The sequence below is a fragment of the Monodelphis domestica genome, chromosome 3, assembly GCF_027887165.1.
Source record: "Monodelphis domestica isolate mMonDom1 chromosome 3, mMonDom1.pri, whole genome shotgun sequence".
Lineage (NCBI taxonomy): Eukaryota > Metazoa > Chordata > Mammalia > Didelphimorphia > Didelphidae > Monodelphis > Monodelphis domestica.
Window position 1 is genome coordinate 93,670,726 of NC_077229.1, and position 144,179 is coordinate 93,814,904.

Genomic DNA, 144,179 nt, shown 5'->3' on the forward strand with positions numbered 1-144,179 from the left:
CTTTCACTGAGACTTGGATAGCAGGATCCAGCCCGTGAGGCTGTCTTGCCCGCCCTGAGGGTTGCTGTTGTTTTGACCAGCTCTCTGCAGCGGAGGCCCCAGGCAGTAACTTTCACCCGGACCGACCAGCTCTTTGCAGCGGAGGCCCCAGGCAGTAACTTTCACCCGGACTGGGACTTGGGTAGAAGACCCTGAGGGTTGTTGTTCCTCAGACCCTGCTCTCTGAGCCCGGCGCGGCTGCGGCTTCCGGGAGCCTTGGACTCTGCGCTCCTACCCCTGAGGTCCGAGGGATCTCGGGTTCTGGCTTTTAAGGGGAGCCGTACCTTTTGAACCGGGTCCAGGTCCAGGAGGAGGGTTCCCAGGGTCTGTGCTGTTGATCGTTTTGAATTTCGGCGCCTTAGGAGCTTATATTTTGAGATCGGTCGGGAAGGGTTTTCCGGAGATCTGAACTTCAGCTTTCTCTAAGCCGCCATCTTAACCGGAAGTCTCCTGTAGTAATTTTTAATCAAGTTGCTTTTTCTATTGTTTCTTCTTCATTTTTTTTGAAGCATTATATAGAAATGTTCATTTCTACAGATTTATTTTGTATCTGGTGAACTTACTGAAGTCATTAATTGTCTCAGCTTCTTTGTTGATTATTTGGGCTTTTCTAAATAAACTAGCAGGCCAACTATAAATAAGATAATTTAGTCTCACCCTAACTGATATTTATGACTTTAATGTCACTCTGTTATCTTTTTGCTTTACTGGCATTATGTCAAATAATAGTGGGGAGGAGTATATTTACTTTATCTTATATTCATTGTATTTTTCCATTGAAAGGATGATATGGGGGTATAGCTAGGTGGCTCAGTGGATTGAGAGTTGGACCTAGAGATGGATGGTCCTGGGTTCAAATTTGATCCCAGACACTTTCTAGGGGTGTGACCCTGGCAAGACAAGTCACTTCACCCCTATTGCCTAGCCATTTCCTCTCTTCTGCCATGGAACCAATACATAGTATTGATTCTAAGACAAAAGGCAAGGGTAAAAAAAGAAAGTGTGATATGTACATTAGGCAAGTAAAATATTTGTGGTGTGATATTCATTTGGAACATTGGCTTATATGTGCTGACTGTCACATGTGTCAAAAGTGAGCCAAGAAACTTGATTTGGCTCAAATGGAATTAATTCAGCTAACCAACAGGTGAGCTTTCAATCACTCATTGTACCATTTATTATTTAAAAAAATTTTTTTAAACCCTTACCTTCCATCTTAGAATCAATACTGGGTATTGGTTCCAAGGCAGAAGAGAGGTAAGGGCTAGCAGTAATGGGGGTCAAGTGACTTGCCCAGGGTCACACAGCTGGGAAGTGGCCAGATTGCACCATTTATTTTTTTAAAGAAGTACATAATGCTTTATTTATTCCCAAATAGCTCAGATCCCCAAGAACTGAACTCTATTCTTCTTCCCTCAGACCCTATATTTCTCTCCCTTCTCCTTCCTCTAACCACGGCCATCCAAATGGTAAGCCCACCTGCTACCTCTAATAGCGTTATGCTTAACAAATAGCACTGCCCACAATTCCATCCCATTGTTGAGGGATAAAGACGCCAGGGAACTTTTTCCTTTTTCCCTGCTGTTCCTTCAGCACCCAGTATTGGGTCACTTATTAAAAGGCTGCAGTATCCCATCAGGTCACTAGAGGGTGCTTTAGCCAGCCAATGTTTGGGCTACTCCCATGGTGTTGCTGCTCAGTACCCAACTAGAAGCAGCTTTTTAAAACCCTTGCCTTGGCTATCACTCAGTCCTAGAAGAAAACATATTTGGGAAACGCTAAAATGGGAAATTTTTGAAATATTTGCATTTTGGGCTCATTGCTTTTACCCCATGAGATATTTTACTCTTTGGGGTCTCTTCCCTGAGAAATGGCACTACAGTCTTGCCAGCCACCCAGGCTGGTGACTTCAGTTCTTTCCCAATTCATTTTTCTTACCCTTACATCCCACATAGCCACAAAGCTGTCAAAACATGTCACTTCTATTTGCAGAGCAGATATCACCTATGTCTCCTTTCTGCCACCACACAGCAGCGGCATCTTATTTAGACAATATGTTCTTATCATCTCTTACCAGTAACTGTCTCCTAATTGGCCTCCGTACCTCGAGTTGCCTTCTAATCCATTCTCTATAGAGTTGTTAGAGTGATTTTCTAAAATGCAGGTTGGAGAGAGTCCAGCAATGTGTCGTACACAGAATGGCAATGAAGGGTTGGAGCAGAGACTATTTATTATTCTTCAGCTGAAGTGAAGAGGGAAAAGGTGGCAGTCGAAGATCTCAGTCAAAGTAAAGGCAAAAATATTCCTAACTGAAGGAGAGGGAGCTACATTTTACTCCTCAGGGAAGCTACGTTTTATTAAAAAATGCCATAGACAATGAATGAAGTAATGTAACAAAGTTTACAGCAAGTTTCTCTGATAAAGGCTTCGTTTCTCAAAAATATAGAGAACTGAGACAAATTTGTAAAAATAAGGGCCATTTCCCAATTGATAAGGTGTTAAAGGATATGAACAGGTAGTTTTAAAAAATCAACGCTATCTATTGTCACCTGAAAAAATGCTCTGCATCACTATTGATTAGAGGAAAGGCAAATGAAAATAACTGAAGTATCACCTTATACCAGTCAGAAATGACAATTGCTGGAGGGGTTGAGGGAAAATAGGTACATTAAAGAATTGTTGGTGGGACAGTGAACAGTTCCAACCATTCTGGAGAACAATCTGGAACAATGCCCCAAAGCTATAAAACTGTGCATTTGATCTAGCAATACCACTACTAGATCTATATCCCAAAGAGATCAAAGGAAAAGGACCTATATATACACAAAAATATTTATAGTAGCTCTTTTAGTGGTGACAAAGAATTGGAAATACAGGGAATGCTCTTCAGTTGGGGAATGACTTGAATAAGTTGTGGCATATGATTATTGGAGCAATTTCAGAATAAAACCAAGGCAAGAATTATATGAAGTGATGCAAAGTGAAGTGAGAAGAACCAGGAAATCACCATGCATAGTAACATCAATTTTATAAAGATGATCACCTGTGAAAGATTTGGCTACTCTAATCCTTATAGTGATTGAAGTCAATTCCAGAGGATTCAGTATGAAAAAATACTATACATCTTCAGAGAAAGAACTGATGAATTCTGAGAGAAAATTGACATATAATTTTCTTTCTTTTTCTTTTCTTTTTTTGTTGCCATATGAATATGGAAATGTTTTTCATTATTTCACATGTATAATTGTTATTTTATTACCTATTTTCTCAGTGAGAATTTGGAAATCAAAATTTAAAAAGAAAAGAAGGTTAAAAATAAATAAATGAACAACTAAAAAAACAATAAAATGCATGTTGGATCAAGTCACTTCTCTACTGGTTAAATTCCAATGGTTTCTTATGACTTCTAGGAGCATTTACATATCTATCTATCTATCTATCTATCTATCTATCTATCTATCTATCTATCTATCTATCTGTTTAATATTTAAGGATCTTTATAATCTGGTTCAACCTACTTGCTTAGACTTATTACATATTGTTCCCTTTGGGGTTCTATAGTTCAGTAAATAATGGTCTTCTTACTATTGCTTAAATGGGATACTCCATTTTCTGACTTTTTAAATGACTGTCTCCCATGCCAGTGATACATTCCCTCTTCATTTCTGACTATCAGAATCCCATGTTTCCTTCAACACTCTGTTCAAGTGGGGCAGCTAGTGTGACAAGGAAATCACTTTAAAAGACTGATATATATTAATTTAAGGTCGCCAAGGAATTCAGCTATGTAATTCCTAAATGAAAACTCAAATCAGCAGTCAACCTTTTATGGAGTTTAATTACAAACAGGAGGAAGAAAGGTATGAGAGAGAGAGAGAGAGAGAGAGAGAGAGAGAGAGAGAGAGAGAGAGAGAGAGAGAGAGAGAGAGAGAAAGGGGAGAGAAGGGAATAGGGCTTAAATACCCCCTCTGTTTAGGCTGGGCCAAAAGGCCCAAGCCCTTAGATAGCTGAGGCAAAGAAAAGAGATCAGTCCCTATCACTCACGTGACCAAAATGGAGAAACCGTCTCAGCGGCCTCCACCTCCAGCCTCCTTCAGAGCAAGCCCTCCTCTCAGACCAACCTCCTCAGAGCAAAACCTCCTCCAACTCCCCCAGACCCTGCTATCTTTAAGGAAACCATCTAAGTTCCCTCCCCTCAGTTCTCACATCTACCAATCACTGTCCATGTCTTCCCTGTGCCAATGGTGGCTCTAGCTTAACCCAGGACCGCCCAGAGGTCTGTGGCTTTGCACATGTCTGTTGAAGGTCATATTCTCAAATAATTAAATCTTGATCCTTTGCTGCAGCCCTTCCTAAATCCTTTTACTCTGAGTAGGGTGGAGATTGTATTTTCCAAGACCTGGTTCTGTCATTCCAAGTATCTCTATTGTATTAATTCTAAAATGAATCATGACTCAAAGAACTTCTTGTTCTATGCTGAAGCATAGGTCAAAGCCCTTTCCATTGTTTAGCAAAAGGTTTCTGTCCTAAAGTAGTCTTAGGTAGGGAGGAGAAGGATCCTCCCATGCCAAGGGGGTTCACATTCCAATAGAGTTCTTACTATCAGTAGGAAATTTTTTCCAAGTATGAAATTTTCCAATGGTGAAATTTCCAACATTCATAAGTCTAAGAAATTTTAAGGTTTACACTAGGTAGCACAGTGGATAGAGTGCCAGACCTCAAGTGGAGAAGACTTGGGTTTAAATCTGGCCTTAGACACTTCCTAGTTATGTAACCTTGGGTGAGTCACTTAAGCCCAATTGCCTAGCCTTTGATACTTCAGATACTTGATGATTAAGACAGAAGTTAAGGTTATTTAAAAAAAAAGACTTAGTTCAAGTACCACCTCCAACGTGTAGTCTTTCTTGATGCTTCTAGTTGCTAGTTCCCACCTTCTATCTCCCTCCAAAACCTTGGTTTTTTTTTTAATAGGCAGCCAGGGTGGTACGGTGGATAGAGATCTGGGTCTATAGTCAAGAAGACCTGAGTTAAAATCTGACTTCAGACATTTACTAGTTGTGCACCTACCTCCCAGGTTGTAAATCAATAAAGATATTTGGAAAGTACTAGCACAATGCCCATTACACACAGTAGGAGCTTAATAAATCCTTCCTTCCTGCTGGGGGCCATGAGACCACAACACCTTGACAGAGTCACGCCTGATAGCTGGGGAGACCACAGAGTGGTCCGTGGCAAGATGTGACTTTCCACTCTATCCCCCTTGCATGACTTCTTTCATCAATGCCCCTTACCTATGAATTGACATGATTATTATTCCCCCTAGTCTCAAAAGAAATAATGCAAGAGCAAAACACATGTACCCTTATTCCCCAAAATATCATCAGAAGATCAGACCCTCAAACCCAATCCCAAAAGACTATCGTAGGTTAACTTTTACTTAGGTACACAATTCCCAGCAAAACTGCAGCTACAGGTCAAGCCCAAAACTTTCTCATGAAGCCAGCACACAAATAAATCATAGAGGCCCATACAATATGTACAAATACAGTACAGGCATACTAAGTTTCAATATGCCTCAGTGACTCAATTACACAAATCAGTAACTCAGGAACTCCCTAGTAAAGAACCCTGAGAAATGGCCAGTCTAAATTTGAATTATGTTCCCAGTACCCCTCAGCCTCAATGGTATGATTGTTGAATTGTCTTTTAAGAACTTCTGATTAATTAATCCATTTTATTAAAAGCAATAAGAATTTTCCTTGATTGTTTGTAAGCTCAGAACTTCTTACAGGGTAATGAGAAAATTAAGCCACCTGTGATGAAATCATTTATCTTGTGTGCAACCTTTATTCTGTCTTTAATCACAATACAAAAATATAGAATGTTAATCAAGTGATTTGTTAAAAGTTAGTGTATCACTTTTCCAATTATCTCTCTTTGAACATGTGTGTTGGGTAAAGTGACTTGCCCAAGATTACTATCAATTCCCTTTTCTCTTCACTTATGAGCCAGACCAAATTTTGCCTTGTGGGAAAATTTTTTGCACTTGTAGGAATTGGGACAAAACCTTATTCAATTGTTTGACTCTAGCCCGGAGTGGCTAGGAAACTAGATAACCTGTATCTGCTATTTAGAGACCCTCAACCAAGGACCTAGGTTATGTTGACTAGAAATGCAGACATATTCTGTGACTGATGTAAAGAGTTTTCTCATAATTGTACATCTCAAGCAATCCATACTGATTAGTCAGTTATTGTTTCCATGTTCCTTTGATTATTCACAGATACTTGGAGAGGAGTGGGATACCTCCTTTTTTGAATTCAGGGAATTGTACTTGTTCATTCTCGCCCTTCCAATTTAGAAAGTTCTTAATGTTTCATCCAATTAGAAACTCAATTACTTTTATGATTATTTTATTTTATTAGAAACTAAATTACTTTAAATGGCTTCCTTTTAATTAATTATTTGGCTTTATTCAAATAATTGTTTTTAATAAATAAAAGTCTGTCTCCTTCTGTATTCAGGGTCCAGTTCTAAACTGAGGAAGGGGCTTGGTCCCAGTTTGTTAGGCATTACTTAATAAATTGCTGTGCTCAGATAATTAAGCCTTTGCTTCCTTAGGCATTTCCTCTTTTGCTTGGTACACTAGCTAGTAGGGATGAAATTTGTCTTGAGGATGGAGGAGATATTCTGAGCATATATATATAAGTAGTAGCTGACAGGGAGAGATTGTAGATAAATGAGAATGGGGTTGATAGGGGGAGGCAATCTGTAATGGGCCCATTTGGGCATGTAGAGGAGTTTGTCTTGACCAGGAGACACCTTGATATGTGAGACAGGGGTGGAGGATAAGATAGTGGCAAAAGGCATCTGGATGAGGAGGAGGAGGAAGGGACAGTAAAGAACTCATAGTTAATGGCCTTAATTTTATCAGAAAATGTGAGTTAAAGTTCTCATTTGAAAGAATGGGGCAAAGGGAAACTGTGGGAGCAGCGTTTTGCTGACTCCTGAGAACTGATTCTATAGAAAACCTTTCCTGATCCCTATTGATGTTGGTGCTTTCTCTCTGCTATCCCCCACCTCCCCAACCTAATTTATATAGCTTGTTTGTTCATTCTTGTTTGCTTGCTGCTTCTCCCATCAGACTTTGAGCATCCTGAGACCAGGGACTTTCTAGCTTTTCTTTGTATTTCCAGCTCTTAGCATGAAGCTTGGCTGAATTGATAATTAATTTATGACATTACGAAATTATGAAATGGAGGCAAACACGCCCTGTTCTTTGGGTACTCGCCAGGAAAGACCATGGTTGGCAGCAGGAAACGGGGCAGCAATTACATTTTAATAACCACAAAGGATAGGAAGGTAAACAGCACAGAAAAAAACAGAGACAAGCAGTGAAAAGTGGGGAGGGATACAGAATCAGACAGCTCAGGCTTGGGGGATCCAGTGGTGGAGCTAGGCAGGCTTTGTGGGGAGAAGAGAGGCAGAGAGCATCATCCATATAGCCAAGGATTAGAGCTGAAAGTACTAAACAATGTGGACCCAGTGGGGATGGAAGAGGCTCCGATGGCAGGAGTTTGAGATCTCATTTTTATTGTTGGTTTTTTTTTGGGGGGGCACATTGAGGTTAGTTCATTACCATATCCAAATCATCTCAATTATTGGCAAAACTTCAAAGTTGTGATCTCAAAGTTATTAGCTCCTTTTTGATATTCTGTTGGTCTGGAGCCGTAGAGGCCTGGATTTTGTCTGGAGTTGACATATCATAAGAACACAACTTTGGCAAATGGTGCCATTTGGCTTTTGCTGATTTATCCTGTTATCAAGATGTGAATTTTGATTAATATATGATTTTTGTTGTTAGGTTGTTTTCAGTTGTGTCTGATTCTTTGTTACTTCATTTGGAGTTTTCTTGGCAAAGATACTATAGTGGTTTACCTCTCTCTCCAGTTCATTTGACAGATGAGGAAACTGAAGCAAATATGGTTAAGTCACTTGCCAAGGGTCACATAACTAGTAAAGGTTGAAGCCAGATTTGAACTTAGAAAGATGAGTCTGACTCCAGTCTGACTCCAGTACTCTATCTACCTACCTGCACCAAATATATGATATGATCCATGAATTATACTGCTTTGATCTTTGGGATATTTCATACATGACTTCCAGATTCCCCTTTGTAATCTCATTTCCTGTTATTTCTCCTCTTCTTCCTTCCTTCCTTCCTTCCTTCCTTCCTTCCTTCCTTCCTTCCTTCCTTCCTTCCTTCCTTCCTTCCTTCCTTCCTTCCTTCCTTCCTTCCTTCCTTCCTTCCTTCCTTCCTTCCTTCCTTCCTTCCTTCCTTCCTCCCTCCCTCCCTCCCTCCCTCCCTCCCTCCTCCCTTCCTTCCTTCCTTCCTTCCTTCCTTCCTTCCTTCCTTCCTTCCTTCCTTCCTTCCTTCCTTCCTTCCTTCCTTCCTTCCTTCCTTCCTTCCTCCCTTCCTTCCTCCCTCCCTCCCTCCCTCCCTCCCTTCCTTCCTTCCTTCCTTCCTTCCTTCCTTCCTTCCTTCCTTCCTTCCTTCCTTCCTTCCTTCCTTCCTTCCTTCCTTCCTTCCTTCCTTCCTTCCTTCCTTCCTTCCTTCCTTCCTTCCTTCCTTCCTCCCTCCCTCCCTTCCTTCCTCCCTTCCTTCCTCCCTCCCTCCTCCCTCCCTCCCTCCCTCCCTCCCTCCTTCCCTCCCTTCCTTCCTTCCTTCCTTCCTTCCTTCCTTCCTTCCTTCCTTCCTTCCTTCCTTCCTTCCTTCCTTCCTTCCTTCCTTCCTTCCTTCCTTCCTTCCTTCCTTCCTTCCTACATTTCCTCCCTTAACTAGTAGCTCTCTAAAAAATCCAGAACAATACCAATGACACTTTTTATATCTACTCTGCATTATTAACATTTTCTCCATCATATAAACCATCAGCAAAACAACAAATCAAGCCTTGCTTTGTAGTACTGGCTGACTTCCAACGTGTAAATGAACACACTGCAAATTTAACAATTACCTCTCAGAGAAACCATATGAAGTGCTCTGGGCACAGGGTATATCAGCACTGACAAAAATTTGGCCAATTTAGTGATACAATAGGCAAATTGAATGTATTAGAATTAGAGATCATTGAACCAAGGCTGGAAAGTGTAGTCTACATGTCTAGTTCAAGCCCCTATCTGAAATAAGACTCTCCCATGATTTTCTTTTAAAATTTTTACTGTAATTTATTTTCCCCCAATTACATGTAAAGATAATTTTTAGCATTTATTTTTGAGCCAAATTCTCTCCCTTTTAGTCATTTCCCCAACAATATCCTTGACCCCTAAATCTGCCTCCCTGCAATAGTGAGCCAAAATCTTTTTTTTCTTCTTTAAACCTCTCATCCTGGAATTGATTGGTTCCAAGGCAGAAGAGTGGGCTAGGCAATGGGGATTAAGTGACTTGCCCAGGGTCACACAGCTAGGAAGTGTCTGAGGCCAGATTGAAACCTAGATCCTCTCATCTCTAGCCTGACTCTCCAACCACTGAGCTACCTAGTTGTACCCCTTAACCTCCATTTAACTATTGTTTATCTGACATAGTTTTGTGTTCTCTCAACCATCTGGTGGTCATCATCTTCTGGACAAAGAGATGACTGGTACTGATATGAATTCATCCATTTAGTAAAAATAGTGAATCCATGATACTCGGAGAAAGATTATGGCTAAGTTACTCCATGATACACTGAACTGAGAGGTCATGAGGGAAAGGAGTGGGGAAGGGAAAGTGGGGAATGTATAGATTCCTTCACAGTGGAAAGAATGCTGGCTGTGGAGTCAGAGAATACCTCTGATGTTTATTCCTTGTGTGATCTTAACCCTCAGTTTCCTCATCTATAAAATGGTGGGGTAAAACTTGATGATCTTAGAAGTACCTGCCAATTTGAGATGTAGAAAAAAAATTGAAAGTGAGGAGGCAGCTGGGTTGCTCAATGGATAGAGATGGGTTCAAATCTGGTCTCAGGGACTTTCTGGCAGTATGACTCTGGGCAAGTCACTCAACCCTCATTGCCAAGCCCTTAGCACTCTTCTGCCTTAGAATCAATACTTAGTGTCAATTCTAAGATAGAAGGTAAGGGTTTAAAAAAAATTCAAATGTGAGATAGTGCCTGCCCTCAAAGAGCTTACATCAAATGGTGGAGACACCATATATTTAAAGAGTGGAATTCATGGAAAGCAGTTATGGTTTAGGAAGTCATAAAGATGTGAGTGGAGCAATAGAATAAGTTCAATGCCATACTCTTCCCACTGTGTTAAAGTGGTAGTGATTGGATCATAGATCTCAGAGAAAGAGGTGTAAAAGGGGCTAGGGCATATGGAACTCTGGGACATTATTAAAATGGCCCTAGAAAGAAGGTTAGATGAACAGACTATGGCAACCTGTGCTAATGAAGACAGGCAGAGTGGTAGAGTGGAAAGAGAGTTGGCTTTGGAGCTTGAGATACCCAAGTTCAAATCCTGCCTCTGATACACAACAGCTAGGTAACCCTGGGACAAGTTACTCATCCTCTCAGTAGTCTAGGAGACACCCGCTTGCATTGGTAGTTTCCTTACCAGAATCTAATTAAGTCAAGAAAGCCATGGGTCTGTTTCATATTTTTAATGAAGAGCAAACTAGTCAATGTATATTAAGAACTACACTCATCCTTCCCTCAATGTGTTGGGGAAAACCCCAGGGAAGGCCAGAGAAGACATGGTTCCTCTTGGTTATCAGTAAATGGCTATCTGGTGTTGTGGTGGAGAGTTGGGTGAAGTGATAAGTAGCTTATTCTCCTCTAAGAGAAAATAGACCACTTGTGATATAACATTTAGGGTGCTTATGTCTCCATGGGATTCCTGATAAGACAGCAAATTATACAACATAATAATGACTTGTGTATTTCTTTTGCTATAGTGTTTATGAAATATTTTCCATATTTGTACAAACAAATCCAATGGAGTTAGAAGAGAAACAGGTTAACTAGGGAAAAAAACCTTTGCAGGAAACTAATTTATTTTATTTGTTTATTTTAAGCCCTTATCTTCCATCTTAGAATCAATACTGTATATTGGTTCCAATGCAGAGGAGCAGTAAGGGCTAGGCAATTGGGGTTAAGTGACTTGTCCAGAGTCATACATCAGGAAGTGTCTGAAGCCAGATTTGAATCTGGAACTACTTGTCTCTGGGCTTGGATCTTGACCCACTGAGCCATTTAGCTGCCCTCATAAGGAGCTAATTTAATAAAAGTCATATCCAAGACAGACAAGGAATTGATTTACATTCATATCTGTTACAATTAAAATTATCTTATATTCTTTAAACTTTTTTTAATTTAAAAATATTTTTCCATGTTTACATATTTCATTTTCTTTCCCTTCCCTCTTCCCTCCCTGCTCCTGAATCAAATAAGGACTTCCACTGGGTTATACAAATGTTAACACTTATACCTATTTCCATATTATTATTTTTTTGCAATAGAGCAATTTAAAAAAACCAAAACCCCAAATAATATATCCATATAAATAAATGTCATTTGTTTTTCTTCTGTGTTTATACTCCCACAGTTCTTTCTCTCCATGTGGATAGTATTCTTTTTCCTAAGTCCCTTGGTATTGTCTTATATTAGAGAAGTCCATTTCATTGTATTGTTGCACAGTGTTTCACTTTCTGTGTACAATGTTCTCCTGGTTCTGCTCCTTTCACTCTGCATCAATTCCTGGAGGTTGTTCCAGTGTAATATTTAAAATAGTTGGAGACATAAACTGTAGTGAGTTAAAATAGTGGAAAATATAAATTATAGTAGATATAAGAGTGGGTGAGTAAATTGTGACCGCAGAAAATATGTTTCATTACAGTGTCTTGTTTTTAAATCAAATATAAGGTGGTCGCCAGGGAAATATTCCCAATTATGAATATACCCAAGTCAACTGGGTTTTATAGAGATTTTAATTAATAATACAATGAGGACTCAAAGAAAAGAGAGAAAGAGAGAAAAAGGAAATAAGTATGAAGGGCCTTAAGCCAACATGGCCAAGACCTGAGTCTTTAAGAGAGAGAGATCAGTCAGTCAGTCTTTTATCACTCACCACAAGGTCTGTCTAAGCAAGGATTCTAGTGACAGAGTCTCCTCAGAGAGAGTTCCAGCCAGAGTCCTCCTCAAAGAGCCTTCCAGCCAGAGACTATTTCAAAGGGCCTCTCTCAAGAGCCTCCAGAGGGACAGAGTCCCCTCAGAGGAGCTCCAGCGAGACCTCCTTAGAGATTGTCCTCCAAGAGCTTCCCTTTCCAGAGCCTCTCCTCAAGTGATCCTCCAAAAGGATTTTCTTCTCAAGCGATTCCCATAAGAGATTTCTGCTTTTTCTTATATAGGGGGTTTTCTCCTATGTCTCCTATGTATTTCTCCTATTTCTCACCTCCCTTAAGTCCTTACATCTACCAATCACAGTAGACATTTTCCAAAGGACAACCCATTCTAAAAACACTGCTGGGTCGACTAATCCCTTTAGTAAGTTTGTACCAGAAAAAACTTCTGAATAAGTTTTCACCTCTTTGCTCCTGGCAAGTTTACAAGTTGCCTGACTTTTAATAGGTACTTAGCACCCCATTGTATTAATTCTAAAAATAGGCATGGCTTAAAGAACTTTTTGCCTCTCTATAAGTATGGGCCCAAGTTCCCTCATTATTTAGCAAGGAGTTTTCTCCCCTACAGCAGTCTTAAGTATGGGTGGAGTAGAGGTCCTCCCATTTCTGATCCAAGTAGAGTTCTTACTGTCAAAATGGGGAATGTTCCCAGTAGGGAATTGTTCCAATGGAGAAATTCCCCAATGTGGAAATTTTAACATTCACAAGTCTGAGAAATTTCAAGATTCACACCAGTTCACATGGAATTCCTTCTGTTCATCATTCCTTACAGTACAATAATATTCCATCACCATCATATACCACAATTTGTTTAGTCATTCCCTGATTGAGGGATATCCTCTCACTTTCCATTTTTTTTTTGCCACCACAGAGAGCACGGCTTTGAATATTTTTGTACAAACATTTTTATTTATCTCTTTAGGGTACAAACTTAGTGGTGGTATTGCTGGATCAAAGGGTATGCATTCAAACTAAAATTATCTCAAGAGTAATTTTTGGGTAAGAATATAAGTTTATTGGCTATATCAGTTTTATTGGTTAGGCTAGCATCATAACAGATGAAGTGATATAAGTATCCATGACTCTCTCCACACCAGGGATGACCAAAGCTGGGTCAGGCAGCCTAATAAAGAGATTTTTTAAGCTTATTATTTAGCTCCTCCTTCGACCATTTCAAGACATCTTAAATTGGTGATAGTTAATTAAGAGGTAGTTCATTAAACTATCCATCCTTCCCCATTCCCACAGAAGGACAGGTCATGTGTGCTTGAAAAGGGTCCTTCTCCTTTTCATCTATTAACCAAATTCTCTTAAAAAGGAAGCTAGGTGGTTTAGTGGGTTGAGAATCAGGACCATAGATAGGTAGTCCTGGGTTAAATACTTCCTAACTTGGCAAGTCACTTAATCCCTATTGCCTAGTCCCTACCACTCTTCTGCCTTAGAACCAATACACAGTACTGCTTCTATGACAGAAGATAAAGGTTTTTTTTTTTAAAGGAAAACATTCCTTATGATTACCAAGGACAAAGAAAATTCAGAAAGCAGTAGACTAGATGGTATCTCTTATCCAGATTCCAGACAAAGGTAATTCTCCCTATTATATAGGAATTAATACTGTATGTGAAAAATAAATTCTCACACTGAGTCATTCCTTAATAGAGAAATGGTCAAAGGATATGAGCAAGCAGGTTGAAGGAAGAAATCCAGACTATCAGCAACCATATAAAAATGCTTGAAATAACAAACAATTAGAGAAATACAAATTAAAACAACTGAAGTTCTACTCCATACCCATTAGACTGGCTAAGATGACAAAAGAGGAAAATGATAAATGTTGGAGAGGCTACAGGAAAACAGGTATACTTGTACCCTGTTGGTAGAGCTATAAATTGGTGCTGACATTCTGGAAAGCAATTTGGAAACATGCCCCTAAAATCAATTAAACTTTGATTCAGCTCTACCATTAGTAGGATTATACACTAGAATAATCAAAGGAAGAGGATGGACCTATATATACAAGAGTATTTATAACAGTTCTTTTCATGGTGGCCCAAAATAGGAAACTAAGAATGTATCCTCCTTTTGGGGAATGGCTAAAAAGATTATGGAATATGAATGTAATGGAATATTATTGTGACACGGAAATGACAAAATGGATAGTTTCAATGAAACATGGAAGACCTCTATGAATTGATCAGAATGAAGTAAACAGAACTGAGAGAATAATGCACATAATCATAGCAGCATTATAGAGAAAAACATATTTGAAAAGCTTTAAAATTTTGACCAGTGCAAAGATAAACCATGAATCCTAAAGAATGAAGATGACACATACCATTCACCTTCCACCATTTTATTGGTGAGCTCCCAGAGGTTTTGTTATATTGTCTATTCTGATGATTAGCATAGCTGGGTGGCTCAGGGGAGAGAGTGTTGGCCTGGAATCAGGAATACTCATCATCTCGAGTTCAAATTTGGCCTCACATACTAGCTATGTGACCTTGAACAAGCCACTTAATACCATTTGCCTCAGTTTCCTCATCTGTCAAATGAGCTGGAGAAGGAAATGGCAAACCACTCCAGTATCTTCACCAAGAAAACCCAAGTGGAGTTGAATTGGACGCTACTGGACAACGACAATTCTGATGACTCTTAAATCTCCTTATCTAACCTTTCATCCAATGTCACTTCTCCAACTGCATATTGGAAATTTAAACTATATATTCCATAAACATTGAACTCAGAATGTTTGGAATGGAACTCATTAACTTTCCCCATTCCCTAACCCCCTATCACTGACAGTATCACCATTTTACTAGGCACTCAGGCTCAGAACCCAAGTCAAAATAACCTCATATCTAATTTGCCAAATTCTGATACTATTTTTTATATGCCCCCCCCTTTTTCCCTCTGATGCTGCCATCACCCTGGTGCAGACCCTCATCACCTCATACCCAAACTATTGTAACAATCAGCTTGTTGGCTTGCCTGCCTCAGATCTTGCCCCACTCCAATTCATTCTCCACTTAGCTATCAAATTGATCTTCCTAAAGTCCAGATCTGATCACATTCCCCATCCCTAACCCCTGTGTCCCATTTAATAAACTCCAGTGGCTCCCTATTACCTCTAGGAGCAATTAAAAAAATCTTTAACTTCCATCTTGAAATCAATACTAAGAATTGGTTCTAAGGCAGAAGAATGGTAAGGACTAGGCAACTGGGGCTAAGTGACTTTCCCAGTCAAACAGCTAGGAAGTATGTGAGGTTATAATTGAATCCAGGACCTCCCATCTCCAGGTCTGACTTTCTAACCACTGAGTCAACTTAGCTGCCCCATATTTTTTATTTATTTTTAAATTTTCTTAATGAGTGGTGAGGTTAGTAGTAATGCCTTACTAGTAAAATAAAGACCCTCCCCTTCTCTAAAGTAACCATATTTCATGTTTTCCTTCCTTCCTTCCTTCCTTCCTTCCTTCCTTCCTTCCTTCCTTCCTTCCTTCCTTCCTTCCTTCCTTCCTTCCTTCCTTCCTTCCTTCCTTCCTTCCTTCCTTCCTTCCTTCCTTCCTTCCTTCCTTTCTTTCTTTCTTTCTTTCTTTCTTTCTTTCTTTCTTTCTTTCTTTCTTTCTTTCTTTCTTTCTTTCTTTCTTTCTTTCTTTCTTTCTTTCTTTCTTTCTTTCTTTCTTTCTTTCTTTCTTCCTTCCTTCCTTCCTTCCTTCCTTCCTTCCTTCCTTCCTTCCTTCCTTCCTTCCTTCCTTCCTTCCTTCCTTCCTTCCTTCCTTCCTTCCTTCCTTCCTTCCTTCCTTCCTTCCTTCCTTCCTTCCTTCCTTCCTTCCTTTCTTCCTTCCTTCCTTTCTTCTTTTCTTTTTTCCTTTCTTTCTTCCTTTCTTTATTCCTTCCTCTTTTCTACCTTTCCTCTTCGTATTAATACAAAGTATCAGTTCCAAGGCAGAAGAGGGGTAAAGACTAGGCAATGAGAGTTAAATGACTTTCCCAGTGTCACACAACTAGGAAGTGCCTGAGGTCTCATTTGAACCCAGGACCTCTTGCTCCAGGTGTGGCTTTCAACCTACCTAGTTGCTTAGATGCCCCTTATTTCAATATAACTTATTTCAATGAAGTAGTATTACTCTGAAATATGATGAAAGTATAGTGCATCATCTTGCTACTAAAAAAAAGTATTTCCTTATAGTATTATTGAGACCAGTCAGTTATTGATATTCTTGTTATTGGGAATGAATAAGTAGTATTTATTTTAAATAGGATGTATTTTTAAATCATCACATTGCAAAGATACCTGCTGTGTAACAAAATAAAATAAAATTCAAAATAAGAAAACCTATGAACTAGGTTATCCAGGCTAGGTTTGGAGAAATGGATTGTCAAAGATTTGCTCCAATCACATCAGATGGGGTAGACAAGTAAGTTAATGAATAAAGGATTAACAAGGAAGCCATATTGTATATTAAAGGTTTTTTTTTAAATATAAAAAGTCTTTTCTCTACTCTTAGGTATGTAATGTTATTTAATCTTCCAGTTGTGTTTTACTATTCCTGACCCCATGAACCATATCTTCTGTGGGGTTTTCTTGGCAAAGATGCTGGAATGGCTTGCCATTTCATTCTCCAATGGATTAAGGAAAAAGAGAGAGAGAGAGAGAGAGAGAGAGAGAGAGAGAGAGAGAGAGAGAGAGAGAGAGAGAGAGAGAGAGAGAGAGAGAGGGGAGAGAGAGAGAGAGAGAGAGAGAGAGAGAGAGAGAGAGAGAGAGAGAGAGAGAGAGAGAGAGAGAGAGAGAGAGATTGAGTGATTTTTTCAAGGTCACATAGCCATTTGAGTATCTGAGATTAGAACTTCAGTCTTCCTAATTACAGGTCCAGCACTCTATCCATTAAGCCATCTAGCTACCCAAGTAATTTAGACATAGCTTTCATGACATTTCATGATATAACATTTTACAGAAGGGAAAACTGAGACACTGTCTTAGAGTAAATGTTTATGACAAAACAGACTATTAGAGGTCATCTAGCCTGATTCATCTCATTTTACCAAAGAGGAAGCTTAGGACCAGAAAGAGGAAGAAATTTGTTCAGAGTCATTCAGCTAGTTACTGCATAAGTGCCTGGATAGAGTATTGGAACTTATTTCATTTAACTGAAGCTCAGAGAGGAGGAAGGGATCTTTCCCAATACATCCCATTATTGGAAGGAATATTACCTTGGTTTCTTCCTGGTCTTCAGCATGGTCTCTCCTGGGGGTACCATGGCAACCATCAATACTGGAAAACTAAGGTGATGTATAAACTGTGTAGTAATGGGAAGACCAAGTTTGATTCCGGAAACACAGGAGTAACATCGGAAGAGAGAGAGGTTAGATACTGAGGAAGTTGAGCAGATTAGGACAGCAAGTGGTTAATTGTGGGAACTGAGTGAACCCTACTGGCTCCATATTGTGACTCAATTCTGGAGCTAGCTCATTTCCCTTTTACTATGGGCTTAGTTTAAATTCTGTCCTGTGAGGAAACTTTGTTCAAATTGGGAGAAATTGGGAAAAAGCCTTATTACACTGTTTAAACCTAGCCCTGAGTAACTGGGAACCTAGATCACTTCTCAACCAGTCTTGGAGACTTGCCCAGGGTCACACAGCTGGGAAGTGTCTGAGTCCAGATTTGAACCTAGGACCTCCCATCTCTAGGCCTGGCTCTCAATCCACTGAGCTACCCAGCTTCCCCCTGTTTAGAGACTCTTAACCAAGGATTTAGGTTATGTTGATCAAATATGCAGTCAGATCCTAAGAATGGTGCAAGGAATTTCCTTACAATTGAATCTCCATACTGATCAGTTACTGTTTCTATGTTCCTTTGATTGTTTACAAATACTTGGGGAGGAGTGGGGTATCTGTTTTTCTGATTTCAGGGAATTGTGCCTGTTCACTCTTCCCCTGGCAACTTGGAAAGTCATCATCTTTAATCCAATTAGAAATCATAATACCTAATTTTTTATTGTTTCCTTTTAAACATTTGATCTTATTCAGTTGTTTTTAAAGTCTGTCTCTCCCAGTATTCAGGGTCCAGCCCTGAGCTAAGGGAGGGACCTAATCTGGATCTGTTCCTCAACTGGTATGTATTACTTAATAAATTGATATACTTAGACCAGACCTTTGTTCCCTTGATCATTTCATTTCTTTCACCTGCCATTTTATTCCCCAGACACTTTACACTGGTCTTTTCTCTCCCTGTTTCTAATTCTGTCCTGTGGAGTCAATCAGGACAAACCTAATCCCTTAGTAACAGTTGGACAGTGCAGTGGTTAGAGCAATTGGACCAGAAGTCAGAAAAACCCAAGTTCCAATCCTCAGACATTTACTAGCTATATTGCTGGGTAGGTCATTTAACATTAGTCTTTTAGAACCAGAAGATACTTAGAAAACAGAATACAAACTATTAGAGCTTCGGGCATCTTAAAACAGAATGGCAGAGCAGGAAGAGATAAAATATAGATTATCAGAGTTGAGAGAGACTTTGATTCATTGAAGAGAGAATGTCAAAATTAGGAGAGATCTTAGCTCAGGGAATATAGAATGTTGTATGTAGGAGTGCTCTTAGAGCACCAAACACTGTATGTTTATCTATCTCTCTGTCTATCCATCCATCCATCCATCCATCCATCCATCCATCCATCCATCCGTCCGTCCATCCATCCATCCATCCATCTGTCCGTCCATCCATCCATCCATCCATCCATCCATCCATCCATCCATCCATCCATCCATCCATCTATCCATCCATCCATCCATCTATCTGTCTGTCTGTCTGCCTATCCATCCACCCATCCATCTATCCATCCATCCATCCATCCATCTATCCATCCATCCATCCATCCATCCATCCATCCATCCATCCATCCATCCATCCATCTATCCATCCATCCATCCATCCATCTATCCATCCATCCATCCATCCATCTATCTATCTATCTATCTATCTATCTATCTATCTATCTATCTATCTATCTCATCTATCTCATCTATCTGTCTATCTAGTTTTGAAGCACGGTTAGTCTGGAAGAGGGCAGACAGAAAGCAATGTTTTGACTCTGGTTCTTGGCTCTGATGAGGTGGCAGGAGCTTAAGACCTCTGAGTGGAGATATATGGACCAACTTGTGTCTTCATAGGATCTTTGAGCTCTCCAATCTTGGTTCTTCCCTCATTCCCCCCCTCCTGTTTTATAGATGAAGAAACAGACATACAGAGAGAACATGCCCAAGGTCACACATCCAGTAAGTCTCAGAGACAGGATTTGAAATCACATGCCCTGACTCCAGAGACATAATTCTTCACACCATGTGTGACATTGACTTGTACAGAATTTAGTCACTACCACCAAATTAATTCTGGTGAATTAGATTTCTCAACCCTCTTTTTTGGTTATATGTGTTAGCCTTCTTTTAAGAGGTTGCTGCAGTTCATACCAACCTAAGAGTAGGAAAAGCCAGCTATATATATGCTGTGTTCCCTTTTTTAGAAATTCCACGACTTACCAAGATTATAAACTTGTCTCTGAGAGAACACTAGCCCATACACTTTTGGAAATGAGTGTCTATCAGGATTGTCTTGTTTTCATTATGATAAAAGCAGAGTTGGGAAGATAAGGGAGAAACTTGTGAGATTCTTTCTGTCTGCTTCCACAACCCTGGCCAGGTTGGAGACTGCAAAACTAGACTGATAAAAAAGGAAGGACTTTTATTTTTCCTTTCTCTTTTTCTCCTGTTTTGTGGAAAGCAGTTGGAAATTTAGAAGAAATTAGAACTATTTAATTGGTTTGGTAAATTAGTAGACTTTAAGTTCACCAGAGGATTATAGAAAGAAAGTAAAAGTAAAAGTTTAAGCAAGTGGGGGAGACAAGGAAATAGAAAGTTAAAGAAAGTTGAAGTCAGTTTTGTAGGAACTGAGGGACTAGAGATTTGAAGGTAAAAGAGCTTGGAATTTGGAGAGAGGTTAGGGAAGGTTTTGATTCCATTGAGAAAAGAAGGAGTTAAGAAAACTTTTAAGGAAATGCCTATGAGCAATTTCATATAGACTGTACCCTAAGAAGTTATAGTGTTTACAAATGAAAGTTGTGAGCTAGAAAATTTGAGGTGCAGGCAACTTAATAGCCCTGGGAGGAGAAAAATTGAGGTTCTAAAAATTGTCATTTGAGATCATAAACCTAAATTTGATTTGATTGAAGTTTTTGTCCTGAAACTAAATTATGTGGTTTCATTTATAATGAGATGTGTTCTCCTACCAGGATAATTGTGATAAATTAGAACTTAATGCAAAATATATTTAATATTTGACAGTAAGGAAACATTTTCAGAAACTACATGGATCAGAAAATCTGAGTTTAAATCTAGTGTTAAAAATTTATTAGTTGTTCTTCAGCAAGTCACTTTATGTATTTGCCTCAGTTTTCTCATATGTATAAAATGATTTTTTATGTAAGATAATTACAAATGTATTTGACTGAACTGATGCCATATGAGTGATGCTTTGTTTCATTTTAAAAACACTGGTGTTATTTATGTTATTGTATTTCTAAAATTCTTACACTGTGAAATGCTGTTAGAAAAGTAACTTTTTTCTGGATGTCATTAGATTGTGAAATGAACTGTTAAAAAATATGGCCAAAAATGTTTGAAAACTGTTAAATAATTGGCTACATTTTGCTTTTAAAAATGAATAATACTGATAACTTACTATTAGGAGAAAAAGTAGCAAAAGACTCTGAAGTTAGCTTTTATCTCCGAGGTTCCTTGGGGCTTTCTGCTTGGTTGAGGTCAAAAGATCTTATCAACCCTACTGACCACAGCTTGCAAAATTCTCAAGTACAGAAGTGACCTCTTTGAGTCAATTTGTTTTTTCTTTTCTTTTTTTAACTCTTACCTTCTGTCTTAGTATCAGTTCTAAGACAAAAGAGTAGCAAGGGCTAGGCAATTAGGGTTAAGTAACTTGCTTCAGGGTCACACAGCTAGGAAGTGCCTGAGGACAAATTTGAACCCAGAACCTCTCAAGTCCATGTTGGACACTTTATCCTCTGTGCTACCTAGCTGTCCCTTTAGTTAATTTCTTAACAATAGACCTTAGATCCAAAGACTTTATTTGCCTCGGGGGTAATAGGCAGCACAAGAGTGAAGGCTTGCTCTCTAGAGAATATTTTTCTGAGATTTGGAGTCAACTACTGTGTATTCGCTTCAGAATGTAGTCATTCTAATATTATAAATGAAGGATAAATACACTGTCCTTATTAGTGTTCATTTTAACCTATTCTTGCAACCTGAGGGGTAGGGATAGATGGGTGGGAAACAATACTGATCCTTAGCTGTGCTTAGTGTTTGTCATTTGAAGGAAACTCTTATGAGATTGTAGTTTGACAGTGTTCTGAGCTTGATTTAAGATGTTTGAATTTCTCTTAAGCCAATAATCCACCATTCACAGGGAATGAATGCTCTTTGATGCTCAAAGAGAGTGCAGTCTGAGAGCTGCTATAGGTGAATGTCTGTCCCTTGGAAAGGTTGAGGGACATAGGCCCAGGCTAAGAACCCCTTGACTCAGTTTCCCATTGTGTTATTTCCTTTCTAAACAGGAAAATTTCCCACCTGATTCAGGCCAAGCCTGGCTGTGATACCCTGTGAATAATGTGGAATTTGACTTTATGACTGGCTGTTAAATATGACTTGTGCTTGGAATCAAACACAACTAAAAGAGTTTTCTCCCTGTTGGATTAGTCTTTGCCCTTAAAGGGACAATCTTGTTATAGTCCACCCACATTCCTTTCCCCCCCCCTTTTTTTATAGAGAAAATTTCTATTATTGGGACAAGAAAACAATGACAGTTTTGTTGTTGTAACACAAAATCAATTAATTAGGATATTAATACCAAAATATTTGAGTTACTATAATAGGATGCATGAATGAAAAATCTTACTGCTTTAATCTGAATTTGTGTGCAACTCCATATTCTGAGCAATTAAGTAAATGAATTCTTGGGTTTTCCATCCTCTTGCTCATATGTATTCATATGTCAGACTGAACCCTTAAAGTATCTCATTTCAGAATGATAGGAAGAGCACATATATGTATATGAGTATATATATTAACAAAAATGTATAGAATAAAGATGTTAAAGTGTTTCAAAAATTTACTGGAGTAATGACTTTGAGAAAGCAATAACATTAAATCATTAGAAATCTAAGGACTAGGATGTGTATAAATGAATAGCTTTCAAAATGTTTCAGGGGGCATCTAGGTGGCTCAGTGGATTGAGAGCCAGACTTAGATATGGGAAGCCCTAGATTCAAATCTGGCCTCAGACACTTCCTGACTGTGTGACTCTGGGCAAGTCACTTGACCCCCATCATCTAGCTCTTTCCACTCTTCTGCGTTGGAACCAATATATAGTATTGATTCTAAAACGGAAGGTAAGAGTTTTAAAAAATGTTTCAAAATGGGACATACTGGTTTTGAATATTTGGATTGTTTTAATATAAAATTAAATGAATAGTAATAAAAGAGCTACAAGATAAGTCAGGGCCACCAAATCAAGGATGGAAAGCTAATGCATCTATCAATCATGACTTGTCTGACAGGAGTGTCAACCCTCTAGAAGACTTTGTCCTCTTTGGTAAAGTGATCAGTGACTTTAGCTCAAAGTTTTGGATCAAGAATCATGTTCCTACCCTGTGAAAGTCTGCTGGTACAGCCAAAACATTGTGCCCTGGAAGAGATTGGCTTGAAATTTACTGAAGCCACCTCCAAATTTGATCTTGGTCACTTCCAGACTGTGGAGGAGAAGATAGCTTTCATGGGACCACTCCAAAAAGATCGTGTCCATAAAGAAGCTGCCTAATGTTTCTAGATTAACTTGGAGCTGGTAGATTTTTCAATAAATTGAATTCTTTTCCAAGCTAAAATATATATCATAACATATGATATATAATACGCACAATATACGATTTAGTAATATATTAATATAAATAAACAAAATATAAAAATTTAAAACATAAAATACAAAAGGCATAATACCAAGGTTTGACCCACCCTGTACTGTTGATTGCAACTAAGGACCACATTTTACTTCAAAAAAATGAACAACTCTCCAAGTATTTTGGGATAAACTTGAGCCTACATACCATTTATTAACCGCAACCATCAAGAGGAGCTGAATGGCTAAATTGAGAAGTTGAGATCCTCTTGGGGAAACTATACCAGGGAATACAGTTAAAATGGCCTCAGGTACTCCTCATGTTCTCACTTAGAAATCATAATAGAGAGAATTGCGGATTATCACCCTCTGAGGTTCTGTTTGGTAGGCCACCAACGACTCTTTGCAGGCTAGATCTTTGGAGCCAGAGCCTGGCCACAGAGGATGAATGCTTGATCTGATATGTGATTTCTCTGTCTAGTTCTCTTTTACAGATCTGGAAGGAGTCAACCTAGATCCCAATTCTGTTGTAGGAAGAGTGAGTGCATTCATTTAGGCCAGGGAATAATGGGTGGATCCATAAATTTAAGATAACATCTAGCTTCCAGTCCTTCTGGAATGGACTTTCCCAACCCTGCTGGACCACCTGCATCCATCATTCCCCTGCCATGATTAGCCTCAGGCTAGCAGACAAAACTACTCCCATTGACCTTTGGACCCAAGTAAGCTGAGAAAGGATCCTAACATCAGTTGGTGGTTTTTTGTTTTTGCTTTTGGTTTATCTGACCCTGATAATTAGGATAATCTCTCCTGTGCTTTCAATCATATACTTGCCATTTGCTCTTTACCACTGTTTTGAGAGGCTTTGGTGTTGGGGACAACATTTATATGTCTGATCCAACATGCCCTCTATGCCTTTAACTGGCCTGACTGCTGGATATGGGCATGTGCCCCTTTGTCTCTGCATAAAGGAATGTCCTTGGTGGGCATGGGGGCACACATTCAAGACACGATTATTCCTCTATAATCAATAAGATTAATTTAATTTTGGAGCCAAATTGTACTGTTATGGGATAGAAGACCCTCTCTCATTCATTTCCTTTTTTTAACCCTTACCTGCTGTTTTAGAATTGGGTTCCAAGTATGGGTTCCAAGGCAGAAGGGTGGCAAGGGTTAGGAAATTGGGATGAAGTGTTTGTTCTGGATCACACAACTAGGAAGTATTTAATGCCAGATTTGAATCCAAGACCTCTTATCTTCAGGCTTGGCTCTATCTACTTAGCCATCTAGCTGTCTACTCATTCATTCATTTTTAATTGGGAAAAGATCACTGACCACTCATACTTCTCACTTCTCTTAACTTAGTGACATAGTGTCAGGCCATTAGTTCTGTGCTATGAGCAAAATTGGACACAAGGTCAGTGGCTGATGAGCTGTCATTGATGGAATGTTATCATTTAGGAAGGAAAAAACCTGAGAATTGTGCTTAGCCCAAGGAACCAGGCACATACAAGAGGGTTTTTTTTTTAAGCTAGCCACATGGGTTTTATTTCTTGTGTTACAAAAAGGCTCCCCTCAATCAGGAAGTGGGTTAGGCCTGTTTTTTTTTATCCTCTGCTCCATATCTGCCATACCTATTAGCAAACACTTGAGAAGTAAGCATGCCGCTAGTCTAGTTTCTGCTTTACTTCCCGTTAGTGAATTATTGAATTTATTTTTTCTGTCATTTTTCCACATATGGGACAGGATGAAGTCAGGCACTCCTGAATAAAAGGAACAAAATTTTGCAAGTATTTGTTAATGAAATCATAGATGCAACGAATGTTCTAAATATAGTTATCCCTTCTACATCCTGACGTCCTCCATCATGGCTTTGAAATATTTGCAGGTTGGAAATTAACTGGGAATTTGGGGGGGATTTTTGTAGAAGCTGCAGATGATGCCCAAAGGCCAGCAGATGACACAGAAAAAGTTTAGAAACTCAGAAATGCCTACTTAATGCCAAATTTATAGTAAGGTACTGTAGATATCTCATAAAAGAAAAAGAAAAAGTTCAGACTTCTCTAGTATTAAGGGAAAGCCAAAAATTTTTCCTTGGGTTTTCCAGATCCAGGGAATGTCATGCTCCTAACCCCTGTGATATGGAAGGATTAACTGTCTGAGGTCCACTGTAACAATTAAAATAGTGGAAGCCATAAAAGGTGGCAGATAAAAGAGTGGTTGGCTTAAATTGTGACCGCAGAAAATATGGTTTCAAGACAGTGTCTTGTTTTAAATCAAATATAAAGTGGTTGCCAGGGAAAAATTCCCAAATATTAAATATATCCAAGTCAGCTGGGTTTTATAGAGATTTTAATTAATACAAATGAGGAATTAATGAAAGGGAGAGAGAGAGAAAAAGGAAATAATGAGAAAAAAGGGCTAGACCAGCCTAGGCCAGCATGAGCCAGCCTAGGCTGAAAACCCTAAGAGAGAGATCAGTCAGTCTTTTATCAACTCACCACAAGATTTGTCCAAGCAAGATTCTAGTGTTCAGAGAGACACTAGTTCAGCTTTGGCCAGCTCAATCTCCAGAGAGAGTTCTCTGAGAGAGAGTCCCGAGAGACCCTCTTGCTCTCAGCTTATCATCTCCTTTTAAAGAGAATTTTCTCCTATGTCACCTCCCCTAAGTTCTCACATCTACCAATCACCAGTAGATGTTTTTCAAAGGACAGACCATTCTTAGTTCACACCTGAGAAGACTAATCTTTTGAGTAATTCACACCTGAGTAGACTAAAATCTCTGAGTAAGTTCTCACCTCTTTGCCCCTTGTAAGTTTACAAGTTGCCTGACCTTTATAGGTACTTAGCACCCTTTTGTATTAGATCTAAAAATAGGCACAGCTTAAGAACTTTTGCCTTACTCTAAGTATGGGTTAAGTATTTTTCATTGTTCAGCAAGGAGTTTACAACTTTATCTTCCCCTAAAGTATGCTTAAGTAGAGGTGGAGTAGAGGTCTCACATTCCTGGTCAAGTACCTTCATTGTTTAAATGGGGAATGGTCTTAACCAAACCTTATGAAGTAGGGTCTGAGAATTTTTAAGATTCACACCACTCACTTGGAGTTGAAGCTTTACAAAATAGGTTAGTGCTAGACTTCCTCCTGGTAAACTTCCTCCTGCTAGAGAGGGGAGGAGTATATGCTCTTTAGGTCAAGAGAGCTATGCCTGGGCTCTTGACAACTTCAATGTCCATGCCCATATGGAATCAGTTTGGAAAGTCTAGAACAAGTTCAAGGACAGAAGAGGGAACCCTGTTCCCCAAGGGAATGGCTAACTTCTTGGCTCCCAAATCTTTCATGGCAAAAATGTCCATTTCTGAGATGTCATCATAAGGATTGCGTATAGTTTATATTTATAGTGCCTCCCTTGGTGCAAGGAACTGATTCTCAAGTCAATGGTCAAATTATACAGTAGAGATTAGGATGATGCAGTTGGGACTAGACCATCAATATAGTCCATTTGTGGTGCTGTGCCATAAATATGGACAGCATCAACTAGGGAGGGACGTTATTGTACATAATTTAGCACGACTGCCAAGTTCTTTTGAGTGAACCCAGTATTTCCCATCGCCCTTTTCTAGTGGTACATGTTCAGCCCTCATGTAAGGGATGGCTGCAGTATATGCCAATGTGAGTAAGAAGGGGCAGCTGTTTGTGCCTGGATTTCCTTTTAGAAACATGCATCTACCAAGATTGTAAACTCTTCTCTGAAAGGACGCTAATCCATCCTCCTCTGGAAATCCGTGCCTATCAAAGTGCTGCTCTTATTACTAAAAGTTGTCTGTAAAAGCAGTGGAAAGTTTGAAATCATTTCCTAGATGTATTCAAGTGCTTTTGCCTTGGATGCCACAATAAACTTCTTAAAATTTTTCTCTTCCTTGGTTTGCTTCACTATTGAAATCAAAGGCCAAACAAAGATATTCTTTTAATGGACCCCTGATTGTCCCTGCCCATTCTCCTTTGTGAGGGAGAGAGGCAATGTGGTATATGGCTAGAAGAGTAAACTTTGAGTCAAGAAGACTTAGATTCAAATCCTGCTTCAGACACTGCTTAGCTGTATGACTCTGGTAAATCACTTAAACTTTAGTTTCCTTTATGGTAAAATGAGGACTTTGCATTGACCTCAAAGGTTCTTTCGAGTTCTAAGTCTATAAGTCCATGAGATAAAACTGGAGAGGTAGCCTTGAAAGCTGGGCTCAGGAATTGCTCCATCTAAGAACTACAGAGGCCCTTGGATCTGGGAATGGCAGAATATGCAGAGGTAAAAGGCACTGGAGATAAAGCCTCTCTTTAATTTCTGGTGGCTGTAAAGTGGTGTCAGACTCTGGGAGGCCTCAGCTTTTTAAATTTTGCTAAACTAAACCTAGGCTACCTCTCTGATGGAAATAGGCAACAGGCAGTAACAGGAATAAGACCCTCAAACTCTGGGATCTTGTATTTCTCACTTTATAGCACTGGTTAAACATCAACTACAAAACCTGTCGTTTCATCATTAGTCAAGCATGAATAGTACCCATTCTGTGTCCAAGATCTGTAATAGTCTATTCTGGGCAGCACTTTGTGCCTAATCTGTTTTTATTAATGACTCATATTATTTTTAGTTATTTTAGTTCAGAACTGTAAAACATAATTACCTATAATGGTCCTCCAATGTACCACATCCCCCTTTCCCCATATTCTTATTCCAGAAGGGCAGCAAGACCTTTCCCACAATAACAAATGATGACAAGGTGGACAATGGGGGAACAAGAACTGTGTGCACCGGGGACTCTGGCATTCCCGAAGAATCCCTCCAAACGGTGCATGTTCCTTTATTCCCTATGACATACATGTCAATCCCTCAAACTCCACCTGAATTTGGCCATGCCCATTTTCCTGGGTTTTCAGGAGTGGTAAAGACTTCTCTGGAGTGGGAGGTAACAAGCTCCCAGACCTAGCAAATATGCAAACCCTGATACACTTAAAAAAAATCAATTCAACATTTATTAAGCAGCTACTACTACATATAATGCGAAATATGCTTTATTGTGGATACAAAAATACAAAATAACAACCTCTGTTCTCAGGGATATTATATTTGGGGTGGGGGGGAGCAGAAGGAAGATAGGAAGTTGCTACTACACAAATGGGGTTCCTACTCCACACCTGGAGCTGCTACTCCATTACCTAGTAGGCTATTCCATCATACTGAGAGCAGCTACTCCATCAGCCCAGGGTTATGGCGCTGCTACTCCACACCTGGAAAACTGCTAGTCTATCAGCTCTAGAGAGGTTTCTCTACCATCCACCCCCACCCCCTAATCCATCAGCCCTAGGGCTACCCGATTAGCCCCCAGACTATTCCACCAGCTATTATACCACCATAAACCTTTTCTTTTTCAAATAAAATTCTTTTCTTACTTCTGGAATGAGTGAAGTTTGAGTCTCTCCATTTTGGGGGTGAGACCCTGCTGCACACTTGGGTGTGTTTCTCCCACAACATCTCTAGCAGAGGAGGGTTTTTTGAGGAAGTGAGAGTTGTGGGAAGGAATGGACTCCTCCTTATGGAAGGAAGATGTTTCCTTTCCCCCTGCCAACCGAGTTCTTCCCTAAAGGGCCAGTGGTGCTCCCGAGGTCAAGAACAAGGAAATCTCCTCAAACTGGCTCTTTTAGACACTGGAATGCTGAATGTATGGGAATTCTCTCCTCTGCTCCTTCCTCTCAGAGGCTGCCCTGGAGGCCACAATAGTCAGAGCTGGAAAAGATGTAACATAGGTCAAGTCCAAGTTATACAGTGCAGGAGTTCTAGATAGCAATACCGCCCTACTGGGTAGCACATTCCCATTTGGATAGCCTCTTCCATTTTTGAAAGCAGTGCTCTTGTTCTGAGCTGGAATGGACCTTCTGTTGCTTACTTCTATTGGTCCCAGTTTTGTCTATCAGAACTAAGCAGATTCAAGCTTATCCACTACTTCATGACAACCCTTTAGATAAATTAAGACAGCAATCTTGTGCCCTTCTCCATCACGTCTTCTCTTTTCTAAGTTAAACATCCCCAATTTCTTCAACTGATTTTCATGACAGGCCCCAGTGCTCTCATCATCCTGGAGGGCCCTCATTTGGTTGTTCTCTAGCTTGCCAGAATCTCTACTGAAATAGGATTTACCCAAATGGAATATAATATCTCTGAAAAGAGAAGACATTCTCATTCTAGACATTGACCGTCTAGGAATTAATGTTTATGGGACTTAAACTAATTAACTCCTTGTTGTTCAGTCATATCCCACTCTTTGGGACCTCATTCAAGGTTTTCTTGGCAAAGACACTTGAGTCATTTGCCATCTCCTTCTCCAGCTCATTTTTACGGATGAAGAAACTGAGGTTAATGAGGTTAAATGATTTTCTCAGAGTCACACAGATAAGTGTCTGAGTCTTCCTGACTTCAGACTGACTAGCACTCCACTTACACAGCTTTTACTTGATTCTTTTCTCTTCCACCAATTATTCGAAATCATTGCCATATTATGAACAAATTTTTGCATTTTTAGTAATCCAATTCCATTGTTTAGAAAATTCCTGGCTCTAATAAGCGTTTTTTTTTTTTTTTTGCAGAGCTAGTGGTGGCTTACACAAACCAAAAGTTACCGATAAATAAAATGTGCAAAGTTTTGTTTTGTTTTGTTGTTGTTGCTTTGCTGATAAATGATTACCAATGTTTCTTTCCTATCATTTTCTAGTCTTTTCTGAGTTTCAATACTCACTGACAATGCTTAAACTATCTGGCAATTCTTCCCAATTCATACAGAAAAAGGGTTAATAATTTTGCTGGGAGTTGTCTCTACTAGCATTATCTTGATTAATGATGGCTTCAGACTTCCAGTTGTTTCTATACTGAGAGTAGAGGAAAATGCTTACTTGATTTCTCTTAGCTGCAAAATATTCATAACAAACTTTTCACTTTTGTCTGGTAAGACAGGAGCTGGGGGGTGGGTTGCTAGACTCTCTCCTTTAATTACTAATTTACTTTGTTTAGGAAATGGAAGTCAGAACTTTCATTCTTCTTAAAATCTGCAGTTTGTGCTGATCTCCCTTTGAGGATTTCTTACTGCCTTACAAGTTTGTAAAGAGGATATCTATTGGATAATTTCTACCTTACCACAAATCAATTTGCCTAGTCTCTAAGTGTCCACTCTAATAAGAATCATTTTTCTGCCTTTGTTAGTGATTCAGAAGAGAACCAACATTATAACACAATATCTTTGTACATTGTCAGACTTTCAGTTTACAGTTCAAATCATATATCATTGCAAATAAACATGATCAAATTCTAACAAGTTGCTTCTAAACATACTCTTATATTTAAACACAGAATGCAACTATTAAGAATATATCACATCCCTGCTAAGTTTCAGGAACAGAAGTCCATGGCTTCTGTTAAGGAGCTGACAGTCTTGATAAGACCAGTTGAAATGGTTCCACACAGTGTCCAACCAGATAACCAGACCAGCTATTCTAAGTGAAGGAATTCTAAGGTATCTGGAACATTTGGCAGTATCTGGTCCAGATATCCTGCCTCTGCTGATCATCCTGATAAGTGTGTTTGTAGGGAAGAATCCCAAGCTGACCCTGTAACTGACCACTATAAAAGAAAGTGCTTTTTAACCTAGAATCAGGCCTTGCTTCTTTAGTAGGGTCTCACCCATGCTGCTTATTTCCCCACTGGCTCCATATTAAATAATTGTTCAGATTGCTGTGATATTTTAGGCAAAGGCTCATGCCTTTAACAGTTCTTGTACTGTTTGTCCCCCATACCTAGCATGCATTCCTTCTTTATCTTTACTTCATAAAGTGTCCCTACTTTTTAAAGAAGATGTTAACATTTTCCTGATTCGCCTCACCTGCTAGTAGCCTCCTCCCCAAATTATCTTGTTTTTAGCTGCTTGTATTTATTTATTTTCTATTTATGCTGCATATGCCTTTCCACGTACTTGTTTCTCTTTCATTAAAATGTAAGTTCTTTGTCAGGAAGGATTGTTTCATTCCTTATAAGTTTATTCCCACTGCCTAGCACAATATTTAACAAATGCTTCTAGATTGATTAAATTGGCATTTTTACCCTAAGGTTTTTCTGTTGTTGGTGACCCTGGGCTTTCACCAAGCTAGAAAATCAGAGAGAGATGTGGCATTGTGTGTAGTGGTATCCAGAGGCCTGGTGCAAATCCTGGTGTGATATTTACTAATGGTGCAACTGTAGAGAAGTCTTTTAATCTCAGTCACAGTTTCTACATGTGTGAAGAACAGAAATAATAACAAAAAATGATAATACTATCTAATTTATAGAGTTAATGGTATGCCAATTAAATTATTGAAAATCTACTCTTTAAAACAGACAAAATAACAACAATATATATTAGGAAAAATAAAAAGGTTTGGAGTCTCCTTGGAAATAGAAAAAAATTCAAATGAAAGGATATATGCTTCAGGCTTTATTAACAGACTCCAACTATTTTATAAAACAAAAAACGATCAAAACTACTTGGTAGTGGTTTAAAAATTCCAGAAAAATAGATGGGGGCTTTCTTGTTAGAAAGGAAGAAATAAAGAGCAAATATAAAGAGTAATTAGTATTTGATAAACTCTAGATCATAAATTACTGAGGGAAGAATTCCATTTGACAAGGTCAGGGAAACTCAAATTAGGCCAATATCTTACACCATAAACACTGAAAATAATGAGTCCTGTGTAGCGATAAGATGCATTCAGATTTGGATTATTGAGAGTTATAATTATGTAAAATATGTTAATTGGTTCCAAAACAATGGAAATATGCAGTTAGAAAAATGTAACCACATCATGGGGTTCATTATTCTCACTAATTAGGACCTAGCTAAACTATAAGAAGCTCAAAATTGATATCCAAGATGTATATAAAAGGTCATGCCATAAAAAATGAGAAGAGAACTAGTCTGATACCTTTCACAATGGTGAAAGGAAAATATTTTTAATCAAATAGAGGATCAAAGAAAATACAAAAGACCAAAGTAATAAAAAGCTTTTATATAAATAAAATTGATGAAGACATAATTAGAAGTACAGTAGAGTGGGAGCAATGTTTGCATTAACAAAATATATGCATTGATAAAATTTTGATATCAAAAATATGTAGGGAATTGATGCAAAAAGATAACATCTAACAGATGTGTGGTCAATCAGTTTTCAAATGAAGACATGAAACTCAAAAGACCATGTTGAAGTCATGCTCCTCTAAATCACTAAAAGTAAAAAAAAAATCTGGACTAAAGTAAACCTGAGTTTTAATCTCATTTCATGATAATTGGCAAAAATATAAATAGTTAAAGCCTTGGGAAAATTGAAAAATGAAGGGCTATGAAAAGAAAAGTACATGGAGGCCATTTTGGAGGCCTTGTGAAATGGTTCAACTAATATGGATTTCTAGGAATAATTATTCAAGAATAGTGATTAAATGGTTCATACCCTTTGAGTAACCTTGATCCTGGGAACTTTTCTGCCTTGGAACCAATACACAATATTGATTCTAAGATAGAAGGTAAAGGTTTAAAAAAAAAGAAAGAAAAGAAACAGACTGATAAAATATTGAGGAGAGACACAGACTGATCTGAGAGCCTGCCTCTCAGATAAACATGTTGAGAGAACCTGTTTGAATACAGAGGACTGACTATTGTGAGATTTAAAATTAATATCAATAACTATGAGTATTATTTTTATAAAGTTTATTAATAATCACTTATAGAAGAAATAAAAAAAATAGAAGTACCAAGTCCAATATTCTAACTAAAGTATGACCACGTGTGTAAATTCTCCTCCTGGCTCTCAGCCAGCTTCACTAGCTGCACTCAGGGAAAGAGAGAGGGGTAGGGTCACACCAAAACTATATCCCCCTTGTGTTGCATGGGTAAGTGCAAATGAGATGCTGGGTAAATGGGTCCTGGGGAGTAAATTCTATTTACACAATCCCCCCTGTGATTCCACTGGGAAGTGAGTATGTTGAAATCTCCCAGATTTACATGCCTAATCTCCCCAATGAATCATTACACATAACCAGCTTATATCTCAAAAGATATCTTACTAAAAGTGCATACAATATTACCCTTTCTAAAAGGAAATTACAATAATTTGGGGGTAAGAGGGACATAAAAGAGAAAGAGAACAAAACCAACGATTGCTAGGCACATTGACATTATAAGAATGAGATTAGAAAATATGTATTTGATAAGATAAGCCTTATAGGTTGAGAACTTGGAATGTTGTCTCCAGGAATGCAGAGAGGCACTTGTAGGGAATTCTGTGAAAGGCTTAGAATGAAAGGAGAAAGGGGAGGTGTGAGTGTGGAGGAGTAGCAGTTAATCCCTAACTATTGTGGGGATTAGCCAGCCTTTTCCCTTTCTCTGACCATAGCCTTGGTTTTGAGAAGAAATGAAGAGAAGACTTGAACTATCTTGGTAGTTTTCCTTATGTCCATTTTGGGAAATGCTAGGAAGGAAACCAGTTTCTATCTGCTGTTGTGATAACTTTTTTTTTTTTTGAAGAATAACAGAAGAGCCTGCTTGCTTGACTTGGAGTCTCACCTCAGAGCCACACTCTGCTCAGTGAGCCTCTGCCATTTTGGCTCACTGTCTTTACTTACTTGGAGAAAATTTTAATATAGAGATACTTGAACTTATATATAAGGAGTTAATCAGTTTAGTCAGATAGTGTTTTTTGGGATTTTAATTATTGATAAGGAGATTTATAGAATAGCTTGAGTGAATTCCCAAGTCCAGAAGAATTTTGTTTTGCAACAAAAGAGGAATGGGTGGAAATCTAGTTCCCTTAGTTGTTAAGACATCCTTATTTTTATTAATCCTTATATTTAACCTTTATAATACAAATACATATTATATATACATATGTATATGTGTGTACACACACACACACACACACACACACACACACACACACACACACACACACACACATATATATATATATATATATATAATACTCTCCAAGACAGTTTGTGTGCTGAGCCCAGTGAAGTAAGGTTCACTTTTGGACTTTCCTTCAAGGAGGAGAACTGGGATACTTTGTAGACACAAGGCTAAGTACCTAGTCAGTCTCCATCCTAATACTACATTTTATAATCTTATTATTACAACATAAAGTCAATTAGGAGGCAATCCCTTTTGGCATAAGAGTTTACATTCAAAATGAATGTGTTCAACCTCCCTCAGTTCAATTCACTGCATCCCAAAGTTCATTCTGGATCTCTTGATACAGTGTGTAGTTTCTGGAGACATTTCCTGGTGCCTTCTCCAAAGAGTTTGCTTTCTCCATTTGAGGAGTTAGTGAGTTTATTTTCCTGAAATTTCTTTGAAAGATATTAAAACTTTCATTATAGGACAATAATACAATTCCCCCTGAGGAAGATGTTGACCAACACCTGGATCACCCTGGGATACATGGCTGAGTTATGAGGTAAATGAATCAATTTCCAAAAGAAAATCACTCCCCCCCCCAAAAAAAAACCCTCAAATGAAAGAGAAAAAATTAAATTCTAGATGAAAAATAAAATATCAAAATCTTATGCATATAAAATTTTAAGTAAGCAAGAATAAGCCTAACAGGTTCTTGAATCAGGGCCCAATAAAGTGATCTATGTCCCACAAGCTATAGGACAATAGCAGCAATTATGCACTTACCTTATCAGCAGCCAGGACTACAGAAAATTGCCATACTTTGAAAGAGAGAAAAGGGACTAAACTTTGAAGCAAAAGAGAAATTGTATTCCCTGGTCTGATTTTATCTTCACTCACAGATATAGGGGAGCCAAAATGTCAGCCAAACTGAGATACTTTGTCTGAATCTGGCATGGGGAAATCCTGTATCTGATGTCAAACAGCCACTTCCTTGAACCCCAAAATAGGTCCTCTGTCTTGGAGCAAATTCTCATCAATCCCACTGGGATTGGTTGGTCTCCTTGACCTTGTGCTTCTTGGCACTGTACAATGACTCTTTAGTGATTTCTTCTTCTGAAATCAGACAAAATTATTAGTCACAATCCTATACTATTTAACAATCAATGGCAGGTTTCTACAGTCTAAAGCTTTTGGGTATACATTGATATTAGGGCTAATGGATATTTAAACTTATTCTACTGCAAAATAAAAAAAAACATTAATATTGGTTACATATATAATACTTGAAGATACTAATTTTACTGTGGCAATGATGGCTACAAAACATTGTAGTCCATCAGTTCATTTGCTTGTTACTGTTTTCAGAGTGATAAAGGTTGTAACTGAGAAATCACAAATCAAGGAACTATTAAATAACTATGGGTACATAATATAAAGACTGCTGACAGAAAGATGGATCTTTGGAGTTTTTCATCCTGTTAGAAATAAGTCCCTGCTTCTGAGGAGGCCCTGAGTTGAGGCATTAGAAACAACTGGAAACTATAAGGAGAAGCTATAGAAAAGGAAGGATAGGAGCTGGCCAGCCAGGTAAAGATAGAGGTAGGAGAGCACAGATGACAGAAAATGGCAATCTGATAGGGGGTACTAAATGAACTGAGAAAGCTCACTGATGTCTGATAGGCTCATCAGCCTGTAAGGAAGCTCCTTAGAAGTGAGTCAAATCCTGCTTCTTGAGAACTGAGCTTCCTGATCTCCATTGCTACCTGTACCCAGAGAGAAGAGGTGATTATGTTGCTTTCTCCTGCCCACTCTGGTTTGAGTTGGAGAAACAGAGTTGGGGAAGATAAAGCTTTCCATCTGCTTTAATATGAAAAGAGGCTTGGCTTCACTGAGAATTGATCAGAGAAAATAGAATCCCCTGCTATGAAGAGCTGGTTGTGGAAAAAGCTACATGACTTTATTATTATCAATATCTTAGGAAAGAGAAATTCCTCAAAACCCCAGAACACATTTGAGGAGCTTGGCAGTACTCTGGTTTAAGGGAATTGAGACTGTAATATTTTCTTAGCATCTTGCAAAAGGATGGTTGTGTGCTAAAATAATTTAACATTGCTTCGGTGGTCCAAGAGTGGATGAGAAGCAGCTTTGCTCAGCAGTAAAGTCAGGAGCATTAAAAAAAAATGAATGGAGAGTAGAAAAGTGGTTTTGTCCAGAATGTACTATTTTGTGCACAGAATGTTTTTTAAAGAGACTGAGGCCATCAGCGTCTACATTCCAGAGTTGTGATACTCTGGGCACCTCAGTTTTGAGTAAATGTATGCATACTCTTCCCCTCAGACACTAGTCCATTGATGAGAGAGTGTGATTTAGGTTTAGGGGTGGACTATTATATTTTAATTATTCCTGATTCAATTAAGTAAATATTATGATTAATTCTACTCATATATTATAAATAAATGTTATGATTATTATTACTTTTGCCTTATTGTTCACTAAATATTTCACATTTAAAAGTCAAGGGTCTATTTGTGACAGCTTTGTATAAATAGGAAGTAGCATCAATGGGGGCTCAATAATTATAGTATTGATAGATGTTTATGATAGATAATAGATATTTCTCATAGATGAGAGAGAGCTGTTTATCATAGATTATGCATAAATGTTTTTCCTTCCATGCCCTAAGTAGAACATTGAGAGAATCTGAGTCATAGCCATGTGGTCCTGGTCATGCCCTTCCCAACCCCTGGGGAAAACTTCCAAGACTGTGGAGGGGAGTGAACAAATCCAGAGGGAAAGAGAAAAAAGAGTGTAGATGCCAGGTTGAATGCCCTGCCCAGGCTAAATATTTTGTCTTTGTACAAGCTTTAGCCTCCCAGTACACTGTTAAGTTTCTTGAGGGCAAGGACAATTTTTCATCTTGTTTTTGTATACCTGATGCCTAGTTTAGGATTGCCATTAATTTGCTTCTGTGGCAGTCATATTACACTGCTGATTTATACTGAGTTTTTGGTTGACTAAAATTACTGAGGTTTTATCCTTAAATGCTTTCAACCTTAAATCCAATTAAAGACTTGATTACTGATTCTATGTTTGTGTAAATAATTTATTAAAACTAAATATGGAGGGGCTCCATCTGGGTAGCTCAGTGGATTGAGAGCCAAGTCTAGAGACAGGAGGTTCTGTGTTCAATTTGACCTCAGACACGTCCCAGCTGTGTGACCCTGGGCAAGTCACTTGACCCCCATTGCCTAGCCCTTACCACTCTTCTGCCTTGGAACCAATACACAGGATTGATTCTAAGATGGAAGGTGAGGGTTAAGAAAAAAACACCAGACAACTAAATGTATGATTTCATAATTATTCCTGTTCAGTTTCACTTTTTAAACTTCCTCCTTCTATTCTATCAAAGTCTTTTAACATCTTGACTCTGCTTTTTAATGGGTTTCCTAGCTTTGTAACATCTGCAAATCTGATAAATGTGTCATCTATATCTTCCTTTAAGTCTGACAAAATTCTGAATAGGGTAGGGCCCTCTGAGGCACACAACTATAGACATCTTTTTATTATTGAAATTGATTCTTTAACTATAATTCATTGGGAATGGTTTAAGTCCATCTGATAACTATCATCCAATCCACATTTCTCTCTCATTCACAAAGACTCATTGTCAAAATTAAGAAACTGTACTGTTCTATCCTTTGACCACTCATTTATTAGATTTTGCAGATTTGTGTCAATTGCCTATGACTTTTGCATGTGAAATTTTATCAGATATTTAAAGTAAACATTTCCCCTTCTTTACTGTTCTTTCCTACTGTTCTTTTCTACTCTCATTAATTTTATTTGTATAAAAGTTTTTAAACTTTTAGGTCATTGGAATTTTATTTGGTATTTTATGTTTTCCTTGACCCTTTACTTGCTTCATCATTATACAAGGTCTATAACTTTGTTCTTATCTCATTTTTTATAGAATAATCTTTTACATACAATTTTTAGTATCAATTTTTATTTGATTAGTACAAACAATTAATCTAAGAGGTAATAGTGTTTTAAAAATTTTGAATTGCCTATTTTCATTGAGATTGAACTAATTAAAATTTTTAAAATAATTATAACTTTTTTTTTTTTTAAACCCTTACCTTCCGTCTTGGAGTCAATACTGTGTATTGGCTCCAAGGCAGAAGAGTGGTAAGGGTAGGCAATGGGGGTCAAGTGACTTGCCCAGGGTCACACAGCTGGGAAGTGTCTGAGTCCAGATTTGAACCTAGGACCTCCCGTCTCTAGGGCTAGCTCTCAATTCACTGAGCTACCCAGCTGCCCCCAATAATTATAACTTTTAATAGTTATTGAATTGAATATATATTAAAATGATGAATGAGTGTGACCACTTTATAAGATTCATTTTTTTGTACTAATTGCAAGCTAGCTAAATATGGTGTAAAATATTGACATAATCCAATTTTTCCTAAACTTCTTATCAATTAAAGGTTTTTTCCTTTAGTAATATATGTTTTTGGGCTTAGCAAATACTACTCTGTTTTTACTTCCTTCTTATTTCTTGTTATGAACAAAAAAAATCACTCTCCTATTTTTAAAAAAAATCAGTCCAAATTATTTTGATAATAATTGTTTTATAATATAGTTTGAAGTCTGGTACATGTCTCTTTATTTGTATTTTTTTCTTATTATTTCCCCAGAGACTCCAGATCTTTTATTTTTCCTAGTATATTTTGTCACTATTTTGTCTAGGATAAAAGAGCACCTCTTTAGCAATTTGATTGGCATATTATTAACTCTGTAAATTAATTTATGTAGAGCTGTCATTTTAATTTTATTAGTATGGCCCAACCATGAGCAAAGACTATCACTTCATTAAGTTGTCTCCCTTTATTCTTCAAAATGCTTTCTAACTATTGTTTTATAAAAACAAAACATAAAGGAAGATAAAGAAAGAAGGAAACAATGCTGGGTGATAAATTGGTTCTGGAGAAGAGTTGGGAAAGTAAATTTTCCTCCCTTGAGGGGCACTGTGGAAATGAAATATTATGTATACTACTCATTTGATGAGTCTGATTTTAAAAAGCAGCGGTAAAAAGGAATGGTAGGGGTTAGCGAAGTGATTCTAAGATATATCTCAAAAAATGAAGGTCATATAAAAACAAAAGATGTATAAAATACTTTAAAAAACATAGTTCTTTGTAGTTGGATTTATATAATATTTACATACATTTTAGTTTAGATCAAAATCAATGATGCTTCTAGCTCTATTAACTCTTGATTTTGAGAGGGTTATCAAAATAAGGAAATGAAGTTAGTTGACCTAGTGTTTCTAACATTGCATCCCGGTGTTTCCTAGTCTCTCTTTTCTAAATAGCCACAAAAATAAAATCCTTTAAGAATCTAGTCTTGGGGACAGTTGGGTGGCTCAGTGGATTGAAAGCCAGGTCTAGAGATGGGAGGTCTTAGGTTCAAATCTGGCCTCAGACACTTCCTAGCTGTATAACCCTAGGCAAGTCACTACATAGTATTGGTTCTAAGATGGAAGATAAGTGTTTTTTAAAAAAAATCTAGTCTTGAATTTTCAGGGGGGGAAGGAGACCACAATCAATCTGAAGCTTTGGGGTACTTGCTTTTTCTCTTTTTTGGAAAGTGAATTGGCATATGCCCGACTCCAATATACTGGTACTTCTCTGTCCTCCACACTTTCTCAAAGATTTTCAAAATTTTTTCTAATATTAAATTTTCAATTTTTAAAAGTGCTCTGGGATGACATACATATAGATTTTCAGATTTAATAAGATTTTGAGCTAGAAATCATTTTTTTAACTTTTAAAGATTATTTTATTTGGTCATTTTCAAACATTATTCATTGGAAACAAAGATCATTTTCTTTTCCTCCACCCCCTCCCCAACCCCCGCCACCCCTCCCATAGCCGACCCATGATTCCACTGGGTATCACATGTGTCCTCCATCCGAACCCATTTCCATGTTGTTGGTATTTGCATTAGGGCGTTCATTTAGAGTCTCTCCTCAGACATGTCCCCTCAACCCCTGTAGTCAAGCTGTTGCCTATCCTCGGTGTTTTTACTCCCACCGTTTGTCCTCTGCTTGTGGATAGTGTTTTTTAGATCCCTGCAGATTGTTCAGGGACACTGCATTGCCACTAATGGAGAAGTCCATCACCTTCGATTGTATCACAGTGTATCAGTCTCTGTGTACAATGTTCTCCTGGTTCTGCTCCTTTTGCTCTGCATCACTTCATGGAGGTTGTTCCAATTCCCATGGAATTCCTCCACTTTATTATTCCTTTTAGCACAATAGTATTCCATCACCAACATATACCACAATTTGTTCAGCCATTCCCCAATTGAAGGGCATCCCCTCCCTTTCCAATTTTTGGCCACCACAAAGAGCACAGCTATGAATATTCTTGTACAAGTCTTTTTCCTTATTATCTCTTTGGGGTACAAACCCAGCAGTGCTATGGCTGGATCAAAGGGCAGACAGTCTTTTATTGCCCTTTGGGCATAGTTCCAAATTGCCCTCCAGAATGGTTGGATCAATTCACAACTCCACCAGCCATGCATTAATGTCCCAACTTTGCCACATCCCCTCCAGCATTCACTACTTTCCTCTGCTGTCATGTTAGCCAATCTGCTAGGTGTGAGGTGATACCTCAGAGTTGTTTTGATTTGCATCTCTCTGATTATAAGAGATTTAGAACACTTCTTCATGTGCTTATTAATAGTTTTGATTTCTTTAACTGAAAACTGCCTATTCATGTGCTTTGCCCATTTTTCAGTTGAAGAATGGCTTGATTTTTTGTACCACTGGTTTAGCTCTTTATAAATTTGAGTAATTAGACCTTTGTCAGAGGTTTTCGTAATGAAGATTGTTTCCTAATTTGTTGTCTCCCTTCTAATTTTAGTTTCATTGGTTTTGTTTTTACAAAAACTTTTTAATTTGATGTAATCAAAATTATTTATTTTACATTTTGTGTCTCTTTCTAAGTCTTGCTTGGTTTTAAAATCTTTCCCTTCCCAAAGGTCTGACATGTATACTATTCTGTGTTCACCTAATTTACTTATAGTTTTCTTCTTTATATTCAGGTCATTCACCCATTCTGAGTTAATCTTGGTGTAGGGTGTGAGGTGTTGATCCAAACCTAATCTCTCCCACACTGTCTTCCAATTTTCCCATCAGTTTTTATCAAATAGTGGATTTTTGTCCCCAAAGCTGGGGTCTTTGGGTTTGTCATAAACTGTCTTGCTGAGGTCACTTACTCCAAGTCTATTCCACTGATCCTCCTTTCTGTCTCTTAGTCAGTACCAAATTGTTTTGATGACCACTGCTTTGTAATATAGTTTGAGATCTGGGACTGCAAACCACCTTCCTTTGTATTTTTTTTCCATTATTTCCCTGGATATCCTTGATCCTTTGTTCTTCCAAATGAACTTTGTTATGTTTTTTCCTAATTCAGTAAAAACGTTTTTTGGGAGTTCAATGGGTATGGCATTAAATAGATAGATAAGTTTGGGTAGGATGGTCATTTTATTAGCTTGTCCCATCCATGAGCAATCAATGTTTTTCCAATTGTTTAAATCTAGTTTTAATTGTGTGGAGAGTGTTTTGTAGACAACTACATATAGTTCATATAGTTCTTGTGTTTGTCTCGGCAGATAGATTCCTAAGTATTTTATATTGTCTAAGGTGATTTTGAATGGAATTTCTCTTTCTAATTCTTGCTGCTGAGATGTGTTGGAGATATATAGAAATGCTGATGACTTATGTGGGTTTATTTTGTATCCTGCAATTTTGCTAAAGTTGTTGATTATTTCGACTAGCTTAGGATTCTTTAAGTAAATCATCATATCATCTGCAAAGAGTGAGAGCTTGGTCTCCTCATTGCCAATTTTAATACCTTCAATTTCTTTTTCTTCTCTAATTGCTACTGCTAGTGTTTCTAGTACAATGTTAAATAATAAAGGTGATAATGGGCATCCTTGTTTTACTCCTGATCTTATTGGGAAGGCTTCTAGTTTATCCCCATTGCAGATGATGTTTGCTGATGGTTTTAGACATATACTGTTTATTATTTTTAGGAACAGCCCTTCCATTCCTATACTTTCTAGTGTTTTCAATAGGAATGGGTGTTGTAGTTTATCAAAGGCTTTTTCTGCATCTATTGAGATAATTATGTGATTTTTGTTGGTTTTCTTGTTAATATGGTCAACTATGTGGATGGTTTTCCTAATATTGAACCATCCTTGCATTCCTGGTATGAATCCTACCTGGTCATAGTGAATAACCCTTGTGATGACTTGCTGGAGTCTTTTTGCTAGTATCCTATTTAAGATTTTTGCATCTATATTCATTAGGGCTATTGGTCTATAGTTTTCTTTCTCTGTTTTTGACCTGCCTGGCTTTGGAATCAGTACCATGTTTGTGTTGTAAAACGAATTTGGTAGAACTCCTTCTTGGCTTATTCTGTCAAATAGTTTGTATAATATTGGGATTAGTTGTTCTTTGCATGTTTGATAGAATTCATTCATGAATCCATCTGGAGCTGGGGATTTTTTCTTATAGAGTTCTTTGATTGCTTATTCAATTTCTTTTTCTGATATGGGCGTGTTTAGGTAATTTATTTCTTCCTCTTTTAGTCTAGGCAATTTATATTTTTGTTAGTATTAATCCATATCACCTAGATTGCCATATTTGTTGCCATCTAATTGGGCATAGTAGTTTTTAATGATTGCCTTAATTTCCTCTTCATTAGAGGTGAGGTCTCTCTTTTTCATCTTGGATACTGTCAATTTGGTGTTTTTCTTTCCTTTTTTTAATTAGACTGACTAGTACTTTGTCTATTTTATTTGTTTTTTTCAAAGTACCAGCTTCTAGTTTATTTATTAAATCAATAGTTCTTTGATTTTCAATTTTATTGATTTATCCTTTGATTTTTAGGATCTCTAATTTAGTCTTCATCTGAGGATTTTTAATTTGTTCACTTTTTAGTTTTTTAATTTGCATGCCCAATTCATTGACTTCTGCCCTTCTTAATTTGTTTATATATGAACTCAAGGATATACATTTCCCCCTGAGTACTGCTTTGGCTGCATCCCATAGGTTTTGAAAGGATGTCTCACCATTGTCATTTTCTTCAATGAAGTTATTAATTGTTTCTACGATTTGTTCTTTAACTAGCGGGTTTTGGAGAATCATATTGTTTAACTTCCAATTAATTTTTGATTTACCTCTCCATGTATCCTTACTAATTATTATTTTCATTGCATTGTGGTCTGAGAAGGTTGCATTTATTATTTCTGTTCTTTTGCACTTGTTTGCAATGTTTTTATGCAATAATACATGGTCAATTTTTGTGAATGTACCATGTGCTGCTGAAAAGAAGGTGTATTCCTTTTTGTCCCTACTTATTTTTCTCCACATGTCTACTAACTCTAATTTTTCTAAGATTTCATTCACTTCTCTCACCTCTTTCTTATTTATTTTTTTGGTTTGATTTATCTAGTTTGGATAGAGGAAGGTTCAGGTCTCCCACTAGTATAGTTTTTCTATCTATTTTATCCTTGAGCTCTTCTAGTTTCTCCTTTAGAAATTTAGATGCTATGCCATTTGGTGCATACATTTTGAGTACAGATATGTCCTCATTGTCTATACTGCTTTTTATCAGGATGTAATTACCTTCCCTATCTCTTTTAACTAGATTTATTTTTACTTTGGCTTTGTCAGATATCATGATTGTGACTCCTGCCTTCTTTTTATCAGTTGATGCCCAATAGATTTGGCTCCATCCTCTTACTTTCACCCTATGTGTATCTACCTTCCTCATGTGTGTTTCTTGCAGACAGCATATGGTAGGCTTTTGGATTCTAATCCACTCTGCTATTTACTTGCATTTTATGGGTGAGTTCATTCCATTCACATTCAGAGTTATGATTACTAGCTATGTATTTCCCAGCATTTTGATTTCTATTCCTGGTCCTGCCTTTTCTTCTTTCACTATTTCCTTGGAAATCATTTTTGAAAGATTACCTAGTCTAAATTTTATAGATAAGGATGCTTAAAGGTCAAGCCACTTGCCCAGAGTCTAACAAGTGGCCCAAAGTAGAAGTCCCACTCAGACCTTCTCATCATTTTCTCACATTGCCTCCTTAAACTCAATTTGAATCAATCACACTCTTTTCCTAGCAACCAATCATTAATAAATAAGTTTATTAAATGCATAATATGTCTCAAGAACTATGATCAGTGCTGGAAATACAAATACAAAAATCAAAAACATTCCTCTTCAAAGAGCTTAAGACCTAGTTGAAGGGGAGTCCATGGAAAGAGACAATTTATGTAGGTATTTACTAATTCTATACAAAACAGGTAGGTGGTGCAGTGGATCAATCTCTGGGCTTAGAATCAGAAAGACTCATCTCTCTGAGTTCAAACACTTACTAGCTGTGTGGCCCTGGGCAAGTCACTTAGCCTTGTTTGCCTCAGTTCCTTATCTGTAAAATAAGTGGGAGATAGAAATGACAAATCACTTTGGTATCTTCCAAGAAAATCATAATGGGGTCATGAAGAGTTAGACCTGACACAACAAAGAACAGGTTACAAAGTGCTTTGGAGGGGTAGATACTAGCATCTGGGTGGGGAGTGAGGGGGAATGGGAGCAGACCAGGAATGTAGCTCTGGAGTTGAGCTTTGAAGGAAACTAGGGATTCAGAGATGTAGTGGTAAAGTGATTGATTACATTCCCACCAGAAGAGACTGTCAATGCAAAGACTCAGAAGCATTGATTATAGAGTAGCCTGTATGAAGAAGAGGAAGAAGGCAAATTTGGCTGAACCATAAAGTGTGGAATGGAATAGTAGTTTTTGGCTAGATTGTGAAATTTTTTAAAATTTTATTTTACTTTTTTTTTTTTTAATATATTTTATTTGATCATTTCCAAGCATTATTCGTTAAAGACATAGATCATTTTCTTTTCCTCCCCCCACCCCCCATAGCCGACGCGTAAGTCCACTGGGCATTAGATGTTTTCTTGATTTGAACCCATTGCTTTGTTGATAGTATTTGCATTAGAGTGTTCATTTAAAGTCTATCCTCTGTCATGTCCCCTCAACCTCTGTATTCAGGCAGTTGCTTTTTCTCGGTGTTTCCACTCCCATAGTTTATCCTTTGCTTATGAATGGTGTTTTTTTTTTCTCCTGGATCCCTGAAAGTTGTTCAGGGACATTACACCGCCCCTAATGGAGAAGTCCATTACGTTCGATTATACCACAGTGTATTAGTCTCTGTGTACAATGTTCTCCTGGTTCTGCTCCTCTCGCTCTGCATCACTTCCTGGAGGTTGTTCCAGTCTCCATGGAACTTCTCCACTTTATTATTCCTTTGAGCATAATAGTATTCCATCACCAACATATACCACAGTTTGTTCAGCCATTCCCCAATTGATGGGCATCCCCTCGTTTTCCAGTTTTGGGCCACCACAAAGAGCGCAGCTATGAATATTTTTGTACAAGTCTTTGTGTCCATTATCTCTTTGGGATACAGACCCAGCAGTGCTATGGCTGGGTCAAAGGGTAGATATTCTTTTGTCACCCTTTGGGCATAGTTCCAAATTGCCCTCCAGAATGGTTGGATCAGTTCACAACTCCACCAGCAATGAATTAATGTCCCTACTTTGCCACATCCCCTCCAGCATTCATTACTTTCCTCTGCTGTTATGTTAGCCAATCTGCTAGGTGTGAGGTGATACCTCAGAGTTGTTTTGATTTGCATCTCTCTGATTATAAGAGATGTAGAACACTTCTTCATGTGCTTGTTAATAGTTTTGATTTCTTTATCTGAGAACTGCCTATCCATTTCCCTTGCCCATTTATCAATTGGAGAATGGCTTGATTTTTTGTACAATTGATTTAGCTCATTATAAATATGAGTAATTAAACCTTTGTCAGAGGTTTCTATGAAGATTTTTTCCCAATTTGTTGTTTCCCTTCTGATTTTAGTTATATTGGTTTTGTTTGTACAAAAGCTTTTTAGTTTGATGTAGTCAAAATTATTTATTTTACATTTTGTGATTCTTTCTATATCTTGCTTGGTTTTAAAGCCTTTCCCCTCCCAAAGGTCTGACATGTATACTATTCTGTGTTTACCCAATTTACTTATGGTTTCCTTCTTTATGTTTAAGTCACTCACCCATTTTGAATTTATCTTGGTGTAGGGTGTGAGGTGTTGATCTATTCCTAGTCTCTCCCACACTGTCTTCCAATTTTCCCAGCAGTTTTTATCGAATAGTGGATTTTTGTCCCAAAAGCTGGGATCTTTGGGTTTATCGTATACTGTCTTGCTGAGGTCGTTTTCCCCCAGTCTATTCCACTGATCTTCCTTTCTGTTTCTTAGCCAGTACCAAATTGTTTTGATGACTGCTGCTTTGTAATATAGTTTGAGGTCTGGGACTGCAAGGCCCCCATCATATGTGTTTTTTTTTCATTATTTCCCTGGATATCCTTGATCTTTTGTTCTTCCAAATGAACTTTGTTATGGTTTTTTCTAAATCAGTGAAGAAGTATTTTGGTAGTTCAATGGGTATGGCACTAAATAGATAAATAAGTTTGGGTAGGATGGTCATTTTTATTATATTGGCTCGTCCTATCCATGAGCAGTTAATGTTTTTCCAATTGTTCAAGTCTAGTTTTAGTTGTGTGGCGAGTGTTTTGTAGTTGTGTTCATATAGTTCCTGTGTTTGTCTTGGGAGATAGATTCCTAGGTATTTTATTTTGTCTAAGGTGATTTTGAATGGGATTTCTCTTTCTAGTTCTTGCTGCTGAGCTGTGTTGGAGATATATAGAAAAGCTGATGATTTATGTGGGTTTATTTTGTATCCTGCAACTTTGCTAAAGTTGTTGATTATTTCAATTAGCTTTTTGGTTGAATCTCTAGGATTCTTTAAGTAGACCATCATGTCATCCGCAAAGAGTGATAACTTGGTCTCCTCCTTGCCTATTCTGATGCCTTCAATTTCTTTATCTTCTCTAATTGCTACTGCTAGTGTTTCTAGTACAATGTCAAATAGTAGAGGTGATAATGGGCATCCTTGTTTCACTCCTGATCTTATTGGGAATGCATCTAGTTTATCCCCATTGCAGATGATATTAGCTGTTGGTTTTAGATATATACTGTTTATTATTTTTAGGAATGACCCTTCTATTCCTATGCTTTCTAGTGTTTTTAATAGGAATGGGTGTTGTATTTTATCAAAGGCTTTTTCTGCATCTATTGAGATAATCATGTGGTTCTTGCTAGTTTGCTTGTTGATGTGGTCAATTATGTGGATGGTTTTCCTAATGTTGAACCAGCCCTGCATCCCTGGTATGAATCCTACTTGATCATGGTGAATGATCCTTCTGATCACTTGCTGGAGTCTTTTTGCTAGTATCCTATTTAAAATTTTTGCATCTATATTCATTAGGGAGATTGGTCTATAGTTTTCTTTCTCTGTTTTTGACCTGCCTGGTTTTGGAATCAGTACCATGTTTGTGTCGTAAAAGGAGTTTGGTAGAACTCCCTCTTTGCTTATTATGTCAAATAGTTTGTATAGTATTGGGGTTAATTGTTCTCTGAATGTTTGATAGAATTCACAGGTGAATCCATCAGGCCCTGGGGATTTTTTCTTAGGAAGTTCTTTGATGGCTTGATGGATTTCAATTTCTGATATGGGATTATTTAAGAATTCTATTTCCTCTTCTGTTAGTCTAGGCAGTTTGTATTTTTGTATATATTCATCCATTTCTCCTAAATTGGTGTATTTATTGCCATATAATTGGGCAAAGTAATTTCTAATGATTGCCTTAATTTCCTCCTCATTGGAGGTGCTGTCCCCCTTTTCATCTTTAATGCTGTGAATTTGCTTCTCTTCCTTCCTTTTTTTAATTAGATTGACCAGTACTTTGTCTATTTTGTTTGTTTTTTCAAAGTACCAGCTTCTTGTCTTATTTATTAAATCAATAGTTCTATCACTTTCGATTTTATTAATTTCTCCCTTAATTTTTAGGATTTCTAATTTGGTTTTCTGCTGGGGGTTTTTAATTTGATCGCTTTCGAGTTTTTTCAATTGCATTTCCAATTGATTGATCTCTGCTCTCCCTTGTTTGTTAATATGAGCTTTCAGGGATATGAATTTGCCTCTGATTACCGCTTTGGCTGCATCCCAAAAGGTTTGAAAGGATGTTTCGCCATTGTCATTTTCCTTGATGAAATTATTAATTGTTTCTATGATTTCTTCTTTAGCTAAACGGTTTTGGAGTATCATGTTGTTTAATTTCCAATTGGTTTTAGATTTGGTTTTCCATGTACCATTACTAATCATTATTTTTATTGCCTTGTGATCTGAGAAGGCTGCATTCATTATTTCTGCTTTTTTGCATTTGTGTGCTATGTTTCTGTGACCTAATGTATGGTCAATTTTTGTGAATGTGCCATGTGGTGCTGAGAAGAAGGTGTATTCCTTTTTATCCCTATTTATTTTTCTCCATATGTCTATTAATTCTAATTTTTCTAAGATTTCATTCACTTCTTTTACCTCTTTCTTATTTATTTTTTGATTTGATTTATCTAAATTTGATAATGGTTGGTTTAAGTCTCCCACTAGTATGGTTTTATTGTCTATTTCTTCCTTCAATTCTCCTAGTTTCTCCATTAGAAATTTGGGTGCTATATTATTTGGTGCATACATGTTGATTAATGATATTTCCTCATTGTCTAGAGTCCCTTTTAACAAAATATAATTACCTTCCCTATCCCTTTTGATCAGGTCTATTTTTGCATTGGCTTTATCAGATATCATGATTACCACTCCTGCCTTCTTTCTATCAGTTGAGGCCCAGAAGGTCTTACTCCATCCTTTAATTCTGACCTTGTGGGTGTCAACCCGCCTCATGTGTGTTTCTTGAAGACAACATATGGTAGGGTTTTGGATTCTAATCCATTCAGCTATTCGTCTACGTTTTATGGGTGAGTTCATCCCATTCACGTTCAAAGTTATGATTGTCATTTGTGGACTCCCTGGCATTTTGATTGCCTTCCCTAATTCTAACCTTTTCTTCTTCGGCTCTACCTTTTAGTCCAGTGATTTACTTTGAATCAGTCCCCCTTGTCCCCTCCCTTGATGTTTCCCTTTTTAGTCCCTCCCTTTTTGTTCCCTCCCCCTCCCCCCTCTCTTTCCCTCCCTTTTTGTTCTCCCTCTCCCCCTCCCCCCCTTGGTTTTCCCTTCTCCTTACCCTTGTTGGGTAAGATAGAATTCAAGATCCCAATGGATCTGGATGTTTTTCCCTCTCAGAGTTGATTTCCCTGAGATTGAGGTTTAAGTAACCCCCCCCCCCTCTCTTCCTCTCCTTCTTATAGGAGTTTTCTTCCCCTCCCCTTCCCCTGTGAATCTTTGTGTGAGAACCATTATTCTATTTGGTCTTTCTTTACCCCCTATTTATACATTACATTTTCCCCACATATTAGTATACATAGGTTGATATAAATGTAGTCCTTATAGAAGAGAGTTTGAGTAAAAGAAGATAACATTTTTCCCCTTTCCTTAATATTTACCTTTTCAGGTATTCCTTGCTCTTTGATTTTCGGTATCAAACTTTCCACAGAGCTCTGGTCTTTTCTTTGCAAAAAGTTGGAAGTCTTCTATTTTGTTGAATGCCCATACTCTCCCTTGGAAGTATATAGTCAGTTTTGCTGGGTAGCTGATTCTTGGTTGGAGACCCAGCTCTCTTGCCTTTCTGAAGATCATGTTCCATGCCTTACGATCATTCAGCGTAGAACTTGCAAGGTCTTGTGTGATCCTGATTGGCATTCCTTTATATCTAAATTGTCTTTTTCTGGCTTCCTGTAGGATTTTTTCTTTTGTTTGATAGCTTTGGAATTTGGCAATTACATTCCTGGGAGTTGTCTTTTGGGGGTTTAGTGTAGAAGGTGTTCTGTGAGCTCTGTCAGTGGATGTATTGCCCCCTTGTTCTAGAATCTCTGGGCAATTTTCTTTGATTATATCTTGTATCACCATGTCCAGTTTGGTGTTTATTTCTGGCTTTTCTGGGAGTCCAATTATTCTTAAATTTTCTCTTCTCCCCCTGTTTTCCAGATCTATCACCTTGTCGGTGAGATATTTTATGTTCTCTTCTAATTTCTTGGTGTTTTGGCTTTGCTTTATTAGTTCTTGCTTTAAAGCCTGGTTTTCTTTTACAGTTTGGTCAAACTGGTTTTGTAGATGCGTGAATTTCTTTTGCATCATTTCCCACTTTTCCTCCCAGAGGGCTTCCATCTTTTTGGTCCTTTCTGATTCAAATTCTTCATGGGTTTGTGGAGAGTTTCTATTTCCTTTGGAAGATTTTGGAGAATTTTCTTGTATATCTTCTTCTATCTGCTCTGTATTTTGTATTTTGGCTCCATAGAATGTGTCCAGAGTCGCCCCTTTCTTCTTATTTTTCTTGGTATTTTGGGGCTTCTGTGGAATTTGTCATCTCTGAATGTGGAGGATTGGCTTTTCTTGTCTTTGTCTGGTGATCAGTGGCTTTAGTCCTGGGCAGATGTTGGTTCTATGAGCGTTCCCTGGGTTAAACTGAATATGCCTCACTGGAACTGGAATGGAAGGGTCGGACCACGAGGCCACACTCTCCCCCTGGCTCGATTTCTGGAAGTTGCCTTCAGAATCCCTGGCCGTGAGGCTGTTTCGTCGGCCTGCGGGGGGATGGGCTGCCGCTTCCCCAAGCTCCGAGAGCACAGACTTTCACTGAGACTTGGATAGCAGGATCCAGCCCATGAGGCTGTCTTGCCCGCCCTGAGGGTTGCTGTTGTTTTGACCAGCTCTCTGCAGCGGAGGCCCCAGGCAGTAACTTTCACCCGGACCTACCGGCTCTCTGCAGCGGAAGCCCCAGGCAGTAACTTTCACCCGGACTGGGACTTGGGTAGAAGACCCTGAGGGTTGTTGTTCCTCAGACCCTGCTCTCTGAGCCCGGCGCGGCTGCCGCTTCCGGGAGCCTTAGACTCTGCGCTCCTACCCCTGAGGTCCGAGGGATCTCGGGTTCTGGCTTTTAAGGGGAGCCGTACCTTTTGAACCGGGTCCAGGTCCAGGAGGAGGGTTCCCAGGGTCTGTGCTGTTGATCGTTTTGAATTTCGGCGCCTTAGGAGCTTCTAGTTTGAGATCGGTCGGGAAGGGTTTTCCGGAGATCTGAACTTCAGCTTTCTCTAAGCCGCCATCTTAACCGGAAGTCTCTATTTTACTTTTAAATGGACAAGTATTTATTTTCTCCTTTAACTCCTTCTGTCATTTAAAAGAAAGAAAGGAAGGAAGGAAGAAAGAAAAAGAAAGAAAGAAAGAAAGTACAACAACCTCAACAAATGTTTCTATGATTATCATCAGTCCCTCTGTAATCAGGGTTGGTCATTGCATTGATCAGAGATCTTTGATCAGAGTTATTTAATTTTATAATGTAGGTCTTATTGCAGAGATCATTCTGCTACTTCTGTTCATTTCACTTTGTGTCGTTTCATTTAGCCATTTAGTTCCAAAATCTTCTCTCATCATTTCTTAGTGATATTATGAAAGGTTTTAAACACCAAGGAGTGGAGTTTGTATTTGATCCTGGAGGTATTAGGGAACCAGGGGAATTTATTGAGTTGGGATGGTTAGATTTACACTTGACTTACTATAGTTTCAAAATTCTCTTAAACATGTTGTTTCTTCCCTTTCTAGTCTCAAGATCATTTTCCTTGAGAAAGAATATAGAAGCAAAAAAGAGTTGAGCAACTGTTATATCTCTGTTGTCTATAAACATTATGTCAGCATCCTCAAGCAGGGAGCCTATCCTTTTTTGTGTTCCTCTTCTGGTCTCCAAAAATAGCTCAGATCTTCTGGTCCTTAGTACTTTGTCAAGTTTCAGTTCATCCTAAGCTTTGACCTTACAGAATAATGGCATTCTTTTGTGTTCCTCATCCCTCTTTCCATTTGTTGTATTTTTTCCTTTCAAAATCTGAGCACAGAGCATCCTGTGTAGAGATACCTGTGTTTTTAGATACCTCTCCCTTTTCTTCCTCATTGGAATCATATAAAATTGTATTATGCAGGGAAGGAATAGATGGCGGCCTGGATTTTCAAGTCTCCTATCCCTTGGATATTATTACTTTCTTGGGCACATAGGTGAATGGTTAATAGACAGAGTGCTGAGCTTGAAGTCAGGATGTCATTCTCTGAGTTCAAATTTGGTCTTAGATATGTATTAGTTGTTTGGTCTTGGGCAAGTCCTTGTTAACCTTCTTAACCTTGGTTCCTCATTTGGAAAAATGGGCTGGAGAAGGAAATGGCAAACACTCCAGTAGCTTTGCCAAGAAAACCTCAAATGGGGCCACAAAGAGTCTGACACAATAAAACAACAACAACAATCTCTATTGATTCATATTTTTTATCCTAAGCTTCCTTTTGAGTATTTTCTTTTTGCCACTAAGCTTCTTGAGGATAAGGATTGTCTTTCTTTTTCTTATTTGTTTCTCCAGCTCAGCACATACTAGACACTTAATAAATGTTTACTGAATTGAATTGGTAAAAGCTCTTCTCCTGGGATCATCTTATCTTTTGATTTTTCAAATTGTTAGTGTATTTTGTTTTTCCTTCACCTACATTGTCCAATCTATCCTTTCCTCTCTTTCCAGAGAGACATTCCTTATAATTAAGTATAAAAAAGAAGTCTCCCTCCCACCTACTTTGTCAAAATTAATTAAAAATGACATCAACCAAGTCTGATATTATATAAAGAGTTTAATCATGTTTCTCTTTCTCTGGATCCTAGAACTCAGGTACAGGTCATACTCTTCAGCCTGGTGTTCAAGGTCCTTTTGAAAGGATCCCAGGGCATATATTTCCATGGCCACTTGGTCAGGGCAGCTCTTGGTACATAAGCAAGTACAGGGGTCATGGGGGGGGGTCAGTGATCACATTCTGGCTGCCTATGACCCATGTTATTAACACAAAAGCCTTTGGACCTTCTTCATACAATTAGATGTCTTTTGACTCTAGGATAAAAATCAGAATCTTTTAGTCTGACATTCAAGGTCCTTCCCAGGCTACCTCTTCAGCCTTATTTCATTCTATAGACAGCTAGGTGATAGAGAGGATAGAGTTGGAACAGAATTCAAATATTGCCTTAAGACATGAGCAATGTGACCCTGGTTAAGTCATTTGACCTCTCTAAGCCTCAGTTTCCCCATCTTCAAAAAGAAGATCATAATAGCACTTATTTATCGTGAGTAACAAATTAGATAGTATATCTAAAGTGCTTTGAGAACTTTAAAGTGCCTTATAATTGCTAGTTTATTTTAAAAAATTATTATTATTATTTCCCTTTAATGGATTCTACTTTCCATTCAGATTGGACTTTGAACAGTTTTCCCATGTCCTCCCACACTATTCTGACTTTATGTGTTCGGGCAGTCAATAAACAATCATTTAGGGCCAACTATAAACCAAGAACTGTGTACCTCACTGGTGATCCTTTTTAGATTTTGAGTGCCCAGAGGGCAAATTCAAGCTGTCTGTGAGCCCCCCTGATTTCCGGAGAGAGTTAAGGAAGAAAGTGCTTGCTTTGTGGGGCTAGACAGAGGAATGGGGCATGCAAAAAATGTCCTCCTGCACTGGGAAGAAGGAGAACACAGCAGCTCCCAGAGTGCCGGCTCTGCACGAGTGCCACGTCTTCGCCAAGGATTCCTAGTTACAGAGCTAGGACAAGACCTCATGCTCTTTTCATTTCCTGGGAGTGGGGGTGGTATATCAAATGCTAACCTGCCGAGTTCCCTCAGAGATCGACACTCTCCTACCTAGAGCCTACTGCCTTAGAGCAAAGATCTTAGTTGTCTTAGCAGTCACATTTTGGGCGTGAAGTCATTTTTCAAGGGGAAAAATTAGGGACTTGACTCTATATGCCTGTTTTGCAATAGAAAACTTTTAGAAAAGAACACTCAGCAAAACAAGAATCTTTTGCTTCTAGGCCCTTCTCTCACGTCAGGAGTTGGGTAACCCCTTTCCTGCCCTCTCAGTTATCACTCAAAAGCAGGCCAGAGAAGGAAAGAGAGGTTCCTCTTTAAAGACTGGGACGGATGCACCAGCACCATGCAATGCAGTGGAATTGCCCTTCTCCTGGGTGAGTGTGAGGCCAGCTTGCTGTTTTGGTTCTGGTAGTCATAGGAGCAGGGAATGAGCTGATCATTCACTAACTGACCTGGAGCAAATCTCTTTCCTTTCCCTGGGTCTGGGTTTCCTCAGCCTTGATAAACAGAACATCATAGCATTATACCTTTCGAGCCGGAAGGGGATATCTAACAATCCCTTCATTTTATAGAGGAATAAACTGAGATACAGTGCCAACTTCTCTACATCCTCCTTTGATCCCATCCCCTCCTGTCTACCCCAGATTATTCTCTATCCCCTTCCTCTGTTTTGAATCTTCATTCTCTCCTTCTTTTCCCTGTTTCCTACAAATATACCCAAGTCTCTTCCATCCTTAAAAACTCTTCACTAAATCTAATCACTTCTATTAACCAGCATCCTATTTTCTCCTCCTCTTCTCCCCAAACTCTTAAAAAAAACCCAAAACTATCTTAGGAACAGCTAGGTGACTTAGAAGATAGAGAAGCAGTCCTGGAGACAAGAGGTCCTGGTTTCAAATATGACCTCTTTTAAACCCTTTTTTAAACCCCCTTAAAAAAAACCACACACACATTTTATAGCTATGTGACTCTGGACAAGTCATTTAACCTCCATTACCCAGCCCTTACTGCTCTTTTGCCTTGGAACCAATAATTAGGATACTTTGTATCAATTCTAAGATAGAAAGTAAGGGTTAAAAAAAAAGGAATATATATTGGTGCCTCAATTTCTTCTCTTTTTTAAAACTCCTTATAATTTGTCTTCTGATCTCATCATTCAGCTAATTCAGTCTTCCTGCTCCAAGTCTGACTGTATTTGATTTCATCCTCTAAACAGCTTCCAAAGAGAGCTTCTCTGAGTTACCCTCCCTGCTTAAACTCCAGTGGCTCCCTATTACCCAAAATATAAAAAAACAAACCCCTCCACTTGCCAATTAATTCCCTTCGTCACCTGGCCCTTTCTTACCTTTCCAGTCTTTTTAAGCCTTACCCCCCTCCTTGCCCTCTGCAATCCAGCCATACCAACAGATATCTTACACCCATCTCCTGTCTGGGTAGCTTTGCCTTGTCCTATACATCAGTCCTGGAATATACTCCCTCTTCTCTGCCACCTCTTGGTTTTCAAGATTCAGTTCAAGGTTGCCTTCTATACAAAAGTTTTCCTGATTCTCGTTTCTAGAGGCTTCTCTTCCCAAGCTACACTGTCTGCATTTGGTATATACTCTGTATGTACTTCTGTAATTAATATGTTGCTGCTTTTTCACCCAGAAGCTCCTTACTTATAATGCCAAAAGAGAAATATGTTTTTTTGGACATGGCTAATCTGTTTTGTCAGACAATGTAGCTATATGTTGAGGGATTTTTTAGAAGGTTTTTTCATTCATTTGCTTGAAAGGGAGGGAGTAGTTAGAAGAATAGATGATTAAAAAATACTCGTTACTTGAAAATAAACCAATATATTAATAATAAATAAAAAGGAATACTAAATAAATCAATAAATAAACTATTTTAAAAAGTATGTGAGTTTCTTGAATTCAGGGACTTTTTCATTTTTGTCTTCATGTCTCCAGCACTTAACAACTGCCTCATGCATAGTAAGCCTTTGATAAATGCTTGCTGATTCATTAGTTACGAGACTAGTCCACGGTCACACAGCTAGTGAGTGTCAGAGGCAGTATTTGAATCCAGGTCTTCTGGTGTGCCTGAGTCAGAACTCTTTCTACTTCATCATGCCAACTCCCTGCAAGCCAGAAATGAATTGGAGTAGAAAATTTGAATCGGAAGGACTCTTGAAAAGCATCTAGTTCAACCCATTTTTTAGCTGGATCCCTTAGTAAGTGGCTATCTAGTCTCTCTCTGTCTGAAGTTATTCGATTGCTGGAGCCTCTTGTCTATTTTACTTTTGACTAACTCTAATGGTTAGGCATTTGAAATCTATAGTCTGTAACTTCCTCCATTGCTGCTAATTAATTCCAAAGTGGGGCAGATGATCTCTAAGGCCCCTGTTAGCTCTGGTATTTTGTGATTCTGATGTGAGGTCAAAGGATGATAGTACATTTAGAAGGTGATGGTAGGATGGTAGAGAACTTCAGAGCAAGAGATGGCCCTGATTTGGGGGCAGAAAATCAGAATACTCAACTGGTGGGGTGCTGACTCCCTGTATAAACTTGTGTAAGGTCACATATTTGGGGAGTCATTGAACCCCAGGTTTTTAGAGCTAGGAAAGAACATCTGGCCAAATCCCTCTCCAAAGGGGAAACTGAGGCCCTGAGAAGGATAGGGATTTCCCCAAGGTCATCAGTCTAGTAAGAGGCAGAGGCAGGATTTAATCTTGGGTCTTCTGACTTGCAGTCCAATGCTATGTCTTCCACTTAATGCCTATACTTTCAGGGAAGAGTTTTTTCACTCCCCTCAGGGATTGGGGCAGGCTGAATCATGAGGTTTGGTTGGAGTTAGACACATTTTTTGATTTAGTGCAAATGTATAAAATCTAGACGAGGATGGACTTAGAGATCATTGAATCAAACCTCCTGATTTTGTTGATTAGAAGATGGAGTCCGTGGTCAATGCCTAAGGTCATAAGCTAGTTTGTTGTTCAGTTGTTTCAATAGTGTTCAACTCTTTGTGACCCCATTGGGGTTTTCTTGGCAAAGACACTAAAGTGGTTTTTGCCATGTCCTCCCCCTGCTCCTCCTCCTCCTCCTTCTCTTTTGTATCATTCCATACAAGGATTGGCTGAAAGGATTAGGGGTGTTTAGCCTGGAGAAGAGAAGGGTCAGGGAGGCAGGTATTTGAAAATCTTTCCTGTGAATGAAGGGTTAGACTTGTTCTTCATGGCCCCAAAGAGTAGAAAGAGGTACAGTTTGGAGAAGTTACAAGAAGTAGATTTAGGCTTAGTTAAAGAAAGAAAAGGTAATCTTTGGCTTAGTTTTACCACTCCAGAATTCATCATAAGGTATTTTTATAGTCATTTGGAGTTGGCTTTGGGGGAGCTCAAAGCACTCTTTCCTTACTCCACCATCTTGAATCTTGGAAGCAGAAGTGTGAAAAGCTAATGACTTAACAACTGGAGCTCTCTGAGAGTATAATGGGCTGCCTCCAGAACTAGTGCATTCCCCCTCACCAGAGGACTTCAAGCAACAAGTGCTGACCTTTCTATAGATAACAATAATGTTCAGTTCTGGGTTGGACTAGATCACCTTTGAGTTCTCTTCTAGCTCTGATGTTATATGAATCTATGGCTTTACTGAGAGCCTCCAATGCCATAGACTTTGATTTTCAATGTTGGAAGGGGCCCGTTTTCTTTTTTGGTTGTGTATTTCTCTCTTTAAAAATATTTTTGAGGGACATTTTTGTGCAGTATAAATTGTTAGATTAGAAATCATGAAGACTTGAGTCATAATTCTCCAGGGCTTAACACAGTGTCTGGCACAGAGTAGGTACTTAATAATTGCTTATTTATTGACTTTGCTTCAGGCATTTGCTAGTTGTGTGACCTTAGGTAAGTCACTTACTGCTTTTCAGCTTCACTTTCCTTATCTGTAAAATGAAGATAATAAAAGCCTCCATCTCATGTAGCTATTTTAAGGATCAAATGAAATAGCTCTTTGGAAACCTGAAAGTTAGGGCACTTGATCTCTAAAAGGTTTGCTGTCACTGCCCTAGACGTACCCACACTCCTGGGAAAGTAGAGGGTTCCTCAGCCCTTGAGCTCTCACATAGCTGTATATAGAACTGTTCTACTCTGGTTTCTGTTGGGATGGTATATAGCATAGTCTCTGGGTTACAGAAGGCACTTACATACTAATATATGCTAATGATGATGATTTGATGGCTATCAAAGGATGACTTTTCTGTCTTCTTCTCCCAGGACTGGTCTGGTTCACTTCCAAGATAAGGACACAAGTGTTACATAAAGGTAAGCTATTGTCTTCAACTCAGATGGTGGAATAAGCAGGGCTGGCCAGTACAGAGAAAATCAGTAATCCTTAGGAAGTTCATTATAGTGAATGTTTTCCCGGGACCTTGCTAGAGAGATATCCTCTTACTCTTCTATTCAGTGAAGTGAGACACTTTGGAGTTATACACAATGTGGAGCAATATGGAAGGACAGTGGTTTCATGGCATTTCAGTCTCAGAGATGGAATATATCTAGTCTGGTCTATACTGGAGTAAGAATCTCTTCTGTGATATCTCTGGCAAATATCTATCCAACCTCTGCTTTAAGAATTCCAGTGATGGAGAACTCTCTAACTCCTATAATTATTCCTTTCTCTTTGGGGTAGTGCTTGTTGTACCAAGTATTTCTTTACATGGAGTCTGAAATTGACTTTTTTTGCCCCTAACTCGCGTTATTCTTAATTTTTCTCTTTGGGATGAGCAGAAAAAGGCCAGTTCCCCTTATATACACAACCCTTCTCTTCTTAGACAGCTATTTTGTTGCCTTCCAAGTCTTTTCTTTCCTAATTCTAACAGCTAATTCTTAGATAGCCTGAGCATCAGTCCCCTCACCATTCTATTTTAGAAGTAGTCTTGTTCAATGAAAGAATTCCAGGAAATGGAAATGGGAGAAATATTTCTTTGAGAGATCAAAAAAAGCAAATCAGACTTTTATCACACTGTTTGACTCACATTTCCACTCCAAAATAGAACTCCAGAGAAAAATCTCTAAAAGAAAGTTTGGGTATGATTCATGACTAGAGATTTTACAAAAGGGATAAATGGAAGCCCTTCTAGAAAAATTACTCAATGAGCAGAGTGGAAGATAATGGACAAAGGACAGTTATTTTTTTCTCCATCTTAAAAGAGATGCTTAAAATATGAAAGACTCATAAGCACACATTGACAATTACTTAACAGGAAATAATAATTCCTTTTGTACTCCATTAAGAGCAGAGAGAGTCTCTCAAGAGATTTTTAGGACTGCTGAACAAATATTTCACATCTACCTTGAACCTTCAGTGTTTAAGCAGCAACTCAAGGAATATATCTTCTTGCCAGTCAGACATGCATGATGCACCCCTCTGGCAAGGCTCATCTTCTCTTCTGAGAAGGGTTTAGTTGTAGGGAATATTTCCTGCTGGGCAACCAGAATTCAATTAAATGTCTCTGGACTTCTTGAGCTCAGTATGCAACCACTACTGGAAACGTCTATCTCTCAGGTTCAGTATCTAACCACTTGTGTTCATGGAAAGAAAAATCGAGCAGAAAAGGCAACTAGGGTGTTGAGATATAGTCTTAGACCAATAGGGCAAGCACGTGAACTCATTGCCAAGGGCACATAGCTGCCGTAACTTCTGTTCAGAAGAGAGGAGATGGTCAATTGTCTCACCAATCCACTCATTTGGAAGTGGAGAAGAGAATGGGAACATAACTTGTTTCTTTATTTAAAGCCCATGGAGTGGACAATTCTTCTGGCTCAATAGACAATCACCTTCCAAACCGCTCACAGGAATGGGGATAATATGGAACCAACCCGGGTCTGCTGGTCCTATATGCTCTTTAAAGAGGGGCCAGAGCACACAAGCCACCAGAAGTTACCCAAATGCTTTATCAGCCCCTGGGCGGCGTGCTGTTTCAATCTAGACATCTCTTCAAAGGCAGAGTCTGAAAGGGTTTCAGGTTGAACTAGATTGTCACTGAGGTCCTTTCTAAGTTTGAAATTCTGTGATTATATGAAGTTTATGCAAGGAAATTTGAAGAGCGAGAACACTGACAAGTGGGGGTCTCAGTGACTTCACATAGAATATGAACTCTGAGACGGACCTTAGAGGAAACAAACAGACATGAGGAGGGAATGAATATATTATAAGCATGAGACTTGCAACATGTGACATTATTATTATTATATGTGACCTATGTTATTATACAAGGGCTATCACCCCACTTCAATTTGGATAGCTACATGTAACCTATTTGTGCCTCAGTAGCTGAAGGTTTCTTCTCATCTAGATGATTTTTCAGGTTCCTCATCTGGTGAATGCCAGAATCCTGCGACCTGCCCTGCTAATTCAAGATGCACAGATACAGGAAATGATTACTACTGTACCTGTGAGATTGGATTTGAACTGGCTTCTAAAGAGCGCATCTTCACTGACCCAAATGAGGAATGTAAAGGTGAAAGACAGTGGAACTGTGTGTGTGTGTGTGTGTGTGTGTGTGTGTGTGTGTGTGTGTGTGTGCTACATCATGGCTCAGTGGATTGAGAGCCAGACCTAGAGATGGAAGGTCCTGGGTTCAAATGTGACCTTCACTTCCTAGCTGTGTGGCCCTAAGCAAGCTACTTGATCCTTATTACTCTTTTGCCTTGGAATCAATACATAGTATTGATCCTAAGATAAGGTGAGAGAGAGAGAGAGAGAGAAAGAGAGAGAGAGGGAGAGAGAGATGGGGGAGAGAGAGAGGGAGAGGAAGAGACAGGGGGAGAGAGAGAGAGAGAGAGAGAGAGAGAGAGACAGAGAGAGAGAGAGAGAGACAGAGAGACAGAGAGACAGAGAGAGAGAGAGACAGAGAGAGAGAGAGAGACAGAGAGAGAGAGAGAGAGCAGAGAAAGAGAGAGAGAGGGAGAGGGGGAGAGGGAGAGAGAGAGGAGAGAAAGAGAGAGAGGGAGAGGGGGAGAGGGAGAGAGAGGAGAGAAAGAGAGAGGGAGAGGGGCAGAGGGAGAGAGAGAGGAGAGAAAGAGAGAGAGAGGGAGAGGGGGAGAGGGAGAGAGAAAGAGAGAGAGAGGAGAGAAGAGAGGAGAGAGGAGAGAGAGAGGGAGGGAGAGAGAGAGGAGAGAAAGAGAGAGGGAGAGGGGGAGAGGGAGAGAGAAAGAGGGAGAGGGGGAGAGAGATGGGGGGAGAGAGAGGGAGAGGAAGAGAGAGGGAGAGGAAGAGAGAGGGAGAGAGAGAGAGGAGAGAAAGAGAGAGAGAGGGAGAGGGGGAGAGGGAGAGAGAAAGAGAGAGGAGAGAAGAGAGGAGAGAGAGAGAGAGAGAGAGAGAGAGAGAGAGAGAGAGAGAGAGAGAGAGAGAGAGAGAGAGAGAGAGAGAGAGAGGGAGGGAGGGAGGGAGAGAGAAAGAGGAAGGGAGAGAGAGAGAAGAAGGGAGGGAGGGAGGAAGGGAGGGGTGTGGAGTAGAGTGTGGGAGAGATGATTGCTGGCTCCTGGATAATCTAATCCAGACTTAGCATGTGGAGAAACTAGCAGACTGAGACTTCATTGGCAGAAGCCTGGCTCTGAGAGAGAGAAATGAGGGACTATAGGTGACACTGGATTAACTGGGGTGAAGTCAAGTAGACAGGAGTTCATTAAACATCTACTATGTGCCAGGAATAATGTTAAGTGCTGAGGATGCACAGAAGAGAAAAATCACAATCTCTGCCCTCAGGGAGCTCATGGTCTAATGGGAGAGACAACATGGAAAGAACTAGGTCTGTAGTGAGTAGATGGAAGTCAGTCTCAGAGGGTGGCGACTTGTGGGGACTGGAGAGATGGGGAGGAGTCTGGCAGAAGGTAAGATGTGAGCTGAGTCTTGAAAGAAGACGTCTGGGAGAGATGGAGAGAGGACATTCCAGGCATTGAGGACAGCCAGTGAAAAGCCAGAGAACTGGGAGAAGGAGTGTCTTGTGCTAGGAGACCAATGTCAGAGAACGGATCCTGGAATGCATGGAAGGGAGAATAAAGAATAAGAAGACTAGAAAGGTAGGAAGGGTCCAGGTTATAAAGGGCTTTAAACGCCAGACAAAGGGGATCTTATTAACCCCCAAACACTCAGGCACGAGGGCACCTCTGGTTGGTTTAGGAGCTGTTGCTGTCTCTGGAAGAGTGACTAAGAAGCCATAGAGGCATGATTGGAGTTTTAAAGGCCTTGAATGACTCTCTTAGGGAAGAATAATTTGAATTGTTCTGATTGGTCTTAGAAAGAAGACTAGAAAAAATGAGTGGCAGGCAGGCCGAGGGAGAGGTGCAGGGAGACAAATTTCAGCCCAGTAGAAGGAGGAACTTCCTTAGATTCAGAGCTAATCAGTGGTGAAACAGGCTCTGGAGTTCTCCATCGGTTTGAGGTCTTTCAGGAGATCCTGATCACCACTGATTAGGGATGCTGTGGAAGGAAGTTCTTCTCTGGTCTAGTGAGGTTGAATTAGGTGGCCTCTGAGGTCCCTTCCAACTCAGAGATCCTGAGCTTCTGCATTTCCTTCTTCACACCTCAGAGGACAACTGCCAATGCTAACTTTTCTGTGAATGCTTTGGTTTCCATTTCAGTAATTAGTCCAGGGTAGCTCTTTTGACCAAATTTACTTTCTGCCCTGGTGTGGTTAGATCCACCCAAAGTTTCCATCTTTCAGGTCCCAATTCCAATTGCACTAGCATCCTAGAGTGCTAAAACACCACCTGTAGTGCCAGCTTCCCCTTCAGGAACTCTGACTGTGAAAGTACAGGAAAAACTCAGACCTTGAATAATGTTGGAATTTTCTTAGATTTCTTTATTTATTCAGCAACTTGGTAGTATAATGGTTAGAGCAGGGGATTTGGAGTCAGGAAGACCTGAATTCAAATTCTACTTCCGACATATTGTATGACTATGAGCAACAACCTCTTTCAATCTCAGTTTTTCATCTGTAATATGGGAATAATAATAATATCTACCACACAAGGTTGATAGTAAGGACAAAAAAAAAGATAATGTATGTTCCGTGCTTTGCAACCTTCAAAATGCTCTTTAAATATAAACTACAGAATTCCTTCCACATCACAGTTTTGATATATTGTGGGTCAGCATAAGAAATTAAGTGGGAATCTTGGGGGAGTTTTGTGAAAGACACAGATGATATTTTAAGGCCAGCAGATGACAAAGAAAAAGTTTAGAAACTCAGAAAAGTATAAAATATATTGTAGTATTCTATGATATCTACATATTTTATCTTTAATACCATAAATATACACAATTTCTTTCTTTTTTTTTAAGCCTTTACCTTCTGTCTTAGAATTAATACTGTGTTTTGGCTCCAAAGTAGAAGAGCAGTAAGGGCTCAGCAATGGGGAGTAAGTGACTTGCCCAGGGTCACACAGCTAGGAAGTGTCTGAGGTCATATCTGAACCTAGGACCTCCCATCTCTAGGCCTGGCTCTCCATCCATTGAGCTACCCAGCTGCTGCTACAATTTCTATTTTAAAGTTAAAATAAGTAAAAAGTTATAGTTTGTGAAAAGAATGTGTGAAAGTCAGTGGACCATATGCAAAGGCCAGAAATATAGACATATCTTAAAAGGTTTAGTAACTTGTAAATGCATAAAATATATGTATTCTTATTTAGAATATTATTTCTACAGTATGTATTTACTGTCTAATAACAAAAATGAAGAACTACACAATTTTTTCTCTTAAAATTAAATTTGTAGTAAAAAAACTGCAGTTCTCTATGCTGGTTTGGGGCTTTCAAGTGCATAAACAATGTCTCACATGAGATCTCGAGGTGATCTTTGGATCTTAAGTTCTTCATTTCTTCCATCATTTAAATATTGACCTACATAGAGCCTATGACTAAATACTTAATCCAAATTTTCCAATAAGCTACTGCTTACACTCCGTAAAAATAAAAGGAAAATTCAGACATCTCTGGTTCAAGAGAGAGAGAAAACGTTTTACGTGGATTTTCTAGATTATGCCTGTAACTCTCACAGTTTGGAAGGTCCCCCTGTCTTATTCCTCTCATCTTTGGGCATCATTTCTGTTTTGGGGAGGTTTGAAAGGTTTGGGAGATCAGAGCAAATGTCTAGACCACCATATTGTTTTTCATGTGACTCAGAAGTCTACTATTATTCTCTGACTATGATCCAAACGCTTATTTCCTACGTATCTACTATGTGGCCAGTCCTGTGGGGATTTGGAAGAATATGCAGACAGGTGGGAAATAGAATTTATCTACTCAGATGGATTTCAGTCTGGTGGGAGATATGGTGACATCTAATTCAACACAATTGTGAGGATATATTGAGAATTGTGCTGGGCAGCTAGATGGTGCAATAGATAGAGTGCCAGCCTTGGAGTCAGGAAGACTCCTCTTCCTAAGTTCAAATCAGACTTCAGATACTTACTAGCTGTGTGACCCTGGGCAAGTCACTTAACCCTGTTTGCCTCAGTTTCTTCATCTGTAAATGAGTTGGAAAAGGAAATGGCAAACCACTGCAGTACCTTTGTCAAGAAAAGCCTAAATGAGATCACAAAGAATGGGATCCAACAGAAAACCACTGAATGGTATGAAAATAAGAATTGTGAGCATTTGTAGTTTAAGGTTTGTACAGCATTCTGCCAAAATTCTCATTTGAGCCTGACAACAACCCTGGGAGGTAGGTGCTACTATTAACCCCATTTTATAGTTGAGGAAACCAAGGCTGAGAGCTTAAATGAGTTGTTCAGGGTCCCATGGTAGCTGTCTGAAGTGGGATTCAAACTCATGTCTTTGTGACTCCCAAGTGCTACATTTTATTTTCTGTTTTACCTAGCCACCTATGGTATTAATACAAATATTTTGGTGTTGGGGCAGAATGAGGTGGCGTCAAGAGCTCTGGATTTGGAGTCAGAGGATCTGGGATGGAATCCTAACAACCTTACTTATAATCTGTGTTGACCTCACACAAGACTCTTAACCTCTGAGCCTCAGTTTCCTTATTTGTATGTAACAGGTATCCTAATGTTTCTTACCTGTGATAGGAGAGCTCCAAGCCTTAGAGTCTAAGGCTTTAATAAGCCAATGTTCCCTTAATGTGGGGAGTTCTGGTAGACGACCCTGTTTGCCTCAGTTTCTTCATCTGTAAATGAGACAGAAAAGGAAATGGCAAACTACAGATGAGGCATTTTGTGGATCAGATGGGCACATTCAGACTTTCTCCCTGTGTTTACTTGTCCCAACCACTGATATAGCTCTCTTCTCCTTCTAAGCAATTAACACTCACTCAGACCTCAAATTCATGGCTAAATAGACAGTTTAATTAAATTTGACCATATCCCCCTCCCTATTGAATAAACTCCGGTGGTTCTCGATGAGCTCCAGGTTCAAATATAAAACCCCCTGTATGGCTTTCAAAACCCTTCATAACCTCTTTCCACTTTCTAGTTTTCTTACTCCTTATGCCCCTTTATTGAATATTCTTCAATTTACTGACCTTCCTGCTTTTCCCAGCAGAAGATACTCCCTCTCTAAGCTAAGGTGGTCCTGGAATGCTCTCCCTCCTCATCTCTGTCCCTTGGCTCTTCTGGCTTCCTTCAAGTCTCAGATAAAATCTCATCTTCTACAGGAAGCCTTCCCCATTCCTCCTTAGTTCTAGCAACTTTCTTCTTTGAATGATTTTGTATTTATGCTGTATGTAGTTGGTATGACATGGTTATTTGCATGTAGACTCCCTGCTTAGCAACTTGAGGGAAGAGAGTATCTTTTGTCTTTTTGTATCCTCAGTATTTAGCACAGTAGCAATCTAGTAAATGTGTAGTGACTGACTGACTGTGGGATATGCACTCAAATCTCAGCTATGATCCTACATAATCTTCCTCTCTATATTCCAGATATAGATGAATGTACAGATTCCACAATCTGCCCTCCATATTCCTTCTGTATTAACACCCCAGGACATTTCACATGCTCCTGCAAAAAAGGCTTTGCATTGAGGAATAGGACAGCTCCGGGGAAGGGTAGCCACAGGATGGTGTGCCAAGGTGAGCAGGACTGGAGGGGATTCTATAAAATGTCAAATGCATTTTAATAAAATAAGGCATGGAAATAAAAGTACTTGAACCTGGCTCTATTTACATGCTTGGTTAGCTCTCTCATTCCAGTTTGCTATGTGGATCACATACATTTCAATGCTTTTATATCCCATGTGACTCTTTTTGATGCCATCCTATGAATTCTCCACAGAGGTGTCACTCAGTACACTAGAGAATTCCTCCAGGATATATTTTTAAGTTTTTTTATTTTTCAGACACCTATGAAATACTTGAACTGTCCATCCTTTATCCCTCTTTCTTGCTCACCTCTTTATACCTACAATGCATCATCTTTCCATTGCCCTCTGGATAACTTAAAACTCAAATTCCTCTGAGATTGGGATGTCCCATGCTTGGAAGTAAGAAAGCTATGGATCTGGAGTCATAGATCTTCTTTTGTTGTTGTTGTTTTTTAATTTTTCAGATTTAATCAAAATTAAAAAAAAAAAGATTGAATCTCCCTATCTCACCTAGGTTATAAGTTCAGGGGCATGGGTTCAGACTCACTACTGATTGGCTCAGAAACTTTGACATGTTCCACTTCTCATGGAGTGTGTTTTGTCCTTCCTTGGTCAACCTAGTGGTCCCTACTTCTGAGGACTCAACTTATTGGTGCTAGACTTGGTGTGGACACTCAATCAGTTTAGCTCACTATAGCACAGAACTCTTGAGCTCCAGATCCACTAACTTCAACCTCCCTGGTATCTAGAATGATAAGGTCTGGGCCATTACACCCAGTCATCTTGAATTCGAATCTGTCTTTTGTCATTTTAAGTATACATGTAATGTTGAGCCTCAGTTTCATCATGTGTAAAATGAGATCATTGAATTTAATGGCTTCCAAGATCTTTTAAAATTTTAAATCTGTGATCCTAAGATCATTGAAAGTGCTATACCATTTTCCCAAAGGGTTTCCTCCTCCTGTTCAATTCCACATTCAATTCCAGGTATCCCTTCCAAATTGCAACATTCCCTATCTCAGTTTCCATAAATGGTGGATTGGCATAAGAAATTAAATGGGAATTTTATGAAATTAAATGGAATTTTTATGAAATCAATCTATTAGGTGCCTCAGATAAGCAAAGGCCAGCAGATGACACAAAAAGCTTAGAAACTCATAAACAGATAAATACATGTATAACATTGTAGAATTTCAACATATTTTATCTTTTAATACTTTTAATACTATAAATATACATAATTTCTTTTTAAGTTATAGTTTATGAAAAGAATGTGAAAGCCAGCAAATGCTACACAAAGGAAATATAGACCTCTTAATGCTGACCTATGTATGACCAGAACCAAATATGTAACACAAATTTTTTTTTTTAAACCCTTACCTTCCGTCTTGGAGTCAACACTGGGTATTGGCTCCAAGGCAGAAGAGTGGTAAGGGCTAGGCAATGGGGGTCAAGTGACTTGCCCAGGGTCACACAGCTAGGAAGTGACTGAGGCCAGATTTGAACCTAGGACCTCCCGTCGCTAGGCCTGAGCTCTCAATCCACTGAGCTACCCAGCTGCCCCCCACAATTTTTATAATAAGGTACTCTCTAATAGAAAATGAAAAAATTTAGACTACTTTGATACTAAAGGAAGTCCAAACATTTTTGTTTGGATTATCCAGATCTTGGGGCACTGCACCCCTAACTCCCAAGATGGGGAAAGGATGCCTGTACCTTTCTAGTTCAAGGTTAAATGTACTGATAGACTAACTCTAAGATCAACATTCTCCTTTATTCATGAATAAATAATACACGTTTTCCAGATTAGAAGGCAGTGTGATAAAGGAGAACAGAAGTCTAATCTTTTCTCAGGACAGTTTCTCCTGGTTTAGGCTTTGGTGAAAGAATTCCTCCTAAGCCTTTCTCAGATCTTCCTTTGCAGACTAGACTCTATGTGTAGTCCGTGACCATTTGACAGTAATCATTAATTTCTCTGAAGTTTCCATTAGAAAAAAGGACACAAAACTCCCAAAGTTTTGCTGTTAGTCTATGCAAAAGAATGACCTGAGAAAAGGTACAGAGAATCTATGTCAGGGGCAAATACACCTCTCTCTCTCTCTCTCTCTCTCTCTCTCTCTTTCTCTATTTCTGTCTCTGTCTCTTTCTCTCCCTTCCATCCTCCTTCTCTATTTTTCTTCCTCCCTTTTCCCCATACGAATAAGTTACTCAAAACCTCACATCTTGCCCTCATACCACAAAGAGCCTTGCACGACTAAATCATCAGTATAGTCTGCCTCAGAGGTACGTTGACATCTCTTTGGTTTTGTAACTTGACTATTATGATCTGTAAATTTGCTTAAGTCTTAGAGAGTGTACCCCTACGTAAGAAAACACTTCCTTACAAGTGGAGTTAGTTATCCAGAAGAGGAATATGTTCCTCCTGGAGGCAGAGAGTTCTTCATCAACTGATACCTTTCAATAGTATTAGAATGACCATTTGCTGGAGACATTATGGAAGGATTCCTGCTTTGGTCTAGCTTGGACTGGGGAGCTTCCAAGGATTCTTTTAGCATAAAGAGTCTGAAGTGTTCTCTTTCTTTCTTGGCTCCCTGGAGGAGGGTTGCCAATGTGAGCTTCTTTGTAAAATGCTTTGCTAGGAGACTTAGTGAAGTAGGTGGTACAGTGGATAGAGTGTGAAGCTTGGAGTCGAGAAGACTCATCTCCCCAAGTTCAAATCTGGCCTCAGACACTTACTAGCTGTGTGATCCTGGGCAAGTCACTTAAATCTGTGTTTGCTTTAGTTTCCTCATCTCTAAAAGAAGCTGGAGAAGGAAATGGCAAAATATTCGGGTATCTTTGCCAAGAAACCCCCAAATGAGATCCTAAAGATCCAAAAGTTGGACACAACTGAAATGACTGAACAACAAAATGCTTTGACACCCATTCACAGCAATAAGGATGACAGCTTTGGTCTGGGGGGCTCTTTTGACCAAATTCACCTTCTCTCTAGATGTGGATGAATGTTCCCAGATTCCCAATCCTTGTGGTCTCAATACCAATTGCATCAACGTCATTGGAAGCTACAAATGCAGCTGTTTGCCTGGATTCTCTTCTCCCAGTGGAAATTCTTGGCTTCGTGGTGCTACAGGATCCTTCCAATGTACAGGTAACACTCATGGTGCTACTGATGACTTGATCTTGTGCCTAGGATTGGCTCAACGGGGCTTTGGTGTTTCGTGACTTACTGACAATATCTTCCCCCACCTTTATCCTGTAGATATTGATGAGTGCCTCAATGCAACAGCCTGCCTCCAGAATTCTGCCTGTTGGAACACTCCAGGGAGCTATAACTGTATCTGCAATGGTGGTTTTACCTTTAGGAATTCTCAATGTGAAGGTATCAAAGGCCTGAGTTTTAATTTCTGCCCCTAATAGTAGTATGATTGATGACGAATCACTCAATCTCTCAGCCTTCCTGGCAACTCTACAGTTATATGTAATGCAGATAATGTGTGGGCTACAAAGTGGGGTCTATTTACTATGGTGGACATATATTAAAAGCACACACTATGTAGCAGCCTCATATCTCTCATCTAGGTGTGCAAGACACCCTTGCTTCTGCCTCAGTGAGACTTGGTGAAATCTTTTCTCACACTAGTTGATCCTTGTTCTTATAAATAAGCCACTACCATATGTCAATATTCAGACTCTCAAATGTAATATTCTATGGTTCTGAAGCCTCTATCCAATGTGTTTTTTATCTATACATCCCACCACGTACAAGGCAGTACACCTACATAATGTGTGATGTATGTATAATGAGACTTAGATTAATGGCAATTTTATATCTTTAGCACAAACATTTACTTAATAGTGAGGTTAAAGAAGTAATACTATTGATCTTAACATATTAAAATGTGTAAATAAGGAAATATATCACAGTACTTTTTTAAAAGGTCCCTCCCAAAACATATGTAAACCCAGATCACACTCTTCCAGGGAACCCCATGATGTAGAAAAACTCAAGTGCGTTGGATAACTCACATCTTGGGACTACAGGCTCCACTCAGGAACTTCTGCTCCTTATGGAATTATTTCCCTGGTTACTGTTTTATTTTTAATCCTTTCTACTCTTGAGCTGGAAAAATCTTCTCCTTTCCATTCAAAATATAGGCTTTATAAACTTTTTAAGTTAACCATCACCCTTTTTTGTCTTTATCTTTCATCTTAAAATTGATCTGACATGTCAGTTCCAAGGCAGAGGAGCAATAAGGGCTAGGCAACTGGGATGAAGTAACTTGCCCAGGGTCACAGAGCTGGGAAGTGTCTGGGGTCAGATTTGAATTCAGGAAACTCCTGTCTCCAGTCCTGGCTTGATAACCATTGAGTCACCTAGCTGCACCTTAATCGTAATCTTTATATGGGCATTTAGAATGTAAATATTAATTCTTTTTAAGCCAGAAAACAGCAAAGCATTATTTGCTTACCTGAATGTTGAGATGTCCCATCAAGATGGAACTCACAACAGCACAGCTGCCCTCATTATAATATTGAAGTAGTCCCCAATTATTTATATGATTTCTCCCATTTTTGGTCATAAAACATATATGCAAATCAGTTGTCATACCATCATGCTTTGCTGTACTCCGATGTCCTCAACATAATCTTCCTTCTCTTTGGTGCCTTTGAAATTCTTAATTTTCCCTTAGTTTTCTCTAGGTTTTAAATATATAATCATTCTTTGCCTCTTTAAAACTGTTTTCATACAAGTGAGGAATTATTGTACCTTGTTGACTAGAGTCTCCAAAATGCATTAAAGCTGACTCTTCACATGCATATTAACAGGAAATATTAAAACAAAGTTATTCTGTGTGATCCTGGGCAAGTCACTTGACCCCCATTGCCTAGCCCTTACCACTCTTCTGCCTTGGAGCCAATACACAGTATTGATTCCAAGACGGAAGGTAAGGGTTTAAAAAAAACAAAACAAAACAAAAAACAAAGTTATTTTTCTACTTGCATTAGGCATCAAAACTTTTTCATCTATAACAATGACAGTGACCTGATTAAGGTACTGACTGACCAATGGCAGAACTGGTTTAGTTGTAGCCTCATTTGGAATTTTCTGGGCAAAGTTACTAGAGGGGTTTGCCATTCCTTCTCCAGCTCATTTGAGGAAACTGAGGCAAAAAGGTTTGAATGACTCAAAAGTCTCTGAAGCCCAATTTGAACTCATCAAGATAAGTGTTCTTGAGCCCAGGCCCAGGTGCTCTATCCACTGCACCACCTAGCTGCCCTGAAGAATCAGTACTGTTACCTCTAGAATTCAGGGCTTGAGAGAGAATTCTAGCTATTATGGGAAGGGAAGGAGGGCAAACAGGTTTGCAAGGGGTGGAGGAGTAGGAGAAGAGATAAGAATATACAAATATACAAAATATACAGTCACATTCTGGATATTTTCTGGGCAGCTATCATGTACTAATCTTACTATTATTTATTCCCTAATAGGCTCCTCTCTGACATTTGGTTATAATGATTGATTTATGGGACTTGACTGCGTTTTCTCTTCCATTCCCCAGATGTGGATGAATGCCTGGACCCCACAGCTTGTCCAGAACATGCTACTTGTACCAATGGGCTAGGAAACTATTTTTGCACCTGCAATCGTGGATACAAGTCGAACAATGGTGAAATGACTTTCAGGGGCCAAGAAACACAGTGCAACAGTGAGTGAAGGGATCTTTGTGTTGTCTCTGAGCAAAGAGGAGCAGGGAATAAACCTTGAGGACTCTGGGCTGGAGGGATGGAAGCAGAGAGGAAGGCTAGAGCTGTGGTCTATAAAATAGACACTTAGATGAGGCAAATTGTAGCTCATCCATCCAGACCTGGAACACCTAGTACCTGAGGAGCTTCATTCCAGGACCTGGTTGGGAACTAAAAGAAAACGAGCCTCTCCTCCATTCTGGGTACACTATTTTAGGAAGGGCGTGGACAAAATAGGCACAGTGGACAGAAAACCAACCTCAGAGGTAAGAAGACGTGATCTGAAATCGCCCCATTCTCTCCTCCATACTGGCTGATGTGATGTAATTGTGGCCAAATTCTTCAACATTTTAGTGCATTAGGCAAATCTGGAAGACTATAAGGTCAGAGAAGAAATTGACCTTGTAGAGAGAGTCTTGGGGTGAGGGATGAGGGTGGAGTTCCCTACACTGATGAAGTCACATCTAGTAAGGCAGTTAAGTGGTTCCATAGAGCAGAGAGCCCTGGCCCTGGAGGTAGGAAGACCTGAGCTCAAATATGGCCTCAGATGCTTACTAGCTGTGTGACCCTAGACAAACCATTTAACCTCTGTGTGTCTCAGTGTTTCCAATTGTAAAATGGGAATAATAACGGCACCTACCTCATAGGGTTTTGAAGATAAAAATCTATACCTTCTGTCCTACAATTCCTACTGAGTATCTATTCCAAGGCAGAAATGGAGTAAGGACAAAATAATAGAAGTTAAGTATTTTGCCCTCTGTCACACAACTAACAAATGTCTGAGGTCAAATTTGAACCCAGGACTTCAGATTTCTAGGTCTGGTATTCTATTCACTGAACCACCTAGCTGCCCCTTGATTCTTGATGTATAGGGGAAAATTCCTAAAGGAAACGGTCCCAAACAGAAAGGGAATCCTAGCCTCAGACCCATCTAGAAGTTTGTTTTTAAAACCTTTATTCTCTCATTCCTCCTCTCTAGACCCTTGTTTCCCCATTTTAAAAAGTTTGAGGTTAGACTTGTCAGTCAGCTAACATTTATGAAGCATCTAGTATGTGCCAAGCGCTGTGCTGATTATTGGGGATGCAAAGAAAAGGAAACAAACCCCTGTTCTCAAGGAGCTTGCATTCTAATGGAGAGATAACATGTAAGAACTAGGTACACAGAAGGAGATGTGAGAAAATAAGTCCTAAGCCTTGAAGGAAGAAAAAGATTCCGAGGTGTAGAGGTGTGAAGAGTGTGTTTAATGCATGAGGGACAGTATGGAGGTAGAACATGAAAAATGGATCCAATCAAATAGCTAGTAATCCAGTTTACCTGTTACCAAAAAGGGATTGAAGACGACTAACTGCTAAAAAATATCCTCAGGCTGGTTTTCTGTCCATTGCGCCTATTTTGTCTATGCCCTTCCTAAAGGTAGTTTGGACCCAGATTATGGGTCATTGCATACTGGGCTGAGATTCTGTATTTTGCTGTATCCTGGAGGCAAGAGGCAGCCACCCAAGGTTTTTGAGGAGGGGAATCACATGGCCAAATCCATTTCAAAAAGGGCTTTTTTTCCCAAGGAAAACAATGACAATTTTCATGTATATAGTGATCTAGGGTTTGCAAAGTGTTTTACCAAATGAAATGGACCTCAGTGGTCAATGAACATTTTAACAAATTAAGCACCTACTATGGGCCCAGGCACTGTGTTAAACAGTGGGGTACACTTAAGAAACAGAAAGGCAATCTCTGCCCTCAAGGATCTGAAATCTAACCAGGGAAGACAATTGACGAAAGGAAACTGAAAAGGGGAAGGGGTGCAGTGCTCCAGAGGGTGCCTGGCACAGGGATATTCTTGGATTTGGGTAAGCAGAGCCGCTGTTGGGAAATGAAGAGCTGGTTGGAAATTCTGAACCCTCTGTAAAGGGGGGGTTTGGAAAGAGCTGCTTTGTTTTATTCTCCAGTCCTCCAGTCCGAAGGGAGAGGCAATTGAGGGAAGTGAGAAGGTAATGAGTCCTAGAGCTAGAGAAATATCTGTGCTAGAGATCTCTGACAGAGAGTTTATCCTGGAGGAAAAAATGATATAGGAGGAGTTAAAACCAAGCAGAGCAGCTGGTGGGAAATTATACCTATTTTAAAGATGCAGAAACTTGAACTCAGAAAGATAAAGTGATGTATCCATGATCTGGCAAGTGTCAGAACTGGAATTTGAATCCAAGCCTTTAGGATTCCACTAGAACATTCTTCCCACAATATTGATACAGAACTCATAGCTTGGCTGAGAGCTGTGGGTAAGGGCAATTATGTGCCAAGTAGTGCCTAATTACATGGTAAGGTTTGTGCTGTTTCTCTCTTTCTCTTCCCTTCCCTGCCCCAACCCACGGCCACCCTCATTTCCACCATAACTTGGACTGTCTGATGCTTTGGGACCTTTAATTACAGCTCATCTTGCTGAAGCATAAACACATTTATTTTGGGCCTCCTAGGAGCTCCTATCATGTGTAAAGCAGACTTGGTGGACCAGGAACAAATGAAGTATTGTCAGAGCAATTCAACTCACCCTGTGCTCCCCAAATATGTAAGTGAGGATTTTCCTTAAAAAATGATCTTGTGGTCCTTTGCTGCTTTACAGGGAATTATTCTAGAGCCAGAAGCAAAACCCTAGTGGGTGTGGAGGAGAGGGGATAAGAGGGCAGGATTTGGCTCCAAATGAAGGCTGTATTTGGGAGGTGGACCAGAAGATCTCTGAGGAAGTGGGGCAGCTATTGTGTAGTTCTTTGTGACCATAGCAAGCCAATATGCTCTGGAGTTTTTTTGCTGACAAAGGTACTGGAGTGGTTTGCCATTTCCTTCTCCATGGATTAAGGCGGTGACTTACCCAGAGTTCACAATAGTAAGGCTGGATTTGAACTCAGATCTTTCTGATTCCAGGCCCAGAGCTCTATTGATTGAACCACTTAGCTGCTGCTCCAAGGCCTAATGAGGGGACCAGACTTTCCATGGCTCTTAGTAGATAAAAAGAAAGAGAAACCGAACCACTCATGAGAGTGGTTAAGTTGAGTGTTTCAGAATGAAGGTGAGGAGGGCAGCTGGGTGGCTCAGTGGATAAAGCACCAGGAGTAGAGATGGGAGGTCCTAGATTTAAATGTGACCTCAGATACTTCCTAGCTGTGTGACCCTGGGCAAGTCACTTAACCCCCATTGCCTCGCCCATACCTTTCTTCTGCCTTGGAACCAATACACAACTTTGATTCCAAGATGGAAGTTAAGAGTTTTTAAATTAAAAAAAAAAAAAAAAAGAAATGAACAGGATTTCAAGACAGAAGATAAGGGTTTAAAAAAAAAGAAGAATGAAGAAGAGCAAAAGGCCTAGGTAAGCTATCATCAAGGCAAAGAAATCCTGCTGTACAGACTATAGAGACGTGGATTTTTCCTTGCCTCTCTTGGATCCATGTTTCTTTGTACTGTGAGTGCCCTTGGATAACATCTTATTGGCTGGGCTGTATTAGAAGCTGTATGAGGTATTAGGTGCAGAATACATTAAAGGACTGGCTAGTGATGACTGTCAGAAGTTCAGCAACATTTTTATCTTTTTTAAAAAAACTTAACTTGTCCTAGAATTGATACTAAGTATTGATTATAAGGAAGAAGAAGGGGAAAGGATAGGCAATTGGGGTTAAGGGACTTGCCCAGGATCACACAGCTGGGAAGTGTCTGGGTCAGATTTGAACCCAAACCTCTTGTCTCTAGGCTGGACTCTCTATCCATTGTGCTACTTAGCTTGTCCCTCATCCTTGATATCTTCTGAAGTCTTCCGTATTCCTGTCGGTGGGCTCGAGTCAAAGGCTGAGGGACTCTCATAGTTTATTGTTACTAGATCCTGAAGGACAGGCAAGACAAATCAACTCAACAAACACTTATCGATCATTTACTATGTGCTAAATTCTTAAGAATACAAAGAAAGTCAAAACAATCCTTGCCGTCAGGGAACTCACATTCAAATAAGTAATATAGATACTGTATATGTGCTGTACATATAGGATATATGCAGAGTTAAGAGGTAATCTCAGAGGAAAGCAAGAGTAGTGATGATGGAAGGGGGAACTACTAGACAGATAGCTGTCTTGGCCTTCTGGCAATGTGATGGGTCAGTGTCAAAGCCCCTGAGCCCATGTTAACTCTTGGGGAAGGATCGATGACTATCAATGCAAAAGTAAATCGCTCCAAGAAGCTTACGTATTTTGTTATTTATGATTTGTATAAGTTCTCCCACTTAGATCTTGTTTATACAGTTTTGCTGGTTTGGAGAGAGTTTACACATGTGTTTGATAAGTCACAAAACTCTAGCTTTGATCAGACAGTGAGCTTTGACTTCTTTGAATAAGATTTTCTCTTAACTTTTCTCTCTAAAGTCTTATTATGACAATATGGACACCTGTTTTGTGTGATAATACACATATAATCTGGATTGAATTGCTTTCCAGCTTTGGGATGGGGGAGGGAGACAATTTTTTATTAATTTTGAAAATTTTATTTAATTAATTAATTTAGAATATTTTCCCATGGTTACATGATTCATGTTCTTTTCCTTCCTTCCTCCTCCTACCCTCCTCCCATAGCCAACACACAGTTCTGCTGGGTTTTACATGTATCATTGATCAAGACCTATTTCCATATTATTGATTTTGCACTAGGGTGCTTGTTTAGAGTCTACATCCCCAGTCATATCCCCATCCACCCTTGTGATCAAGCAGTTGTTTTTCTTCTGTGTTTCTCCTAGGAGGGAGACAATTTGGATTATATAATTTTGGAAAACTTTTGTGGAAATTTACTACTACATGTAATTGGTAAATTACAAACAAATAAATGAACAAAACAATAGTCTTATGTCAATGAGAGGTCAAGGGCTATTCCAATGATGGGCAGTTGGGATTTGAACCCAAGTCCTCTGACTTGAACCCCAGGGTTCTTCACATTGTTGACTAGTTGGACTGAAGGCTCCAAAGTTCTAGAGATCACTACTTTAACAGAACTTTGTACTTTTACCTCTTTTGGCACAGATTCCCTTCTGTATGCTAATGAATTCTACCTTCAATGTTCTGGAAGATACTTGTGAGAATAAGACCATCACTGTGTCTCTACAGGTAAGAGTTCATTCAGAGAAGTCAGCAGTATGGGAGTTCATTAAAACCAAGACAAAGAAACTCAGTACTGGCTGGCTAGAGCTGAAACTAATGTGGAGCAACTAAGACTGCTCTAGGGTTGGAAACTGAGAGTGTAAAAACTTAACATGTACTGTACTAAAGCAAAGTAGGAGGAGGTGAGGTGAGGTGATGCTCTGGGAATTTTCCAGAGGAATAGGGGAAGAAGACTTTCAGGGTCCAAAATCTACAGGAAAGGTGGACTGCAGTTTCCACAACCTCTCCCATCCAGACCCCTCTCCAATCAATTCAAATACTTCAGATTTGATTCCTCAGTGTTCTTTCCCCTTCCTTACTTCCTTGTCAGGTAGACCTGTCTCTCTCCTTCCCTCCTTCCATAAGCAGCATTTTTCCATCCCAGCAAAGACAAGTGTTGGAGGGAGCAGAAATATCATGCAATGTCCAAAATCCATGGGTCGGACTATGTGACTTCTGATGTCTCTTCCAACTCTTGAGATCCTATTCCCTAAGTCACTAGTAATGGATTCCATTCCCTACCTCCATCCCAACTGAATTTGTCTTAATTATTATTTAAACATTTGTGTGGTTCTTTGGTCTTTACATTACTTACATTTTCAAATAAATCCATCCCTCCTTTGCTGTCTAACAAATAATCCCTTATAACACAGAATGAAAAAAGAAAAGGGTGAGGGAAGCAATTCAGCATTAACTGAATCTGACAGTATATGAAATATTCCATACCCATAATCCCCTGCTTCTACAAAGTCTTCTCTGAGCCCCTAAGTTTGGTCATTACCTTAATGGAAGTTGATCACGATTAACCTTTGGGATGACAGTGAAGGCAGAGGAAAGCAGGAGGAGGAGGAATCCCTTCCTGAGTCCCTATCTCTTGTCTTTGTGGTTAAGTTTAGATGTCACTGAGTGGAATTTTGTGTACTCTTGGCTCTTTTCACTACATAAAATTCAGCAAGTGTGTCTTCTTCTGTCAGAAAGCTGCTGGAAATTTTGCATCTGTCCTCAAAGAGACATCCACTTGGCACAAGCTGAGTCAGAAGGAGACCTCAACTGTGGCAACAGTTTTTCTGGACAGTGTGGAGAGTGCTACATTGGCAGCTTTGGCCAGTCCCTCTGGAAAAATGAATGAGACAGTGACTACTGAATATCTAGGTGAGTAACACTATCATTGACAAGTTGAAACCTACTTCCTTTTTTCCTTCTTTCCTCCCTCCCTTCCTCCCTCCTTCCTTCCCTCTTTCTCTTTCTCTCTTTCTTCATATATTCATTCTATAAGCCACATGCAGAACCTTTTGCTAGCCTCTGAAGAAAACACAAAGTTTATATAAAACAGTGTTCTTCTCAAGCTCAATAAAAACCTAGATAAACTACAGTATACAATAATACAAAGGAAGTGCATCAGTGATACAAAATCAAATGTTATTATATCTAGGTGCAGTGTTTTTATTTTAGATCCAGCTTCTTCCCACTATGCTGCCTCCTCAAAGGTCAATCCTTTAAGTTTGAAAGTCTTCTGTAGCTTCCCTCCTCCAGCATCTGTCCTCATGTCTCTGCTGTCTTGGACTTTTCCCTTGAATTTAAAAATTCAATCCCTATTGGAATGACCTCCAGGAATTGATGCAGAGTGAAAGGAGCAGAACCAGGAGAACATTGTACACAGAGACTGATACACTTGTTATGATTAAAATTTTTGGGCTTAAGCTGTGGCAGGTAAAAATTAGTTTCTCTGTCAAGGAGTATTATATTTTATGAGGTTTATTTAAGATTAAGAGTTTGAGAAAATACAAGTAAGAAAGCATGTGTCTAGGTGGGCCAAGAGGCCCATTCAATGTCACCTACATCATGATAGACCCCTCTGCTTGTAAGCAGAAACAGGAAAAGAGTTCAGTAGGCTTTTACAACCAGTTAAATAGAACTTTTGGTTCCGCCCGTGTGAGGATCTCAGTGAGATTACAAAGCATCCTGGGAAATGTCCAAGGACTTCTGGGAATTGGAGTCCCAGTTCAAGTCTCCATTTTTACACACTGTGGTACAATCGAATGCAATGGACTTCTCTACTAGCAGGATTGCAATGATCCTGAACAACTCTGAGGGATCTGTGAGAAAGATGCTATCCACATTCAGAGGAAAAACTGTGGGAGTAGAAACACAGAAGAAAAACAACTGCTTGATCACATGGGTCAAGGGAATATGGTTGGGGATGTAGACTCTAAATGGACATCCTAATGCAAACACCAACAACATGGAAATAGGTTTTGATCAAGGATACATGTAATACCCAGTGGAATTGCGCATCAGCTACAGGAAGGGTGGGAAGAGGGGAGGGAGGGAAATAATATGGTTCTTGTAACCAAGGAATAATGTTCTATATTGACTAAATTAATTAATTAAAAGAAAATTCAATCCCTCTGAAATCCATTCTCAGACATAAGCTGACCCTCCAATACCCCCCTTTTACTGAAAATATGAGTCCTAAAATTATAGATTTTAGAGCTTTAAAGGTCTTTAAAGGCTATCTAATCAAAATCACCTCGTTTTACAAAGATGGAAATTGAGGCACAGAGAGATTAAGTGGATTGCCCTAGGTCATACACACTTTGCCAAGGTCACATTGGCAAGGCTAGGATTTTAGCCCAGGTTCTTCTGACTCCAAATCTTGAGGTATATCCACTATACAATAGTATGTCTTTTTCTTGGAACTGCAGAGACAATTCTTTGGAGCATTCAGAGAATTGCATTGCTGGTAGATATTATCCAACTTGAGCTCTTCCCTCCCTTTCTAGAGATTAGGAGCAAAGTCATCCAAGAAGACATCCTGGTGGAAAATGTAGCCTTGACTTTCTCAGTCAAAGGAGATTCAATGAAGATTGAGTCCAGTACCATAAAAGAATCTGTATCCTCAGGCATATTATCAGGTAGGTCAAGTCTTTGGGGGACTCTAGTAAAGGGTTTGAGATTGTCTAAAGGAGATAAAATAGTAAGAGGACCATTTGATCTTCACCATTGTGATTCAACTAATGTGTGCCACCACCCAGCACCTTACTCCAGACAGGAGAGGGAGGAAGCACTCCCATTGGCTTTTGGACAGAGGGGCAGTTGAAGTGAGGAATGGCCTTAGGCACATGGAAAGTGGGAGAGAACAGTTCCTTTGTCTTTTTAGTAACTAACTCTGGCAGGTGGTGACTACAGGGAGCCTACAGAGAGGCCTCTGTGTGTCCTATTTGGCATGTGTCCCATGGGCTCGCCATCATGGTCCTAGTCTATCACTTTATTTCACTGATGAGGTTTGGCAACAAGACTCCTACTAATGGGAGCAGCTAGGTGACTCAGTGAATTGAGAGTCAGGCCCAGAGATGGGAGGTCCTGGGTTCAACTTTGACCTCAGACACTTCCTAGCTGTGTGATCTTGAGCAAGTCACTTAACCCCCACTGCCTAGCCCTTACCACTCTTCTGCCTTGAAACCAATTCACAGTATGGATTTTAAGACTGAAAGTAAGGGTTTAAAAAAAAGATTGCTACTAATAACTATCCTTTTAGAAGGACCAAAAGGTTTTCTAAGCATTTTATATTACATCATTTGATCTGTATAACAACCCAGTGAGATAAGAGCTATACATATTGCTATTTTTTTATGTAATAAGAGGATTGGTTAAGGAGAGCCCAATCCACAGAATATGTACAATATCCATGTGGATTGGCCAGTGAATAATCACTCTTTGGAGTATGTCCAGTATCCATGAAGCCTGGCTAATGAGAACCTAGAGAGCATATAAATTATCCTTGTGAATTGGCCTCAGGAATGAGACAATCCCCAATGAGCTACAATAAGGGACTAGTCTTTTATTTAATTTTTCCTATTTTTGAAATTTTTATTTTAATTTTATCACTATATTATTCATTTGTGTAGGTGAACAATCTATAAAACCAAAACCCCCAAACATATACCCAAATAAACAAGTGACAAGTCATATTTTTCATCTGCATTTCTACTCCAACAGTTCCTTCTCTGGAGGTGGATAGCATTCTTTTTTATAAGTCCTCAGAATTGTCTGGATCACTGTATTCCTGTTAGTAGCAAAGTCTATCCCATTTGATCTTTCCACAATATTGCAGTTACTGTATGTAATGTTCTCCTGGTTTTGCTCATTTCATTCTGCATTAGTTCATGTAGGTCTTTCCAGCTCTATCTGAAATAATTCTGTTCATCATTCCTTATAGCACAATAGTATTCTATCACTATCATATACCACAATTTGGTCAGCCAATCCCCAAATGAGAGACATCCCTTTGGTTTCCAATTCTTTGCCACTACAAAAAGAGCAACTATAAATATTTTTGTACAAACAGGTCTCCCCCCCCTTTTTTCCCAGAACTGTTTTCTCATTATCTCTTTTTAATTGTTTGTTTATAAAGTATAACTCTCAGTAGAGAAGAAGGCAAAGAGTTATGTTTAGAAATAAAAGTAACATAAAACCAAAAGATTTTATACACAATCTGTATTCTATATGGCCCTGGGTTATTTTTTGGGGGGAGGTTCAATTTATTTTTTCTGAGATGGGATTATTTAAGTATGCTATTTCCTCTTTTGTTAATCTAGCCAATTTATATTTTTGTAAATGTTCATCCATCTCACCTAGATTATCAGATTTATTGCCATATAATTGGGTAAAATGACTCCTAATAATTGCCTTAATTTCTTCTTCATTAGAGGTTAAATCACTCTTTTCGTTTTTGATATTGGTAATTTGATTCTCTTCTTTTTAAAATCAAATTTACCAGTGTTACCTCTATTTTAGTTGCCTTTTTCATAGAATCAGTTCTTAGTCTGATTTACTAATTCAATAGTTCTTTTAATTTCAATTTTATTAATTTCTCCTTTGATTTTTAGAGTTTATAATTTAGTCCTTAATTGGGGATTTTTAATTTGTTCTTTTTCTAGGTTTTTTTTTTAGTTGCATGCCCAATTCACGAATCTACCTTTTCTCTTTTATTGATATAAGCACTCAGGGATATAAATTTTCCCCTGAGTACTGCTTTGGCTATATCCCATAAGTTTTGATATATTGTCTCCTTATTGTCAGTCTTTTCATTGAAATTGGTGATTGTTTCTATGATTTGTTCTTTGATCCACTTGTTTTGAAGAATTTGATTATTTCATTTCTAATTAATTTTTAATTTGCCTTTCCACAAACCCTTACACATTATAATTTTATGGCATTTTAATCTGAAAAACTTTCATTTATTATTTTTGCTTTTCTGCATTTGGTTGTGAAGTTTTTAATGCCCTTGTACAGGGTCAATTTTTGTATATGGACCATATGCTACTGAAAAAAGGTATATTTCTTTTTATCCTTCAATATTCTCCAGATATCTATTAAATCTAACTTTTCTAAAATTTCATTTACTTCCTTTACCTCTTTCTTATTTACATTTTTGTTAGATATATCTAGTTCTGATAGGAGAAGGTTAAGGTCCCCCACTAGTATAGCTTTATTGTCTATTTCCTCCTTAAGTTCCTTTAGTTTCTCCTTTAGAAATCTGGATGCTATACCATTTGGTGTATATATGTTAAGTACTGAGATTGCTTTATTGTCTATACTGCCTCTTATCAAGATGTAATTACTTTCCTTATCTCTTTTCATCAGATCTGTTTTTACTTTAGCTTTGTCCAAGATCATGATTTCTACCCCTGATTTTTTGCCTCAGTTAAAGCCCAATAGACTCTAGGTTCTTACTTTTACTCTGTGTGTGTCTACCTGCCTCAGATTTATTTCTTGTAAACAACATATGGTAGGATTCTGGTTTTTTAGTTCATCCCATTTATTTTCATAATTATAATTACCATCTGTGAATTCTCCTCCATCTTGATTTCCTCTTTTATTCCTGCCCTTTCTCTTTCTACTCTTTCTCTTCATACCAGTGTTTTGCTTTTAATCACTCCCTGCATACCCCATCCCTTATATTACTCACCTTCCCACCATCAGCCTTCTTATTCCCTTACTACTTCTCTATAGAGTCTTTTAATCACACTGCCCCCAACTTCTCCCTCCCTTATATTACTCCCATCTACACCATCCCCTTTCATATTCCCTTTCTACTTCTTTATAAGGTAAGACAGGATTCTATACCCCAATGAATCTGGCTACTCTTCGCTCTCTGAGCCAATTCCAGTAAGAGTAAGGTTTAAGAACTACCCATCACCACCTTCATTCTCTCCTCTACTATAATAGTTTTTTTCCACCTACCTCTCTTTATGTGATATAGTTTACCCCATTTTGCTTCTCACTTCCCATTTCTCTTAGTGCAATTCATTTTTTCACCCTTAGATTTAAAAAAATCATCCTAAACAGCTTACTACTATGCCTTCTGGCGATGTATACTTCTAACTACTGTGATAATTATAACAATTTTTAAGAGTTAAAGATATCATTATTCCATATAGACATACAAACAACTTGACCTTATTGTAGCCCTTGTATTTGGATATCAATTTTGCCGTTTAAGTATGGTCTTTTCTTTAGGAATGCTTGGAAATCTTCTATTTTATTAAATATTCATATCTCCCCCTGAAAGAATATAGTCAGTTTTGATGGATACGTGATTCTTGGTTATAAAGCCAGTTTCCTTGCCTTCTGGAATATCATCTTCCAAGCCTTCTGTTCCTTCAATGTGGAAGCTGCCAGATCCTGTGTAATCATGACTAGGGCTCCAGGAAGGTATGGAAGGATTATTAGAGTGGTTTCAGCTTTTGCTGCTACTAAGCTGCCATCTTTGCTTTGCCCCTGACTAGTCTTTTATTGTTCAGTTGTTTTCAATTGTGTCTGATTCTTTCTGATCCTATTTGGGGTTTTCTTAGCAAAGATAGTGGAGGGGTTTACCACTTCCTTCTCCAGCTCATTTTACTGATTAGGAAATTGAGGCAAACAAGTTTAAGTCACTTGCCCAGAGTCACATAGCTAGTAAGTATCTGAGGCCAGATCTGAACTCAGGAGGATGAGTCTTCTTAACTCCAGGCCCAGCATTGACCAGTCTTTAGAGCATGCATAATAATCCACTTGAGTTAACAAGAAGCAGAGAATACCTACCATGTTCTAGGGTTTGGACCCTCATTAACCAGTTCCCCTCCTCTCCCTTGTAAGGGGAAATTTTAGGATTGTGACTTAATCTAAATTTAATTGGTCACCAGGGAAAATCCCAAATAGAATGCCCAAGTCAGTTTGGAAATTTTATGGTGATTTAATTAATATAGAGGGAAGGAATTAAGAAGAAGAGAGGGGGAAAAGGTATAGGATATTTCTGACCTAGCCTGTGCCAGGGGGAGTTTCAAAGATCTCCACCACAAGGTCTTTTCAGAAGATTAGAGGCTTCCTAAGAGGATATTATTTTGGAAGGTAAAGGAGAAAGGACTCAGCCTAAACTCTGAGAGAGCTCAGAGAAGACACCTCACCTGAACTAGGTTACTAAGCTTCTTCCAGTAGTGTATCAAGGACACTCACCACCAAACCCAGACAATAGCTGCCGCCACGTCAAGATGCCAAGATGCTCAGCATGCTGCCGCCAGCCACCTCTCTGTGCAAAGAGGCCAGAGAGAGGAAGTGACGCCAAATATATTGACAATTTTTACATCACTTTCCTGCGTCTCACATGTACCAATGGTAGCTTAAGCTTAACTTAGGACAGCCCAGGGGTCTGTCAGTTGTTTCTGATTTGTCATTTGCTAGCACATATCTGTCATAGGCCATCCTTCTCAATACTTGGTCCTTAAGTAGGGGTGTAGACATCCCTATTTTGTTAGACTAAGCAGGGTGGAATAAATCTAAAATTCACAATCCCCTCTGATGATGATTGGGAGACTAGTCTCCCCAATTGATCACTAAATATAATTATCCTGCACCTCCAAATTTTCTAACTGCAGGTGCATACAAAATTTCACCTTCTAAGAGGAAACTATAATAGTTAGATAGAAGAGGGAAATAGAAGAAAGACAGACAGGAAAACCAATGTTTGCTGGGCACATTGAAAAAAAACAATTAGGGGGTAGTCCCCTTTTGGCATAAGAGTATACATTCAAATAAATGTTCAATCAAACTTCAGTTCAATTAACTACACCCAAAGTTCGTTCTGGATCTTCTTGATATAGTGTAGATTTTCTGGCATCTTTCTGCAACTATTCATTCTCTGGATTTAGGAGTTAGCAAGCTTCTTTCCTTGAGGATCTTTCTTGAATAAAATTTCAAAATCTTGGATTTTTAATAAAAGATACCTGTTACTAACAGATAAAGAAACAGGACCAGAGGAATGACTTGTTTAGGACCTCACATTTAATAAATGACAACCAAACGTAGAACCTCAGCCTTCCTGTCTCTAAGTCTTCTGGCTTTAGCCATTCAGTCACATTGTCTCTGACTGGTGGTCATCTTTAAAGGGTCACACAGAAAAAATGTAGAACTGGGACATTCTGGTATTCCTGAACCTAAGGCCAATGTTCTGTTTATGATGACATGTTTATTTATTTTTTGTGTGTGGATTGAAGTCCTGGAGACCACAGTTTTCTACCTGATCATCCTAGCTTTAATTTCTAAGGTTCATAACAGAATGAGTATAGCATATAACCAACCCTTACTTTTGGCCTTAGAGTCAATACTAATTATTGATTCTAAGACGGAGGAGTAGTAATGGAATTGACAACTGAAGTTAAGTGACTTGCTCAGGGTTGCACAGCTTGGAAGTATCTGAGACCTGATTTGAACCTAAAACTTCCTGTTTCCAGCCCTGACACTTCATCCACTGAATCACCTAGTGGCCCCCATAACACATTGTCTTCCATTTGAACCTTACATGAATTCCAGGAAAGAGTTAGTGCAAATTTCATTATCCCTACTTGGTAGATAAAGATCAGGGAGATGAAAGGACTGCCTCTGAGTCAGGATGAATAAGTAGCTAAATCAGTATCTGTTCTTGATCCCAAAGCTTGTGCTTTTCCCATTATGCTACCCTCTCTGAGGCCAAGGATACCAGTCCCTCCTGGTCAAAGCAAAGTATCTCTGGTCCCACAGATTGATGGAATACTGGAGACCTGGTATGGCCAAAGGCACTACAGGGGTGGTTTTAGTGGCAGAGTTAAATGTGTGTGTTGGGAGAACATTGTTCAGAGCCAGGTTGAAGGTACAATTACATATGCAAATAAGAGTGTCTAATTCAATGTATTCTCTATGGTGGCTAGTGTGAACTTTAGATTACTCCACCCTACTTAGTCTAACAAAAACAGGAATGTCTACACCCCTACTTAAGGATTAAGTATTTAGGAGGATGGCCTATGATAGACATGTGCTAGCAAATGACAAATCAGAAACAACTGACAGACCCCTGGGCTGTCCTAAGTCAAGCTTAGCCAAATACCATTGGTACATGTGAGACGCAGGAAAGTGATGTAAAAACCGTCTATATATTTCATGTCACTTCCTCTCTCTGACCCCTTGGGTGGTGGAGAGGTGGCTGATGGAGCGTGCTGAGTGTTTCAGCATCTTAGGTGGTGGCTGCTATTGTCCGGGTTTAGCGTTGAGTTTTTCTTGATACCAATCTGGAGGAAGCTGAGTAGCCTAGTTCAGGTGAGGCATCTTTACTGAGCTCTATCAGAGTTTAGGCTTATTCTTTCTCCTTTATCTTCCAAACACTATCCTCTTTAAAAAGTCACTAATCTTCTTTAGAGACCTCGTGGTGAAGGACTTTGAACTCCCCCTGGCACAGGCCAGGTGGGAGAAATCCTACCCCTTTCCCCTCTCCCTTCTCCTTAATTCCTTCCCTCTATATTAATTAAACCACCATAAATTTAAAAACTGACTTGGGTATTTCATTTGGGATATTCCCTGGTGACCAAAATTAATTTAGATTAGATCACAACCCTAAAATTATCCTTACACTAGGAACATGAGACCAAGCTCCCTTAGGCTATTCTGATGGTGGTTAACAGGGGTGGTCAGGGCAGGTTTTCCAAGACACTATCAGAATCCACCTATGAATGGAAAAGGAAGGCAAGCACCATAAAACTAGGGTGATTGATATTAATGGCTTTATCATCTCATTAGTCTTTTTAGGACAGATTAGAAAAGCAAATGAAGAAGGAAAACAGTGGGATGGAGGAGGAAGTAAGGAGAGTATTTCATTCAAAAAACCTCCAAAATTAAAATGAACAAAATGGTAATTTTATTAATATAACAAAATAAGTTTAATAAGTAATAAATGTTTAGCTACTTATATTAATTAATATTTATATAATCTTTCAATAAATAAAAATAATATTTTATTAATTTTATTTCCACATATTAGTCACTTTATAACATGGTGACTTCTCCCCCAAGTACCTAAGGGAGTACCTTTACCAAACTGGCCTTAAACTGTTGTTTCCATGTGCCAGGAATATGCTCCTTTTAAAAAAAATTAATTAATTAAAAAACCAAAAACCTCTTACCTTCCATCTTAGAACTATGTATTGGTTCCAAGGCAGAAGAGTGTTAGAGGCTAGGCAATGGGGTTTAAGTGACTTGCCCAGGGTTATACAGCTAGTAAGTGTCTGAGACCAGATTTGAACCCAGGACCTCCTATAATGTGCTCCTTTTTTTTTTATCATTGCCTCTTCTTCACAGATTAGTTCCAGTGCCATCTTTGATGATGTCTTTTAAAACACAGCTTTTGAAGCAGCTAGGTGATGCGTTTATACAGAGTGCTGGGTCTGGAGACAGGAAGACCTGAGTTCAAATCTAAAATAAAAACAAAACAAAACAACACACATCCTATATGTGTGACCTGGGCATATCACTTAATCTCTGTTTATTCAATTTCCTCAACTCTAAAATGGGGAAATTAATAGCACCTACTTCCCATGGTTATTGTGAAGATCAGCTGAGATAATATTTGTAAAGTGCTTGGCACACAGTGGGTGCTATATAAATGCTGTTATTATTAGTATTAGTTATATCCCTAGTTGTCATTGCTTCTCTCTCCTCTCTCCTCAAATGATCATGAATGTAAAGATCTGTTTACTTATATTCCCTCAGTGAAATGTAAGTTACTTCAGACAATCAATTACTTAAGAAGAACTGATTAAATTCTTACTATGTGTCTGACACTGGGTTACATCCTGGAGATACAAAGACTAGAGTGAAGTGGTTCCTGCCCTCAAAAAGCTTATAATGGGAGAGACAATAGGAATATAAATAGTTACATTCAAAATGGATACAAAATAATTTTGGGAGAGAAAACACAAGCATCCAAGGGAAACCAGGAAAGGTTTCATTCATACAAGAGGTACTGCTTGAGCTGAGTCTTTAAAGAAACAAGGGGTCATAAGAGCTTCTTGGGACTATTTACTTTTGCCTCACTAGTCCCAGTGCTTAGCTATATTCCCAGAAAGCAGTGGAGCATAATAAATGCTTGTTGGATTCTCACAAAAAGTTCTTTTTAAAAACTATATTTATTTATTTTAAAATATTTTCTCCTGGATACATGATTCATATTTTCTCCCACCCTTCTTCTCTCCACCCCTCCCAGAGCTGACAATCAATTCCACTGGGTTATACATGGATTGTCTCTTGATGCCTATTTCCATATTATTCATTACTGTAATAGAGTCATCTTTTAAAACCAACCCCCCAAATCACATACCCATATAAACAAGTCTCAGAAAAAGTTCTGTGAAACCCCCTAACTGAATGGCTCTGGCCAAGAAGGATCATTATTTTCCATTTGGGGTACTTACTGATGAACAGAAATGAGGCCCAAGGGATATAACTTTAGCCATTTGGAACCCGCATTGTTGGTGGCATTTTCCATGAGTCTTGTGGCCTTTTGAAATTGCTTTCCTTGGCATATTTGCAGTCATTGTGAATACTGTTTTCTCCTGGTTAGACTTTCTTTGTTCATAGCAATTCATATAATATTTTCCACATTTCTCTCAATCTACATACTCATTGTTCCTCGTGGCCCATTAATATTCCATTATATTCATAATGTACCATCATTCATGCAGTCATTCCTTGGCCCAAAGTCTGTTTATGCTTTTTGTTTTTACAGATAATGTTGTTATGCACTCCTGATTAACTGGGAAATTAAGGTGGGGCTAGGATCAGGAACTGGGATCAGGTTCTGGAGGGTCTTAGGAAAGAGTATGACAGAGGGTGCAATTGTGTGTTAGTAATATTTTTATATGCATAGTTTCTTCCTTTCTGGCACTCAGAGAAGTGTATTTAATTAAAAAATATTTTAAAATTCTGAGTTAATTCTCATCAACAACCAACAACCAAGATTCATAAAATGCTACATGGAAGGCTATGTGTAAAATCTTTTTTTTTTCTTTTAGAATATTTTTCCATGGTTACCTGATTTATGATTCCCTTTCTCCCTCCTCCTGAAGCTGGCAAGTGTAAAGTCTTGATTTAAAAAGTCAGTTATGTGGCCTGAGACATTTCCTAGCTGTGTGGTCCTGGGCAAGTCACTTAACCCCCATTGCCTATCTGTTACCACTCTTCTGTCTTGGAACCAATACAAAACATTGATTTTAAGATGGAAGGTGAGGTCTTGAAAAAAACAAACAAAAAAACAAACAGATATATCCCAGGCTCTGCTCTTAAGGAGTTGACATATAACTGGGGCAGCTAGGTGTTGCAATGGATAGAGTGCCAGGATTGAAATTGGGAAGACCCGAGTTGAAACCCAGTCTCAGACACATCCTTGCTGTGGGACTCTGGTCAAATCATTTAATCTATTTGTCTTTGTTTCCTTATCTGTAAAATGAGGACAATAGCCTTAACTTTCCAAATAAGAACATATTTGTAAAGCACTTGGCGCACAGTGTGTGGCACATAGTAAGCTCTATATAAATGCTATTATTATTATTATTATTATTTATTGGGGAATTTCCTCATGGAATGTTGTTATCAACAGATGTCAACGGAGTAGCTTTTGTATCTTTCCTGGGCATGGAGTCCATTTTGAATGAAGCCTTTTTCTACAATCCAGAGCCTAACATGATCAGAAAGTCTCAGAAACTCTGGATAAATTCTCGAGTTGTAGGGGGGATCATCACTGGATCCAAGAAAGATAACTTGTCCAATCCAGTCTTCTATACATTGGAGAACATCCAGGCAAGTACAGTTGTCTCCATCCTTGAACTGAACCTCTTGTGACCCCTCCTAAGTGTCCTTCATAAATAATTGTTAGGTTGTCTCTGCTCATTGGTCAGCCCATAAGTATGTACTGAGTGACACCTTAGAGAGGTTACTAGGTGAGGTCATTGGGACTTTTCCCTAGGACATCACATCTAGAGGATGCTGATAACGTGTAATTCTTCAGCATTTAGGAATAACAGAATTTAATAACTAGTTGAAATAGGAAGCTACTTGATGGTGGCCCTTGTTGAGGCCTTCTCTTGCCCCACTTTCTTCTGTTCTCCCTATGTGATAACCTTGCATCGGTACCCCAGTGTTTTTGTCTCCTCCCCCCTTGTAGTCTCATCCCCTGACTTACCTGAGGACACACTCCGTCCGAAGCATGGTTTGTGGTACTTGCCCCAGACACAAAAATTCCTGGCCACACAAGGCCATGACAGTTGACATTTCCCTCAGATACTACCAAGATTTGTAGTTTCCCTTTCAGTTTTAATAGTGGCAGGAGATGTGTTGTGTATAGAGATACCAATACTTCATTTCTACCACATCTCCTGCTCCTCACACTCCAATTACCTTTTGTTGTCATTCGCAAGAACTCCTATTACTTGAGTCCTTTACAAAGTGATTTATGTATAATAGTCCTATATGGGACATTGGTATCATTTCACAGATGAAAAGAGGGAGATCCTTTGAAGGAAACAGATCAGCTGTAGTCATAGCTCTCTGGTGACAGATCCAAGATTCACACCCAGTTTTTCTGACTCAAGATCAGATTTCCTCCCTCTCTATCACCCTACTTTTGACATTAACACTGATTACATCAACGGTGAATTATCTGGGGGGGGGGTGTTACACCTTATGATTTTACAGCCAAAGAAGAAGTTGGACACAAGCATCTGCGTCTCCTGGGACCCCGAAATTGAGGGTGGGCGGTGGACGCCCACAGGCTGTATGATGTTAGACTCCACTGAGACACATACCATGTGCAGTTGCAATCGCTTGGCCAACATGGCTATTATCATGGCATCTGGGAAGATCACGGTCAGTGGACAGGATGGTGGGATGAACTTAAGGGCTTCTTATCATAGAGAACTTATGTTTACTGATCAAACAAAGTCAACCAAGAATTTACAGTGATTTACTCACTCATTAATTTATTTGACAACATTTTATTAAATACCACCTGTAGGAAGGCAGATGACTGGGATGGGGACTTAGGGAGATGCATGAGGGTCCCTGCCCTCATGAAGCTTCTAGTCTAGAAAAGCCTAAAAACAGAAGTACAGATAAAATGATACACAAATTTGGCTTGCTTCAAATTCTTAACTGTATCAAAATCCCAGGTGAGATCTTAGTGAAGGGGGAAAGGTATCAAGCTACCAAGGGGGAACCAGAGAAAGTTTCCTGGAGGAGTTAGCATTTGGTGGGCTTTACAGAATGAAAGGGTAAAAAAAAACAGATTAAAAAGGTGTAGGGAAGACATCCCAGGAAAAAAGAACAATCAGATCCAAAGCAAGGACACTTGAAATTGTAGGTCATGATTTGAGGACAGAGAGTAAGCCAATTTGAACTGACCATAGAGAGCATGGAAAGGAATAATGCAAGATAAGGCTGAGAAGGTAGAATGGTGCCAAGTTGTAGAGGGCCTTGAATACCAGGCTTAAGAGTTTGAACTTCAATTGTTGGCCATAAGAAGTCCTTAAACATTTTTGAGGAGGGGAATGAAATAGCCAGCTCTGCATGGGAGCAAGATTCTTCCAGGAGTGCTGTAAAGGGGGCATTGGAGAGTATGGAGAAAGGGAATCCTGTTAAGGAATTTACTACAACCCCCTAGGTGGGTGATATCAAAGACCAGGGTGGAGTGGTGGCAGTAAGAATTATGAAGGATGCTTGGGTGGAGGATGAGAAACAGATGGTTGAGTAAAGGAGTAACTGATTTGATGTGGGTGGGGTGATAGGGTCTGTCTGGTGATACAAAAGAATCATAAAACCAAGTCCTTATCTTCAAGGAGCTTAGGATCTAATTGGAAGACAAATTATAAATACATCAATAGAAAATGAATGACACATGGTCACAGGGACCAAATAGGACAGATGTTCCAGGCAACTAGGTGGTACAGTGGGTAGAGCACTGGGTCTAGAGTTAGGGAGACCTGAGATCATATCTAGCCTTAGATACTTACTAGTTATGACCTTGGGCAAGTCACAGCCTTCTTTACCTCAGTTCCTCTTTTGTAAAATGAACTGGAAAAGAAAATAGTAATCAATTCATTTTCTTTGCTAAGAAAACCCCAAATGGTGTCACAGTCGGATACAACTAAAAATGATGAAATGACAAAGGACAGATGTTCAAGGCTGTAGGAACTCAGAGGAGGGAGATCCTTTTGGGTTGGTGTGGTCAAGGGAGGTTTGCTGGGAGAGGTAAGCCTTGAAGAATGGATGAGATTTGGAGGGGATAGAGATGAGAGGGGAATGGTATGAGAAAGGGACTCTTTAGGGAAGTGACTTTCCAGGGTGATAAAGGGGGAAACGAGTTTCAATGGTGTATTCCCAATTTAGGACCCTCATGTGATCTAGATTCTCAGCTTATGGTTTGGCACAGGAGGGCACTTTCCTAAGGACAGGGGTAGGGATAGACCATGAACCCTGAAGGTCCTTTTCCATAAGATGCCTATAAAGTTAGTGCTCAGCACTCTCTGGATCACCTTCCTTGCAGATGGATTTTGCCTTGTCTCTGATAAGCCACGTGGGGTTGATTCTTTCACTGCTGTGTCTTGCCATGGCCATTGCCACTTTTCTACTGTGCCGTTCCATCCAGAATCGCAACACCACCCTCCACCTACACTTGTGTGTCTGCCTCTTCCTGGCCAAGCTCCTCTTCCTCATAGGAGCAGACAAGACAGAGAACAAGGTATGCCTTCCCATCCTGTGACATATGACCCTATAGCCATTCTTTTGGTCTGCCCTTTCCCTGCTCCCCATTCTCACATTATACAGCCTCTCTCTTTTTACTTAAGGCCACAGGGAAATATAGAGACAGCATGATGCAATGGATGGAGCACTGGACTTGGAATCAGAGGAACTGGATTCAAATCTTACCTTAGACATTTACTGACTTTATGACCTTAAGCAAGTACTTAACCTCTATGTGCCTCAGCTTCTTCATTTGCAAAATGTGGAGGTTGGAACTTGTTGGCCTCCAAGGTCTCTTCCACTCCTAAATCAATGATCCTATGAAATAATGAGTCTCTTGCCATTGCATCATAGTGGCACAGCTGAGTGTGATAAAAGTATAGAAAGGTTAGAGAAATCAGCTGAGCTCTCTTCATGGCCAACATGGATTAATTCTGGGGGGTCAGGTAATCTGGGCGACTCACCCTTTGTGTTTGTGCCTGGCTTTGTGTTCTCCAACTTCTGTGTGTCTGAGCAAAGTCTGGTTCTTTGGACTATGCTTTTTGAGCTCTTAGGAATAGTATATACATTTGAAAAAGCCCTAGATAATGATCTCCAAAGACCTGCATTCAAATTCTGGCTCACTTATATACTCTTTCTATGACTGGGTCAGTTAGTCTGTCTTTCCAAGCCTCAGTTTCCTAATTTCTAAATCAAGGGATCCAAACTATATAACTGCTAGATGTTTCTTCTGACTCTAAATGCTCTGACCAGAAAGTCCCATCAGAGCTGTGATCCCATCTAGAACTAAAGATTCTATGGCCCCATGATCCTATGGCAAAGGCTAGTGATGGGCTCAGCTTGTGACCACATCTTCTAAGTGGCTTCATCTTTTCTTAGGAGGCTCAGCTGTGTCAGGGGGAACTTACCATTCTTCTGACCCAGCCCAGAAAAACTACTGGCCAGACATACCAAACCTAGAACATCCCTTTCCCAGCTCTCTGGCTCCTAGAGGCACTTTGTTCTCAAGGTCACTTGTTTATTTGGCTGCACCAAGAGGTCCCAGACAGGGCATCTTCCACTGTGACCCAGTGAAGGCAGTGAAGGACACCTTGCCTTCCAAGGCCATGTGAAAGCTCCTTCCTCCTCTCTCCCCTTGCTGTGGCACACCCAGGGGAGGTGAGATGATCTCCTTTCTTTGCAGACAGTGTGTGCGGTCATTGCTGGCCTGCTGCACTACCTCTTCCTGGCCTGCTTTGCCTGGATGCTGGTGGAGGCTGTGATGCTCTTCCTAATGGTCAGGAACCTCAAGGTTGTGAACTACTTTAGTTCCCGCAATATCAAGATGCCCCATCTCTGTGCCTTTGGCTACGGTCTTCCAGGGCTGATTGTGGCTGTGGCTGCTGGGATCCAATGGGAAGGCTACGGGATGCATAACCGGTGAGTGAGAGGAAGGGTGGTGTGCTGTGGCGGGAGGAACCCTGGACCAGGGAGGCAGCAATCTGAGGTTCAGATCTGGTCTCCATTGCTTACTCTTCCTGGGTGGTGAGAATTCTCTCCAATCTCTTGGCCACAGATTCCTCCTCTATTCTTAGGCTCGAACTAGCTTAGAGCTAAGCTCTGACCTCATTATATTCAGTGTTTTAACATCCTTTCCACCTTTAATATGGTATGTCCCAAGATCCCTTCCACTTCTATTGTATGTTCTAAGGTTCCTTCCACTACTGATGTTATATGTTCTGAGGTCCTTTTCCTTATATCTGATATTGTGTGTTCTAAGGCTTCTTCCACCTCTGATGTATGCTCCAAGGTCCCCTCTTATTCTGGCAGTATTGCTTGGGGTGCCTGGTAGGTATTTAGCCTAGAACAGGGGAGGATTTAGTGGGAGACATGATATTTGAAGGACTGTCATATGAAAGCAGGACTAGACTTGTTCTGCTTGGTCCCAAGGGGCAAAACTAGGAGAGAGGGAGGGAGAAGGCTATAGAGAGAAAGGACTAGACTAAAAGTCTAGAAAAAGTCCTAACAATTAGAGCTGATCCTAAAAGGGATGAGCTTTTTCTTCCAAAAGTCAGAGGACTTGGATAAGGTCTTGTGATCTATGTTAGAAGACAAAATTCTTGCTCCACCCTGAATTGGGTTGAATGCACTCTGAGATCTCTGGGATTTATATTTTTTTTTAGTTCTATCATTTTATGTCCTGAATCCTACAGACTCTTCTAGTGCTAACCCATGTTATAAAAGCTCTTTCTCCTTTGCCAGGAGTTTTAAACCAAGGCCTGTGAACTTAAAAAAAATATATACTTAACTTGTGTGTTGGTTCTAAGGGTGAAGAGTAGTAAGAGCTAGGCAATGAAGGTTAAATGACTTGCCCAGGGTCACACAGTTAGGAAGTGTCTGAGGTCAGGTCTGAACCTAGCTCTCAATCCACTGACTGCCAGCCTCCCTGTGAACTTATTTTTTAAAAATATTTTTATAACTATATTCCAATGAAATTAGTTCCTTATGTATTTTATTTTCCATGCTTACAGATATTATTAGGGCAGTTAAGTGGCATAGCACTTAGGCTCCCCAGCCTGGAATTAGAAAGACTGGAGTTTAAATCTTGTCTCAGACACTTACTAGCTGTGTAATTGTATAATCCTGGCCAAGTAACCTAATCCTATTTGCCTCAGTTTCCCCATATGTCAAATCAACTGGAAAAGAAAATGGCAACCACTTGCCAAGAAAAGTCCAAATGGGGTCAAAAGGAGTTGGACACGATTGAAACAACTGAAAAACAACCACAAAAAGGCATTATTCTTATAAGGGGCCCAAAGATCCTCAGATCTAAGCCTCTTTCTACTTCTAAAATTCTCTGTTCAAAGATCCCTTCCAGCTTTGACATTCCCTATTCTTAGGGCCCTTCCAGCTGTGACAGTCTGTGTGTTCCGTGTTCTAAGGGACTTTCTAGTTGGGACATCTCATGAGACTTTCCTCAGATCCTGCCTCTCCAGATCAATTATTACCTAGAAAACACAACTGTTACTTCAAGGATGGAGCCGGCCAGGCAGGACTGGATTGTTTCACCCCAACCTCATGACTGACTCACTAGTAAATGCTGACTTTCATTTGTCCTTCCAAAGCTGCTGGCTGAACACAGACACAGGGTTCGCCTGGAGTTTCCTGGGACCTGTTTGCATAATAATAACGGTACGTGAGTCCCTGGTAGAAGTGCCTTTCTGGGGAGGCTTGGAAAGTGGACCAGGAATTCAGCCTGAGCCTTGGTGATCCATTTCAGCGTGAGAGTTTGGGAGCTGAGCTAGCCTTATGCATTGGCAGGTGGTGGTGGTGGTGGTGGGGGTTTCTGGCCAAGTGGCCTGATTCCAGGGCTCCCAAAATGGGGTCTCTTCCATTATCTCCTGGTGCCACATGGTTAGAAATTCTTGTTATTTTTTATTTTTAAGACTGGGTCTCCATCTCTCATCCTGGATGGAAGTACAGGGGCTGCTGCTGAATCAGTCCCCACTCTGAATGGCACCAAGGCTTGGAGCTGCTCTGTTTTCTGAGCTTGGCTCTCCCTCCCCATTCCCAAAGGTCTCTTCAAAGCAATGCCAGTCTTAGAGTGGGCATCTATTTGGCTGACGTCGGCCTCCATCTCTTACTTCAGCTCAGAGCTCCTGAGTTCAAGAGATCGGCCAATCCCAGCCTTCCCTAGGTCGCAGGGATTATGGGTATGGGCCACTAGGACTGGCTAGTAGTTCATTCTATAAAGGATTTCAAGGAGACAAGAAAATGATCTTCAAGTATTTGGAGGGGAATCAAATGCAAAGGGCTTCATACTTATTCTGCTTGACCCCAGAGAATAGAATTTGGAACAAAGGGGAGAAGTTGGCAGATTTATGTTCAATGTAAGGAAAAAGATTTTCAGAATTAGAATTATCCCAAAGTGGAATGGGCTGCATTGGGACATAGATTTTCTCCATACTAGGGGTGTTCACAATAAGGATGAGTGCATCAGATATATTGTAGAGGGATTTTTGTTCAGGTAGATTGAATCCATTACAGTTTTTAAAACCCTTACCTTCTGTCTTAGAATCAATACCAGGAAGAAGAGCGATAAGAGCTAAGCATTTGGGGTTAAGTGACTTGCCCAGGGTCATACTGCCAGGAAGTGTTTGAGGCCAGGAAGACTAGTTAAATTTTGAGATCACCTTATAATTGTCAGATTTTACAAGTGAGATGATCAGATGATCAAACCTGATGGCAGGTTTGGATGGAAGATGTACAGAGATCAGAAAACTCTGGGTACCTACTGAGTAAGAGAGAACATACTACTGAATGGGCAGTTGGGGAAGCAACAAAGGTCAAGGGATGTGGCTCATGAAAAAAAAATATTTTTAAATCTGTTTCTAACTTTGCCTTTGGATAGCCTGGGGAGTGGTGAACTTCAAGATGAAACTGGCGATGTACCATTAGCTAGTTCTTCTGGCACTTATTAAGAGTCATTGCATCCCTGATACTAGTTGTATGACCATGGACAAGTCCCTCTTCCTCTTTGAGCCTCAGTTTCAGCATCTGTAAAATGAGGAGAGTAAGACATACTATAAATTTCACAGGGCTATTGTGAAGGAAGTGCTCTATAAACCTATAAGTGCAATACAAACTGATTATTGTTAATTATTGGAGGATTATGTTTCATTATAGACGTATACCTCCTGGTGAATTGGGATAGTGAATGTGAGTACAGGATATTTATACTAAAATGTCTAGATCTGAAACTCAGGGGAAGATCAGTATGAAATTTTTAGTGGACTGTTTTTTTTTTTTTAATAAATAAGTCCTGACATAGTTAGACAGCACAGTAGATAGAGCACCAGACCTGGAGTCAGGAGGTCCTGGGTTCATATCTGACCTCAGATAATCCCTAGTTATGTGACCCTGGGTAAGTCACTTAACCCCCATTCCTTAGCTCTTACCCCTTTTTTGTCTTAGAACTGATACTAAGATAGAAGGTAAGGGAAAAGAAGGAAGGAAGGAAGGAAGGAAGGAAGGAAGGAAGAAGGAAGGAAGGAAGGAAGGAAGGAAGGAAGGAAGGAAGGAAGGAAGGAAGGAAGGAAGGAAGGAAGGAAGGAAGGAAGGAAAGAAGGAAGGAAGGAAGGAAGGAAGGAAGGAACGAAGGAACGAAGGAACGAAGGAACGAAGGAACGAAAGAAGGAAGCAGTCCACAAAGGAGTCAATGTCATTTCCAGAATGGTAGAGTAAAAAGAATTTGACTCTGTCACCTGTGTGGCCTAGAGCAAATCAGGTTTTTTCTGGCGCCATGTTATCTTTTATTTGTAAAATAAAGGAGGTTGGACTAGAGCAGTGATGGCAAACCTTTTAGAGGGGTGGGTTATGTAAGAAATGTCCTCAGGCACTTGTGGAGAGGGGGAGGGGAGCAGCCTGGTCCCTTATCCCTTTGGCTTTCTCGTAAGGAACTGGTGAATTCTGTGCTGGAGCAACAGTGCACATGCCTACAGAGAGGGCTCTAAGTTCCCTCTCTGGCATGTGTGCCATAGATTCACCACCATGAGATTAGAGCAAGGGTTCTTCACCTTTTTTATGTCACAGATATCTTTAGCATTCCAATGAAGCCTCTGAATCCCATTTCAGAATCATGCTTCTGAATGTTTGAAATTAAAAGTGCAAGATTACAAAGGAAATTAAATATAGTTATCAAATGTTCTAAAAAACAAGTTCATAGGTTCCAGGTCAAGAACCCCTGAATTAGAATTCCTTCAAGGCCAATTGTGGATGTCCATCTATGATCTTTTATAATTTCTCATGAGAGAGGCCAAGAGAAAACAGGGGTTCTCCAGGCCTTTCCTGCATCCCAGTCTTAGTTCCATGTCCATCTTCTCTGATCTGTTTGTAGATTAATTCAATCCTCCTGACATGGACCCTTTGGATCCTGAGAAAGAAGCTGTCTAGTGTTAATGCTGAAGTGTCCACCCTCAAAGATAGCAGGTGAGTTTAATTAGAGGCCCAGCAAACTAAGTTCTTCTGATGGGAATGAGGCCTAAAATAGGAGTGGTGTGATAGAGGGAATCTTCCTTGATGCCAGAGAGGACTGGAAGGAAAAATCTTTTTTTTTAATTTAAATTTAAATTTTTTATTAAATTTATTTTTTTATTACAACATGCATAAATTTAATATACACTCATTATAACAAGAAAGGTTCTAATGCCCAAATATACTATAGTTAACTGCTGATGTAGACAGGATTAAAAATACTGCTTATATTAATTATCACCAAAACAAAATTATGATAGATGCCTACTTCTCACCTTGAATGTACATGAAACCCTCCCAATTGCTGAGATAAATGGATTTCTTTTGATGTTTCTCAATTTTCCCATTTGCCTTAGTCCTTCTGTCAGAACTACATTTTTTTTTCTTTGATCAGGATTCATTTCCATATTGTTGGTATTTGCACTAGGATGTTCATTCAGAGTCTACATTCCCAGCCAAATCCCCCTCGACTCATGCAATTAAACAGTTGTTTTTCTTTGGTGTTTTTACTCCCACAGTTTTTCCTCTGAATGTGGATAGTGTTCTCTCATACATTCCTCCAGGTTGTTCAGGATCACTGCATGTCCACTAATGGAGAAGTCCATTACATTCGATTGTACCATAGTGTATCAGTCTCTGTGTACAATGTTCTCCTGGGTCTGCTCCTTTCACTCTGCATCACTTCCTGGAGGTTGTTCCAGTCCCCATGGAATTCCTCCAGTTCATTATTCCTTTCAGCACAATAGTATTCCATCACCAACATATACCACAATTTGTTCAGCCATTCCCCAATTGAAGGGCATCCCCTTATTTTCCAATATTTTGCCACCACAAAGAGTACATATATGAATATTCTTGTACAAGTCTTTTTCTGGAAGGAAACATCTTGAATGATTGTCAGTCCAGGGTCCACCCTAGAACATAAGCTTTTAAGTAGTCTCCCTTTATCATATTCCATAAATGGTTGGAGTCATGGGATATTGTAGAACCCGAGTCCTTTAATGGTGTATCTTAAAGATCTTTATAGAATGAATGAACATGAGAAAAGGAATGTATGAAGTGTTTACTAAGTGCCAGGCACTGTTAGACATTGGGGATACAAGCATAAGTAAGGGAGACAGTTCTTGTCTTTAAGGACCAAATATTTTATTGGAAGATGATAAAAAAGGGGAAGTAGAAATGAGGACAGAGGGGAAAAATGAATGTGTGGCAACATGATTTGGAAATGTCTGAGCTGTAGCACACTAGCTTGTTTCCAGGCTAGATATGGTGAAAGCTGACTTCTCAAAGCCAAGGTAAATACAAGCAACTGAGTCTGAGTTTCCATGAGATAAAGAAGAAGCTGATGATCAGAGGGCAAGCAGGATGGTTTAGAAATAGCCATGAAGCTTCAAAATAGCCTGGTTCTGGGCAAAATAAGGTAACAGTTCACCTACCAAAGCTCCCAGGGGCAGAGTTTAATTTCTCCTGAGAGGGTAAAATTGAGAGGAACAGGCTATTCAATGATATACTTGATGCTGAAATAAATGGGGGTCTGGTGAGGCATTAGAAAATTACCACTTTCTGGGTTTTCCAAATCCCTTTGTGGTGCTTTTATTTGGTACCAATTATTAGTGCATATTTTAAACTTTTGTTCTTTTCTCTGAACAAAGGGACAATTTTCTAATTTTGAAGGGAAAGTTGCACAGGTGCTTGTTGGACCAATTATGCCCCACTTGAGTTGGCCCCAGAGATATTTCTGTGGCATTTGGTAGCTTGTGGTTGGACGTTCCTCTTGCTTACTCTGTGTGTTTGGTCATTCTGTGGTCTAGACAGTCTTCTATCCTCCTGACTGAAGCTAAATGTTGGTGCAAAAGCAGATGTATCCTGTTAGCTGAGCTCTTTGAACTCACGCATAAGCTTGACAAATATGTAAATCAGGTATTGGCATTAGTCCCTCCAACCTGCAGCCATGGCCCAATAGTTCTTCTCCAACACATCAACTTTTGCTCAGTAAAAGAGAAAAAGAGCCTGGCTCTCATCTTTTGAGTGTCTTTTCTTCCAGTAACACCTCCCCATTTTATGTTTGGGAAGCTGATTTATTTAACCAAAGCCTAGAATTTTGCATCGAGTATTTACATTTACATTTATTTTTTAATTTCTCCTTACTAGGTACAGCTCCAGTATTCTAGTCTGTTCTTAGATACTATCTCTATCCTCCAACATATTAGCTATCCCTCCCAGCTTTGGGTCAGCTATAAATTGATAAACATTCCTTTTCTTCTTTCATTTGAATTATTGGTAATAATGTTTAAAAAGCACAAGTCCAAGGATGGATTCCTGGGATGCTCTACTTGAGGTCTCCAGCCTAAATTGATACATAAATTACTATTCTTTGGGTCCAGTTATTCAGCCAGTTCAAAACTGGCTAATGTTCTGTACTGTTATGCTTTCTACACCTTTCCATCCTTGTTGGTAAGGATTACATGGAAGACAAATGTTTTGCTGAAAGCTAGGTATATACTATGTCTAGCAGTCATGGGTTGGAGTGATGCTATGTGGGGTTGGTAGAGGGCTGTCATTCCCTCTCACTGGTCCCTACCCTTGTGTGGGTTTCTCCTCAACCATTTCTTCATCTCCTCTCCTCAGACCCGATCTTCTCCCTAGCTACCCTTTTGTTTCCTTCTCTCTGGAAAACTGATTTTCTTTTCAAACTGACAGTAAAAGGGGGGAAAGGCTGTCTTGGACACTCCTCAGGAGTGCATCTTTCTTCCTTTGACCATTTTACTGGATGACCAGTTTCTTGTTGGTACTTATTGATCTAGAGCTATGTTAGGAAACATAGGAAACTCTAGGAAGAGCACAAGAGGCTGATTCTTCCTTAGCAAGTCCTCCAGGTCCTCCTCCCTCCTCTCTCCTGCCATGTGAATAACTTGTTAAGTATTATGTAGCTCCCAGAATTCAGTGATTCCCCTCTTCTTTTCTGTTTTGCTGTTGCATTATTTTACCTTCCACACTCTTGACATAGGATTCAATTTCACTCTGTCTCTTTATATCTGTCTTCTTTGCTTTTTTCTTACAATCTTTCTTCCATTGTTTCAAAGAACACTTAATTCTCTGTGATGACTTAGAGAGTAGAGACGAATCCTTCTAGAGCTTGTGTCTTCTTCTTTGGGAAGGTCATTAGCTGTGGTTTCTGCATAAACACATGTTTGTTACTTGGTCCTAGCAAAAATACAAATGTATTAAAGAGATCATAGAAAAACTCCTTTTTCCTTCCATATTGGCTTGAAATCAACTCCTCAGTCCTTTGTTGTTCTTGATAGCTGCTCTTACGATCAATACTTTGCCTGGAAGAATTAACATAGTATAGTCAAATGTCCATAGCAACACACATTTACTGAGTCCTAAAAGTAAACTGCTTATTCATTCATTCATTCAAAAAGAGGCCATGATGAAATAATCAACAACTTTAGCAGTCGCAGGATACAAAATAAACCCGCATAAGTCATCAGCATTTCTATATATCTCCAACCCATTTCAGAAGCAAGAATTAGAAAGAGGAATTCCACTTAAAATCACCCTAGACAATATGAAATACTTAGGATTCTACCTGCCGAGACAAATACAGGAACTATATGAACACAACTACAAGACACTCTCCACACAATTAAAACTAGATCTAAACAATTGGAGAAGCATTGATTGCTCATGGGTAGGATGAGCTAACATAATAAAAATGACTATCCTGCCCAAATTAATTTACTTATTTAGTGCCATACCCCTTGAACTACCAAAAAACTTTTTTACTCAATTAGAAAAAAACATAACAAAGCTCATTTGGAAGAACAAAAGATCAAGGATATCCAGGGAAATCATGAAAAGAAAATGCAAAGGAAGGAGGACTTGCAGTCCCAGATCTCAAACTATACTATAAAACAGCGGTCATCAAAACAATATGATACTGGCTAAGAGACAGAAAGGAGGATCAGTGGAATAGACTAGGGGTAAATGACCTCAGCAAGACAGTCTATGATAAGCCCAAAGATCCCAGTTTTTGGGACCAAAACCCGCTATTTGATAAAAACTGCTGGGAAAATTGGAAGACATTATGGGAGAGATTAGGAGAGATTAGGTTTGGATCAATATCTCATACCCTATACCAAGGTAAACTCAGAATGGGTGAACGACTTGAATATAAAGAAGGAAACTATAAGCAGATTAGGCAAACACAGAATAGCATACTTGTCAGATCTGTGGGAAAGGAAAGACTTTAAAACCAAGCAAGAGCTAGAAAAAAATCACAAAATGTAAAATCAATAATTTTGATTACATCAAATTAAAAAGTTTTTGTACAAATAAAACTAATGCATCCAAAATTAGAAGGGAAGCAACAAATTGGGAAACAATCTTCATTACAAAAACCTCTGACAAAGGTCTAATTACTCAAATTTATAAAGAACTAAACCAATTGTACAGAAAATCAAGTCATTCTCCAATTGATAAATGGGCAAGGGACATGAATAGGCAATTTTCAGTTAAAGAAATCAAACTGTTAATAAGTACATGAAAAAGTGCTCTAAATCTCTAATAATCAGAGAAATGCAAATCAAAACAACTCTGAGGTATCACCTCACACTTAGCAGATTGGCTAACATGACAGCAAAGGAAAGTAATGAATGCTGGAGGAGGGGGTGTGGCAAAGTTGGGACATTAATTCATTGCTGGTAGAGTGGTGAATTGATCCAACCATTCTGGAGGGAAATTTGGAACTATGCCCAAAGAGCGCTAAAAGACTGTCTGCCCTTTGATCTAGCCATAGAACTGCTGGGTTTGTATCCCAAAGAGATAATAAGGAAAAAGACATGTACACGAATATTCATAGCTGTGCTCTTTGTGGTGGCCAAAAATTGGAAAATGAGGGGATGCCCTTCAATTGGGGAATGGCTGAACAAATTGTGGTATATGTTGGTGATGGAATACTATTGTGCTCAAAGGAATAATGAACTGGAGGAATTCCATGTGAACTCCGGGAATTGATGCAGAGTGAGAGGAGCAGAACCAGGAAAACATTGTGCACAGAGACTGATACACTGTGGTACAATCGAATGTAATGGACTTCTCCATTAGTGGCAATGCAGTGATTCTGAACAACTTGGAGGAATCTAGGAGAAAACCACTATCCACATTCAGAGGAAACACTGTGGGAGTAAAAACACCGAAGAAAAACAACTGCTTGAATACATGGGTCGAAAGGATATAGTTGGGGATGTAGGCTCTAAATGAGTCCTAGTGCATACAACAACATGGAAATAGGTTCTGATCAAGGACACAAGTAATACGCAATGAAATTGCACATCAGCTGCGGGAAGGGTGGGTGGAGGGGAGGGAGGGAAATAGAGTATTATAACAAAAAAAATTAAATTTAAAATTAAATTTAAAAAAATCTTAAAAAAAATAAAGACAACAAAAATTTATTGAAGAAAAAAAAAGTGGCCCTGAACCCTATTGACAAAATGTTTTTGCCCTGCATCTTTGTTTGTGTTAAAGGCTAGATGTGATGTGAAGCCTGATCTAGATTGGGATCAATTAGATAGAGCAGGGTTATGTGACTTTTTACTTATTCACTCACCCATCAGCACAGTTTAGCCAAGGGTGTAAATTCCAAAGTTGAGAAGATGAACTCACCATGGTCTTCAGAGGTCCAATATGGTGGGGTAGTGGAAGGGTGAGATAGCCAGGTTCAACAGCCAGATGTGATATGCACAGAAACAATATAATATAAAGGAATGTGGAAAAATCACTAAAGGAATCTATATGTTAAAGGGATAAGGAATCTGGGGAAAGGAATTATTTTGGGCTCAAAGGGTTGAATAAAGTTTCATGGTTGGGGTAGTACCTCAACTTGGCCTTGAAGTAGAGGGAAATCAACTTATTGGTAGCAAAGAGAAGAAGAAAGAAGGAAGAATGGAAGGAAGGGAGGAAAGGAGGGAGGAAAGAAGGAACTAAAGAAAGAAGGAAATAAATTTTTATTAAGCATCTACAACGTACAAGCCACTGAGCTAAGTACTTTACATATATGACCTCATTTAGCCCATTCTAGCCTTGGTATAAATAATTCCATGACGAAAAAGCACAGATATGAGAATGGTTAGATAGAATTCTAGTCTTTGAAAGCAAACAGATCTAGATTCAAGTCCTGCCTCAGACATTTAAAAGGTGTGTGTTCCTGTGCAAATCATTTAGATTTTCTGAGTCTTCATTTCCTTCTTTGTCAAAGGGATTCAATTTCTGAGGTTCATACCAGTTCCAAATCTATGACCCTATGTTCCTATAAATAGATGAATCCAATTTAACTGGAAACAGAAAGCACATGAAGTTTCATATAAGGCTGGAAGTGTCACACACTGTATGGTCTTGAATATTAGTAAAGAGTCTACACTTTATGTAGTTGGCAACAGGGAGCCACAGGACATTTTTTATTTGAAGAATGCTGTTCCCAGAAGTTTTGAGTGTTGATTGTGGGAAGTGAAAGATAGAGGCAGTAAGGTAAGTTATGAGATTGTTATACAAGTTGAAATGAAAGCTGGTGGAGCCTATGCTAGGCTGGTAGGGTGGTGCCTCAACAAGTGAGGAGTAGGGGACAGATGGCAGAGATGTGTAGAGGTAATGGGATCATAGATTTAGACTAAGGGAGACCATAGAAGCCATCAGCCAAACTCTCTTATTTTATAGATGAGGAAAGTGAGGTTGAAAGAGGGCAAAAGACTTGCTTAGGTTCACATAGCTAGTGAGGGCCCAGGTTGTAATATGAACCCAAGTTTTCCTGTTTCCAAGTTCAACACTGTTTCCACTATGCTATAGAGCCTCTTTAAGAGCAAGCGTATGATTAGTATCAAGAGATAATTAGATTTCAAGCCCAAATGACTGGAAGGATGGGTGAGAACAAAAACAGAGAAACAGAGTAATAACCAGGAATTTTTGAGTCCCATGAAAGTAGCCAGAGACTCTTTGACACTTGTGAAGAGACTTATCATGGCAGCCTTAGAGATTGTATAGGGCAGGATGGAGGAGGAGCTCACTAAAACCTATCATCTTATTGCTTCTTCTTTGAACTACACTGGATAACTGGGTACTAAGTTCTCTTCTAAAGGGCTCCAAGTATTAACAGAATGGTCTAGTTGAGCATTCTCTAAATTTAGGACCCTGTGCCAAAGACCTGATCACCTCACCTTAGGTACCCCACCATCTCTTTAAGAAATCTGGGGAAAGGGGGCACTTGGGTAGCTCAGTGGATTGAGAGCCAGGCCTAGAGATGGGAGGTCCTAGGTTCAAATCTGGCCTCAGCTACTTCCTAGCTGTGTGACCCTGGGCAAGTCACTTGACCCCCATTGCCTAGCCCTTACCACTCTTCTGCCTTGGAGCCAATACACAGTATTGACTCCAAGACAGAAGGTAAGGGTTTAAAAAAAAAGAAATCTGGGGAATAACTTCACTTCCAAATCTTCTTGCCATAGGTTACTAACGTTTAAAGCCTTTGTTCAACTCTTCATCCTGGGATGCTCCTGGATTCTGGGAATTTTTCAGATTGGTCCCATAGCAACCATCATGGCTTACTTATTTACCATCATCAATAGCTTGCAAGGAACCTTCATTTTCATCATCCACTGTATCCTTAATCGCCAGGTAAAATGCATAGCTCCCCTTTCCTCTTCTTAGTGGCTTTATCTTCAGGAAGAAAACTGAAAACCAGCAATAACCTTGTTTCTCAATCTCCAGGTACGAGAAGAATATAAAAGATGTTTCATAAGGAAGACCAAATCCAGTGCTACTTCTCAGACTTCAGGAATCTTGTTATCCTCAGTTCCTTCCACTTCCAAAGCGGTAAGGGATCCCCCATGCTCCTAGTTTCATTCTGGGACAGGAAAAGAATCTATCTCATAAAAATATAGGAATAGGCAGAAGGGTTACCATAGAGGAAAGGGCATCCAAAAGCAGTCAAACAATATACATTTATTAAGCACTTATGTAACTAGCACTGTGCTAAGTGTTAGGGATACTAATTCAGAAGGAAAGACAATGCTTGTCTTCAAGGAGTTTATATTCTAAAGGAGGAAGATAACTCACAAAAGGGAGCTGAAAAGGAGAGGGGAAAGGGAAGACAGAGAATGAGGGAGAGAGGAGATAAAAGTATGGAAGCAGGGACATAGTATTGAAGTCTATAAAGACAGAAAGAGTGGGGCAGCTGGATGGCTCAGTGGATTGAGAACCAAGACTAGAGACAGGGTGTCCTGGGTTCAGATCTAGCCTCAGGCATCTCCTTGCTGTGTGATCCTGGGTAAGTCATTTGCCTAGCCCTTACCACTCTTCTGCCTTGGAACCAACACACGGTCTTGATTCTATGATGAAAGGTAAGGATTAAAAAAATAGAAAGAAGCAATGCGATGGGAATGAATGTGATGACTCTAAGAATGTAAAGATGGCAAACTATGTAGTCCTTGTCCTCAAGGGGCTTATATCCTAATAGAGGAGGTCTTAAAATAGGTATACAAACCAAAAGTCAGTGTTAATAAATATTTACTGAGCCCTATAATAAATCTACTTATTCATTCCTTCCCAGGTATTAATTTATTCATTCACCCAACCATTGTTTATTAAGCTCTGTGGCTTGTCCTGTTCATTTATTCACTCCACAAATATTAGTTAATTAACTATGGTGTGCTTCATAAGCTAGAAGATACAAAACAAGGTGAGACACAGCTTCTACTATTTTTTTTTAACCCTCACCTTCCATCTTAGAATCAATATTATGTATTGGTTCTAAGGCAGATAAATGGTAAGGGCTAGGCAATGGGGGTCAAGTGACTTGCCCAGGGTCACACAGCTGAGAAGTATCTGAGGCTAGATTTGAACCCAGGACCTCACATTTTTGGGCCTGACTCTCAATCCACTGAACCATCCAGCTGCCCCCCAGTCTCTACTCTTATGGAACTTATACTCTGATACATGTATGCTATTGGTGTTCACTTGTTTCAGTTGTGCCTGACTCTTTGTCAGGCACAAAACCCCATTTGGGGTTTTCTTGGGGTAGGAATACTGGGGTAGTTTGCAATTTCCTTCTCCAGCTCATTTTATGAACAAGGAAACTGAGGAAAACTAGTAAAAACTGTTACATAATAAGTCCATTAGACAGGTATAGGACAAAGTTCTATTTGGGTTGAGAGGGTGAGGAGCTTTACTCTCAGGGGATTCAGGAAAGACTTCATATTGGATATGCGTGTGATTTGGGCTTTAGAGAATTGGTAGGAATTATTCATCATTCATCTAACACATTCACTAAATCAAATAAATTCACTAAATTTATTCAATAAATCTGTGGGGGACACTCACTGTGCATGTGTGCTATGTTAAGTACTATTGAGGATTTGAGGTAATATTTGAGTATTTCTATAATATGATGTAAAGGAGAAGTCGTGTAAAGGATGTTATCAGAAACACATGAACAGAAAAAATAGATAAGCCAGTAATGTAGTGAAAAGGAGAGATAAACTGATGAACAGACCATGTGCTCCACTGTTATCAAGAGATGTCAAGGAAATTAGAGGAAAGTTCACATCATATTAAGTAAGTCAATGCATATTTTCCTGGAAGACCTTGGGCAAGTCCCTTAAAACTCCCTGGGACTCAATTTCCTCACCCGTTAAATGACAGGGTTGGGCTCAGTGGCCTCTGGGGCCCCTTCCAGCTCTAGATCTATGTTCTTATGAATTATGGGAGGATATAGACAAGGATCGCCAAGAATGTCCAGCATTAATGAGTCAGGATCTGCCTTATTGAAAAGAGTGCTGTCATTGATGAGATCATGGGTCCTATTGACATTATCTCACTACTCAGACCTCTTTCTTGCTTGTAGTCTTCTATTTACATTTCTGCCAAACTACACTTTCAGTAGTTTCCCAGTCTTGTTCTGCCTTTTCTTTTCTCTTTGCATTCTTGCAATTCATCCTCCATGCTTGGAAAGAGATCCGTCCATTTTTCAACCTATTTAGATCCTTCTTTTTCTTGCAGGTCCAACTCAGGTACCAATTCCCCCCCCTCCTGCCCCCCATGAAGTTCCACCCTCCCTCCCCTCAAAGATCCTTCCAAGTCAAAGTGATCTTTCCCTCTTCAAATTTCTTATATTGCTTGTCATGAATCCTCCTTTGTCTTTATCATATTCTCCCTGGATTGTACATTCGGGGGTTCCTATAATATCCCCTCTATTAGGGTATATGCTCTTTGAAGGCAAGGATTACATAGTTTGTCATCTTTATACCTTCAGAGTCATCACATTGTCTTAAACATAGTAGACCCTTTAAGAAAAGTGTATTGGCTTGAATGAGCACCCACAGAAAATGAAATTACTTTTTATAAAAACTACGTTAGGGGGCAGCTGGGTAGCTCAGTGGATTGAGAGCCAGGCCTAGAGATGGGAGGTCCCAAGTTCAAATCTGTCCTCAGACACTTCCCAGCTGTGTGACCCTGGGCAAGTCACTTGACCCCCATTGCCTAGCCCTTACTGCTCTTCTGCCTTGGAGTCAATCCAAGACGGAAGGTAAAGGTTTAAAACACAAAACAAACAACTACTTCAACAAACCTTTCTCCATCATGGGACTATAATGGTCACTTTTAGATTCTAACATTACAATTCCTAAGGTGCTTATAGGCAAGTTAGATGGCACTAAAGAGAACAAATATGAGGAAAGCAGCCAGTTCAGAACAAGTATATAGAGAGAGTATTCATGCTAGAGGTGATGTAATTGTGAGGGCACTGAGATTCTACTATACAAAAACAGTTGTCCAATTAAATAGAAAAATGTATTTCTTTATACAAATAAGAGAATAGATTCATTCACAAAAGGAATACATATCTTTCTTTCCTTCTTAAAAATAAGTGGAATCATTAAAATAAAGATATCTGAAGGAAGAGAAGATTCCAAGGATATTGACATAAAATCTCCAATATTTTACAAAGGTAATTAAGAAAACATAAATACATACCAAACTATGTGCTTGAACAGCCCGTATATATCAAATCTTTATGAGGATCATCAAAATGCAAAATCAAGACATTCTTTAAGAAAGTATTAGTAGGCAACAAACAGGCTTTCACAGACTATGTTCAACAATGCATCCCATACTTACCATTACAGTTTCAAGAATATAAGACCTCATTATGCTTATTGTTGTTGATTATGAAAAAACATTTGGTTCTGAAGACTCACCTTTTAGAGCATAATGTATACCAATATCATTCTTTGGAAGATATAATAATAGAAATAAACCTGTTAAATAATGCTGATAATAAACATCAGATGATACACAAAAACAAGAGGTATATGCTCACCAAAAGTATTTACTACTGTGATGGAAGAGGTCAAGGATAGAGTTGAGGTCAAGGATGGATTCCCTATAGATTGTAAGGTCCTTCAGATGCTCTTATTTGTGGATAATTGACATCATAGTGATTGAATTAATTCCCAAGTCACTGTACTGCCTCCTGGGAAGAAATCTGAAATTGTCCAAAAAAAATCTGTCCAAACAGATCAAATGATCTGTTTATGTGCACAAGAAAAACCAAGTAGATGAAGAAGTTCTACTTCCCAGATTTCAAAATTCATGTGATTGGACATACTATAGAGCTCATCCAAAAGCATATATATTTAGGCAGCTAAACACAATTAGATAACAGATTGGATCCTCAAGAAAGTGAGGGGGATCTTTAGCAAGTTGGCTGAACTCTCAGGAGAATATGGACAAGTCACACAGGAAGGGTAGGCAATAGAGGGGCTGCAATCTGCATCATTGGAGGGAACTATCAAATTAATGAGATTACAGATCCATTTGTTTATTAGAGCAAAATTGAATAGGATGTAGTAACAACCCTTCACAAACTTAAATATTTGAATATGAAGAAATACACTCCAAAAGAGAATGTTTCTGTGGGCTAGAGCATTAGTAGAAAATCCTGAGAGGTCAGAGGATGGTGAAAACATTTTTAGCTGGAGGTAGGGTGAGATGAGAAAAGGCTTTCTGGAAGAGGTGGTCTTCTCACTTGATCTGGAAGAATGGCTAGGATCTTGACAGGCAGAGATGGTGAGTGAGAATTCTGGGAGACTGAGAGAAGTCAAGATGAAGAGGCAGAAAAATTCTAGAGCTGATTAGGGTCATTGGGAAGTGTAGTTGGGGGCAAGCTCCCTGAACAGACGCTGTGCCTTCCCAGTTGAAGATGGCAGGAATAGAAACTGAAGCTTCTTGGCTAGATGTTGTATTGGCACTTCCTTCTCACATTCTGGGAAATTACTCTTTTTCTCTCATAGGGTTGAATTCTATTTTAGCTCCTGAAGACACCATGGAACAATGGTGGAAAGTGTCAGCAAAGATAAACTCACTGGGATTCTCCTGTAAACTAGCCAATGCTTAAACATGGTAATATAGCAGGATAATCATCTGATGCTGTGTCAAGTGTATGGAAGATACCTGAATCACCTGTCTCTGCCCACTTTGAAATGATGACTTCCACTCCAAAAATCCAAGCCTACAAGGATAGTCCTTTCTCCCTTGTGGGAGCAGAGGTCATATTTCCTGAGTTTTGTCAATTTTGTTAACAAATATTATTTCTATTTCTTAATCTTTTTATTTTTTGTGAGATATTCCCCTTTCCCCATACAATTATCAAACATATAGTTTCCTCTTTCATTTCATTCTCTCTTCCAATTTAAAGAAAAAGAAAGAAAACTAAAAGCCTCAGAATAAATATGGATAGTCAAGCAAAACAAATTCTCACATTGGCCTTGTCCCAAAATATGTTGAATTCTATATAATTCACCCATCATGTCTTGTCAAGAGGAAACCAGCATGCTTCATCACTGGTTCTCTGGAATCATGTTTGATTATGGGTTAATCAGAAGATTAATCAGATTAATGGTCAATTAATCAGAGATCTTTAGTGTTTCAAAATTCTTCATTTTTCCAATGTTCTTTTTATGGTATAAATTGTCTTCCTATTTCCGTTATCTTCACTACATATCAGTTTATTCAAGTGTTGTTTTCTTTGGACAACTTGGGTGAGTCACATTCCCTCTGAGCTTCAGTTTCTTTGTCTGTAGAAACAAGGAGTTGGATTCAATGATAAGGTTTTAAAGATACATTTTCTGAGGTATCTATATCTAAATCTTATTATTCCATGAAATGTGACTTCATCAAATTATTAAACCTCTATGGACCTCAGGTTTCTAGTTGTTAAATGAGAAAATGATGTTAATGATGTCTAAGGTCCTTTCTGAAGGGTTTCAGGTATAAACAAATCTTGAAAGTATTAAAGATGTATTCAAAAGCTGACTCTAATGAGCAAAAGTGTTTATGGACCAGACTTTTGGATATATTTCTAATATTTCAAATGATTGATTTCTGGATCCTTGAATTGAATTGGGGCTCAAATTTTGTGGAACTCAAACCTCTACTATTGTCTGCAGTCTGGAAGGCTGGCATGCAATTTCTATAACTTCTTTGTAATGGCAAAGAGACACACTCAATATTTATGAGTATTTATGTATGAGATGGTGCCGGGGTTATAGAGGAAGTAGGACTTCCAAATGAGTTCCTGGTTGGGGAACGATCTATGCCAATATGTTGGGTTCCTTTCTTTTGTCTTGTTGCTGATTGCCAATATGATGCTAATGTTTCTATCACACCATCTGTTTGATTGACAATCCCACATCCCCCATTCCTGGAAACCTCAATAAAATTCAATTCACCCGTTTGTCTCCAGATTCTCTCACCATCAGAGGAGGAACTGGTGGGCTGGACGTGCGTGGTGCTGAAGAATCCTGGGTCTCTTTGTTTTCTCTATCCATGTCTTTTCTCCCTTAAGCTTTAACCCTTCCTCCCATATTCCCTCAGTCCCCAGCTTCCCTTCCAGGTGCTCAACCCACACAAGAAGATCTTGTAGCAGCAGGCTGCTACACTTCCCAACTCTAGACCCTGAGTCTTAGATTAGCGATAAATAGAACAATCTCTCTCCATTACTTTCCCCTCTGGCAAGTTTATTTGGGGGTAGCAGCAGTAATTCTATTCTCCCTCAAGACAAATTATCCTTTATTCGCAAAAATGGTAGAGACAACCCAAAGGCTCCAATCTACTTATACACATGACTTCTCTTCTAGCACTCTATGTTCCAGCCAAACTGGATGATTGTCAGTCCCCTATTCTCATCTTTCCCCTTTCATTCTCTGGACCTTTGCTAAAACCATCTTCATGCCCACAAACGGAGCCCTCTTCCCATTTCATAACCATCAAAGTTCTATCTTCCAAGGCCCAAGCCCCAGAGGGGCTTATGTATATATTTATGTATATAAATGTGTGTGCAGGTATACACGTGTACACACATACCCCTTCTACATGGTGACTTTCCCCATTGCAGTTTTGCTATATCTTGGTTTGGCATAAGAAATCAATGGGAATTTCTGGAGAGTGTTGTGGAAGCTGCAAATGACATCTAAAAGCCAGATGACAATACAGAAAAAGGGTAGAAACTCAGACATGCATAAAATGTATGTTTAATATACATATCAACATATTTTCTCTTTGAATACAATAAATATACACAATTTCTTTTTTTAATCTAAAATATTTTAAAGTAAGAAGTTAAAGTTTTCAAAAAGAACACAAAAGCCAGCAGCCCCTTGATCAGGAAGTAATACAGACATTTAAGGCACACTACCAATGCTACTCAGTGGAGAAGATCATAGGGACTATTAAAGAAAACCCTGACAAAGACAATGTAACGAAGTGTGGAAGGAGTCCAATATTGCCAGTGCCATTGAGAAAAAAATTTTGCATGGATTTTCCACATCTCAGGGGCACTGTGCCCTGAACCTCTGCTGTTTTCCCCATTTTACAGCTGAGGAAACTGAGGTTTGGAGAGGTTAAGAGGCTTATCTAGGGCCATACATCTATGAAGTGCCTGAGGTTGGATTTGAATAAAGCCCAATGCTTTGCCCACCATGCCATCTACTGTTTTTATGATGCAGATGGAAAGATAAAAGAGGGGGAATTCCACAAGCACAACACATCATTAGGGTAGTAGGGCCATAATTTTATATTCTTGCATATGGAGGGGATTATGCTAATCATAAATTAGGAGAATTTAACTGTACCCCACCCTTTCCCCACTACATTAGTAAACTGTCTGAAGCCAGCTAAACCAATTCATACTGAAGTAGGAAGCCCTTTAATGAAGTCCTTGGAGAGAGGCCAAATGGCTTCTGAATGCAAATCTCCAGGGACCTAGAGCCTACTAGCTCTTGAAGCTGCCCATACCACTTCTAGGCAGCTCCAATGGTCAGGGGTTTTTTCCTGATATCAAGCCCAGGTTGGCCTCTTCACAACTTCCACTAAACATTGTGTGGCCGACCCCAGGGGATGAGAAGGAAAGATGGACTCACTCAGGTTGGCTGCTGTTCGATTGTTTCAGTCATGTCTGGCTCCTCATGACCCCATTTGGGATTTTCTGGGCAGAGATCCTGGAGTGGTTAGCTATTTCCTTCTCCAGCTCATTTGACAGATGAGGAAACTGAAGTAAACAAAGATAAGCGACTTGCCCAGGGTCCCACGGCTACTAAGTGTCTGAGCCAGATTTGAACTCAGGAAGATGAGTCTTCCTGACTCCAGGTCTGATACTCAATCCACTGCATTGTCTAGCTGCTCAAGCAGGGACTACCCCTAAATCTGCTGTTCTCTGATTTCTCTTCATTGTCCCCCACTGGGGCCAAGTAGAACAAATCAAACCCCTCTCCCACAGGACAATTTTCTAGATATTTGTAAATATCTGTTGTATTATCCATCCCCCACCAATCTATCCCATATCATTTTCTCTATGATCTAAACATATTCATGTTCTTTAAATTCTTTTCCCTTGGCATGGTCCTTAGTCCCTTCCATTCTGGTCACCCTTCTCTGGAAAACTGCCAGCCCATTAGTGTCCCTAAATGCCACACTTAATGGAAGGGAACACTCATGTATCCCTCATCCTGTTCACTACATCTCTTGATGTAGCTTAAGAGGTGGTGTACGTCTTGGCTGACATACAATGTTGTTGATTCATTTTGAGCCTGCAGTCCACTAAAACCCCAGCTCTTTTTTTAAAACCCATACTTTCTGTCTTAGAAAGGATGTTAAGTATCAGTGCCAAGGCAGAAGAGTGGGAAGGCCTAGGGAACTGAGTTTAAGTGACTTGCCCAGGGGCACATAGTTAGAAAGAGTCTGAGTCCACATTTGAACCCAGATCTTCCTGACTCTACGTCTGGCTCTCTATCCACTGAGCCACTGAGCCACTTAGCTGCCCCCTCCCCCAAATCTTTTTTTCAGAACAACTGTTTTCTAGCCATGTTCTTCCCTTTCCTATTCTGAAAAGATTAGGATGACATGATCTGTTCTTGATGAAGCCAGGCTAGCTCTTTCATCTCTCCACTTCCTTTTCTAAATATATATTAATTATCCCCTTAATAATATGGTCTAGAATTTACAGGCAGTGCTAGACCTGGAATCAAGAAGAGAAATCTTCCTGAGTTCAAATCTGGTTTATTAGCTGAATGATCCTGGTCAAGTCACTTAATCCTGTTTGCTTCAGTTGTGTTATTTGTCAAATGAGCTGGAAAAGGAAATTACAAACCATTCTAGTATCTTTGCCAAGAAAACTTGAAATGAGGTCATGAAGAGTTGGAAATGACTGAAAACCACTGAACAGGAACAATTAAAATTTGCCAGAAATCTAAGTCATCAACTCTAACCTTTTACCGTTTTTTTCATAAAACATTTTTTCCCTTTTCTCATCCTGTGATAATTCTCCATTCTCCAAGGTCATTCATAGATCACTGATAGTGACTCAACCATCACATGTGCCCTTTGCTGTGTCTTCCAGTTTAGAGATTCTGGGGTTCTTGGTTAAGGGCTGCTGTGGTGCCACTGGGCATTCTTATGGATGGGACAGGAGTGGAGCAATGAATCATAAACACTGACTCCTTCTGAGCCTACCGAGGAAGCAACAATTATATAGTATGTATTATGTAATTAGAATTTTGTACTCCAGGACTTCATTTCCCAGAATCCCACTTTCATCCTTCCATTACGTCCTTGTTTTGGAAATATGGATTCTGTAACCCCACCCTCTCTCTTCTCCCACTTTCAGAGCCTGGAAAATTTGTCTTTACTCAGGCTATACTTTTCCTCTGTTTCAAGTGATTATTCATAAATCTTATAAAATATGCTTGGAGTTCTTGGAGACTAATTTTAATATTACAGTATTCATGCACTTCTGGGTAGTCCCACAAGAGGGAGAGAAATGACTAATACAATGCTAAAGTATGGAGGTGAGTATGTTTGTGTCAGAGTAGCCTCAGGATAGTGCAGAGTAAGCTCTCCTTTGTCCAGACACCTGGCAGAACTCCTTTGGGTTTTTCCACATGTGGAGCCCAAGTCTTCCCTACTGATCTTTCCTAAAGTCCCTTCCTTCACTCCCCACACCCTTCCTGACCTGGATTCTCTGCTGTGACCAGTCTCGGTCATTCCCAGGATCCTGAGAGGTCATCTTCTTCAGCATCTAAATTGTAGAGAGGAGAAACAGAAATCCCAGGTAGAGGAAGTGACTTGCCCAGGGTAACCTGGTTGGTCAGCATTCCTTTGTCCATCGCTAGTATATTTCCCATTATACCAGACTGTCTTGTTGCTTTTCTTCCTTGTCATGATGATCCTTTTCATTTCTTGGGTGCCAAAGATGTAAGGCAGAATTGGCGAAGAATTGGCACATGGGCCCAGTCAGCACTCAAAATACTGCTCCATTTCCCCCTCTTCCCAGTGCCTGAGGACATTTTTTGCATGCCCCACCCCTCTGTCCAGCTGCCCTAAGCAAGCACTTCTTCCCTCTGCTCTCTCAGATAATGAGGATGGGGGTGGGGAAGGGGTTCACACACAGCTTGAAGTTGCCCTTAGGCACTAGAACTTGAAAATGTTTGCCAAAGCTGATCTAAGGTATAGCTGATATACTTATACATTGTGTGGAATAAGGTTTTGTAGAAGAGGATGGAAAAGACCAATGAGGCTGGTCTGAGCCTCCCAGGAACATGACTGCTAAGAACCAGCCAGTATCTGATGAACCAGTAACATAAGAATACCTCAGCCCTTTCATCTAACATTTCCTTCCTGCACCATTTATTCCTCTGTAGTGGAAGAAATAAAGAGCATCTCTCTTATAGAGTGCTTTATGGCTAAGCTTACCTAAAACAACCTTGTGAGGCAAGTAATCCAAGGGCCATTTTAGAAAGGAAGCACCTGAGGCTTAGAGAAGAGGTTAATCTTAGGATCACAGCTATTGAGTTAGAAGGAAATGTGGTAACCCACTCTCCTCATTTTAAAATGGACAAAACTAAGGCTAGGGTAGATGTGACCCTAAAGGATTCCACAAAACAGTAATAAGTGGTGGAAGTGGCATTTAGACTTGGGTCTCCTGATTCTTTACTTCCAACTCTTCCCCACTCTCCAGACTTCTCCTTTCTCCTCATGAGCCACTTTTCTCTTGTGTGGGCACACCCTTACCTCCTTTCCCCTTTCTATTTCTCCTTTGTGTATTGTCTTTCTCTATTAGAGTGAGGTTTTTTTGCTTGAATTTATATCCTAATATTCTCTCCTTTTCCTTCACTTCTCTAAGTATCTGTTTCTCTATCCTTGTCTATCTCTGTTTCTGTAGCTAACATATCTGTATATGTTTGTATGTATCTTTTTTCCACTTTACTATCCCATAAAGTAATTAAACAAACATTGATTAATCAATCACCTATGGGCAGAGAAATGTACAAGATGATAAGGGAGGCACAAAGTTTAAAGACCCAGTTTCTGCCTGCATGCAGCTCATAGTTTATAAGGGACATAAGGCACCAACAAAGGCAGCTATTGTAACTAGTGGTTCTTCTGTTCCCTTTGCTCGGATTGTACCCTATGCCTCTCTTCTGCTTCCTGTCACTCTTTTATCTCTTGAATTTATTACTAAAGGTTTTGGGGTGATGTTAATTTGAGGCTCAGAAATAAGACTGATAGGGCATTTCTGATACCAGCCAGTCTCTTCCTCTCTCATTGGTGGAGCCTGGACCAAATGGAGCATCATAACAAACAGGGAGTTGTACTAAGACCAGGACAATGAAAATTATATGCCACCTTCCAAGATTCATTTTCTTTCCTTCTTTTTTTTTTTGCTTTGTGGGATCCTTTCTGGTGGCCATGCTGGATACAGGGAACGGGGAGCTGCAATACTTGGAGTGGCAATGCTGAAATGGCCATGGCTCCCACAGCAGGGTCCCACAATGGTGGGAACTGCCAGTCCTAAGGCCTGAGACACTAGTAAAAAGTTGGGAATGGGACAGACAAACTGGCACCTGCTGGAACTCCTGATGGGCTGATGAGAAGAGCTGACTAACCTCCTGTTCTGGCTTCTGCTTTTCCCTCAAGCAGGATCCCAGGCAAACAAATTCCCTTTGTTGGACCTCTCTCATGCCCTGAATAGGAAGGAGGAGGTCTGAGTGTGCCCTCTGGAGTCCTGCAAAAAGAAACTGAGAGGGCAAACAGGAGGAGGTTTGGGTTATGGTTAGATGCAGAGTCCATTGAAGAATGCTGAAACCTTTCTTCTTGTATTTTCTTTAGGTTCAATAAATTATGTGATCAGAGCCTGTTGACGACTTCTGTACATTCAGGCAGTAAAAAGAAAGTCGAATTTCAGAGTGGAGGCTTTTGCTGTACAAATAGACTACAGAATTTATATTTTAATATCCTGAGGAATATGCCATCAGTTGTTCATCTAAATAAAAACTTTGGAACTATGGATCTCATTCTACACAGTCATTTGATGCCACACAGCTTGTTGGTGTGGGAAGTTGGGTTGGCCATACTCTGTAGAAAGATGCCTTTAAGCTTCCTTGTGGCTTGGGCACAGTGCCACCTAATGGACAAGTCAGACTATACCCTCCTGTTGAATGAGGTACTTGGGACATTTTCTTTTTGTAGGCTTAAGGAAGGTTGCACTTGAACCTATATAGGCTGTTACCTCTTCCTCTATCAAATATACTCCAAGTGTCTCATGGTTACCCACAAAGTAGCACAGTATAATACACAAAAGTGATAAGATTGTAAAGAGCTCTGTCTGTCTGTCTCTGTCTCTGTCTCTCTCTGTCTCTGTCTCTCTCTCTCTCTGTCTCTGTCTCTCTCTCTCTGTCTCTGTCTCTCTCTGTCTCTCTGTCTCTGTCTCTCTGTCTCTCTCTGTCTCTGTCTGTCTCTGTCTCTATCTCTCTCTGTCTCTCTCTGTCTGTCTCTGTCTCTGTCTCTGTCTCTGTCTCTATCTCTGTCTCTGTCTCTGTCTCTGTCTCTCTCTGTCTCTGTCTCTCTGTCTCTCTGTCTCTCTCTGTCTCTCTCTGTCTGTCTCTGTCTCTGTCTCTGTCTCTATCTCTCTCTGTCTCTCTCTGTCTGTCTCTGTCTCTGTCTCTCTCTCTGTCTCTCTCTGTCTCTCTGTCTCTCTCTGTCTCTGTCTGTCTCTGTCTCTATCTCTCTCTGTCTGTCTGTCTCTGTCTCTGTCTCTGTCTCTATCTCTGTCTCTGTCTCTGTCTCTCTCTGTCTCTGTCTCTCTGTCTCTCTGTCTCTCTCTGTCTCTCTCTGTCTGTCTCTGTCTCTGTCTCTGTCTCTATCTCTCTCTGTCTCTCTCTGTCTGTCTCTGTCTCTGTCTCTGTCTCTATCTCTCTCTGTCTCTCTCTGTCTGTCTCTGTCTCTCTCTCTGTCTCTCTCTCTGTCTCTGTCTCTCTCTCTGTCTCTATCTCTGTCTCCCTGTCTCTCTGTCTCTGTCTCTGTCTCTGTCTCTGTCTCTGTCTCTGTCTCTCTCTCTCTCTCTCTCTGTTTGGGATTTTCCCTCATGGAATAGTAAAAAAGAGTTAGGTTCCAGTTTTGGCTTCCCCTACATCCACTGTAGGAAGCCAAGAAATTTATAACAAACAATCATACAAGTGGAGAAAACATGTCAAAAAGAGAAGGAAATGCACTTTCCCACAACGTTATAGAAAACAAGAAGTTCAAAGCCACTTCCCCATTCAGACAGCCAGAGGAATCTCCAGCTGTAAGAGGTGGGGTGGGGGATTGGACTTGAATTCCTCATTTTACAGATGAGGAGTCTGAGGTCCGGAGACCTGGTCAGAGAGCAGCATTTCATATTGAGGGAAACCATCCCCTTTGTCATTTCTTAAAGTACAAGTACAGTGTAACACATTCATACACCACAAATTGTTTGGCCATTCCTTAATTGATGGATAAGTTATCAGGTTCCAGTTCTTTGCCATCGCAGAACTGCTATAATTGGTTTTGTTGCTATTCTCTTAAGTATCCTCATGTATTGTATTAAAGACAAGTCATTTCCTCTCTTAAAACTTACCTATCTTATAATGTTACTTATTTCAATCCTCCAAGCATTCAGGATTTCATCAATGGAAATAATAACCCCTGTAACATAGATTGCAATCACTTTGCAATTGGGAATTTCCAGGGTCCCCAAAATCGTCAAATTGCAGGCCACTTGATGATGAGTTTCCCTATACTTAGCTGGAATGGACCTCAGAGAGCAGATACATATTCTGTCATTGGACCCATCCCAGTTTCTCTGGACCTTCTAGGGCAGTGTTGGTGAAGTATTGGCACATGTGCCAAGCTGGCACTGGGGGAGCTGCTCCATTCCCCCTCTTCCCAGCACCCAAGGACACTTTTTGCATATCTTGACCCTCTGTCCTGCAGTCCAAAGTGAGCATTTCCTCCCCCTACTCTCTGAAGTAATGTGTGTATGGGGGGTGGGGCGCACTCACTATTTGGGCACATGAACTTTGAAAACTTTTGCCAATGCTGTCCTATGGGCTTGTGCTCAGGTGGAACAACCTTTAGAAGCTTAGAGTCATCATTGTGCCATAGAGAGGGAGGATTATAGTCCTAGGACTCATTTTTAAAGTGAAATCCTACCCATGTGTTTAATTAGATGGAAGTAAGGAGAGATATGTTTTCATAATGCTTCTTTGGGGTCAGACTCAGTCATTATAATTTTATAGCATTCAGTGTTGATTATTTTGTTGTTGCTTATCATTCCATTTGTATTATTTTAAAAAATCATTTTGATTTTATTTTCAGTTCCAAATCCTCTCCCTTTCACTTTCCCCTTCTTCACTCACTGAGAAGGTAAGAAAAACAAAACCCATTACAATTATGCATCCAAAGCAAATGTCCACATTAGCTATTTCCATTCCAAAAATAAAAGCAAGAAAGAGAAAAAAATATGCTTTAATCTGTACACTAAGTCAATTTATCTGGAGGCTTAGCATGTTGCATCATTAATCCTTTGGAATTGTAGTGGGTCATTGTGTTGATCGATGTTATTAAGTCACAATCTATTATCTTTGAAATATTGTTCTTACTGGGTAGGTTGTTCTGATTCTGTTCACTTCATTTTACATTATTTCATATAAGTCTTCCCAGATTTCTCTGAAACCATCCCCTTCATAATTTTGTTATAGAACAAGAGTATTCAATTCATTCATCTACTGAAAATTGCTCAATCATTCTTTAATTGATGGATAAGCAATCAGTTTCCAGTTCTTTGTCATCATAAAAAAGCTGCTATAAATATTTAGTCATACTTTGATCCTTTTCCACTTTCTTTAATCCCTTTGAGATATATACATACATAACAGTATTGTTGGTCCAAAGGTTATGCATGATTTAATAGCTTTGGGGGCATAATTCCAAATTGCTTTCCAGAATTTTAGACTGGTTTATAGCTCCACCAATAGTGCATTAGTATATCTATTTTTCCAGCATCCCCTCTAGCTTTTGTCATCCTTTTTTGGGTCATCTTAGTCAATCTTATGGGTATGAGGTACTACCTCAAAGTTGTTTTAATTTGCATTTTAAAAAATTATTAGAGCATTTTTTCAGATGTCTATTGAGAGATTGGATTTCTTCTTTTGAAAACTGCCTATTCATATCCTTTGACCATTTCTCTGTTGGGGAGGGAATGGCTCTCATCCTTGTAAATTTGACTCAATTCCCTATATATTTTAGAAATAAGAACTTTATCAGAAAAACTTGCTGCAAAGATTCTACTTTCTCCACTTTCCTGTTTTCTTTTGAAATTTAGCTATATTAGTTTTGTTTGTGCCATTTAAAAATTTTATGTAATCAAAATTAACCATTTTACTTCCTCTGAGTCTGTCTGTCTGTCTGTCTGTCTGTCTGTCTGTCTGTCTGTCTATCTGTCTCTGTTTCTCATGAAGTCTTCCACTATTTATAAATCTTACAGGTAATATCTTCCATGTTCAAACAATTTGTTGATCTTGGTATAGGATGTAAGATATTGGTCTAAACCTAGTTTTTATCAGACTATTTTCCAATTTTCCAAACAGTTTTTTTGTAAATATTGAGTTCTTTTCCAATAGTTTAGATTTTGAATTTTATCAAACACTGGGTTAATGTCCTTATTTGTTTCTATATATTTTGTATAGCTTGAAAAAATATAAAATTCTTCTGGAAAAATAAAAGGTCAAGAACATCAGGAGAATAAAAAAAAGACAGGAAGAAAGGGCACCTAATAGTACCAGATCTCAAACTAGACTACAAAACAGTAACAATTTGGTATTGGGTAAGAAATAGAAAGGTTGATTAATGGAATAGATTAGGTACAAAAGACTCTGACATTTCATTTTATATTCATTTAAGATTGTATTGTAGGATTATACTCAATTTTCCTGGGTAGATTATTTGTGATTATAATCCTAGATCCTTTGCCTTCCAGAATATCATATTCCAAGGCCTTAATTTCTTCATAGTAGTGATTTTTAAGTCATTTTAACCCTACTGTAGATCCATAGTACTTGAATTCTTTGTTATTGCTTGCTATATTTTCTCTCTGTGCCTGAGACTTTCAGATTTTGCCTGCAGTATTTCAGGGAGTTTTCATTTTGAGGTTTATTTTGGGAAATGAGTAAAGGATTCTTTCAATTTCTAGTTTCTTGTCTGGTTCTACTATATCCAAGCAGGTTTTTTATTATAATTTCTTGAAATATAAAATCTAAACTTTTTTTGTTAATGTCTTACATGTATGTTAATACCTTTCAATGATTTTTAAATGATCTCTCCTTGATCTATTTTCCAAATCAATTATTTTTTCTATCATATATTTTATATTTTCTTTCTTTCTTTTTTTTTCTTTTCTTTTCTTTCTTTCTTTCTTTTTTAGTGTTTTACCTTTGCTTTGCTATGGTAAATTATAATTTTTAAGGATTCATTTTCTTTAGTAAGTTTTGTACTTTTTTTGCTGAACTATTAATTTTCTTTTTTATAATTTTCTTGGTTAATTCTAATTTCTTTTCCCATTTCCCCCTCTCTTGCTCTTCTTTGACTTTTGAAATAATTTTTGGCTTAAAAAAATTTTTTTGACTCTCCTAGGAATTTTTGTTTAGTTTGTGTCCAGCCTTTTTTTTTTTTTGCTTTGAGGCTTTGCTCCTAGATGTTTTCAAGTCATTGTCTTCTTTTATTTTCATGTTTTGAACTTGAACTTCCTTGCCATCAAAGTAGCTCTTTATCATTGGCTTCCTTTTTGTTTGTTTGTTTGTCTACTCTTCCAGCTTCCTTCTTGACACTTGTACTTTATGTCAGTGTTGGGCTGTGATCAGGGTATGGGTAAGTGGGATTTCTGGCCTGAGCTTCTGTCCCTTTTCATTCTCCTGCTGCTTTTAGGACTCAGGCTGGGGATCTGCAAGTTTTTAGGGCTTCCAAATTAATGTGATCTGGAATGAAGTCTGTTCATGTCCTGCCTGGTCTGAGAAGATATGCAATTTCTTGACCCAAGTTTGGGACCATTGGATTGTGTGGGATTGAGTTTCATTAGACCTGTGCTGACCTTAGCCTGCTAGGAAGTTCAGCAGGTTCAGATGGACTAAATTCCAATTTTTGAGATTTTACAGGTTCAGATCAACTAAACTGCTAGTTTCCTTTTGTTTTGTTTTTTTCTTCTGTTCTATTTTTCATACGACAGGCTTATATACTAGACTAAAGGTTAGAACTGAGTCACTCCTTTGTTCCTGGGCTCAGAGCCACAAAGCTAAGTTTTCAGAATTTGTTTTGTATTCAATACTCAGCTAGGACTGAGTTCTGACTTGGCCAATTCTTTCCACCTTGGATCTGTGACTTGGAATTGAGTAATGGGTGAGAGAGCTGCTCGATGGCCCCCATTCCTGCTCCCAACCCTAGTTGAGGGTTCCCCTGGGATCTCTTTCTCTCTTGGTGTTTGCCTACATCCCGCTGCTGCTCCCACCTCACCAGTGCCTACCTCAATGTTAGCATGCTTCTCTGTCTGTCTTCATAAGTTCCCCTGGACAAGAAAAATAACTTCCTGAAACTTTTTCTTGGTTTTCTCAATTGGAATTTGATCTGGTACATATTCTAGGTTGTTATAGAGGAGGTTTGTTGAGAGAGGTAGGAAAAAATGATGACTCACACTGCCATCTTGGCTCTGCCCCTTGCAGGAGGCTTTATTAGAAAGAAATTTCTATTTAAACTCTGGGTAGAAATATTATTAGTTCTGTGGTCTAGGAAAACATTTTGAATGGAAGGCTCTACCCCAAGGTCACTGGAACCTCTAAACAAATAGAATTCTTCTGACTTAGAGCTCCTGATTTAGACCTTAAACTGTTTAAAACAACAATCCTCTATTATCCTGGGAAATTCTTCCAAAGTTTCTATGATCCTGGGGAGATCCTCCCAAATCTCTGTTGTCTTAGGTCTTAGCAAGTTGGGGTTGCATTTAATTAAAACACAAGTCTTAGTTATTTAGAGGTCCTTATGCAGTGAACTTGTTTTCTAGAAGGGAGTAAATAAAGGACCTCCAGTCTAACAAGAACAAACAATGTAAGCAGTTAGACTATATACCATCAAATTTCACACAATTTTGCTTTTACTGATATTCTTTTCCTCCAGTGATGTGGCTAATAATTATCATACTGATCCAGCATTTATTGATAAAGGATTCAGAAATGGACATAGGTCTAACAAATATTTTTAAGACCACCCATTCTCAAAATCTCACATATTAAGCTGTTCTTCCTGGTTATAAATTTTTTCTTAAGCCCTTACCTTCTGTCTTAGAATTGGTACTGCATATTGGTTCCAAGGCAGAAGAGTGGTAAGAACTAGGCAATGTGGATAAAGTGACTTACCCAGGATCATGTGGCTAAAAATTGTCTGAGGTCAAATTTGAATCCAGGACCTCCCTTCTTAAGGACTGGCTCTCAATCCACTGAACCACCTAGCTGTTCCCTCCCCCCAACCAGTTATGTTTTGATGAAGGGAAACCTGCTGGTATATTATCAGATAAGAACAAATGGACTTATTTGTTTAAAAAAGAGCAGTTCATAACTAAACTGACTGGTCCATGTTGTTGAAAGGTGAAAGAACATTCACAGGACATCAAGAAAAATTTTGAGAAGGACTTGTTTCTGAGTCCTGTCAATCTGCTTCAAAAAATATGATTCCATAATGCTAAAAAACATGTAACTATCTCCTTGAAATTCCACCTATCTAGGTAATCATAACTCAACGTATTTGATTAAGGTCTTGCATAGCATTTGTAGCAAAGGATTGTATCTTTACCAAACAGAACAAAGGTTCCAGCACTTTTCAGTGACGTGATTGATTGTGAATACTAGGAATACCTTCCATTGCAGTATAGTATTTTGACATTAAAGTAAATGTCAGAAATGGGATTTGAACCCTGGTCAAGATGTGTTAGGGGCAGATAGGTGGTGCAGTGGATAGAGTACCCAAGAAGATTCATTTTCCTGAGTTCAAATCTAGCCTCATTCACTCACTAGTTGTGTAACCACAGTAAAATCACTTAACCCTGTTTGCCCCAGTTTCCTCCTCTGTAAAATGAGCTGGAGAAGTAAACAGCTAGCCATTTCAGTATCTTTGCCAAGAAAACCCTAAATGAGGTTATGACAAGTCAAACATGACTGAAACGACTAAACAATGAGATGTTAGAGGATCCCTTCTAATAGAACTATTGTTTTTTTTAATGTATGCTTGTATGTATGTGTGTTCCTGTAGTGAAATGGGAAGCTGGAAAGTTACACTAGATTTTCTCTAAGGTATATGCTTATTCTTTGAGCAGCTAGGTGGTGCAATGGATAAAGCATTAGATTTGGAGTCAGGAACTTCTTTTTTTTGACATTATTTTTTTATTTGGTCAATTTCAAACATTATTCCTTGGTTACAATAATCACTTTATTTCCCTCCCCTCCCCCCATTCCTCCTCCCATAGCCGGATGCGCAGTTCCACTGGTATCACATGTGTCCTTGATCAGAACCGATTTCCATGTTATTGGTGTTTGCACTAGGATGTTCATTTAGAGTCGACATCCCCAATCATATCCCCTCGACCCATGTCATTAAGCAGTGTTTTTCTTTGGTGTTTTTTGGAGTCAGGAATTTCTGACTCCACATTGTTTACAATTTTGTAAATTATATATTTGTGCTAATATAAACATCCTCTACTTTTGAGTTCCCTTTGGATTTGTTTTACTTGGATACTTTTTTCTCTTGATTTTGTGGCTGTTATCTTTTTAAAATGTAATCAGAGTATGTTTTATTCTTTTTCTCTTTTCATCTCTTCATATATTTCCCTTATTTTCTTTATATTTGTCACTTCTAATAACATGATATAATCCATTACATTCAAATATCAGTCCTTCCATTCATTGCATTTGTTTTTATTCCAGTTATTTTATCATAAAGCTTCCATGAATATTTTCATACATGTACAGTTTTTTACCCTCTCAAAAATGCCATTACAGCCTAACCCTAGTAATTGAGACCTCTAGGTCAATGAACACAAACAGTTTTATATAAGCTCAATGCAGATTTCCATTTTCTTTTCTAAAATAAGTTCCATAGCTGCTCTAGCAATGTAATATTAGGCCGCCTTCTCCATGTCTCTATCAACATGTAGTTTAATCATTTTAGTATACCTATTTCCCAGTTAACATATATTACCAGGACCATATTTTGCTAGATTGGTCCTTAGGTATCAGAGACAATCTGTTGCCTGGACCATCCTTTTCCTAAAACAAGTCTTTCTGGATTGGTCATACCCAGTGGAATTTTTGTTCTAGTGCCACAACCCCTCAAGAATGCAGAATTATCTCCATAGTATGATGAATGTTAAAGTAAGACTTTTGCAGAATAATTATGCTCTCTAAGCCATTTCTATCTCACTGGAAACTGTATTTGGACTATGTGAATGCTCTGGCTTGGATCTGCTACTAATCTCATGCAGGTATATATGGGCTCTCTAGATAGTTACATTATTCATCTTATCTAAGGGCTTATTCATCTTCTTAATTTCTTATTTATTTTTTAGTTAGATTTATCTAGTCTTGAGATGGGGAAGTTAAAGTCTGCCATTATTATTATTTTATTGTATCTTTCAATCTGAATCTCATTCAGTTTTTCCTTTAAAAATCTGGATGCTATAACAGTATATACAAGGTCTAATACTGATAATACTCCATTAGCCACAATATACACATCCCCTAATATAATATAGTTATCCTATTCATATTCATTCTTGTATTCATTCAACAAACACTTATTAAGCATTTTCTCTGGGTAAGGTCTTGCACTTTCCCGGGAATATAAAGAATAGCACATTTATATAAAAGTTTACCATCTTGCTGGGGAAAATGTAAATAAATAACTAAGCTATAAAGGAGAGAGATAAATAGAAAGAAGTCCAGACAAAATATTGTTTAAAACTTTGGAGGTTAAAGGTGATTTTTACTTGAAGACTAGATGAGGTAGGAGGAAGATGTCAGGGTTGGTTTTGTAAACCTTAAAATTTCATAGACTTATGAATGTTAAAAATTTTACTCCACATTGAGGAATCCTCCAATTCCCTACTTGAAATAATTCCCTACCAGATAGTGAGAACTCTACTTGAATGTGAAAACTCCTTGCTATGGGAGTATCCCTACTCCACCCGTACTTAAGACTGCTTTAGGGAAGAAAACTCCTTGCTAAACAATGAAAGTACTTGAAAAACCATACTTATAAAGGAAAGGAGTTCTTTGAGCCATGCCTGTTTTTGGAATTGATACAAATAGGATGCTAGGTGCCTATAAAGGTGGGGCAACTTGTAAACTACTTAGACCTAAAAGCTGAAAACTTACTCAGAGGTTTTGTCTTAATGAAATTAGTCGACACAGTAGCATTTTTTTCTGACTTACTAAAGAGATTAATCTACTCAGCTGTGAATTCAAAATGGGCTGTCTTCTGGAAAACATCTACAGTGATTAGTAGATGGAAGAACTTAGGGGAGGTGACATAGGAGATTTTGCCCTTAAAAATAAGAGCTCAGAGAAGAGGAGGAGGTGATTCTGAAACATTCAGATTGAGGAGGACTCATTCTGAAATATTCAGATTGAGGAAGGACTGATTCTGAAACATTCAGATGTAGGAGGGAGCTAGTGAAAGCAGCTGAGATGATGCTGGCCTGATGTCACTAGAATCCTTGCTTAGGCAGACCTTGTGGTGAGTGTTAAAAGACTGACTGACTGATCTCTCTCTCTTAAGACTCAGGTCTAGGCCATGTTGGCTTAAGGCCCTTCATACTTATTTCCTTTTTCTCTCTTTCTCTCTTTTCTTTAATTCCACATTTGTATTAGTTAAATCTCTATAAAACCCAGTTGACTTGGGTATTTGAATAATTGGGAATATTTCCCTGGCGACCACCTTATATTTGATTTAAAAACCAAGACACTGTAGTGAAACATATTTTCTGCGGTCAAATTTACTCACCCTCTCTTATATCTATCACAGTTTATATCTTCCACCATTTTAACTCACTACAGTTTAGGGGCTTCACTCAGGAAGTGGAATTGGAGCTTGAAGGAAGAAGGACTTTAATACATAGAATTTGTTTTATGAATGAGGAATTTGAAGACCAAAGAAATGAAGTAACTTGTTTTGAAACACACAGAATGAAGTAGTGGAATTGAGATTTGAACCCATATCTTTTAAAAAAAACTTTTACCTTCTGTCTTAGAATCAATACTTTATTTTGGTTCCAAGGCAGAAGAGCAGTAAGGGTTAGGCAGTGGGGGTCAAGTGACTTGCCCAGGGTCACACAGCTAAGAAGTATCTGAGGCCTGATTTGAACTTAGGACCTCCCATCTCTAGGCCTGGCTCTCAATCCACTGAGCTACCCAGCTGTCCCCTACAAGATTTTTTAAAGGCCTTCTATATCCTTATTTCTTCATCTTGGTACCTATTAGTTTGTTTTCACTTTTCCTGGTGTCACAATGATGCTCCTTCCAACCTCAGCAGATGTTTCCCGAGTTCATAGAGTTTCTGAAATAACTCACTCTGAATTGCCACTTCACTTGAGACAAAAAGCCTAGGGAGGGAGAGATGAAATATGTCACAATTCCCAGGTTGTTGCTTATGAAGAAGGGAGTAGGAATAATAATCTAGACATTTGTATGTCCTTGGTGTGTGCTCAGAAATGTTATGTTATTTCATCTCAATTTTTGCTGTTATTTGGTAGTTCCAGTCTTCTCTTTGTGACCCCATTTGGATTTTTCTTGGCACAGGTACTGGAATGGTTGGCCATTTCCTTCTCCAGATCATCTTACAGATAATGTAACTGAGACAAACAGGGTTAAGTGACTTGCCCAGGGTCATACAGCTAGTAAGTGTTTGATGCCAGATTTGAACTCAAGACTTCCTGGGCTCTAGACCTAGTGCTCTATTCATGGTACCACTTAGCTGCCCCATCTCAATTATTCATCTCAATAACTAGCCACTAAGGTAGCTAGAACATTTTAAACATTCAATTCAATTCAACAGTTCAGAGAGCATTTATTCATTTAGAGAGGTTAAAAGACTAACCTAAGTCCCATAGCCAATACAGTGACATGGATAAGAGCAGAATCTAAGTCTCCTCACTCCTCATTCAATGGTTTTCCCATTGTGCCCCCTTGTTCACGTTTCCTTTGTTTCCTGGAGTTGGACCTAACAGATGGTAGGAGAGAGGAGGCAGTGGAGTTACTGTTGGGACAGGCAACAGTTTTGCTCAACCCCAGTCAAGGCATGGTCCTCTGTCTGGGCTGCTGTAGCTGGAAATGTGTCCTCGGTGGTAGCCAGACAAAGCTACCTGTGCCTTCCTGTGTCACTCCCTGCTGTAAGCCAGAACCGCTTCTCACAGTGCCCTCTGCCATGCTGCTGGCTCTGGCTGCTGGAAGAGCACTGCAAAAGCTCTCTTGTGATGTTGGCACCAGGTGGAATTTGTTTTCGTTTGATTTTGCTTTCCTACAGTAGCATTTCTTGATTCCACTCCTACAAGCAGTCCTGGGCAGTGCCCTACCTTTATGTCCCTCCTCCTCCCTCATGGATCCTTGATAGGGAATGAATCATTTCTGGTTTACCTATTCACAAAAACATCCCTAAACATGCTCTGAGAGTTTAGAGTTGGAAGGGACCTCAGAAGACTCCTTGCCCAACCCTCCTCATTTTGCAGATGAAAAGTCGAATGATTTCCCCAACGAAATAAATGAAAGAGGTAGGATTTGAACCCAGGCCTTCTGATTCTAAATCCAGTGCTCTTTTCTTCTGCACCACAAAAGAATCCAGGTATGCCTAGCACCAACTTCCTTTAAGGCTTGCGAGAGCTCATCATCTCTGTGTTCTCTCAGATGCTGAATCTGAGTAGCTTCTCAGGACTGTTGCCAAATGGCACTCCATCTCAGTTTGTTTTTCTTCCTTAGGAAGCTGAGGCCAATTATTTTTTCCTGTACTGTACTTTTTAACTTCCTGAATTATAGAGTCAATGGCCTTTTCGATGTTATATTTGCTAGTTTAATAGAAACCTGGACTGGAATGTTCCGGGAAAGGATAGCAATATGAGCTGAAATAAAATCACATATTATCTAGAGCAGGAAGGGTCCTCAGTGGCTATCTGGTCCAGCCTCCTCATCTTAAGTCTAAGGAAATTGAAACCCAGAGAGGGGCTAGCTCATGGTTACTCATGGAGAAGGAATAAAAGCTAGGGTTCCATTACACATGCTCTGATTCTAAAGTCAGCACTCTGTTCTTTTAAATTCCTATTGAAAGTTTTTGTTTCTCTCTCATGTACCTTTCTCAATGTGTCCATCCTCTAGCCCAGGAAGACCCATTCTTCATAATCAACAAATTTTTTAAGAAGGGAAAAATAAATTTTAGTAAAATTAAGTAATGAGTTGAGAAAACAGTGTTCCTGACCCATAACTCCCTACCTCTGCAAAGAACTGGGGAGAATTATTTCACTTATTTCTCTGGGGCTAAGCTTGTTGTAATTTCCTAGCATGTAGCTTCTTTTTTTTTAATTAAAAAATTTTAATTTAATCTTTATTCCAGTAACAAATTTACGCATAAGTTTTCCAAAGTTATGTTATTCATGTTGTCTCCCTGCCTTCATGCCTCCCCTCTCCCAGAGCTAACAAGCAATTCCACTGGGTTATACATGTATTATCATTCAAATCCCATTTCCATAGTATTCATTTTTGTTTATACAAAACCTTTTTGTATTTATAAATTTACAACAATTTATAATTAATATAATCATAATATAATATAATTTACAATCAATATTCATTTTATATCTTATAATGTTTTCTATCTCTTGCTTGGTCTTAAATTCTCCCCTTCCCCATAGATCTGACAGGCATACTATTCTATATTCACCAAAATTTACTTAATATTCATTTTTGTCAGAGAATAATCTTATAAACCTCAAACTCCAAATCATATACCCAAATAAACACGTGATAAATCATGTTTTCTTCTGCATTTCTACTCCAATAATTCTTTCTCTAGAGGTGGATAGCCTTCTTTTTTCATAAATTTCTCAGAACTGTCTTGGATTGTTGTACTCCAGCATGTAGTTTCAATAACTTTCCTTCCACTTACATTGCATAGACACTGTGTATGTGTTGCTTCTCTATCAGTTCATAAGAATCTTCTTATGTTTTTCTGTATTCATTATATTCATTGTTTCTTTTAGGACAATCTATCATTTTATTAATGTACTATAAATTGTTTAGCTATTCCCCAATTAATGAGTATCTATATTGTTTCTAGTTCTTTGCTACTGAAAAAAAAAAACATTAAAAAACCCCAAACCTTTGCCTTCTTAGTATTAGTTCTAAGACAGAATGGTGGCAAGTGCTAGGTAATTGGGGTTAAGTGACTTGCCCAGGGTCATACAGCTAGTATCTAAGGCCAGATTTGAATCTCAGAGCTCCCAACTTCAGGCCTGGGACTTCCACTATATTAGCTAATTGCCCCAAAACATACATTTTCTGTGACTTTTTTTTTAAACCCTGACCTTCTACAGAAGAATACATTAGAATCAATATTGCGTATTGACTCCAACGCAGAACAGTGGTAATAGGCAATGCAGATTCAGTGACTTGACCTGGGAAGTGGCTGATGTTTGATTTGAACTCAGGAGCTCCCATCTCTAGGCTTGACTTTCATTCCATTGAGCCATCTAGTTGCCTCCCCAACCTTTTTTTTCTTTTTTCTTTTTTTTAGTAATTTTCTCCACACTATTTCAAATTGCTTTTCAGGATGGTCAAACTATTTTACAGCTCTGGCAATTCTACAACCCTTCCAATAGTGATTATCTCTTGTTTTATCTTCTTTGTCAATTTATTAAATGTGGAATGAAATGATAGAGTTGTTGTTTTGGAGGTGCATTTTCTTATTTTTTAAAATGATCTTTTGATATATTTTGTTTTTTCTTCACTTATATTATCCACTATATTCTTCCCTTGAAGTCCTTCTAGAGAGACATATCTTATAATGAAAAATAAAAAAACAAAATTAACTAACATTTTAGAAAAAGTCTAATATTGCATACAGTGTTCAGCACCCATACATGGCCTTCCACCTCTGCAAAGAACTAGGGGGATGGAAAGGGGTGAGAGGAGGTGTCATTTCAAATCTTTTCTTTGGGGCCAAGCTTGGTCATTATCATTTGGTAGCATTCACTTCTGTTGTTTTATTGGTGTCTTTTCATTTATGTGGTATACATTATTTTCTCTTTATAATAGATACATTGTTTTCTTGGTTTTATTTACTTCAGTTTGTATCAGTTTATATACATCATCTCGTTCTTCTCTATATTTACCATGTTCATCATTTTGTATAGCTCAACAGTATTCCATTACCTTTCCTCTAGACTGAGTAAGGAAGTGACAAGGGGGAATTTAGAAACCATGTGGCAGCTATTGTTTTTATTCTGCTCCAATGGAATTTTAATACAAATTCACTGCAATAAATTCCAAGTTTATATCATAGGATTATAGAACTGAGAATGGGAAGGAATCTTGGAAACCATTTCATTTGACTCCTTATGGAAACATGGACTTAGAAGTTGGGTGCCCATTTACTCTAGCCCATTTACTCTAGCCTCTTTATCTAATATTGCAATTCTAGTCATTCCCCAATGGGCATCAAAGGCACATGGACCCTTTCTTTTTATCACCGACCTCCTTGAAAAGTATACTTAGTCATGGCATGTCTGGATCAAAGGATATGGATGTTTTAGTTAAATATTTTTCTTAATTACAAATTACTTTCCAGGATGGTTGCTCCAGTCCATATCACCAGCACCAGCACCTGAACACACCCGTTTTTCCAAAACCCCAGCAGTATTGGCATTCCTATCTTTTGTTGTGTCTATCGGCTCTCTAGAAATGAAATGAAACGTAAGAGTTGTTTGGATTTGTATTTTTCTTATTATTAGTGGTCTGGAGCACCATTCCACATGGTTGTTAATGTGTTGGCAAATTCTTTTGGAAACTTTGAATAGCTACCAATTAAAGAATAATTTTTGGTAATAAAGCCTCTATAAACACGACTAATTTGTTTACTTAGCTAGTTACTAGTGTTCTGTTCTCTGACTCAGAAGTTCTCATCTCCTTCATAAAAGTAACATGGCTTACACTCATCTTTACATTAATGCTTTGTGATTACACTCTAGGTTTTTAGTGACTACTTTAACTGATGGGAGGGGGGGGGGCGGAGGGAGGAAATGCTCACATCCCTCTTCCCATACAGATAGATATCAGTCTCTCATTAGAGATATTTGACGCAAAGCTTCCCCACCCCCACCAACTTCTTCTTATCCTACTTGCATTCTTTGTGCAAAAGATGTCCAATTTCATGTAATCTATATTAGTTATCTTTATTTTTTTGAAGTCCCTTGTTTGGTGAAGAATTCACTCTCTAAGTATATCTGTGAAAAGTATCTGATTTGTATCAGTTCCTTCTAATATTTATTGATGATTTGACCTCTAAAATTTAGGTCCTGAATCCACGTTCAACTTATTATAATACATGATATAAGATACCCATCTAAACATAATTTCTGTCAGACAGTTTTCCAGTTTTCCCCAAAATCCATGTCAAAAAGGGAAGTCTTCCCCAAGTAATAGCTTCAAATTTATATCCTCAAGTTGAGCATTCTTTCCACTACAACACAAAAACTATAAATATAGATCTTAAAAATTCCTCCAAGTTATTATTTCATGTTGTTCCCACAGGGAAACTTTTCCTTTTATCCGATGACCCTGTGGATTTTGAGATATAGACTTTCCTCATTGAACAAAGAACTATCCAACATCCCAAAACACAAGGTAAGAAGGCACCAGCCCGAGAAGCTGTTGTTATTATAGAAAGAATTCCTGTAGAAAATAATATTGCTTACATTGCTGAGAGATTTCTCTGTAAAAAAAAGCTGAGCCAAAGCCAGTGTGACTTTCCCTAGATTGAAAGAAAGAGATGAACATAAAGGATATTTAGAAAATGTTGTTGTTTAGTCATTTCAATCGTATCTAACTCTTCATGATCCCATTTGGGGTTTTCTTGGCATGGAAAGCAGCTATTTTTATGCTGCCCCAATGGGTTTTGATATAAAAGCACTGCAATCAATTCTGACGCTATATTAGGATCAAAAGAGTGAGACTGGAGAGGACCTTGGAAACCATTTTGTTCAATTCCTCTAAAGGATCACAAATATAGAACTGAAGTGGAACTTAGCCATCTCCTTAAACCTCTTTATTTTATAATTGGAAATACTGAGGCCCAGAGAAGGGAAAAGAATTGCCCCTTTGTCATAAGTCGTCATAAGCAACTAAACCAAGGGTTTGAACCCTGGTCTTTTGAACTCACCACTTAGCAAATTGCCCAGCAGAGAGTAAATGCTTAATAAATGTTTAGCAATTGACTTTGTTTCTCTCATTTCTCATGAATGAATAAATTCAAAAGCCTAAAGTGGTTCCTATGTGGCAAACTCCATCCTGAGTCTTGTTGGATATAAATACAAAAGCAAGAGGAGGCAGCTGGGTGGCTCAGTGGATTGAGAGCCAGACCTAGAGATGGGGGTCCTGGGTTCAAATTTGGCCTCAGACACTTCCCAGCTGTGGGACCCTGGGCAAGTCACTTGACCCCCATTGTCTAGCCCACTCTTCTACCTTGGAGCCAATACACAGTATTGACTCCAAGACGGAAGGTAAGGGTTAAAAAAAAAAAGCAAGATAACTCCTGCCCTCAAAGAGCTTACAGTCCAGTAGGGGAAAGACTCTCTGTCTGTCTGTCTGTCTGTCTGTCTGTCTATCTCTATCTCTCTGTCTCTCTCTCCATGAGTCTTTCTGACTTCAGGACTCTATCCACGGTGCCATCTAGCTGCCCCTGTTATCTCATCATCTTCTCACAAATTTGATTGCTTCAATCCCCCCTCCTTTTATTTTGATAAAAACCAGCACTTTCTCTACTATTATCATTATGATGATTTTCTTATGTGTGTATTTTTTTCTTTCTCTTTCCAAAGGTTGTTCCTCTCTTCTGAGTGAGTGTGTCTAGGAGAACTTGCCTCTGTGGAATTGTCCATTTTCCATCTTTATAGTTTCCTATTATCAAAATATTCTCTGAGGTTGGAAAGATTTTTTTCTAATTGCTGCTTAACATGGTATCTTTGGAAAGCTGATGACAGATAAAATGCTTTTGCCAACAAAAGGTCTGATGAAACGTTGAAGTTTTCACTTCCGTTTCTGAGAGCAGCTCCTACTGTCTTGTCCTCTACACAGGGAGGAGACTCAAAAGTGGGACTGTTTCATCTGCAGAGTTATTTCAGAGTTGGGAGGGATCTTAGAGGTTATATCGTTTAAACTATTACCTGAAAGAGAAATTCTTTCTACAACTTATTAGACAAGTCTCTGCTTGAAGATCTCCAGCCATAGGCTGCTTTTGAAGCAGTTCATTCTATTAGGAGCTGTGTTTTCAAGTAAATTACTTGATTTCCCCTTGACCCAGGCAGGACCAATGCTGAAAAATAAACAAAGGAAGGAATGAACAACAAAAAAAACCACCTCTCTGTAATGCAATACCTGATCTCATCACCAGGTGGCACCACAGGCTTTAGCTATGCACAGCTGACTAGGCTTGTGTGAGCAACTTCTCTGTGCTATTCTTAAGCGTTTTGCCCTGTACTGTTTAAGCATGCTCAAACCTTAGACCATCACTCCCCCCACAATAGCTGCTTTCTCCAGGTTTCTGTCTAGCGTTTTGTTTTGTTTTTAAACCCTTACTTTCCGTCTTAAAATCAATACTGTGTATTGGTTCTAAGGCAGAAGAGTGGCAAGGGCTAGGCAATGGGGGTTAAGTAGCTTGCCCAGGGTCACACAGCTGAGAAGTATCTGAGGCTAGATTTGAACCCAAGACCTCCCATCTCTGGGCCTGACTTGCAGTCCACTGAGCCACCCAGCTGCCCCCTCTGTCTAAGTGTTTTTCATCTAAAAAGCACGGTTGAGGGGGCAGCTGGGTGGTTCAGTGGATTGAAAGCCAAGCCTAGTGTTGGGAGATCCTGGGTTCAAATCTAGCCTCAGACCCTTCCTAGCTGTGTGACCCTAGACAAGTCACTTAACCCCCATTGCCTAGCCCTTACCACTCTTCTGCCTTGGAACCAATACACTGTATTGACTCTAAGATGGAAGGTAAGGGTTTTTTTTTTAATTTAAAAGAAAAGAAAAGAAAGAAAAGTGATTGAAAAACATAATTCATAACTTGCTTGACTTTTGGCCTTATTTGCAAAACATTTCAATCCATTTTCCAATTTTAGTCACCTGAAAGGATTATTCATTCATATGGAAATTCTTCCGGAGCAAACAAAATTTACGTTAGTTTTACAACTCCTGAGCACTGGCCACGCCCTACTCCTAGTGAGATCTGAGATGTCAATTCCTTCTACTCAGTTTCCCAGGACTAATGTGCTCCGGAGACAAATTGGTAGCCGGGTCATTGCTCCAGCATTTTGGTCTCAAAAGCAAAAGGTGCAAGGCATTTTCTAAGCCGCCTCACCATCCTCCACGCCCCTTCTGGCTGAACCACTCTGGGCTTCACTCAGTGCCTTTCCAGGCTTTTTACCATCCTTCGAGCTAGACAGCTCGCTCCAGAGGATTTTCAGATCTACCCACCCCGCCCCATTGCCTTTGCTGAGCTCCAATCCTGCATCTCCAACTGCCTTTCAGACATCTCTAACGGAATGCCGAGTAGCATCTTAAACGCAGCATATACAAAACAGAACTCGTTTCTCTTCCTCTAGGTTTCCTTCTCCATTACCATAGAGGACAATATCCTCTTCTCAGACCCTCAGGTTCCCAGCCCAGGAGTCATCCTGGATTCTTCACCATCTCATCCCTCTGTGTCCAGTCCTCTCAGTTTTAGGCTTGCAGATGCTCTCACTCTCTCAGATATGCCCCTTTCTTGGCGCTCCTCCTGCCTGCCACCTCGGATTCAGAACCTCATCACCTGAGGCCAAACCGTACGTATTAAGGGAAAGTCAGCATAAACCTATACCAATACTTGACTACATGGCACCTCTCTGAAGGGCTGCTAGGATGGCATCCGTTCTATAAAAAAGGAGATCATGGGTTGCTTAACTCAGTCAACTGGAGCACAGGGAATTCGAGATCCTTCTCTATGCTCTTGGATAGAATAGAACTCACACCCTCTGATTATTCTTTCAGGGTTCTGAAGAAGTATAATACACGTTTATGGTATCACCTAACGTTTGGCTAACAGTGCTGACATGTACACTTACGGACCACCATGTTTCTCCCTTCTCGCCTCCTCTCCCTTTTCCCCTAAAGGCTCAAAGACTCATCTTCCTGCTAACTTTCTCTTTGGATTCTAAGTAGTCCAGCTGGTAAATAATGGAATATGGCTGGGAGATAGAGATTAGAGCCATGATCTCATTACTGTAGGAGGAGAGAGCTGGGTGAGATTCCTCTAGCAATGCAGGTCATCACTGTGGTTGAAACTTATAATTTTAGGGAGTTAAATAAAGCATTAAGAAATTAAGTCCTTTACTCAAACTCATACAGCTAACATATCAGAAGCAAGAATTGTTCCTCAGTCTTTCTGGCTTTGGGGGTCAATTCTGTTTGCTGCCCTACATTGCTTACGTTCTATGGAATACATCCAGAAATTACCTCAAAATGCACCTGTTTCTACCACTGCCTCTTTCATCTCTCTGTTTCTCCTTCTCTTTCTGTCTTTGTCTTTCTGTCCCTCTGTTTTTGCCATTCTCTCTGTCTTTCTCTCCATGACTTGACTGCGTACACACCTGTATGAACCACTGGAGTTTTTTATTCCAGCTCTAAACTTAATCCACTGGAAAAGGAAATGGAAAGTCACTCCAGTTGCTTTGCCTAGAAAACCTCATAGACAATGTTGGTGTGCTAAGGTCCCTGGGGTCACGAAGAGTCACATGACAAAACAACAATTTTATTCTGCAACTAGATTTTTAGTTGATTCTGTAAGTATGCCGTCTTATCATTTACAAAGAGCAATAGTTTTGTTTCTTCATTGCCTGTTTTAATTCAATTTCTTCTTCTTGTGTTATTGCTGTAGCTAACATTTCTAGGACAATATTGAATAATAATGGTAACAATGGGCATCCTTGCTTCACTCTTGATCTTCCTGGGAAATTTTCTACTTCATCCCCATTACAGATAATGCTTGTTGATAGTTTTAGATTGATATTACTTATCATTTTAAGGAAAGCTCCTTTATTCTTTCTTTCTAGTGCTTTATTTTTTTTGTTTGAATAAGTTTATTTAGTCAATTTAGAACATTATTCCTTGGTTACAATAATCACATTATTTCCCTCCCTCCCCTCCACCCACTCTTCCTGCAGCCAACATGCAATTTCATTGGGTATTACTTGTGTCCTTGATCAGAACCTATTTTCATGTGCTGCTGAAAAGAAGGTATATTTCTTTTTGTCCCTACTTATTTTTCTTCATATGTCTACTAACTCTAATTTTTCTAAGATTTCATTCACTTCTCTCACCTCTTTCTTATTTATTTTTTGGTTTGATTTATCTAGTTCAGATAAAGGAAGGTTCAGGTCTCCCACTAGTATAGTTTTTCTATATATTTCATCCTTGATCTCAACTAGTTTCTCCTTTAGAAATTTGGATGCTATGCCATTTGGTGCATACATGTTGAGTATAGATATTTCCTCATTGTCTATACTGCCTTTTATCAGGATGTAATTACCTTCCCTATCTCTTTTAACTAGATTTATTTTTACTTTGACTTTGTCAGATATCATGATTGCGACTCCTGCCTTTTTTTTTTATTTCATACATTGTTCCTTGGTTACAAAAATAATTTTATTTCCCTCCCCTCCCCTCCCCTACCCCTCCCATAGCAGATGTGCAGTTTGACTGGGTATCGCTTGTGTTCTTGATCAGAACCTCTTTCCATGTTGTTGGTATTTGCAATAGGGTGTTCATTTGGACTCTATTTCCCCATTCATATCTCCTTCGACACATGTCATTAAGCTATAGTTTTTCTTTAGTGTTTTTACTCCCACAGTTTTTTCTCTGGATGTGGATAGTGTTTTTTCTCCTGTACCCCTCTAGGTTGTTCAGGATCATTGCATTACCACCAGTGGAGGAGTCCATTACCTTCGATTGTACCACAATGTGTCCGTCTCTGTGTACAATGTTCTCCTGGTTCTGCTCCTCTCATTCTGCATCACTTCTTGGAGGTTGTTGCAGTCTCCATGGAAATTCTCCACTTTATTATTCCTTTTAGCACAATAGTATTCCATCACCAACATATGACACAGTTTGTTCAGCCATGCCCCAATTGATGGGCATCCCCTCATTTTCCAATTTTTGGCCACCACAAAGAGCGCAGCTATGAATATTCTTGTACAAGTCTTTTTCCTTATTATCTCTTTGGGGTACAGACCCAGCAGTGCTATGGCTGGGTCAAAGGGCAGACAGTCTTTTAGCACCCTTTGGGCATAGCTCCAAATTGCCCTCCAGAATGGTTGGATCAATTCACAACTCCACCAGCAATGAATTAATGTCCTGACTTTGCCACATCCCCTCCAGCATTGATTACTTACCTTTGCTATCATGTTAGCCAATCTGCTAGGTGTGAAGTGATACCTCAGAGTTGTTTTGATTTGCATCTCTCTGATTATCAGAGATTTAGAACACTTTTTCATGTGCTTATTAATAGTTTTGATTTCTTTGACTGAAAATTGCCTATTCATGTCCCTTGCCCATTTATCAATTGGAGAATGGCTTGATTTTTTGTATAATTGGTTTAGCTCTTTATAAATTTGAGTAATTAGACCTTTGTCAGAGTTTTTTGTTATGAAGATTGTTTCCCAGTTTGTTATTTCCCTTCTGATTTTAGTTACATTAGTTTTGCTTGTACAAAAACTTTTTAATTTGATGTAGTCAAAATTATTTATTTTATGTTTCATGACTCTTTCTAAGTCTTGCTTGGTTTTAAAATTATTCCCTTCCCAAAGGTCTGACAAATATACTATTCGGTGTTCACCTAATTTACTTATAGTTTCCTTCTTTATGTTCAGCTCATTCACCCATTCTGAGTTTATCTTGGTGTAGGGTGTGAGGTGTTGGTCCAAGCCTAATCTCTCCCACACTATCTTCTAATTTTCCCAGAAATTTTTATCAAATAGTGGATTTTTGACCCAAAAGCTGGTGTCTTTAGATTTGTCATAGACTGTTTTGCTGAGGTCCCTTACCCCAATTCTATTCCACTGATCCTGCTTTCTATCTCTTAGCCAGTACCAAATTGTTTTGATGACCACTGCTTTATAGTATCTATTTATGTCTTGTCCTTTCATCCTATACAGATTTTCATTGTTCCCTTTAAGTGTAATTCTTCTAGCTGCCCAGGTGATAACAACAGTTTTAAAGATTCACCAATGACCTCTTTTCTTATAGGGATATATAACATTTTAACTTATTGAGTCTCTTAAAAAAAAGGTTTTTTGTTTTGTTTTCTTTTTGTTTTTTTCCCTTTTTAAAAATTACCTTTTGATGATTCTCTTGAGTTCTGTGCTTGGGCATCGAATTTTCTGTACAGGTCTGGCCTTTTCTTTACAAATTCTTGGAATTCTTCTATTTTGTTGAATGACCATACTTTACCCTTTAAGAATATAGTCAGTATTGCTGGGTAGTTGATTCTTGGTTGTAGACCTAGTTCCCTTGCTTTCCAGAATATCATATTCCATGCCTTTTGATCCTTCAGTGTGGATGCAGCCAGATCCTGCATTATCCTCACTGTGGTTCCATGGTATCTGAATGACTTCTTCTTGGCAGCTTACAATATCTTTTCTTTGGTCTGATAGTTCTTGAATTTGGCTATAACATTTCTGGGTGTTGTCTGTTGGGGATTAAGTAGGAGATGGTCTGTGGATTCTTTCAATCTCCACTTTTCCCTCTTGTTCTAGAATATCGGGGCAGTTTTCTTGAAAATTTTCCTGTAGTATTATGTCCAGGCTTTTTCTTTTGTCATAGTCTTCTGGTAGACCAATGATTCTTAAATTGTCTCTCCTTGAACGATTTTCTAAATCCTCTGTTTTGTGAATGAGATGCTTCATATTTTCCTCAATTTTTTCATTCTTTTGGTTTTGTTTTATAGTGTCCTGCTGCCTTGTGAGGTCAATTGATTCTAGTTGTTGTATTCTGGTTCTTAAAGACTGGATTTCATCCCTGGCTTTTTGGTCATCCTTCTCCTTCTGGTCTGATTTTCTTTGGAAATCATATTTCATCCTCTTTACCTCATCTTTCATCTCCTTTGCCTCATCTTTCATCTCCTTTGACTCATTTTTCAGCTAGCTGATTTTGGCTTTCAAGACACCATTTTCTTGTTTTAGTTCAAGTACCTCTGTTTTCAGATGACATATCTTAGTTTTTAAGTTCTTTTCCCAATTGTCTTCAGCCTCTCTTAATTGTGTTTTGAATTGCATTTTGAATACTTCCAAAGCTTGTATCTAATTCACTGGGATTTCTGAATTATCATTTGCTGATCCCTTCCCCTCTGTTCCATTCGCTGTATAGAGGCTGTCTATTGTAATTTCTTTCTTCTTTTTCTGTTCTTTGCTCATATTAACCCCTCCTTTGCTCCCTGTATTTGTCTGTGCTCTTGCTCCTCTCATTTTTTTGGTTTTGGGGGCTTGACAAAAGATCTCTTGGTGCAGTCTGTGGGGGAGGGTTGTTGGGGTTTGAGCTTCCCTGTCCTCTGGAGGCTTTTTATTGGATTAAAGTCCAGAAATCAATGAGGGAGGGGTGTGGAGCCTGGGATTCCCTGAGTTCTGAAGACTTTTGATGGGATTAAGTTCAGCTGTGTTGGGCTGGGTGAGCTCTGAGGCCAAAACCTCCTGGAAGGCTAGAGCAAATATGGAGGATCTCCACAGTTCTGGTCAGGCTGCCAGCTCTATGATCCATCTCCAGCTCCTTCCCTACCATCTGTGTTTGATGCTCTGAGCTCAGCACAGCCCTGCCCACAAGGTACACCCTCCAGACGAGCACCTTTGCCTGCCCAGAGGTACTTGCTGGCTCTGAAAGCTCAGTTCTCTAGGTGGGTGGGGGGAGGGGTCCTGGGACCTTCCTTCTGCCTTCCCCTTAAACCCGAGTGTTCTCAGATTCTGGTTTTGGGGGGCTTGTACCTTTTGAATTGAGTCCAGCAGGAGGGTTCTTTGTCTCTGTCTTGTTGTTAGGTTTGATTTTCAGTCCCCTAGGAACATTCAGTTTGTGATCAGTAAGGAAGGATATTCAGAGGTCTGAACTTCTGCTCCTTCTAGGCCACCATCTTGACTCCTGTCCCTTTCTAGTGTTTTAAATAGAAATGAATGTTGTATTTTATCAAAAGCCTTTTCTGCTTATCCTGAAATAATCATGATTTTTGTTGGTTTTGCTATTGATATAGTCAATTATGCTAATAGTTTCTCTAATATTGAACCAGCCCTGCTTTCCTGGTATATATAAATCCCACTTGCTCATAGTGAATGATCTTTGTGATAATATTGCTGCAATCTCCTAACCAGCAGTTTGTATAAAAATTTTGTATCAAAATTCATAATGTTAAATTAATTGTGGTTGGACTCTGAAATATATTATTATATATTATTAATTAGGTAGTTGCCAGGGATTCAATTTCTAAATCCCAAAATGAATTACTAAAGTAAATGGAATTTATGGGAGTTTATTTACAATATTTACAGTAGAAGGAAGATATTAAGAAATGAGAGAGAGAGAGAGAGAGAGAGAGAACAAGTGAACGAACTCTGGCTTCTTCTGATACCAGTTAGAATTTCTAAGCCCCAGCTAGGGGAAGAGAGTCTCAAGAAGTTGGGCCTTACCTGGAGGCTTTACACCTCCAGAAAGGCAGGTCACTAAGTCAGCTTTTTACTCACCAACAGTAACAGTCTAAAAGAAAGCTGGGTGTTGGTCTTCCAGTCACTCCACTGTCCTTCACTCCAAGCTAGGGGTGACTGACTACCTCCCTTCAGTCTTTTTTCCCTCTATTTAACTACCTTTTTCTCTTGTGTCACTTCCTCTAAATTTTCACATCTACCAATCACAGAAAACACTTTTCTCCAGGACTGCCCATTCTTTAGTTCTCACCTTCTTTTGTTAGATTATATCTTTTGGGGTTACTTAACAACT

The 144,179-nt window shown here is 39.1% G+C and overlaps 1 protein-coding gene, 1 long non-coding RNA gene and 1 other non-coding gene across 4 annotated transcripts; 2 read left to right on the forward strand and 1 right to left on the reverse strand.

The window, feature by feature from the left end:
* The first annotated feature begins 14,556 nt into the window (after nt 1–14,556).
* Nucleotides 14,557–14,683, forward strand: LOC130458660 (small nucleolar RNA SNORA17). The gene has a single exon (XR_008918067.1). It is a non-coding gene; the product is annotated as a small nucleolar RNA SNORA17 (small nucleolar RNA).
* Nucleotides 14,684–53,983: 39,300 nt separating this feature from the next.
* Nucleotides 53,984–118,893, forward strand: ADGRE1 (adhesion G protein-coupled receptor E1). Of its 2 annotated transcripts, none has more exons than XM_056822574.1 (20): nt 53,984–54,303; nt 58,179–58,226; nt 60,272–60,424; nt 65,843–65,992; nt 68,996–69,151; nt 69,263–69,382; nt 71,565–71,711; nt 74,218–74,309; nt 76,792–76,875; nt 77,883–78,060; nt 79,692–79,823; nt 89,849–90,048; nt 90,943–91,113; nt 92,789–92,983; nt 94,169–94,404; nt 96,090–96,156; nt 98,861–98,952; nt 106,494–106,662; nt 106,756–106,860; nt 118,705–118,893. In XM_056822574.1, exons 1-20 carry the CDS (start codon nt 54,273–54,275, stop codon nt 118,711–118,713), a joined length of 2,535 nt encoding a protein of 844 aa, XP_056678552.1. In that variant the 5' UTR covers nt 53,984–54,272; the 3' UTR covers nt 118,714–118,893. The 2 variants fall into 2 exon arrangements, with proteins under 2 accessions (XP_056678552.1, XP_056678553.1); XM_056822575.1 differs by lacking the exon at nt 118,705–118,893 and adding an exon at nt 111,336–112,834 and having other exon boundaries at nt 53,989–54,303.
* Nucleotides 118,894–134,678: 15,785 nt separating this feature from the next.
* On the reverse strand, nt 134,679–138,224 carry LOC103104938 (uncharacterized). Its single transcript, XR_008917412.1, has 2 exons — nt 137,794–138,224; nt 134,679–136,500 (listed from the first exon to the last, which is right to left on the reverse strand). It is a non-coding gene; the product is annotated as an uncharacterized LOC103104938 (long non-coding RNA).
* Nucleotides 138,225–144,179: the final 5,955 nt, after the last annotated feature.

What these genes read in the sequence shown, in the direction of transcription:
- ADGRE1 (XM_056822574.1), top strand. Translation starts at nt 54,273, where the DNA reads ATGCAATGCAGTGGAATTGCCCTTCTCCTGG. An exon ending in GACACAAGTGTTACATAAAG is followed by an intron (nt 58,227 to 60,271) that starts GTAAGCTATTGT and finishes ATGATTTTTCAG; the next exon opens with GTTCCTCATCTGGTGAATGC. An exon ending in GGCTACGGGATGCATAACCG is followed by an intron (nt 94,405 to 96,089) that starts GTGAGTGAGAGG and finishes GTCCTTCCAAAG; the next exon opens with CTGCTGGCTGAACACAGACA.